The sequence below is a fragment of the Gigantopelta aegis genome, chromosome 1 (genome assembly GCF_016097555.1).
Source record: "Gigantopelta aegis isolate Gae_Host chromosome 1, Gae_host_genome, whole genome shotgun sequence".
In the NCBI taxonomy this organism is placed as follows: Eukaryota; Metazoa; Mollusca; class Gastropoda; order Neomphalida; family Peltospiridae; genus Gigantopelta; species Gigantopelta aegis.
Window position 1 is genome coordinate 30,686,225 of NC_054699.1, and position 144,179 is coordinate 30,830,403.

At 37.1% G+C, this 144,179-nt stretch overlaps 3 protein-coding genes across 4 annotated transcripts in view; 1 reads left to right on the forward strand and 2 right to left on the reverse strand.

Annotated features, from left to right (window-relative positions):
• Window positions 1-11,941: 11,941 nt before the first annotated feature.
• On the reverse strand, window positions 11,942-79,460 carry LOC121373600 (run domain Beclin-1-interacting and cysteine-rich domain-containing protein-like). 2 transcript variants are annotated; one of them, XM_041500295.1, is made up of 22 exons: window positions 79,417-79,460; window positions 76,200-76,350; window positions 75,346-75,571; window positions 44,757-44,863; window positions 42,418-42,610; window positions 39,059-39,616; window positions 38,226-38,332; window positions 37,356-37,529; window positions 36,315-36,357; window positions 33,528-33,587; window positions 32,847-32,891; window positions 31,351-31,437; window positions 29,297-29,339; window positions 28,049-28,178; window positions 27,162-27,239; window positions 25,139-25,212; window positions 23,882-23,946; window positions 21,065-21,365; window positions 19,414-19,492; window positions 17,455-17,620; window positions 14,602-14,674; window positions 11,942-13,691 (listed from the first exon to the last, which is right to left on the reverse strand). In XM_041500295.1, the coding sequence occupies exons 1-22, from the start codon at window positions 79,452-79,454 to the stop codon at window positions 13,568-13,570; spliced, it is 2,922 nt and encodes a 973-aa protein (XP_041356229.1). In that variant the 5' UTR covers window positions 79,455-79,460; the 3' UTR covers window positions 11,942-13,567. The 2 variants fall into 2 exon arrangements, with proteins under 2 accessions (XP_041356229.1, XP_041356237.1); XM_041500303.1 differs by lacking the exon at window positions 33,528-33,587.
• Window positions 79,461-84,549: 5,089 nt separating this feature from the next.
• Window positions 84,550-97,242, reverse strand: LOC121373613 (spliceosome-associated protein CWC15 homolog). The gene is made up of 7 exons (XM_041500315.1): window positions 97,121-97,242; window positions 92,425-92,594; window positions 90,895-90,998; window positions 89,872-89,954; window positions 87,881-87,988; window positions 87,322-87,434; window positions 84,550-85,243 (listed from the first exon to the last, which is right to left on the reverse strand). The coding sequence occupies exons 2-7, from the start codon at window positions 92,559-92,561 to the stop codon at window positions 85,117-85,119; spliced, it is 672 nt and encodes a 223-aa protein (XP_041356249.1). The 5' UTR covers window positions 92,562-92,594; window positions 97,121-97,242; the 3' UTR covers window positions 84,550-85,116.
• A 4,895-nt stretch (window positions 97,243-102,137) lies between these two features.
• Window positions 102,138-144,179, forward strand: part of LOC121373623 (tyrosine-protein kinase RYK-like) — a 139,880-nt gene continuing 97,838 nt past the window's right edge. Inside the window, exon 1 of the mRNA XM_041500327.1 lies at window positions 102,138-102,319. Within this exon, the coding sequence (XP_041356261.1) occupies window positions 102,208-102,319 (112 nt within the window). The 5' untranslated portion in view covers window positions 102,138-102,207. The remainder of the gene's footprint in view (window positions 102,320-144,179) is intronic.

The following is a 144,179-nucleotide window of genomic DNA, read 5'->3' on the forward strand; positions in this document are numbered from 1 at the left end:
GAGCATTAAATACTACCAACAGGCGCGTATGCAGGGAGAGGGTTTTGGGGGGTCGAATCCCCCCAACTGGATTAAATTTTCCTTTTTTAAAATACATTTTCCGAGGGAGCATGACTCGCCCCACCCCTTAAACTTCGATCACAACAATCTAGCCCCCTCCCTCCCCAACGCTAAAAAACCTGCACACACGCTTAATAACTGGCAAAAAAAATCGTTTCATCTGGTCAGTAAATTCACATAAGTTGAATTAATATCGTAGTAGTTAAGTCACGTTACAAATGTAGTCTACGGGATTTAATTTGGTGATTGTATAGAGTAATAGAAAAACATGCGGGCACGTTAAAGTTTGTGTTGTTTAAAGACACCACTAGAGCACATTGATTTATTTAATCATTGGCTATTGGATGTCAAACATTTGGTAATTTTGACATATAGTCTCAGAGAGGAAAACCACTACATATTTCCATTAGTAGCAAGAAATCTTTCATATGCACCATCCCACAGATATGATAGCAAATACCACGGCCTTTAATATACCAGTCGTGGTGCACGAGAAATAGCCCAATTGGCCCACCGACGGGGATAGATCCCAAACCGACCGCGCATCAAGTGAGCGCTTTACCACTGGGCTACGTCCCGCCTCCATAGAGTAATATAGAAACACGCACGTTAATGGAAGTTAATTACCAGTCATGGTGTTTTCTAAACTTTTCAACCGGGAGCCTCCCTGAGTCCACTTGCTTACGACATTATACACTCCATTCCAGAATAATCTCTAAACAAAGAGAAACAATTAATTAATTTTAAAAAAAATTAAAATTTTAATCGAATTTGACTAGCTGAAATTACCTTAAATTTAAACTTACATAAACTTTAACGTTTAATCAACTTAATTTAATTTTTTTAAACTTTATTTAACTTCATTTAATGTCGTTTTTAAAAATTAAATTAAATTAAATTAACAACAATATATACAACTTCTGTATGTTATAGTGTTTTCCCATGCCTATAATGCCATCTTGCCTTAATCAGCACCATGTTGCCCTGAGATTAAACAAGCCTTTTAAAATAATTAATTCTAAAATTGCCTTTATAAAACACTCAGAAAATGTATTATTAATATTAAAATATACCTGTTATGTATTTAACCCATTCATTTATTAAAGCAAGCACATTAATTACATTTATTTTTATTTCAATTAATTTTGTGTCTTTAATGAGAAGAAAAAGTGCCCTGAAAATGTTAAAAATGCCTCAAAGTGTTTTAATCTACCATGCCTTACCAAATGTTTATGGAAAACACTATGTTAGTTAGTTTATTATAATATTAAGGCGATACTGTCGACCAGATAATAAATACATATGTTAATGATTACCTTATTTGGAATGGCGTCATGATGCGTCATTCGAAAAAAATTGTCAAAACTACCCAAGGAGACGTTGCATTCCGGTTTGTGACTAAAAGACTTAATAAACGTTTCAGTCACTTCGCTGCAATTTCTCTTTATGGATGTCCTGCAATTACAAACAATAAGGAAGGGAATGTTTTATTTAACGACGCACTCAACACATTTTATTTACGGTTATATGGCGTCGGACATATGGTTAAGGACCCAACAGATATATAGAGAGGAAACCCACTGTCGCCACTTCACGGGCTACTCTTTCCGATAAGCAGCAAGGGATATTTTATATGCACCATCCCACAGACAGGGTAGCACATACCACGGCCTTTGATATACCAATCGTGTTGCACTGGCTGGAACGAGAAAAATGCCCAATGGGTCCACCGACGGGGATCGATCGCACACCGACCGCGCATCGAGCGAGCGCTGTACCACTGGGCTACGTCCTGCCCCACAAACAATAATATGGCTAATTGTTGTTTGGCTTGACTTGAAGAATTTTACATACTCATATACCACGAAGGTTTCGAGCATGTTGTTTGGAAAACTATTCTTCACTCCATGGCACCGGCTCTCACTCCCTCCCCTTCTCTCTCTCTCTCTCTCTCTCTCTCTCTCTCTCTCTCTATCTCTTCTCTCTCTCTCTCTCTCTCTCCTCCCTCACCTCCCTCTCCCCCTCCCTACTCCCCCTCCCTCTCTCTCTATCTCTCTCCCTCCCTCCCTCCCCCCCCTCCCTCCCTCCCCTCCCTCTCTCCCTCCTCTCTCTCTCTCTCTCTCTCTCTCTCTCTCTCTCTCTCTCTCTCTCTCTCTCTCTCTCTCTCTCTCTCTCTCTCTCTCTCTCTCTCTCTCTCCTCCCTCTCTCTCTCTCTCTCTCTCTCTCTCTCTCTCTCTCTCTCTCTCTCTCTCCCCCTCCCTCCCTCTCTCTCTCTCTCTCTCTCTATCTCTCTCTCTCTAGGTCTCTCTCTCTCTCTCTCTCTCTCTCTCTCTCTCTCTCCCTACCTCCCTCCCTCCTCCCTCCTCTTCATCCCTCTCCTCTCTCTCCCTCTCTCCCTCCCTCCCTCCCTCCCTTCCCCCTCCCTCCCTCTCTCTCTCTCTCTCTCTCTCTCCCTCCCTCCCTCCCTACCCTCCCTCCCTCCCTCCCTCCCTCTCTCTCTCTCTCTCTCTCTCTCTCTCTCTCTCTCTCTCTCTCTCTCTCTCTCTCTCTCTCTCTCTCTCTGTGTGTGTGTCTCCTCTCTCTGTCTCTCTCCCTCTCCCCCTACAGGCTGGTAGGTACTGGGTTCGGATGCCAGTCGAGGCATGGGATTTTTAATCCAGATACTGACTCCAAACCCTGAGTGAGTGCTCCGCAAGGCTCAATGGGTAGGCGTAAACCACTTGCACCGACCAGTGATCCATAACTGGTTCAACAAAGGCCATGGTTTGTGCTATCCTGCCTGTGGGAAGCGCAAATAAAAGATCCCTTGCTGCTAATCGGAAGAGTAGCCCATGTAGTGGCGACAGCGGGTTTCCTCTCAAAATCTGTGTGGTCCTTAACCATATGTCTGACGCCATATAACCGTAAATAAAATGTGTTGAGTGCGTCGTTAAATAAAACATTTCTTTCTTTTCTTTTTCACTCCATGGCAGTGCGGGTATAAGCAAGTATTATGCCGTCGAGCTAGGCATTGAACTCTAGCAATCACAGGTGCGGATCTAAGGGGTGGGTGCTGGGAGTACGTAGTCCCTCATCCTAACTGAACTTTCCCGAATAATCCGTCTTGACTTTTCTGCAAATTTGTTTCTGTATATTGAATGTGTTTCTAGTCGTCCTAATGTTTGTAGTAGTTAAAACTTCATTTTAGTTGCTATATGTTTGTTTGGGGTTTTGTAGCGGAGAGGCTGTTCGTGGGTTTTTTTTGTTTTGTTTTTTTGTTTACTTGTTGCTGAGTTTTTGGGGGTTTTGTTTTTTGTTTTATTTTGTTTTGTTTGTCTGTTTGTTGTTCAATTTAGTTTGTTTTGTTTTGTTTGGGGGGGGGGGGGGTTGGGGGGGGTCTTTTCGTTGTGCTTTTTTATTGGGGTTTGTATGTACGTGTGTATGTGTGTGTGTGTGTGTGTGTACGCGTGTATGTGTGTTTGTTTTGTGGGGGTTTTTTAATTTTTTTTATCGTGCTTTGTTTATTTTGTCATACGTACGAAATTACTGGGAGGTAAATCATGTACTACAAATATCAGAATAACTAGAAGAAATTGAATATATTATACAGACATTCTAGATAAGAAAATCTAACTAATATGCAACAGTTTGGCCGTTAAAAAGGCTCCATAAGTGGAAAACATCATACTATGGCAACAAGGCTTGAAATGAGACAGGAAGCAATCACCGCTCACAATGCATAATACAATAATCAGTTTTACAAGGAGCTTTTGCTTTCCAACTTATTTTTGACAATGTTCCAAATATATCTAGAATTCGAATTAAACATTGAGGTCGTAATGAATTTCGAGCCAACTCTAGAATTCCTGTAGTTATAAGTTGTTGTTTTTTCTCGATTTTCTTTTTCTTGTTGTTTGTTTGGTTTTTATGTTTTGTTCGTGTGTTTGCATGTGTGTAGCCTATATATACGTGGGCGCGTGGCCTTATTATGTTTGTCCAACTTTGGCCGTATCATGTTATTCTATCTGGATTAGCTATGAGTAACTACATTTAAGATGGTCCATTATATTTCGAAATATTGAACTAACAATGTAATCAATAATCTGCACCCGCCCACAAGATATATTTCAATGAAATACTGTAAAGAAAAGAACAAGCAAGAGATGAAATACTTGCTGTATTACTGTAAAACTGGGACCTATTATCACAGGTGGCTGCTTAATACAGGTGGTCGTTTAATACAGGCGGCTGCAATACCAGGATTGACTGTACTTATATTTTGTATTTTAAATTAGTAAAAGATACATATATTTAGGGTGAGAAACAGAGACCACAACTTCATAGGCGTACGGGCTCCTATTTCTGTAGGGCTTGGGGTGGGGGGTGGGGTGGGGGGTGGGGTGGGGGGGGGTGGGGGGGGGGGGGAAGGCAGACTGATTTTTGAAATGCCCGCCTTTAACAACTGACCCACTGTATTGAACAGACAACCCAGATAGCTCTGAGGTGTGTGCCCAGGATAGATATAAGCACGAATTTAAAAGATTTTTTTTTTTAAAAACGGGGGGAAAAAAGCCCGAATCTGGATAACAACATTTATTTATTTTTAACATTACTACCAAATCACTACGCATTTTTACATGGATTACAACTAATTATGAGAGTAGAATGATGGAAATACATAGTAAAAAAAAGGTTTCAGGCAAGCTCATTTTTCCCGAAGATTTCTAAATTTATTGCCCGAATCTGAGTTGCCCACTCCCCCCTGCCCCCTGTCTCGTACACTTATGCACAGCTTTAATATCCACCCTTAACTCCATCGATAAATTAAAGGGACATTCCCGAGTTTGCTGCAATTTTTAAGGTGTTATCTACTAACAGAGACTTTTTAACGATTGTAATTACATATCAAATATATTTTTCTGCATACAATATTAGTGGCTGTATATTAAACGTGTTTCTGATCGTTCTAATATTTGTACTAGGTTAAATTTCATTTTATTTCCTAAATTATGTTTTCGTACGTACGAAGACAACATCCAGTTTGGGCTTCTTACAAATATCAAGACGACTAGAAACACGTTGAATATAGAGACACTGATATTCTAATGTAAGTTTAATCGTATAAATATTTTATTAGTCGGGAAACATCTTACAATGCAGCAAACTCAGGAATGTCCCTTTAATCATGTGAAACACCCACTTACCCGTTATCACAAAACTCCTTCGAATTGACAAACTGTTGGTATAGTTCACACCTGCCCGTGATGATGTCTTGAATGTTGGGCGTGGTGCCCCGGGGTTGAGTACAACGCCCGTGTGTAGGGACCAAAATACAGCAGATGATTAATATAAGAAATGGGAGTTGTTGTTTTGCAGCCATTTCTTATACTATTTTTATTTAACGAACACTTACGGGCATGTCACGAGATAATGTCAGTGTCATCTGACCCTACTTAAAACTTAAAGTCATAATCTCACCTTATCATGCATTATAACAGCATATACTAATGCTAAATACTCCTACGCTTACAGTGGCGGATCCAGAAGGGGGGGGGGGTCAGAGGGGTCCCTTGACACGCCCTTTTTAATGACTTTTTTGTGTCAAATTCATTTTCCTCAATAAATGGCTGGACGCAGCTCAGTGGTAAAGCGCTCGCTTGATGCGCGTTCGGTTCGGGATCAATCCCCGTCGGTGGGTCCATTGGGCTATTTCTTGTTCCAGCCAGTGCACCACGATGGGTACATCAAAGGCCGTGGTATGTACTATCTTGTCTTTGGAATGGTGCATATAAAAGATCCCTTGCTACTAATCGAAAAAAGTAGCCCATGAAGTGGCGACAGCGGGTTTCCTCTCTCAATATCTGTGTGGTCCTTAGTCGACAACATATAATCGTAAATAAAATGTGTTGAGGGCGTCGTTAAATAAAACATTTCCTTTCTTCCTTCCTACGCTTACAGTGGCAGATGCAGCGGGGCTCAGCGGGGTCCCGTGACACCTACACCCCGGATCATTTAAAGAAAGAAAGAAATGTTTTATTTAATGAGCACTCAACACATTTTATTTACGGTTATATGGCGTCAGGACCACACAGATATTGAGAGAGGAAACCCGCTGTCGCCACTTCATGGACTACTCTTTGAGATTAACAGCAAGGGATCTTTTATATGCACTATCCCACAGACAGGGTAGTACATACCATGGCCTTTGATATACCAGTCGTGGTGCTCTGGCTGGAACGAGAAATAGCCCAATGGGCCCACTGACGGGGATCGATCCCAGACCGACCGCGCATTGAGTGAGCGCTTTACCACTGGACTACGTCCCGCTCTCAACTTGTTTAAAGTGCCCTTTTTCATTTTTAACAATACACAACACTGAATTGCCCTGACAACGCATCTCTGACAATCTTTATTTAAACATTTCCCAGGGAGCATGCCCCCTGAACACTTTATAGATCTGAAATGGTCCTTTTTAGAATTGTGCGTGACTCTCTTTTACAAAATCCTGGATCCGCCTCCGAGGTACTTAATGCGTTCTAAAAACAACGCCCCACACCACTCCATTTTTTTTTTTTTTTTTTTGAAGAAAACTGACTATAGTGTGCTACTTATCAGTAACACATCAAAAATAATATAAAGTTAAAAGTGTATATATATATATATGTTATTATCAGTGTTTTTCGGTATGGTCAGTATTATATACTCTTCAAAAGAAGAAACGCAAAACCACATTGTCGTAACATTTGGAGAATTGATTTAATTATTGAATGGTGAGTCCGATAATTACCAAATGTTCCAGGATTGTTCACAATTCACTCTAGTCCATTGTGAGTAAGTGATAGGACACACCACCAAGGTCAAGGTCATCTGGAGTCAATACCGGGTGTGGCCTCCGCGTGTGTTGACAACTGCCTGGCACCGCCTGCCCATTGAAGCAACCAGAGTACGGATGACGTCCCGGGGGATGGTGGCCCACTCGGCCTGCAAGGCTGCTGCCAGCTCGGGCAGGGTCTGGGGCTGTGGTTGTCGCTGTCGGAGGCGTCGGTCCAACTCGTCCCATAGATGCTCAATTGGGTTCAAATCCGGTGATATCGATGGCCAAGGAAGGACATTAATGTTGTTGTTCTGTAGGAAAGCCGTTGTGAGACGTGCTGTGTGAGGCCTGGCGTTGTCATGTTGGAACACTGCGTTGGCGTTGGCCATAACTGGAACGATGTGTGGCCGGAGGATCTGGTCAATGTAGCCCTGTGCATTCAGGTTGCCCTGCACGTGGACCAGGTCAGTTCTGCCAGTGTGTGAGATGGCTGCCCACACCATGACACTACCCCCACCGAATCTGTCCACTTCCTGCACGCAGTTTGCCGCATAACGTTCACCACGACGCCTATACACGCGACATCTTCCATCATGACGTCGGAGCAGAAATCGGGACTCGTCACTGAACCACATCTGTCTCCATCGCAGTTGAGGCCATTGTCGATGAATCTGGCACCACTGCAGTCGGAGTCGACGGTGTTGTGGTGTTAAGATGACACCTCGAACTGGACGACTGGCACGAATTCCTACCTCACGTAGGCGGTTCCGTACGGTCTGGTCGGATATCCTGCGCAAATCTGGTATTGCTGCGGCTGTGGAGGTGGCAGTAGTCAATCGTTCCCGAAGGTGGCGTACCCGGATGTAGCGGTCCTGCCCGGGGGTAGTGACCCGTGGTCGACCGGATCTAGGGAGGTCACGTGTTGATCCATGTTGCTGGTAACGGTCCCACAGTCTGGAGATGGTGCTTGGGGACACATGGAATGCCCTGGCAACGGCCGTTCTGGATTCGCCTGCGTCTAGTCGGCCGATGGCATTGTTTCTCTGCGGTTCACTGAGACGTGGCATGTCCTGGATTGTCAACTGTCGGCCAGATACAGAGGCCAAGCAAGCGAACACCCTGCACTTTTATACTGTCGGTGTTCATGTTGCACGTGCAGACAACGCACGTGCAGTGGTGACATGGTTTGCACGTGGCTGCGTTTTTGCGAATATTCACATTTTGGAACTTTATTGTACAGTAGCTGCGTTTTATCGAATGTAACCGTGGGAATGTGTTTGGGACATGCAATGACCTTATATTCACAAAGCATGAACCGGTAGGAAACATAAAATCGGAGTTATAACCCATTTGTACCCTTTTGCGTTTCTTTTTTTGAAGAGTATATATTAGGAATACAAATTGTATTATTGATGTAAACATTATTTTTATTCCTAATATATGATATTGACGATACCAAAACACACGAGGGTTATCGGTGAGATACATGATACGCCCTTCAGGGTTTTGATAGTAAAACACACAAATTAATGAATGTGATACATGTATGGCTGGATTATCATTATGTGAAAGTTGTGCAATGTGATGGATTAACAAATCATTTTTGGCCAACTGCATGTACTGATTAACGCTACGCCCAGTGTTAAAGGTGTGGTCTGATAAATAAAGCTGTTGCTCTTGGTTACGAAGGAAGTTTTGTAACATGGCTACAATGGCGATATCTTTATCTTGAAACAGTTGATGTATGTGATGTTAACATCTGACAAAGTTTGTTTTCTTTAACACCATTAGATCACATTGGTTTATTAATAATCACCTATTGGATGTCAAGCATTAGGTAATTCTGACTCGTAGTTAACAGAGGAAACAAGCTACATTTTCTTAATGCAGCAATGGATCTTTTATGTGCACTTTCTCCCACAGGCAGGACAACACATACCACGGCCTTTGACCAGTTGTGGTACACTGGTTGGAACGAGAGAGAAAAAAACAATCAGTTGAACGGATTCACCGAGGTGGAATATCTGACAAGGTAAATTTAAAGTCTTAATTTCATCAAAGGCTGAACAAGACTTTCCTACGATGTTAAAAAGATCACCGGTATTTTTTTCTTAGCATGGAACACGATTCTTTGATATTGTTTAGCCAGAGCTCAAAGTCTAGGGGAATTTGTTTTTAATTTAATACCGAGATTCAAGCCATTTCATTGGTTTGTGTTGTAAAGGAATACAAACAAGTTGATTTTCTGTGTTGGTGGTGGCGATTTTTTTTTTTTTTTAGGGGTTTGGGGTGAATATGGGGGTATGTGCTATTTTTTGTTCATGTTTTGGCAGATCTCAAAGCCGCCAAAAATTTTCTTTCAAGTCATTTAAGAGAGATCGTGTTTTTTTGACGTTCTCATTCTCTTTCATCTCCATCCCCTTCCTCACTTCTCGTTTTTGTTGATTGACCTGGGTCGGGGTTTTTTTTTTGTGTGTGTGTTGGATTGATAATAATTACTTCTCACAGGTATGTGCATTTTTAGAATTATAAAAAATGTATTTTAGGGCATTACAAAAAGCAGGATGACAAGAAAAACTTCAGATGTACGAAAATGTATATTCTAGACAATAAAATATAACTTATAATTTAAATGATCAAACTGGTTCTAACTCGTTTGTGAAAAACATGTCATAGTGTTTAAAACTAGGGTCCGTCACTTTAACAGATTATTAAATCTATTCACCCAATAGAGTACCATAAAAAGGAAGAAAATGTTTTATTTAACGACGCACTCAACACATTTTATTTACGGTTATATGGCGTCAGACATATGGTTAAGGACAACACGGATATTGAGAGAGAAAACCCGCTGTCGCCACGTCATGGACCTTTGATACCAAAGTCTTGCCATTTTTCTTGAGAGGCACACAATATTTTATTGATTCTCTTATTTTCTACTGAACTGTGATACAGCAAACTACTTCTATAGGGTATAGTACAAACTTGCAGATTTTGTCTTCTCTCTCACACACATTTATGACAATAATTAAAAATAATAATAATACACAATAGCATGGGACATTGTTGGATCATGATTCTTAACGATTGCATTACTATACATTCAGTAAGAAAGGAAGGAAATGTTTTGACGATGCACTCAACATATTTATTTTATTTACGGTTATATGGCATCGGACATATGGTTGAGGACCACACAGATATTGAGAGAGGAAACCCGCTGTCACCACTTCATGAGATACTCTTTTTCAATTAGCAGCAAGGGATCTTTTATATGACACAGACAGGATAGCACATACCACAACCTTTGATGTACCAGTCGTGGTGCACTGGCTGGAGCGAGAAATAGCCCAATGGGACCACTGACAATCGAGCCCAAACTGACTGTACATCAAGCGAGTGCTTTACCACTGGCCTACGTCTCACTCCAATAGACAACAATAAAACACACAGAAATAGAACAACTTTATTATAAAACAATACAAACATTATAATTTATTTTATCACAGTCGATTAATCATGTAGAAAGATATTTTGAAAATAAATAGATTAGGTTTTATCCAATCACAACAAAACCATTTGCAGAAAATATTTTTTGTACACACTGGAACTTTGGAAGGTAAATAAAATTAAATTGGGGTCATTTGAAAATTACATAAAGGATACATTATGGGGGTGGGGGGGGGGTTTATGCAATCATTTTTAACACACGTATATTCACTTTACAGTCACAAAACATTTTTATCACTTAAAAAAATTAAAAAAAATTGGGGGGATAGCAGGATAAATGAAATAACTGGTTAGAGTTTTAAAATATCAGCTTTTTGCTGCTCGGCAGAGCCTTGTGGTTTTCGCCTTTCTAACCTTCACAGGATATATCCGATATCCTAAAACAGTAACCAGTTATTGTCCATGTACAATCTCTTCTCAAACCAAAACTGATGCCAAGTACATGTATTATAGTGTATGGGCCGATCAGTAGTAGTTATTCTTTAATTTCAAACAGAAGGTTTACATTGATTGAGGAATAACTGGTTGTCAATCTGATTAAAATTAGCTCTACTGGTCTACCAGTAGATCTAACAGCATTGCGTGGACTCCCTATGTCCAGATGACATTTCATCTATAAATAGCAATTTAAATATCAACCAATTACACTTCACCTTTTATAAATTTATTCTGGAGCATACAAATTCTAAAAATATTGGACGAGACTATTTATGCAATAGGTGAACTATTTCAACATTAAAAAACAGCAGGAAAAGTGTAGTAATAAACTCTGGATTTTATACTAGTATAAACAGATTTTATGGCTATACCATCACAAGGGTTTTTTTTCATCTTGAAACGAATTTTATATACAATTTTATATTGAAATTAGTTTCCAGCATACTTCGTAATTCACCCAAATCATTTCATATACCCTCGGCATAATCCCGAATGTTTTCAAATTCTTTTCAAATCACTGGCAGGATTTTGCAAGTAAGGTTTTGATTGGTCAAATGAAAGGTCAACTGGACATGAGCTCCAACTGGGTGCTGTTAAATCCACAGGTAATAGTAATTAACCAGTGGAGCTAATTTTAATTAGATTGACTGGTTGTCAGTTTCCCAATAATAGTGTTACATAATTTTGAAATGACCCCTACAGAAATATTGAACGAACATATATATATACACACACAAGTAATTAGAACAAAAACGTAACAATAGAACCCAACAAATTACCTCTTGTGACCTCCTCCACTTATTATGTAACAGATTCCCTGAGTTGTCCAATATTCCATATTTTCATATATTGCATGTATTTATTTGCATCGGTTGTTGACAACTACTTTAAGCATTGCACTGTTTGAGAGGTTTTCAATTAATTTTAAATATTAATATTAATTAATTATATCCATACAAATCAGCTTAGTGTTTTCCCTAGCTTGTTTTAGCATGGTGCAGCACCATGCCTCAATAGTCTAGCACCATCTTGCTTTAATCAGCACAATGCTGCCCTGAGATTAAACAAGCCTTTTTCAGTCATTAATTCTAAAATTGCCTTTATAAAACACCCAAAAAGGTATTATTAATTAATAAAATGTGCATTTAAGCAAGCACATAAATTACATTAATGTTTATTTCAATTAATTTTTGTGTATTTTTAATGAAAAACAAGTGCCCCGAAAATGGTAAAAATGCCATAAAAGTGTTTGGTCTACCATGCCGTGTAAAATTCTTGGGAAATCACTACAGCTGTATTATTCAAATACACCATTATACTTCCAATGAAAAAACCCCACAAAAACCAGACAACGTACTATTCTTCAGTATAAAATAATTCCCGATACTTCCCTAAAATTTCATAAATTTTCTCATTCTCTCACAAAAACTTGATTGATTGATTTGCTATTCTAGCCTCTGCAGGATACACCAGATATCTTAAGACAGTAACCAGTTATTCTCTATGTACAATGTCTTTTCTGAACCAGTGAACATCCTGTTCAGAATTAAAATGATCCGACTGAATCTGTTATATATATATATGCCCAGACAGGACAACACATACCACAGACATTGATATACCAGTGGTGGAGTACTGGTTGGAATAATAAATAACATAATGAATAAACATTCACTTCTCATTCGAGTGCTGCACCAATGAGGAAAAGAAAGGAGTATTTGTTAACATCCACATTTTTAATCACCAGTATTTCTTATGTACATGTAACATATGTAACATATATATGGTTATTTTAATACTTGGTAGAGAGGAAACCCGTTTCCACCACATAGGCTACTACTACTACTAATTAAAAGCAGCAAAGGATCTTTTATATGAGCTTTCCAGAGGACAAGACAGTACATACCACAGCCTTTGATGTACAATTTGTAGAGTACTGGCTGGAATGGGAAAAACACTAGTCCTATGAAGGAAATAGATCATAATGACCTATTGTAGGTCAATTGAGCTTTACCACCAAGCTATATCCAACCCTCCAGCACGTTTCATTTCAAATGATTTTTGTGCTTATATCCAATTAAGGTTCAAGCACGCTGTCCTGGGCAAACACCTCAGCTATCTGGGCTGTCTGTACAGGACAGTGGGTTAGTTGGTAGTGATTAGTGAGAAAGAAGAAGGTGTAGTGGTCTTACACTTACCCACCGGTCGTTAAAAATAGCTCTGGGTGGGGGCCGGTACCAGGCTGTGAACCCAGTACCTAACAGTCTTATGTCCAATGGCTTAACCACAACACCACAGAGGCCAGATCCAGCGCATGTGAGTACAGCTTGTTACAAATCTCCCATTAGTATTATTATATGCAATGAGGCACAACTCCAGTTTTAAGTTCTGAAGTCTACATTTATCAGGCTTAAAACAAATAGTGTGTTTATGGAAAACAGGAACAGTTTTGGAGTAACACTAAACTTCAGACATGAACAGTTTTGGGGTAGCACTAAACTTCAGACATAAACAGTTTTTGGGTGGCGCTAAACTTCAGACATGAAAAGTTTTTGGGTGGCACTAAAATCCAGACTAGAACAGTTTTTGGGAAGCACTAAAATTCAGCCAGGAACAGTTTTGGGGTGGCACTAAAATCCAGATACGAACAGTTTTAAAGTAGCACTAAACTCTGGGAAAATCTTGACAATTTTCATCTGTGTAATTATTAACTATTCCAACTGAAAGTGAACACCAGCAGGTTGCCTAGGAGACGAGCGTCTGGGGTCAGGAATCGTGGTCCTCCGTTTGTTCCTCAATTCTACAGATGGAAGGTTCTGCTATTGTTACTATGGTAGTTGTCTCCCCTGAATCTGGAGATGATGACAATTCAACGTCCGCCGTTCGTTTTCTGATGAAAAAAAAAGTGGCAAATGTCATCCTTGTTTTATTTTGACAGGATTACAGTCAATTATTTGTTAGACAAACCAAGACATGACTTCAATTCAGTTACTCGGGCCACATGATCAAGATAACTAATTTACATAAAAACGTACATATGCTGTAACATTTCTTAATCAGCCATCGGCTCCAATAGTTAAAAGTTTGTTTTGGTTAACAACACCACTAGAGCACATTGATTATTAATCGTAGGCTATTGGATGTCAAACATTTGGTAATTCTGACATAAGATATAGTCTGAGAAAAAACACAGCTACATTTTTTCATTAGTAGCAAGAGATCTTTTATATGCACCATTCCACAGACCACATACCACGGCCTTTGATATACCAGTCATGGTGCACTGGCTGGTACGAGAAATAGCCCAATGGGCCTACCGATGGTGATCAATCCTAGACCAACCGTGCATCAAGTAAGCGCTTTACCACTGGGCTACGTCCGGCCCATCGGCTCAAATAGTGACAAATAAGCCTTAAAGTTTATAAAACTAGGGTCCGTCCCTTTAAAGTATGAAACGAAAGAAATGTTTTATTTATCGACGCACTCAACACATTTTATTTATGGTTATATGGCCTCAGACATATGGTTAAGGACCACACAGATGTTGAGGGAGGAAACCCGCTGCCACCACGCAATGGGCTATTCTTTCTGATTAGCAGCAAGGGATCTTTTATATGCATAGACAGGATAACACATACCACGGCCTTTGATGTACCAGTTGTGGTGCACTGGCTGGAACGAGAAATAGCCCAATGGGTCCACCAACGGGGATCGATCTTAGACTGACCGCGCATCGAGCGAATGCTTTACCACTGGGCTACGTCCCGCCCCAAATCTAACAGGTTAACGAGTGAACTTACCTGGCTTCAATTCTTACACATTTGGGACACTTGCCAGGATCAAAGCATTGTCTGTGAAACGTTGCATGGCAACCTAGACAAAAAGAAAAACATATATTCATATTATGTAACATATGGGAAGACACCACGGTTACTAACAACTACACATTTTAAAATAATTTCAGCAATAGCCAGTGATTAATAAACTATTCTGGCTTAACATATGGTAATTGTTTTTGAGCATTAAATTTGGGATATCATTTACAGGATCACATTTTTCCATTAGCAAAAAAGGATCTTTTATATATACACCGGCCTTGGTGGTGTCGTGGTTAAGCTATCGGCTATAAGGCTGGTAGGTACAGGGTTCGCAGTCCAGTACCGGCTCCCACCCAGAGCGAGTTTTAACGACTCATTGGGCAGGTATAAGACCGCTACAGGTAGTACTAAACCAAATAACTTCCGGCTAGGTCAAAGTTCGAGGTGCACCCAACTTTTAATAGAGAAGTGAACACCACAAGTCCTGTGATTGGTTATAAATGTGAGTGTGTTGGTTATAAAAAAAATTAGTTTCATCTGGGCTAAAAATGTATGCAATTTTATTTCATCTAGTACCACTGTGTCAAGTAGCCTTGTGCTTGAAACATGTATGGGGTACCTGTAAAAAAAAGTACTCAAATTTTGTGCGGGACTAGGGTAGTCATAGACGCTACCCGTTATCTCAGAAATGAGCAGCTTGACACCCACTTTTTTGTGATTCACTTTAAGGGTGAGGGGTGGTAGTATTTATATCCGTGGCGTCTATGTCAATTGATACATTGCAGGTAGGAGTTTTAGCCACATATGTTACTATTGTCGTCTATGGGATTTGATTTGGTAGTATACACCCTACAGCCTCTTCTCTCTCACTAACCACTAACAACTAAACCCACTGTCCTGGACAGACAGCACAGATAGCTCAGGTGTGTGCCAAGGTCAGCATGTTTGAACCTTAACTGGATATAAACATGAAAATAAGTTGAAATTAAATTAAATTATTTACACTTTCCCACAATGCACATTCAGTGGCCTTTGATATACCAGTCATGGAGCACTGGCTGGAATGGGAAAAAAAAGGAACAATCAGAAAATGGGACCACTGAGGAGGTTTGATTCTGTGAACAATGCACCTCAGACGAGTGCTCTTAGTGACTGAGTTCGATTCCACTTCTTGGTAGTCAATGAATAAAATATTGGAATGAAACTTTAAGGGGAAATGATACTATAGCACGAAAGAAAAAAAGAAAAAAATGTTTTATTTAACGACGCACTCAACACATTTTATTTATGGTTATATGGTGTCAGACATATGGTTAAGGACCACACAGAGTTTGAGAAGAAACCCGCTGTCGCCACTACATGGGCTACTCTTTCAGATTAGCAGCAAGGGATCTTTTATTTGCGCTTCCCACAGGCAGGATAGCAAAAACCATGGCCTTTGTTGAACCATTTATGGATCACTGGTTGGTGCAAGTGGTTTACACCTACCCATTGAGCCTTGCAGAGCACTCACTCAGGGGTCGGTATCTGGATTAAAAATGCCATGCCAGTACCTACCAGCCTGTAGACCGATGGCCTAACCACAACGCCACCGAGGCCGGTCTATAGCACGAAGCGCCACTATATTGAGCAGCGGTAGACTTGTTAACTTGCAGAATGACAGTGGTATGACGTCACTAAGTATAGGTTTAGCACTAAAACATACACAGTGACATAACAAAATACCGTCCGTCTATATAGGTTATAGCCATTAAGTCTGCTTTTAATTTTCAAAACGTTTTTCATGTACACATGTATAATTTATGTTTGTGTCAACGTAGGTAGAAAAAAGAAAAACATTTTGGCAAAAAGAGATGATGTTCTGTGAAATTAAATAAAATTCTATAAAAGAAATTTATGATTTAAGGATACTGTGGTGGTGGTGTACTTTCATGTTAGTTCTAAAATGGACGGCATTAAAACGGGACTGTCATTTTGGCTTTGTATTCAATAAAATATCACATATCTTAGTGTGATTTGTTTGACTAGTTCGTCACGTTTGACATGCAGGTTATTTTAGTACATTAGTATCAATACATACAGAGATGTGGGAATAATGACACCCACCCCACCCCAATCCCGAATCCCTCACCCCGATCCCAGCCCCACTGGAATTTTTTAAGGAAAATAATGTTATTTGTACTGTTTGGGTTTTTAAAAACATTGTTGATCATTCCAAAATAAAGCTGTTTTTAAAACAAAAGTGCTCAAACTAGTTATGGTGGAATTTTTATGAATGTTTATGTGTGGGATATTTCAAGCTCTGACTGTCAAAAGGTTTCATCGGTGACAGTACATATTTTAGCTGATAGTGAATGAATGTTAAATACACTGTAGGCTATTGGTGAGTGTTAAAGGCAGGGTTCATAAACCTTGGAAACAAAAAAAATCCAGACCTTTTCCAGACTTTTTCCAAGACACTTGCATTACTCAATAATCAGTAAATACATCTCTCCATATTTTTGGAAAATTTGACAAAATGGACAATCTTTTTGTCATATGCATTGCGCAAGCGTGTATTTCAAATCTTCGGTAAATGTCGGCAATTGTTAGTCTCGATTTCCCAAATGTACGTTAGTTCCGAGATCGGAAGACTTCATCAGATTCCACCTGTTTCACCCAACCAAAATTTTCTACATGAGTCCTAAAGACGAATTTCCATACTTTTTCCAAACCAACTCACAAAAAAGGTACTTTTCCATACTTTTTCCAGGTCTGGAAAATGGATTTTCAAAATTCCATACTTTTCAAGGTTTTCTGTACGAACCCTGTAAAGGTAAGTTAAACCGTGATTACCTGAGCAGACGGAAACACTGTGGAGCTGGAATGGGTAGATGACCTTGTTGTTGTGACAGATTTCACAGATGAACCCGAGACCCTGACAGAACTCACAGTCCTTGATGTGTCGGACGGCGTGGGAAACCACAATCTGCATCCTAGAGACCATCTCGCCATTCTTTACCTGCACAAACAATAGTAAACAGTATGTATAGACTTAAAAAATTTAAAAATACACTGTGACAAAAGTAAATATTAAATATTATTACAGACAATATCAAGGGCTGTCCACCAGACAAAATCATGTCTTTCAGAAAATTAAGTTTTAATGTTTAAAAAAAAAAATCTTAAATTTTAATTTTAAAGGGATGTACCCTAGCTGTTAAACACTAAGGTATATTTTTGACTTTTATAGCCGTTTTTCATAACTAAAATCATACTTTACTTCAACTGCATGGTTTAGATTATCCATTTCCGTACATTCGAAGTGTTTATAGTCATCCTGATATTTTTAATATCACAAAATGCATTTCTCATATTTTAAAAACCGCACGTGCGTCTGAGAAGTAACAGTTATGAAGTCGAGTTTTAGGCTATTTTTAGAGGGTATTTCACTATTTCAAAGTCACAGACTCATGTTTCACTCAGTTGTAACTTTATCCAAATGTGTTATAAGTTTGTAGATTAACTAAACTTAGTGTTAATATTCACGGGTTGAAACTAGGGTGTGTCCCTTTAACTATCTGAAAAAGACTGGGATGAGCAAATGTATGCAGAATTATAAATAGTTATACAGTCACTGCTTTCTGTAACAGCACTGTCGATACCACCAAATACAAATACCAGAATTATAAATAGTTATACAGTCACGGCTTTCTGTAACAGCACTGTCGATACCACCAAATACAAATACCAGAATTATAAATAGTTATACAGTCACTGCTTTCTGTAACAGCACTGTCGATACCACCAAATACAAATACCAGAATTATAAATAGTTATACAGTCACTGCTTTCTGTAACAGCACTGTCGATACCACCAAATACAAATACCAGAATTATAAATAGTTATTCAGTCACTGCTTTCTGTAACAGCACTGTCGATACCACCAAATACAAATACCAGAATTATAAATAGTTATACAGTCACTGCTTTCTGTAACAGCACTGTCGATACCACCAAATACAAATACCAGAATTATAAATAGTTATTCAGTCACTGCTTTCTGTAACAGCACTGTCGATACCACCAAATACAAATACCAGAATTATAAATAGTTATTCAGTCACTGCTTTCTGTAACAGCACTGTCGATACCACCAAATACAAATACCAGAATTATAAATAGTTATACAGTCACTGCTTTCTGTAACAGCACTGTCGATACCACCAAATACAAATACCAGAATTATAAATAGTTATACAGTCACTGCTTTCTGTAACAGCACTGTCGATACCACCAAATACAAATACCAGAATTATAAATAGTTATACAGTCACTGCTTTCTGTAACAGCACTGTCGATACCACCAAATACAAATACCAGAATTATAAATAGTTATTCAGTCACTGCTTTCTGTAACAGCACTGTCGATACCACCAAATACAAATACCAGAATTATAAATAGTTATTCAGTCACTGCTTTCTGTAACAGCACTGTCGATACCACCAAATACAAATACCAGAATTATAAATAGTTATACAGTCACTGCTTTCTGTAACAGCACTGTCGATACCACCAAATACAAATACCAGAATTATAAATAGTTATACAGTCACTGCTTTCTGTAACAGCACTGTCGATACCACCAAATACAAATACCAGAATTATAAATAGTTATACAGTCACTGCTTTCTGTAACAGCACTGTCGATACCACCAAATACAAATACCAGAAGAAGAAAAACTGCTACTGAACATCAAAAGTTTTTTTTTTAATTTCCACGTGAATAATTATAATCTATTGACTAAATTACCTGTAAGAGATCTTGTAATGAAAACATGTTCACATCATCAAACCAATGTCTGGGTAATTTATCCATTTCTTCATATAATCTAGAAAAGAAAGAAATGTTTTATTTAACAACGCACTCAACACATTTTATTTACGGTTATATGGTCATATAATCTAGAGTGAAAAGACAAGGTCTCATTTAAATTTCAAACCAACATTTTTAAAATGTCTGTAACAACAGGCACAGTGACTTGTTTTACCGAGCAGATATTCTGAACAAACGCAGGAAGGAAATGTTTTATTTAATGACGTACTTAACACATTTTATTTACGGTTATATGCCGTCAAACATATGGTTAAGGACCACAAATATATATATAGAGAGAGGAAACCCGTTGTCACCACTTCATGGGCTACTCTTTTCTATTAGCAGCAAGGTACATTATGATTTCATCGGTTGCTAAAATGTTTGTTTTGTTTAACAACACCACTAGAGCACATTGATTTACTAATCATCAGCTATTGGATGTCAAACATTTGGTAATTCTGACAAGTAATCTTCGAGAGAAAACCTGCCACATTTTTCCATTAGTAGCAAAGCAATCTTTTATGTGCACCATCCCACAGAGAGGATAGTACAAACCCAGTCTTTTGTTACACCAGTTGTGGAGCACTGGCTGGAATGAGAAATAGCCCAAATCTTAGACCGACTGCGCATCAAGTGAATGCTTTACCACTGGGCTACATTCCCGCCGCTGAACAAAAGAAATGCGAATATGAATTTATTTTTATTTAATGTATTTAAAATTATTCTGTTTGAATTTCATTTTGTTTTTGTGAGTGTTAAAATGATCAATGTCTTGGGAAATATTTTAGGCTCAATTTGCCAGACTTTTTACCAAATTAATTGTACCATGAAAAACTATACATTAAAACATTTGCATTTTATTTGTCATTTTTGTGTGAATTTATCTATGTAAAGCAGTCACAAATTTAGTATAAAATCGCTTCATTATGCTGCGTGATTTTATACAATTTGTGACGGTTATATAAGCACTGTCTGTTATTTCTTTACATTCATTGGGGTATGAAAAAAAAAAATCATCCACAAACTGAATCGGCGAAGAAATAAACGTAAAAGAAATAACAGACAATACTTATAATTAAATTTGAATCATACTTGCTAATAATAACACTAAAAGTTCGTATTTTATTTTGACTTATTTCTGGTCATTAAACAGTAACGTTCAATAAGACAACTTGCCCATATAAAATGACATCGTCAGATATGACATTCCCTGATAACATAATTTTTACGTTCATCGAGAAATGAACAAACTCCCGTTGCTACATCTCGACCAATGGGATGATGTTATGTTGTAAAGAATGTAACAGAAATTTAATTATACATCGATAAATTCACAAAAGACAACAAACTGGAGCGATGAGCTCAAGGAAAAAGAAGGAACTTATAGTCACATGACCGGAACTACAAGGAGCATACAGTAGAAGAATTCTAGGCCATCCCATTGGCTGTTGGGATGTTCGGACCAGACCATTTGCATGGGGGGGGGGGGGGGGGGGGGGGGGGGGGGGGGGGGGGGAAGGGGGAGGTGCACTTGTTGAGGACAGGTAATGTTGAAAAGAACTATTCTAATGTAACATACATGTACCTGCTAGCACTTTTGCATATCTTAATGAAACTTTTCAAGTAATGAAGCTGCTTCCTACAGTCTCGCACGCGTTCGAGGTTCTTCACCCGCCGGTACAATACCGGGTTTATGTCCTGTATGCTGAACAGCGGGTCGCCCTGTATCCTCGCCAGCAGGTCTCGCGAGAAATTCGATACGTAATACTTGGTGAAGTCCCACTTCTGTAGGATCCGACCCGGTATATGATCAATGGCATTTCCATGACAACACTGACAGAAGTATTTGCCAAGGTATTCACAGTATCGAAATCTTTTCATGTAAGCTGGAGTGAAAAAGGTAAAATGTAAATGATAGGCCAAAAAAAAAAATATATATATATATATATCATCACATATATGTAGTAACAGATTAAATTATTATCACGATTTTTATAGAATAATTAGTTAATAAAAACAAAGTAAAAGCAGCTAAAATATGATAATATTTTATAAACAAAAAGTTGTAAATTATTTCAAACTATTGTTTAGCTTTTGGCCTTCCTTGTCTCAACCAGTGTTCCTCAACTGGTCTATCAAAGGCCATGGTATGTGCTGTCCTGTCTGTGGAAAATGCATATAAAAGGCTGCTTTCTGCTAATTGAAAAAAATGTAGGTTTTCTCTAAAGACTGTCACAAATATCCAATGTCTGACATCCAATAATCAATATTCTCTACTTAAAACCATAAAACCAAAACTTTAATAGTACTTAAACAAATAATCACAATTCATTTGACCATTTTTCAGGAGAAACAAGAATCAAAACTACTTTTAGTTTAGTCTACATGGAATGTAACAAAAACCTGCAGAATATATTTGGTTTATGTAATAATGTATCTTCTGACATTAATATATTTTAATTCAATGTAATTATTGGACAAAAATGCTACAAGGGATTGACTGCCATTTGTTTTAGGTTCGTCGTGATGCCCCCCCCTCCCACCCCCCATTTCGGGACTGCTCTCTGGCGGAGTCAGAGATCAGACCCGGGATGTGCATGCCTGAACCTCTTTTGGATATGGGCACGTTAATTGAGTTTCCCATTCCCATTCATTGTGATATGAACAAAAAAATATCCTGTACAGAATGTGTGAATGGAAAAAAAAAAAAAAAAGGTTTTATTTAACGACGCACTCGACACATTTTATTTACGGTTATATGGCGTCAGACATTATGGTTATGGACCACACAGATTTTGAGAGGAAACCCGCTGTCGCCACTACATGGGCTACTCTTTCCGATTAGCAGCAAGGCATCTTTTATTTGCACTTCCCACAGGCAGGATAGCACAAACCATGGCCTTTGTTGAACCAGACTGTGTGAATGAGTAAACGTTTTTTGCCAGGCTTTGTTTTGTACATCCCCTGACCAGCCTCGGTGGCGTCGTGGTTAGGCCATCGGTCTGCAGGCTGGTAGGTACTGGGTTCAGATCCCAGTTGAGGCATGGGATTTTTAATCCAGATACCGACTCCAAACCCTGAGTAAATGCTTCGCAAGGCTCAATGGGTAGGTGTAAACCACTTGCACCGACCAGTGATCCATAACTGGTTCCACAAAGGCCATGGTTTGTGCTATCCTGCCTGTGGGAAGTGCAAATAAAAGATCCCTTGCTGCTAATCTGAAAGAGTAGCCCATGTAGTGGCGACAGCGGGTTTCCTCTCAAAATCTGTGTGGTCCTTAACCATATAACTGTAAATAAAACATGTCTTTCTTTGTACATCCCCCGATGAACCCAAAAGAAATAACGGACAATCCACACAACTAATTTGAAACATGTTTATTAGTGAAAACACATACAAGATCGTATTTTATTTTTAATTCTTTTCTTTGGTTCTTGTATGACAATGTTCAATAATACAAAGCACCGGTATAAAGTGATATCATCAGATGTGGCATTCCCCCGACGACGTTAACTTTACTTTCAATGAGAAATTAACAAACTTATATACATACAGCTAGACCAATGAGATGTGTTTAAACTGTTAATGACTATAATGAGAAATTTATTTATTTATAAATACCACACTTTAAAGTTTAAAAAAAAAAGTACTAATCACAATTATACCCATGTGATTTTCCAGTCTTATATATTATTTATGAAAATCTCTGGAATAAAAACCATAAAAATATGTCAGTATTATCATGACCTGTTACGGTATTCAAACAACCGGTACAAAAAATGATTTTAAATGACCTGTTATAGATAGAAATATGAGATGTATTTACAATTTTACTGCAAAACATGTGTAATTTGAAACAGACTATAACACCCAGGTTGACAGTGATAGCATCTGTCCAATACAATGAAGTTCAATATACTGCTTTGTCAGATTAAGATTTGAACAAATTATTTATTAGCACATTGATTATAGTTCTATGGATACAACAGAAGTCATTTTGTTGTTAGCAAATTTATATAATTATTTTAGTTATTTGATTTAATATGCTGGACTGCTATGTATTCTTACACTTAGTACTTGTGATTTCACCTGTCAGGTGAAATCAATATCAACCTGGATGTTATAGTCCGTTTCAAATTACATATGTTTTGCAGTAAAATTGTAAATACATCTCATATTTCTATCTATAACAGGTAATTTATTGTCATTTTTTGTACCGGTTATTTGAATACCATAACAGGTCATAATAATACTAACACATTTTTATGGTTTTTCTTCCAGAGATTTTCATAAATAATATATAAGACTGGAAAATCACCTGGGTATAATTTTGATTAGTACTTTAGTTACATGTACTGTTTGTATCAGTTTTGATTAAATCGAGAATTTTGAGTAGAAATACCTGGCTCAACTTTCATGCCGCACCCAGCACATCTGTAGTTTTGTCTGGCTAGTACCACAGCTCTCCTGTCAAAATGAAAACCTAAACATTAGTATAATAACACAACTGTCAAGCCGCACCCAGCACATCTGTAGTTTTGTCTGGCTAGAACCACAGCTCTCCTGTCAAAATGAAAACCTAAACATTAGTATAATAACACAACTTTATAATGCAGGCCCTCAGACTTCACGGAAACGACAATTTCCGGTAAAATAATGGAATAGAAATTTAATTTCCCAAGATTATTATATCGAGTTATGAAAATTCAACGAAAATAATACATATATGTAATTATTTTTTTCAAAAGTTTCCAATGGGTTCCCATGATCACAAGGCATAGATTTGAAAAAGTGTTTCCCCGTGAAATTTGAAATCCTATGGCCTGATAATGAACAAAATCCTGATTTTACATGCAACATCATAGTACATTATAGCTTATAATGAATGAATGATTATATGAAAGAATTAATGAATGAGTGAGTGAGTGAGTGAGTGAGTGAGTGAGTGAGTGAGTGAGTGAGTGAGTGAGTGAGTGAGTGAGTGAGTGAGTGAGTGAGTGAGAGTGAATGGAATGAAATGAATGGATACATGAATGTATGGAAGGATGAATGGACTGATGATTCAATCAATGAATGGATGGATGGATGGATGGATGGATGGATGGATAAATGGATGGATGGTTGGATAGATGGATGACTGGATAGATGGATGGATGGTTCGATGGTTGGTTGGTTGGATGGATGGATGGATGGATGGATGGATGGATGGATAAATGGATGGATGGATAAATGGATGGATGACTGGATAGATGGATGGATGGTTCGATGGTTGGTTGGTTGGATGGATGGATGGATGGATGAATTTAACATTAATTATATTACTGAAATAGTGTAAATGAAGCCTGTGGTATGCTGATTAAAAAAAGTGGTTTCTACCACCATTTTTAAAGACAATAATGACATAGGTTATCAGCTTTATTTTCTTTAAACTGGTAACCATAATCTGACATTATAAACAATGGTTGCTGAATTTCAAAAACCATTATAACTAACCACTTCACCTAAGCAATGGCAAAATTATAATCGTAATTATAAGAAACCAAACATATATAATTAATGTTATATAATAAATGTTCACCTAAGCAATGGCAAAATTATAATCGTAATTATAAGAAACCAAACATATATAATTAATATTATATAATAAATGTTCACATACTTTGGTGCTGGGTGTATGTTGAATATAATCTGTGCTCTTGGTGGGGCCCATTCAAGGTTCCCTCTTAATCGTGTCTGCAAAACAAATGATATTAAATTGGAGGTCAATATTAATGTGGAAAAAAAGAAAGAAATGTTTTATTTAACGATGCACTCAACACATTTTATTTACGGTTATATGGCATCAGACATATGGTTAAAGACCACACAGATTTTGAGAGGAAACCCATTGTCGCCACTACATGGGACTACTCTTTCCGATTAGCAGCAAGGGATCTTTTATTTGCACTTCCCACAGGCAGGATAGCACAAACCATGGCATTTGTTGAACCAGTTATGGATCACTGGTCAGTGCAAGTGGTTTACACCTACCCATTGAGCCTTGCGGAGCACTCACTCAGGGTTTGGAGTCGGTATCTGGATCAAAAATCCCATGCCTCGACTGGGATCCGAACCCAGTACCTACCAGCCTGTAGACCGATGGCCTAACCACGACACCACTGAGCCCGGTATATTAATGTGGAATTCACTTAGTATGTAAAACAGTTATACTGTGGGTTCTACCTAATCTCATGCCAGTGTTTTGGGTATGACGCTATGGACTTGAAGGCAACCACAGTCAACAGGGGGTATGCGGGGCCTTCCCCAGAAAGAAAATGGGTCATGTTTAGGTGGGTATGGTGCTATGGACTTGAATGCAACCACAGTCAACAGGGGATATTCGGGGCCTTCCCCAGAAAGAAAATGGGTCATGTTTAGGTGGGTATGGCGCTATGGACTTGAATACAACCAGTCAACAGGGGGTATTCGGGGCCTTCCCCAGAAAGAAAATGGGTCATGTTTAGGTGGGTATGGCGCTATGGACTTGAATACAACCAGTCAACAGGGGGTATTCGGGGCCTTCCCCACAAAGAAAATGGGTCATGTTTAAGTGGGTATGGTGCTATGGACTTGAATACAACCAGTCAACAGGGGGTATTCGGGGCCTTCCCCAGAAAGAAAATGGGTCATGTTTAGGTGGGTATGGTGCTATGGACTTGAATGCAACCACAGTCAACAGGGGGTATTCGGGGCCTTCCCCAGAAAGAAAATGGGTCATGTTTAGGTGGGTATGGCGCTATGGACTTGAATACAACCAGTCAACAGGGGGTATGCGGGGCCTTCCCCAGAAAGAAAATGGGTCATGTTTAGGTGGGTATGGTGCTATGGACTTGAATACAACCAGTCAACAGGGGGTATTCGGGGCCTTCCCCAGAAAGAAAATGGGTCAACTTTAGGGTTAGAGTTCAGAAAAATCATACATTAACGACAAGAGTAATTAATTTTGTAAAAAGGTCAACTTTATAAAACAAAAATCTGGGTATGGTGCCATACCCGTTTTACCCTCTGGCAGAAATCCTGCATGTCAGTTAATAGAATATACAGGTTAATCAACTAGTTCACCACAACATGGAACCAAATCCAATTTTGACATGTAGAACATGTCTTGTAATCATGTCTTATAATCGAATGATTCTGAAGGCTGATTTGACATATTTGAATCTTGAAAATGGCTGTAACAGTCTTCAACAGATATCACTCAGATGTTTAGAAAAAGATATCTTCTAATCAAATGGTTATGAAAGTCAATTTAACCTATTTGAATTGTCAAAATGGCAGTAGCAACAGATGTCATTTGGAACAATAACGGTAATTATTGTCGTCAACGGACTTGTAATAATAAAAAGTAACATCAGCAGCCACAATTATTCCTAGCTCACCCAAATCTCCTCCCAGTAAAGAAAGTGGCATTGTGGTTACGTCATCGAACATGAGGCTGGTAGATACAGGGTTCGCAGCCCCGTACCAGCTCCCATCCAGAACGACTTTTAATGACTCATTTGGGTAGGTGTAAGACCATTAAACCCTCTTCTCGCTCACTAACCACTAACAACCAACCCTCTGTCCTGGACAGAGAGCCTAGATTGAGCTAGATCCTGCTCCTCCCAGTGAAAAGAGCACTGGCTTTCAAGTTGGATACTAACCATTGTTCCTGACATAAGCAGATCGGCATTTTCGCCATCATCCGGTGACACAGGATAGGAGTTCGGCAACGGCAATAACTGAAACAAGAATGAAAGATTTGTTTTATTTAACGTCACAGCTATATGGCATATGACATACGGTTACGGCTTCATAGATAATGGATTAGCAGCCAGGTATCTTTTATCCCCACCATCCCAGACAGGATAGCACATACCATGGCCTTTGTTTCACCAGGGATCTAATTCACAGATCTCTCTTAAGTGCTTAAACAATACTGCATCATCTTTGCAAGTCTTTTTGCATTGCATTGAGAGATTGCAGAGTTAGAGAGAATGAGGCCCCAGTTGTATATATTGTTCTCTTATTTTTAATTTTTAATTTATTTTTATTATTATTATTTTATCATCTGATAACCCGTCCGCTGAGGCTAAAATACTGTCTTAAAGTTCAACATATTAGGCTATACAGGTGTCCAAGGAAATTATATTTGCTTGCATCAGTTTAAATTATTCGTTATGCTTTTGTATTCACGTGTATATACATGCTTTATTATTTACATTTTTAATGATTAACACACTTCAACCAACTTTGATATGAATCTACAATCTTTAAATGAGGTTGAATTATCCGACACACTGGTTTTGCCTTCAGAAAATGTACTAAAAAGGTAATAAATATTGAAAATGCAACCAGATGCAATGCCTTCACATGTTATTATTGTGCAAGTTTCACTCCCTTAATGGCGGACCGATCACGTGATTCTAAATATGGCCGCGCACAGTACTTTGACGTCACTGGCTAATAAACCTGTTTATATAAACAGAACTGAAAAGGATGAAAAATTGAATGGTGGTGTGCAACCTGAGCCAGTGTAAATTTATCTTACTGCCTGAGGGGCGTCCTGCTCCGACACCAGCCACTCCAGGTCAGACGCCTTCGGCAGCTGCTTCTCGGAAAACTTCTTCAGAAGAGAAATGGCCACCGTGTCGGCTGATCCCATATTGTCGGGTACAACGCTGACAATAAATAAAAATAACGATTTAACGTTCTGAAGCTTTTATTACTTCTACTTCTAGAATCAATACTAAAGAAAACCCAGCAAGAACAAATACACTGAAAAGAAAACCCAATAACTACATGTATGTATACCGGCCTCGGTGGCGTCGTGGTTAGGCTATCGGTCTACAGGCTGGTAGGTACTGGGTTCGGATCCCAGTCGAGGCATGGGATTTTTAATCCAGATACCGACTCCAAACCCTGAGTGAGTGCTCCGCAAGGCTCAATGGGTAGGTGTAAACCACTTGCACTGACCAGTGATCCATAACTGGTTCAACAAAGGCCATAGTTTGTGCTATCCTGCCTGTGAGAAGATTCCTTGCTGCCTGTCGTAAAAGAGTAGCCTATGTGGCGACAGCGGGTTTCCTTTTAAAAACAGTGTCAGAATGACCATATGTTTGATGTCCAATAGCCGATGATAAGATAAAAAATCAATGTGCTCTAGTGGTGTCGTTAAATAAAACAAACTTTAATTTTACATGTATGTATTGTTTGCAAGATTTTATTACCAGGGCCCATATTTTGTATCTTAGCACTATGATATTGTAAATATGTCAAGGGCTATGACATAAGTCCTTGTGATGTCGGGTTAAGTTGATAAGAAAACTGCTTTTATTGCAGTCACTGTAGGAAATCTATGCAGGAATAACTTCTGTTTACAAGTTTCGTATCTTGGTTCATAATCTTTCTGTATTCTTGTTCATCAAAATTACTGCTAAACACTGTATAAAAAATGTTTAAAAAAAATATTAATTAAATACCAAAATCACTGAATATCATTTAATTTTGATGGTGAGGCTAGTTAGTTAAAAGTTCTCAAGAACAATTATGGGTTACCTAGTTGTGAAATGTTCACTAATTCATCATAACTTTTTATTTTATTAGTGGATTGTGCAAATAAAGGATAAAGGGCCATACTTTTAAGGTTAATAAAACTTTAGTTTTGTCAGGGTGAATAATAACAATCATGTACACGCTTAGCCGTAAAAACAATTAACACTTAGTGTATAATATTTTGCTTAATCTCTAATTTGTTTCTCACAGTTATATATTATCATAAAACTCTTAAAAATCTTACATTGGTTTATCTGTTGCTGCATTAGATTTGCGCAGTTCAGCATCTGAAAATAACAATTTAAAAATAAATAAATCATGAAACATCATGAATATAGCATCATAACAATGTCATCAACAGAATATTTTTAACCAGGTAGTAACTAAATTTTATGGATTCACCATTTATGATGATGTCATAAAACTAGAATTAAGTTGTATTAATCTTGACTGTTTACAAAGCTTATAAGCACGTGACAATTTTGATACTCCTGAGTTATTTATATAAAGATTATATACTGATGGAAAGAAATAAAGAATCACACAGATAGCAACAAGAAATAATGACTGCATCAAAAATCAATTCATATTGTCCGAAGTTGACTGGGAACATATAGGCAGCACATTCAACACTACAGACATTCAATCCCATATTACAACTTGGTATGAAATACAGACATTACTATGCTAGTAGTGAATTAAATTTGGTCTACAATTTGATGTGTTCCCTTATTTCTTTCCATCAGTCTATATAAGGTTGATTAATCTGTAGTTATTTAATACAAATAAATGTAAAAATATAGAAATATTACACTTGTGATTATGATATAGCATTGATTAATCTGTAGTTATTTAATACAAATAAATGTAAAAATATAGAAATATTACACTTGTGATTATGATATAGCATTGATTAATCTGTAGTTATTTAATACAAATAAATGCAAAAATATAGAAATATTACACTTGTGATTATGATATAGCATTGATTAATCTGTAGTTATTTAATACAAATAAATGCAAAAATATAGAAATATTACACTTGTGATTATGATATAGCATTGATTAATCTGTAGTTATTTAATACAAATAAATGTAAAAATATAGAAATATTACACTTGTGATTATGATATAGCATTGATTAATCTGTAGTTATTTAATACAAATAAATGTAAAAATATAGAAATATTACACTTGTGATTATGATATAGCACTGATTAATCTGTAGTTATTTAATACAAATAAATGTAAAAATATAGAAATATTACACTTGTATCTATGATATAGCATCTTTAATATCCAACTGATAACTGCTATTAACAGGTAGATCAGGATTCAATCAAGCAGTGCATAGCAAGGAATGACACAATAAATTTTAAAAATTTAAACCCAAAAGAAAACCCAAAAAAAATATTTGGGGGATGAAGAAATGATGAAAATTAGAAAAATATCTAAGATTTATAAGATATTAAACAAGCTTCCATTTCATATCATGTTTATATTCTGAGTGTAATAATTTTCAATTGTCACAAGCTTTAGAGAGTGACAATAAAAATTATTGCACGAGGGACATAAACTTCATACGAAATGGTAGGGAGTTTAATAACTTATTTTATTACCCCAGCGGTCACTCATTTTCCATATTTTCTCAGTGATAAATATTCTGCACTGGTGTAACATACAACATTACTGGACCATTTGACATTTACAAACCAATGACCGTGTCGATACTAAATATGACGACATCATGATTTGGCAAAAATACAAAATGATGTCATGTAATTTTAAAAGTTTGCATTCACAACCCTCTGTTTTAAGTGTTAAATTTATAAGAAAAGGTCATTTTAATGCAATTCATTATAGATTTTGTAACAGAATAAAGAGAACTTTTGTTTTTGAAAATTATCTGTGAACGTGGTTAAAATACAATGTTGTTAAAAAAGTTATAGCAATACAGTGTGTAAAGTGTATAGAACAGTGTGTAAAGTGGTTTACATAATTTCTATACATGTATGTGCATGTGTGTCAAAAATAAAGGCTTTTAGAGAAAATATAGCTGGGGTATAGCTGGGGTAATAAATAGAATAACAAACTTGGTACCAGTTATTATAAAATTTGTTCCTGTATAACACTAATCTTGTTTGGTTCATGTTCTGGTAAGGTTGTATGATGTCATCATACATGTATAGTAAGTACATTTCACATTATAGTGGGATGTAAGGATTCGATATGAACCAAGATATTTTTTATCCACATGGGTAATAAAAATGCTTATTATCTTCATATTTGAGTTCCTACCAGAGTAAAGAGAAGCCATGGAAAGGGACAGACCACCGGAACTCATCTTAAACAAGTTAGACCGCTCGTCACCGATACTTTCCGACACTGCAGACAAAAACAATCACCATGCACACAAAAAAAAACAATCAACACATGGACACATTAAAACTCCAGTCACTCATTGATTAATGCATGGATAGTCATTTGACATGATTCACGTCAGTCTATTTCACATAGGGAAACATGGATAGTCTATTTCAAACTCCAATTCAACTCTCAATACACAGTCTATTTCACAAATTTTGTCAATTCACGGATAGTCTATTTGACATATTTTCTCAATTCACGTATAGTCTATTTCACATATTTTGTAAATTCATGGATAGTCTATTTCACAAATTTTGTCAATTCACAAATAGTCTATTTCACATATTTTGTCAATCCACAGATAGTCTATTTCACAAATTTTTTCAATTCACGGATAGTTTATTTCACAAATTTTGTCAATTCGCAGATAGTCTATTTCACATATTTTGTAAATTCATGGATAGTCTATTTCACAAATTTTGTCAATTCACAAATAGTCTATTTCACATATTTTGTCAATCCACAGATAGTCTATTTCACAAATTTTTTCAATTCACGGATAGTTTATTTCACAAATTTTGTCAATTCGCGGATAGTCTATTTCACAAATTTTGTCAATCCACAGATAGTCTATTTCACAAATTTTGTCAATTCACGGATAGTTTATTTCACAAATTTTGTTAATTCATTAAGAGCTACAGAATTTAGTTGTACTTGATAAATTACCTCAGTATTTTATTAAGACTTTTCATGCAACAAATTAAATAAATAATTAATATCTTATACATCCATAATTATGTTTATATTGTATGTTTTTATCTTTGAAAGCTATTCGTATTGCAAGATGAAATAGTCAATAATATTGCATAGACAAACATACATGTATATCTTTAATATTAATATTTATATACAGCAAGAGATATAGCTTTGATCAAGTATTTTTAACACAGATGTAATGGAAGAACAAACAGTACCAATACAAAGCATGGGAAAAGTAATATAGTTGTGCATATGAGAGGTAAAAGAATGGTTGAACAAGTTTGAAAGTTTAAATTAATAATAAAAATAGTCATAAAAATATATAAAATGTAAATTGCAGCTCAAATGACTTGTGATAATTGACCTTTTACAATAGTTTTCAGCTGTAACTCTGTTCTTGTTTTTTTTTTATCTAACTTTAAATTATATTAAAATAATAAAATAATAATAATAATAATTTAATAATAATAATACACTTTTAAAAAGGTTTATCAGGTTATACATGTAATAAATGAAATTAGCTTGAATGATTATAGTAAGCTAAAAAAAATCAAATAAATAAATAATCCCCCCCCCCCCCCCCCCCCCCCCAACACCAATCTTTTATAGGGTATAAATGTTTGCCTACAAACATTTTAATAGTTACCTAAATGGTTTCAAGTACTTACGTGAAATTTCAAAATCATCAAATTCATCACTAGAATTGGAACTGTCTGGGGAAAAAAACAACAAATCAGCAATTTTTAAATTTAAATAAACAAACAAACAAACAAACAACAAATCAATCTGTGGCATCAATACATTATGAGCTCTGGAGGTGCAGTAATCAGTCAGTGCTCCACAACTGATGTATTTTAATACTTTGGTATGTGCTATCCTGCATATAAAATATTGTAAATCAGTCAAGGTAATCTGTGGTGACAGAAAGCTTTCTGCCATACTGTTATACTTGACAGATAAAATGTTTACAAGTGAGAAGGATGATCTCTGTGTTCCTTTTTTTCTATTGTTATGAAGTAGATTTCATTCATGTTTTTCTTACAGAACTGAAAGAAGAGAACACTGTGAGATTTGTAATATAACAGTGATCTCCCTCACATGTTGAATATCAATTAAAAGACATCCGAATGGTTGCTCCATAGAGATGCCATACCAATCACAGCTGAACCATCCACTGAAATGAGCACTACTGAAACTGATTGCTCCATGATCTGTTTTTTTTGAGAAAACAGAATACTATATTTGTGACTGTTAGATACCCTTTATGTTACATTCACAACTACTTGTAAGATAAATGATATTCTCTATTACCACTGTATGTAATCGGTGAAATAAAAATAAAAACACACCTGAAAAAGACAACAAGTCATGCGAAGTGCCCAGAGAGGAGGAAGTGCTGGTTGCCGTGGCTACAACACAGAAAGCAACAGACACATCTACATAAACAGAGGGACAAGCAAACACATTGTCTAGAATAGATACAGCCTACTTGTTCTTTATCTTCTAAAAGTACCAAACAGTACGAGACAAAGAAAAAAAGAAATGTTTTATTTAACGACACATTCAACACATTTTATTTACAGTTATATGGCGTCAGACATATGGTTAAGGACCACACAGATATTGAGAGAGGAAACCTGCTGTTGCCACTTCATGGACTACTCTTTTTGATTAGCAGCAAGGAATCTTTTATATGCACCATTCCACAGACAGGGTAGTACATACCACGGCCTTTGATATACCAGTTCTGGTGTATTGGCTGGAATGAAAAATAGCATAATGGATCCACCGACGGGGATCGATCCCAGACCGACCGCGCATCAAGCGAATGCTTTACTACTGGGCTAAGCCCAGCCCCAATGAAATAGGAAGTCAACTATAAAATATGGCCTGCTATTTTTATTTTGTTTTTAAAGCAGGCCAACAGATGTATTTCATGCTAAGAAAAATATATGACCTGCTGAAAATGAGACAGCATGGGGTAGGGAGGGTTTAGGAGGGTGTGTGAAAAATTAGGACTTCTGAGATTACTTAGATCATTATGGAATTAACCTACAAAAGAATCATGAACTAAAGTTAAAAAAAAATTTGTTTAATGACACCACTAGAGCACATTGATTTATTAATCATGGGTTATTGGATGTCAAACATTTAGTATTTTGATACATAGTGTTAGAGAGGAAACCAGCTACAATTTTCCATCAGTAGTATGGATCTCTTATATGCAACATCCCATAGACAGGATAGCACATACCGCAGCCTTTGATATACCAGTCGTGGTGCACTGGCTGAAACAAGCAATAGCCCAGTAGGCTCACTGACGGGGATCGATTCCAGACCGAATGCGCATCGGGCGAGCTCTATAAGACTAGGCTACATCCTACAATCATGAACTAAATAACAGACAAGATAATCATACACATACACATACACATACACATAGATATATATATATATATGTCTGTCTCTTGAAAAATACTAGTGATTTTTTTTTCATGTAGTTTTAGCTGGTGAATTTCCATTTTACCTGCTAGGTATAAAACATGGACTGCTTTTCACTTTCTGAAGACTGCTATTTTAGGCCATGCAGACCAATCAAGTGAAGAGAGCATATTGCAGAGTAGGCAATGAAAGGCAAATTACGACATTTTAATGTTGCCTAGTAACAACTGCGTCTAAAGGCAGCTAGGGGCGGGATATAGCCCAGTGGTAAAGAGCTCGCCTGATGCGCCGTCGCTCTAAGATTGATCCCCGTCGGTAAGCCCATTGGGCTATTTCTTGTTCCAGTCAGTGCACTACGACTGGAATATCAAAGGCCGTGATATGTGCTATCCTGTCTGTGGGATGGTGCATATAAAAGATTACTTGGTACTAATGGAAAAATGTAGTGGGTTTCCTCTCTAAGATTACATGTCAGAATTACTAAATGTTTGACATCCAATAGTTGATGATCAATAAATCAATATGATCTAGTGGTGTCATTAAACAAAATAAACATTTTAGCAACCGATGAAATAGTAATGTTTGTCTTGTCACAACCGGCTGCTCTCATACGAGGCATTCATATCTTGTGGCATCACATTCAGGGAGAGAGAATGTAGGCAATCTGATTAAAATTAGCTCTACTGGTCTACCAGTAGATCTAACAGCATTGCGTGGACTCCCATGTCCAGGTGACATTTCATCTATAAATAACAATTTTAATATTGACCAATTACACTTCGCCTTTTATAGCGTTATTCGGGAGCATACAAATTCTAGAAATATCGGGGGAGACTATTTATGCAATAGGCGAACTTGTTGGTCTATTTCAACATTGAAAAAACAGGGGGAAAAGTGCAGTAATAAACTCAGGATTGTATACTAGTACAAACAGATTTTATGGCTATACCATCACGTTTTTTTGTTTCGTCTTGAAACGAATTTTATATAAAATTTTATATTGCAAATAGTTTCCGGCATACTTTGTAATTCACCTGAATCATTTCCTATACCCTCGGCATAATCCCGAATGTTTTCAAATTCTTTTCAAATCACTGGTATGATTTTGTAAGTAAGGTTTTGATGAGCTCCAACGGGCTGTTGTTAGATCCACATATAATAGTGGAGCTAATTTTAATTAGATTGGAATGTAGGTAGCTATAGAACTGTAAGCATTAAACGTAGATGAAAGCAGTCATATTTGCACAAAATCATTGCCTATTGCCTACTGCCTACTACTGAACACTGCATTTACAACATTTCACACATCAATATGTCATTGGTACATACATTTTACTACATTATTATCATTACATAAGAAGTCACAATGTTTTTCAATACCTACCAGCCAGTAAATAAATTAACTGAGACTGGCTTGAATAGCATTTTAAAAAATATTCTTGGTCAGTTTGTACGATTACAGTGATTGTTTGATGTATAACATATTGGCCATTAACAAGTAGGAATTTCCCAATTAATTAAATTGAACAAGAAATGCGGTACATATAAGCTCATTGTTAATGATGGAGGTTATATGTGTGTGGAACTCTTAACTTTGGTTGACAAAAATCATGCATGAACTATACTAAATTTACTTTCACCTGTAATTGTTTACTATTGCTGTCATGAATTAGGACAAATTTACAAACACTTACTGTCTGTTTTGCCATCACTGCATGCTGGGAAGCCTCGGGCTCTCTGAAAACCAACAATTGTTTTACATCTTACATGTCATATATTATCAAAGAATTAAGTGTACATATGTGTGTGTGTGTGTATGTATGTGTGTGCGTGCGCGTACATGTATGTTGCGTGTGTGTGTGTGTGTGTGTGCGCGCACGCATATGTGTGTGTGTGTGTGTGTGTGTGTATTTGTGTGTGTGTATTTGGGGGGAGCAGTGTTTATATAGAGATTATTATACAAGCTTGTGTGTCGTACTGATTTTAGGAAATGAGTCTCAGGATTTTTGTATTACCCAAACGAGAGCGAGGGTAATACATGAATCCTGACACAAGTTTCGTAAAATCAGTACGACACATGCACAAGGTAAATAATTTCCATATTTTCTCAGTGAGAAATATTCTGCATTGGTCTAACAAACAATACTATTGGACAATTTGACCATTACAAACCAATGACTTTGTCGGTACTAAATATGACATCATGATTTGACAAACACACAAAATGACATCATATGGTTTAAAGAGCTTGCGTTTTCGGCTCTCTGTTTTTTGGTGTTAAATGTATAACAAAATGTCATTTTAATGCAATTCATTCTAGATTTTGAAGCAGAATAAAGAGAACTTGTGTTTTTGAAAATCATCTATGAACATGATTAAATTACAACGTTATAGTAATTCTCAGAACAGTGCGTAAAGTGGTTTACATCATTTCTATACAGGTTGGCCTTCGTGCATGTGTGTGAAAAATAAAGGTTTTTAGAGAAAAAATAGCTGAGGTAATAAACAGAATAACAAACTCGGTACCAGTTATTATCAAATGTATGTCCCTCGTGACTCATTTATTATCCTCTATTTACATATTCTTGGAAGTAAAATAAAGTTTGAGCTACTAAAAACATCCTGATGACCAGAAACTGATTGATTAGATAGATATTTATTTAATACGTAATTTTAGTCAATAAAAAGACTCTGTTGGTTGGATGGTACCTTGAAAAAAAGGGGTTTTCTAATACCTCTTTCATCCTCTCGCGTCGCCGAATTCTGATTCTTTGTTTTAGCTGCTGAATCTCTTCATCCGAGTCCTCGTCAGGGTCGATGCCGGGCTGGGAAGGGGAGATAATATGATTCCACTTCATCTGCTCTATCGCTGCGATCAGCGCCTCCGAAATACTGAAGTGGGCATTCTCCTGGTAACAACATCAAACTCAGTCTTAGTAAACCATTTCTCAATTATAATCTTTACTGAAGGTTAATTGAGTACACTATTGATGTATGATCAAATGTAAGACTTTTTTCAATCATAAACTTTACTACAAGGCTACAGTGAGATAGGGACAGAGAGTGGAGGGGGGAAGGAAGAAGGAAGGAAGAAAATGGTTTGTTTAATGATGCATTCAACACATTTCATTTACGGTAATATGGCGTCGGAAATATGGTTAAGGACCACACAAATATTGATAGAGGAAACCCGCTGTCGCCACTTCATGGGCTACTCTTTTGGATTAGGTGCAAGAGATCTTTACATGCACCATCTCATAGACAGAATAACACATACTACAGCCTTTGATATACCAGTCGTGGTGCACTGGCTGGAGCGAGAAATAGCCCAATTGGCCCACTGACGGGGGCCGATCCCAAACCTACTGCGCATCAAGCGAGTGCTTTACCACTGGGCTATGTCTAGCTCCCATGGAGGGGGGAGGGCGGGGCATGGGGGTAACTAAACAGAAATAGGTAGGTGAGAGAAAAAGGATAAAGAGAGAAACTTCAATCACTATTCAAGCATGATCAAACTCATTTTAAGTAGACTATTTCTCAATCATAGTCATAGCTTTATTGAAGAGTCATGCATGTTCTTTCCAGAAGTGGAAAAAACAACAAACCTTATCGAGATTAGCACAAGTGTGGAAGTCCTGAGAGGAAAGATAACTCCGTAGAGACTGTCCCTGAGCAGGAGGCAGCAACAGACCTTCACATCGCTGACTGGGCACTATGGACAAATTAAATAAAACAAGTTAACAATAAATAGTTAATATTCTTAATATAATTTCACACAATGCATAGGATCAACAATGGCTTGGGATACAGGTAGGCTATGTCACAAAAATGTCAAAACTGAGGTTTAAAGGGTTTAGGCAGAAGAAAAATCATGCTAGCATTTTTTTTCCTTCTTCTTCATCTTCTTAATTTAAAAAACAAAAACAAAAAACTTGTAAAACGTTAATTTTATTACAGTTCTTTAAAGTTCCGTTCTAATATATTTTTATTATTTAATCATTCACATTAATTTTCTTACTATTACAAACAATTCTTCAATATCTTTTGATGATAATCACCAATTTAGGTGCAACAAAATTGTATTATTCTTTACTTTAACATTCAGAACTTGGATGTATTTCCACTATTTTCTTTACAGCAAAGTAAAAATTAAAGCAAAAGTTAATTTTCTTTAGCACCAGAGCACATTGATTTATTAAACATAGGTGATTGGATGTCAAACATTTGGTCATTTTGACAGTCTTAAAGGAAACCAGCTACATTTTTTATTTGCACTTTTCCAGACAGAACAGCACATATCACAGCTTTTGAGTAGCCCGGGATCTTTTATTTGCAATGTCCCAGACAGGACAGCACATACAGCCTTTGTGTTGACAAAACCACCATTATAAATGATCAAAAACATGGTATTTAGAAATAACAACTATAGATGACTCACCTCTTTTTATTGACTGAGGTACAGATGGAAACGAGGCTGCTTGTGCTAACTTCGAATGCGATTGGATGTTAGTACCACTGCTGCCTCCATGATTGGTCGGACTCATGTCTGATTGAGACCGTTTGTGTCCCATGCCTTGATTGGCCATTCTCGTCTTCGCAACACTCGCATAATTGGGAACACTGTCTGTCACGTCATCAGAATTGTTTGAAATATTCAAACCCCTTTTTTCAGAAACCAGCGAGTACGAATTTCCATTCTTATTGATCAGCGTGGAACTAGAATGCCCATAAGACTGAGATCTACTAATTGTCTTCTTTTTCTTTGATGTGGTGTCGGTATATTTTGTATCATTTTCTTGTAATATGGATAGTGGTTTCTCCTGCCCGGGAGGGCTTGGAACGAACTCCATGTTGAGTAGAGGATCGCTGTGAATTCGATCGTAGAAACTGAAAGACGGTGTTGTTCGCGACAGGGGAAGTGACTCCCCTCCTGACTTGTTCAGAACTGTTCGAAGAGCATGCTTGGCTGTATTCCTCGACTCATCGGGACTGGAGCCTGCCAATAAAACAAAACCATCACAATCTGTCCATTTATTTCCAATAATTGGTTTTTTTAAACCATTATATATAAAACAAAGAAAGAAAAAGAAAAATGATTTATTTAACGACGTACTCAACACATTTTATTTACAGTTATATGGCGTCAAACATATGGTTAAGGACCACACAGATAATCAAAGAGGAAACCCACTATCGCCACTTCATGGGCTACTCTTTTCGATTAGAAGCAAGAGATCTTTTATATGCACCATCCCACAGACAGGATAGTACATACCACGGCCTTTGGTACACCAGTTGTGGAGCACTGGCTGAAACGAGAAATAGCCCAATGACTGACCGCACATCAAGCGAATACTTTACCAATGAGCTACGTCCCGCCCCAAAATGAGTTTAATGCAGTTTTTAAAAAGGCTATGAAATCTGTCTTTTGTGATACATTTCTAAATAATACAACAGCCTGGATCAAACTATAAAATACACCATCAGGGCTATTAACAGAATGAGTTTAATGCAGTTTTTAAAAAGGCTATGAAATCTGTCTTTTGTGATACATTTCTAAATAATACAACAGCCTGGATCAAACTATAAAATACACCATCAGGGCTATTAACAGAATGAGTTTAATGAGTTTTTAAAAAGGCTATGAAATCTGTCTTTTGTGATACATTTCTAAATAATACAACAGCCTGCATCAAACTATATAAATACACCATCAGGGCTATTAATGAGTTTAATGCAGTTTTTAAAAAGGCTATGAAATCTGTCTTTTGTGATACATTTCTAAATAATACAACAGCCTGGATCAAACTATAAAATACACCATCAGGGCTATTAACAGAATGAGTTTAATGAGTTTTTAAAAAGGCTATGAAATCTGTCTTTTGTGATACATTTCTAAATAATACAACAGCCTGCATCAAACTATAAAATACACCATCAGGGCTATTAACAGAATGAGTTTAATGCAGTTTTTAAAAAGGCTATGAAATCTGTCTTTTGTGATACATTTCTAAATAATACAACAGCCTGGATCAAACTATAAAATACACCATCAGGGCTATTAACAGAATGAGTTTAATGCAGTTTTTAAAAAGGCTATGAAATCTGTCTTTTGTGATACATTTCTAAATAATACAACAGCCTGGATCAAACTATAAAATACACCATCAGGGCTATTAACAGAATGAGTTTAATGCAGTTTTTAAAAAGGCTATGAAATCTGTCTTTTGTGATACATTTCTAAATAATACAACAGCCTGGATCAAACTATAAAATACACCATCAGGGCTATTAACAGAATGAGCATATATAAATACTCCACATACAGTACATGTATCTTTTTTATATAGACTTGGTATAGCATATGCTGTATTGCATATTTAAGGTGTAATACATGTATATACCACAACCTTTGTTACACTAGTTTTAAAGCACTGGCTGGAACAAGAAATAGCCTAACAGAAATAGATCCTAGATCAATCGTACATCAAATAAGCACTTTACCACTGGACTACATCCCACCCTAAAGTATTTTAATAAGTGTGGCATTTCAAGCTATTTTTTGCTTGAGCCAGTACTCCAAACTGGTGTAAAAAAAAAAAGAAGAGTTTGTAGTGTAATATGCATAACATCAGTTGCTATAAGAAGGAAGGAAATATTTTATTTAATGACGCACTCAACACATTTTATTTACGGTTATATATGGCGTCAGACATATGGTTAAGGACCAAACAGATATTAAGAGAGGAAACCCGCTCTTGCCACTTCATGGGCTACTCTTTTCAATTAGCAGCATGGGATCTTTTATATGCACCATCCCATCCCACAGACAGGGTAGTACATACTACGGCCTTTGATATATCAGTCACTGTGCACTGGCTGGAACGAGAAATTGCCCAATGGGCCCACTGATGGGGATCGATCCCAGACCGACCACGCATCAAGTGGACGCTTTACCACTGGGCTACATCCCGCCCCTTCAGTTGCTATAAGAAATTAATACTGTATGTGACACAAGGTTTCTGCCAAAAAAAAAAGTTTGGGTATGGCGCTATGGAATTGTATATTTTACAATACGTGTGCTGCATGCACCTGCTGTCTCCCAGAAAGAAAATGGGTTAGGTTTTTAGAGTTAGGGTTAAGAAAATCATACAGTAATGATAAGAGTCATTAATTTTGTCAAAAGCCTAACTTTTTTAAAATTACATCTGCAAAATGTTTGGGTATGGTGCCATACCCGTTTTACCCTCTGGCAGAAACCCTGATATTATTATTGTGGTTACCCTGAAATCGCTTTATTTGTGCTGGTCTAATTTTCGTGTAATCGTAGATTAGTGTAGTCAGTGAATTTAAAAATACAACGCATAGAGATTATTATACGAGCTTGTGTGTCGTACTGATTTTATGAAACGTGTGTCAGGATTTTTGTATTGCCCGAGCAAGAGTAAGGGTAATACATGAATCCTGACACGAGTTTCGTAAAATCAGTACAACTCACACGCGAGTGTAATAATTTCTTTATTATCCATATTATTATTGTTGTTTTCTTTATGAATAACAGGATCCAACTCAAAATATTTCAGCCACAACTAGAAGGAGACGACGAAATGATAGTCATATTTCAAATGCCCAGTCTGAGCTAGGACTGGAGAAGCAACGTCATGTTATGACGTCGCTTCCCAAAATTACGTCATTACACTTGTTATTACACGTGTGCTTTATATCATTATTATTAACTCGGTTATGTTGAGCCATGTGGATAATAAAAGTATTTTATAATACAGCATCATTCCTGACCTATATTGACTGGCACTGCATGCTCATCGGACGTACACAGGACAGATTCGCAGCTGTTCGGCGACGAGAAGGGCGGGGCCAGTGCATACATGTCACCTCTGTCGCGCGTCCTCATCGTGTGGTTACGGGAAACGTTATTTATCGGGAGTGACGCACTGCGGGCGTGACAACGCTTCTTACATTTTTGACTCAGCTGGAATATAAAATAATCAAATACAGGATATTCAGCAGGGCTTCTAGAATTTTTATAAAATCCACTAGCCATGGGATCAGTGATTTAAAAAAATTGACTAGCCACAATTAAAAATTCACTAGCCCTACTTTACTTTAAGTTAAAGCAATTTTACTAAATAATAGTAATAATTAGATATGTTACCTAAAGAAGGAGATAGAGCTTTAAAAACATTAACATTGGGGGTGGGGGGGGGGGGTGTTTGGGGGGGGGCATGATATTCATATTTACAAAATATAGACTTAACTGCAACATTTGACAACAAAAAATTACTAGCCATCTGGCATAGTAATAGTAGTTATTTACTAGCCCAGCATTGAATATCACTAGCCATGGGAGTGGGGCTACCATAATCTAGAAGCCCTGTTGGGCATGGCAATGGTAGTTATTTACTAGCCCAGCATTGAATATCATTAGCCATGGGAGTGGGGCTACCATAATCCAGAAGCACTGTTCAGTCTTCACTAGAAAAGGCGAGTGATCAGACTCACTCCCCTCCACACTCGCCTGGAGAGTTTTAGGAGAGCAGCAAACCGACTGCCTTACAATACATTTTAAAATCTATTTTATTTGAAACTGCATGTGGTTGCTTGCCTAGCACCATTTCAGCAGACTGATCTTCAGTTTGCCTTGATGAAGAGGACGCAGTGAGATATTTTTGATATTAGACAGCGATATCCCACTAGTTATTTGTTTCGAAACAACTTGTCATATAAACCAGGGCTCGAATTATAATCTTGCTCGTGGTTCATGGTTCACTTACCTTAATTTGCCAAAATCCATTATTATTTTTTGGGCCACCATATTTTTTGGCGAGTTTCAAGCCCTGATAAAACATTATTTAACAAATACTATTCTTTATGTTTTCTGAAGTAATCAGTAGTGAAAGTTTATTTTGTTTCATGACACCATTAGAGCACATTGATTTGTTAATCATTGGCTACTGGATGTCAAACATTTGGTAATTTTGACATATAGTCTTAGAGAGGAAACCCGCAACATTTTTCCATTAGTAGCAAGGGATCTTTTATATGCACCATCCCACAGACAGGATAGCACATACCACGTCCTTTGATATACCAGTCATGGTGCACTGCCTGGAATGAGGAAGTAGTCAATAGTTGCACACATAAGGACAAATAGTAAAGTAACCGAAAAGCAATAAAATAAATATTATTTACTTACCTAGTTGGTCCACACTTTGTCTTATTATTAATATTTACTGCTGAATTCATTTGCCAAAGCAAGTTTTTAAACAGAACCCTGTTTTGGCATACTACATAAAACATAACAAATAGTCGCGCATTCTTGTTACATGTTCGGCAATTTCCATCTCTGGACATTTGTTTGGCATTAGAGAAAACTGACTTTTCATTGATGAAAAAACAAATGATGTAAATCACTTATCAAAATGTTTTTCATTTTAGATATATTCTATTGAGTGGACCAGGAAGTCTTGGTTTTTTATTTGTTGATAAATGTGACGTCACTGGTTAGCGCATGCTCGCAAACTTTAGAAAAAAAAAGTGATGTGAGCGACTATTGATGTGCGTGTCTACTGATTCACTCCATGATACTACATAATGAAGAACAATTATATTAGTTTATCCTGCAACCACCGTTTCTATTGACAGAATATGATGACGGCTAAAGCAAAGTCATAGCCTGCTACTAACAGGATATGACCTTTGACATCACTCATGTGACGTCACACACATAAGACTACATTACAAAATCGCTCATTTGATCTCTAGATCATCGTTCAATGTGGCTGAAATAATAGCTTTTTCAATTAATTTTTATGGTCTGCAGGATAAAGATAATAACTAATTACTGACGTCGGATATCTGCTTTATCCTGTTCAGGCCGAATGAGAAGAAATTCTAACTCGGCAGAGCCTCGCGGAATTTCCCATTCTTACCTTCACAGGATAAAGCAGATATCTAACATCATTAACTAGTTATTCTCTATTTATATTTATAATCTAAAATTCATTTATATATTTTGAATATTTAAAAAAAAATATAATTTGTATCTTTAAATTATTCCATGCATTCCCTAGAAGTCTTATACAGCCGTACACAGTTTTAACTGAAGGAAAGTTTACCAGAGTTGGGTCGATGTCTGCTAGCAAGGCAACCTTGTTCTGTTCTATGGCCTTTAGACATATGATCATAGACTGAAGATAGGCAGGACATCGCAGGAAAGCTTTTTCTGGAAAAAAAGATAAGATAATTATAGTTTAAATTATAATATACTAAATCTGTTTAAGTTTCCAATTAAGTAATTTTCCAAACTTAATTAGAGAGGGACTTATATGTTAGCAAACTTGTGCCCAATCCTTTGTTGCTTTTACAATAAAATGTGTTTACAATCAAAAACTAAATTGGGTTAAACAATATTTTATTCTGCAATCAAATACAATGGTTTGGCAATGGCCAACAGGCTAATGCCTAAAAATAAATTATCATAATGGCTGCATTATTTCAAAAGAATCAGAGGTTTGTCAAAGTAAACAATCAACTGGCAGACTTCTACAGGCTGACCAACTTTCCGGAATTTTCAGAAAAATCCAGAATTTTCATCACATACTCGGAATTCCTGAATTGATGCCAAATATCTATCGTTCTATGCTGGCCACATTTTACAGATTACATTACAGATAGATTAATTACTGTAACACGGATTAAGAAGATGCTTGACATATATACTGATGGAAAGAAATAACGGATCACACAGATAGCAACAAAAAATAAAAAGACTGCATCAAAAATCAATTGATATTGTCAGAAATTGACTGGGAACATATAGGCAGCATATTCAACACTACAGACATTCAATCCCACATTACAACTTGGTATGAGGTACAGACATTACTACGCTAGTTCGTGAATTAAATTTGGTCTACAATTTGATGTGTTCCCTTATTTTTTTCCATCAGTGTATGTATCTACCTACTTTGAATAAATAGCATCTTGTTTTAAAACATCCATGCCACTTTCGGAATACTAAAAGCAAAACCTATTGGCTCTCTTCACTATTTCAATTAGAACGACCATCAAAATTGCGCCAAATTTCCTTCATGTAAAACGCACACCTCTTCCTCTTTGACATAATCCTACGGGACTTTCAAAATTCCATAGCACCAAATACCCCCAGCCTGCCACCAACATTGGACTGCTGGTGCTCCCTTGCACTTGCCAGTGCAGGCGTTCCCTCTCTACAACCCTCCCCCAACCCTTTCCTGTCCTGGACAGAGGGAACCGGCCAAGGCCGGTCCCTGTGGCCAGGATAGGCGTGTGCTACAACAGCTTGCTCTGAATGTGCACGTAAATCTCTTTAAAAAACAAAAAAAACAAAAACAAAAAAACATCCAACACACCATTGAATCGTGTAACTACGGTAACCTACATTTTGTACATCCTTATGGTAACAAGACCGTGTTTTAAAATCATAGTCTAACTTTATAAAATTGTAGAAATAATAATCTGGAACTGGTAAATACAAGGCACATATAATAACACATAATTTTATGAAATATTTAAGTAAAGACTTATTTGAATTCAAAGTAATATTGCTAATTAAAGATTTAAGTATACGGTATATAATTATATATATAATAAGAATGATATGTTTGTCATCATTTAATAATGTCAAGAACAACTTGCCACAGAAACTGGGTCGTCTTATAAGCGGGTCAAAGCAAATATTGCTGATTGTATTACCAGAGAAAGGGGTGTCGACTTATAGGCAGGGTCGACTTACAGGCGAAGATATACGGTAGTGGATGTCAGATTGTCACATGACTATAGAAATAACTCACCTTTTCTTCCATCTCATCTCAGTGGTAATCAAGGTTACTTTTATTTATAATCCTTGGTAGACCTGGGGTTGCAAACAGATTTGTAAACTTGCCCGTGGGAATATGCCTTTAAGATTTGGAATCATTGAATTTACCATTGGTCTGTCATCTTGTATAAACCTGAATTACATTTTCAAATTGTAGGGAGAGGCCTTGATATAGGCATTTTGTCTGTTGGCTAATCCCCAACCAGCATTATAATTGGGAATAAATATTGTTTAAACCATACATCTAGTGGTTATTAATTTTAAAACATTCTGTTTTATGTGATATCACATGATGAACACACTATATGTATTAACACGTTCCAGTAGGAGTTATTAACTGTAAAATACTCCTCTTGTAATATGAACACTTTCCTAAATGTAAAATACTCCTGTAATATGATGAACACACTATTAACACATACAAGTAGAAGTTATTAACTGTAAAATATTCCTGTAATATGATGAACAAACTATTAACACATACAAGTAGAAGTTATTAACTGTAAAATACTCCTGTAATATGATGAACACACTATTAACACATACAAGTAAAAATTATTAACTGTAAAATACTTCTGTAATATGATGAACACACTAATAACACATACAAGTAGAAGTTATTAACTGTAAAATATTCCTGTATATGATGAACACAATACTAACCCATACAAGTAAAAATTATTAACTGTAAAATACTTCTGTAATATGATGAATAAACTATTAACACATACAAGTAGAAGTTATTAACTGTAAAATACTCCTGTAATATGATGAACACACTATTAACACATACAAGTAAAAATTATTAACTGTAAAATACTTCTGTAATATGATGAACACACTAATAACACATACAAGTAGAAGTTATTAACTGTAAAATATTCCTGTATATGATGAACACAATACTAACCCATACAAGTAAAAATTATTAACTGTAAAATACTTCTGTAATATGATGAATAAACTATTAACACATACAAGTAGAAGTTATTAACTGTAAAATACTCCTGTAATATGATGAACACACTATTAACACATACAAGTAAAAATTATTAACTGTAAAATACTTCTGTAATATGATGAACACACTAATAACACATACAAGTAGAAGTTATTAACTGTAAAATATTCCTGTATATGATGAACACAATACTAACCCATACAAGTAAAAATTATTAACTGTAAAATACTTCTGTAATATGATGAATAAACTATTAACACATACAAGTAGAAGTTATTAACTGTAAAATACTCCTGTAATATGATGAACACACTATTAACACATACAAGTAGAAGTTATTAACTGTAAAATACTTCTGTAATATGATGAACACACTATTAACACATACAAGTAGAAGTTATTAACTGTAAAATACTCCTGTAATATGATGAACACACTATTAACACATACAAGCAGAAGTTATTAACTGTAAAATATTCCTGTATATGATGAACACACTATTAACACATACAAGTAGAAGTTATTAACTGTAAAATATTCCTGTATATGATGAACACACTATTAACACATACAAGTAGAAGTTATTAACTGTAAAATATTCCTGTATATGATGAACACACTATTAACACATACAAGTAGAAGTTATTAACTGTAAAATATTCCTGTATATGATGAACACACTATTAACACATACAAGTAGAAGTTATTAACTGTAAAATATTCCTGTATATGATGAACACACTATTAACACATACAAGTAGAAGTTATTAACTGTAAAATATTCCTGTATATGATGAACACACTATTAACACATACAAGTAGAAGTTATTAACTGTAAAATATTCCTGTATATGATGAACACACTATTAACACATACAAGTAGAAGTTATTAACTGTAAAATATTCCTGTATATGATGAACACACTATTAACACATACAAGTGGAAGTTATTAACTGTAAAATACTCCTGTAATATGATGAATACACTATTAACACATACAAGTGGAAGTTATTAACTGTAAAATACTCCTGTATATGATGAACACACTATTAACACATACAAGTAGAAGTTATTAACTGTAAAATATTCCTGTATATGATGAACACACTATTAACACATACAAGTGGAAGTTATTAACTGTAAAATATTCCTGTATATGATGAACACACTATTAACACATACAAGTGGAAGTTATTAACTGTAAAATACTCCTGTAATATGATGAATACACTATTAACACATACAAGTGGAAGTTATTAACTGTAAAATACTCCTGTAATATGATGAATACACTATTAACACATACAAGTAGAAGTTATTAACTGTAAAATACTCCTGTAATATGATGAATACACTATTAACACATACAAGTGGAAGTTACTACCTGTAACTGTAGGACAGATCCCACTGTAAATGAACAACCGGTACTGACACAATGTTAATCACAAAACAAAATATCACATAACAGGTACAAGGAAGTGACAGAAACCTTATCAGAAGTAATGTAACACTAACAGTACTCTCTGACAAATTAATTAACTTTACCTGTATGTATATACAGGTAATCACCTCCAAGTAATCACATTTAAAGACAAGCACATGTCCATGTACCAATATCACTAAGAAACGACATCTGCTCCCCACAAGGTTCTATTGCCAAATACAACTTAGTAGTATATCCTCACAATGCGTCAACGTGAACTACAAACTCGGTCAAGTGAATTGGGTCACATTTCTTACTGCAACACAAGTTATGTGTGTGCATGGGTACTCTGAGATATGATTGTGTGCGAGATGACAGCACAAAATTCATTGTTGTACATGTCAGGAGATAATTAATGTAGGACTGTTCGTACTTGACAGGTAAATTGTGTTACGTTCAAATATTAGTGCTGTAATGTCATTAACAAGAAGGAAGGAAGGAAATGTGTTATTTAATGACGCACTCAACACATTTTATTTACGGTTATATAGTGTCAGACATACGGTTAAGGACCACACAGACACTGAGAGAGGAAACCCGCTGTCGCCACTTCATGGGCTACTCTTTTCGATTAGCAGCAAGGGATATTTTATATGCACCATCCCATAGACAGGGTAGAACATACCACAGCCTTTGATGTACCAGTCGTGATGCACTGGCTGGAACGAGAAATAGCCCAATGGGCCCACTGACGGGGATTGATCCCAGACCGACCGCGCATCGAGCGGGTGCTTCACCACTGGGCTACGTCCCGCCCTTGTCATTAACAAGACAAATAGCAGGTATAAATTAAATTACAGGTGGCTATTACTTTCTTCCTTTCCTTTTTAAAAAAATAATCCTATACTGTCCCACTTCCTATTTCTCCTTTGAAGTTAGAAAGAAAGAAATGTTTTATTTAAAGACGCGCTTAACACATTTTATTTACGGTTATATGGCGTCAGACATATGGTTAAGGACCACACAGATTTTGAGAGGAAACCCGCTGTCGCCACTGCATGGGCTACTCTTCCGATTAGCAGCAAGGGATCTTTTATTTGCGCTTCCCACAGGCAGGATAGCACAAACCATGGCCTTTGTTGAACCAGTAATGGATCACTGGTTGGTGGTTGGTGCAAGTGGTTTACACCTACCCACTGAGCCTTGCGGAGCACTCACTCAGGATTTGGAGTCAGTATCTGGATTAAAAATCCCATGCCTTGACTGGGATCCGAACCCAGTACCTACCAGCCTGTAGACTGATGGCCTGCCACGACGCCACCAAGGCCGGTCCCCTTTGAATTTAGGGGCGGAACGTAGCTCAGTGGTACAGCGCTCACCTGATGCACGATTGATCTAGGATCGATCCCTGTCGGGGGCCCATTGGGCTATTTCTCGTTCCAGCCAGTGCTCCACAACTGGTGTAACAAAGGCTGTGGTATGTACTATCCTGTCTGTGGGATGGCACATATAAAAGATTCCTTGCTGCTAATCGGAAAGAGTAGTCCATGAAGTGGCGACTGCGGGTTTCCTCTCTCAATATCTGTGTGGTCCTTAACCACATGTCCGACGCCATATAACCATAAATAAAATGTGTTGAGTGCGTCGTTAAATAAAACATTTCCTTCCTTCCTTTGAATTATACATCTTATTTCATTCCAATCTGGCAGTTCCTCCTATCTTTCAACTTCTTTTGCTATCGACCTCCACATCCCAATCCTTGTCTCTGCATTGTCTCACCTGCCATTTCCCATCAGCTGTTAGCTGTGGACTTAGGTCTGACTACTTAAAGAAACTGTCCGGTGGCTACTTCTGGCATTGTCAAGAGGCACTTGTATCCACAAACTATCTTATAGGTGGCTATTACTGTCTGGTACTAATGTCATGTGACTTAAATAAATTGATACCGAAGCCTAAGAAAAAGTTTGTTTTGTTTAATGACATCATCGGCTATTGGATATCACACATTTGGTAATTTTGACAAAGTCTTACAGAGGTAACCCGCTACACTCTCCCATTAGCAGCAAGAGATCTTTTATAAGCACCATCCCAAGGACAGGATAGCACATACCACAGCCTTTGATATACCAGTCTTGGTGTGATGGCTGGAACAACAAATAGCCCACAGAAATCTAAGAATGATACAGTTATGTTAGTTTATCTCAAGTATTAACACCATACATTAACTACCAGCTATATTAATCAATCAGGGATGAACTTTATCACAATACAAGGAGAGCGAGAGAGAGAGAGAGAGAGAGAGAGAGAGAGAGAGAGAGAGAGAGAGAGAGAGAGAGAGAGAGAGGGGGAGAGAGAGAGAGAGAGAGAGAGAGAGAGAGAGACAGGCAGAGAGAGACAGGCAGAGAGAGACAGACAGGCAGAGAGAGAGAGAGAGAGAGACAGAGAGAGAGAGAGGAGAGAGACAGAAAGACAGAGACAGAGAGAGAGAGAGAGAGAGAGAGAGAGAGAGAGAGAGAGAGAGAGAGAGAGGAGGGAGAGGGAGGGAGGGAGGGAGGGAGAGGGGGGAGGGAGAGGGAGGGAGGGAGGGAGGGAGGGAGAGAGAGAGAGAGAGAGAGAGAGGGAGGGAGGGAGAGGGAGGGAGGGAGAGAGAGAGAGAGAGAGAGAGAGAGAGAGAGAGAGAGAGAGAGAGAGAGAGAGAGAGAGAGAGAGAGAGAGAGAGAGAGAGAGAGAGAGAGAGAGAGAGAGAGCTAGTGAGCGAGAGATGATACCACATAAGCTAATCAAACTTTCAAAGCAGCAAGGAATCTTTTATGTACTTTCCCACAGGGAGGACAGTACAGATTATGGCTAATGATCAGGTACCACTCATGGTTTTGTTTAAGGGCACAACAATTATGTCATCTTTTTTTTAGAATCATTTTTGTAATGCTACGTGCAAGACGACTCGTACGTCTAAAATTAAATCAAAATACCACCTCACCCTGCTTTACCAGAAATTATAACACAATTTGACCAAAATTATTTGATTTTACATTTGTATTTATGTTTGTTTGGTTTGATAATAAATATTGGATAGAAAATCATTTGTTAAAGAACAAAATAGAAATGACTAACTGTATTTTCACAAATAAAATGCAGATAATATTTTTGAAAACATTACATAATTCTTGACAAACATCCATAACATTTCATAATGCATCCCATGATATCCTTCTCCCCACGAGAATTATGTAATCGTTAAATGTCCCCATACAGATTAATTAGTCATCGGCTATTGGATGCCATGCACTTTATCATTCTGACTCATAGTGTTCAGAACAAATGTTCTGGATGCATATCATCATTAATTACTCCTTGTAATTTAATACAATTTCTATGTTAGAATATATTCTGTGAAAATACATCAATATTGAGAGTTAAAGTTTGTTAACGACACCACTAGAGCACACTGATTAATTAATCATCGGCTAGTAGAAAAAAGAAAGAAAAAAAGGAATGTTTTATTTAACGTCACACTCAACACATTGTATTTACGCTTATATGGCATCGGACATATGGTCAAAGACCACACAGATATTGAAGGAGAAAATCCGCTGTTGCCACTCCATATGGACCACTCTTTTCGATTAACAGCAAGGGATCTTTTATATGCACCACCCACAGACAGGGTAGTACATACCACGGCCTTTGATATACCAGTCGTGGTGCACTGGCTGGAATGAGAAATATGGCTAGTAGATGTCAAATACTTGATAATTCTGACATTTGAGGAAACACACTATATGTATATTTGTTCATCAGTAGCAAAAGATCTTTTATATGCACTTTCCCACAGACAGGAAAGCACATACCATGGCCTTTGACCACTTGTGGTGCACTGGTTGGATTGAGAGAAAAAAAAACAATCAGTTGAAGGAATCCACCAAGGTGGTTTGTTCCTGCGATGCAAGCACCTCAAGAGAGCACTCTGTTCTAAATTCTCTCTCTTGACAAGTACCTTGCAAAAAATGAACATAGGTTGACCACAAAACTATTCTGTTATAGTTACATTCATGCCAACCTATGCCCTAAAGTACATATCAAAGGCTATAGTTTGTGTAGCTGCCCCATCTGTGAGTAAGTACATATCAAAGGCCATAGTATGTGCAGCTGTCCCATCTGTAAGTACATATCAAAGGCCATAGTATGTGCAGCTGTCCCATCTGTAAGTACATATCAAAGGCCATAGTATGTACAGCTGTCCCATCTGTGGTTAAGTACATATCAAAGGCCATAGTATGTGCAGCTGTCCCATCTGTAAGTACATATCAAAGGCCATAGTATGTGCAGCTGTCCCATCTGTAAGTACATATCAAAGGCCATAGTATGTACAGCTGTCCCATCTGTAAGTACATATCAAAGGCCATAGTATGTGCAGCTGTCCCATCTGTAAGTACATATCAAAGGCCGTAGTATGTGCAGCTGTCGCATCTGTGAGTAAGTACATATCAAAGGCCATAGTATGTGCAGCTGTCCCATCTGTAAGTACATATCAAAGGCCATAGTATGTGCAGCTGTCCCATCTGTAAGTACATATCAAAGGCCATAGTATGTACAGCTGTCCCATCTGTGGGTAAGTACATATCAAAGGCCATAGTATGTGCAGCTGTCCCATCTGTAAGTACATATCAAAGGCCATAGTATGTACAGCTGTCCCATCTGTGGTTAAGTACATATCAAAGGCCATAGTATGTGCAGCTGTCCCATCTGTAAGTACATATCAAAGGCCATAGTATGTGCAGCTGTCCCATCTGTAAGTACATATCAAAGGCCATAGTATGTACAGCTGTCCCATCTGTAAGTACATATCAAAGGCCATAGTATGTGCAGCTGTCCCATCTGTAAGTACATATCAAAGGCCGTAGTATGTGCAGCTGTCGCATCTGTGAGTAAGTACATATCAAAGGCCATAGTATGTGCAGCTGTCCCATCTGTAAGTACATATCAAAGGCCATAGTATGTGCAGCTGTCCCATCTGTAAGTACATATCAAAGGCCATAGTATGTACAGCTGTCCCATCTGTGGGTAAGTACATATCAAAGGCCATAGTATGTGCAGCTGTCCCATCTGTAAGTACATATCAAAGGCCATAGTATGTGCAGCTGTCCCATCTGTGAGTAAGTACATATAAAAGGCTATAGTATGTGCAGCTGTCCCATCTGTGAGTAAGTACATATAAAAGAGTCCTTGCTGCTAATGAAAAAATGTAGCAGGTTTCCTTTGAAGAATAAATGTCAGAAAATAGCCGAATGGGCCCACTGATGGGGATCGATCCCAAACAAACCGTGCATCAAGCGAGCGCTTTACCACTGGGCTACATCTCGCCCCTTTTTCTACATAAAGTAATATATATATATAAACACACTGACCTGTATCAAGTTGCCAACTGTACCAGGCATAAAAGACCAATTTTCAATACTGTATAACTGTCTTTGGTAGCCACTTTTTACATAATTTCTCTTCCTCCAGATACATATAAGCTACTACATTAAGCATACTGATCTGTATTGTAGGAAATGTAAACAAATGATTGTCCCAGTTACTGACAGAAATAGGTCAACACGCCAGATTGGCAACTGTGAACCTAGTGACTGCGTAATAGTGGTAAGATTGACATGTGTTACCATCACAGTCACTATCAGTGGATGAGGCTAATTATGTATGATCTCATGGTATGTGTGAACTAAATGCTTTGTCTGGATTTCCTATGTCCAAAATAATATACTGATGGAAAGAAATAAAGGATAACACAGATAGCAACAAGAAATAATGACTGCATCAAAAATCAATTCATTTTGTCAGAAGTTGACTGGGAACATATAGACAGCTCATTCAACACTACAGACATTCAATCCCACATTACAACTTGGTATGAAATACAGACATTACTATGCTAGTTGTGAATTAAATTTGGTCTACAATTTGATGTGTTCCCTTATTTCTTTCCATCAGTATATCAGGCTCAGATCCAGGAGGTTTTATGGGGAGGTTGGGGGGGGGGGGGGGGGAGTCTACAATGTTAGGCTGAATTTACAAAGCCTGTTTATGTCTTACATAATGCAACTACATACATTTACAATGCTTTAGCAAAATAATATCAGGCATGGATCCAGGCTTTTTTGCAAGGGGGGATGGTAAGGGTCAACATGCAACTATTCGGGCCGAATTTACAAATCCTGTTTGTGTCTTACACACTTGTAACTACATACATTTGCAATGCTTAAACAGCTGCATCTATGAAAAACAGGCTTCATAAATTTGGCTCTATACCATGTGCAATGTATTTAAATGTCAGTTGTATATTGTAAGTTAATATGCATTAACCCTTTCAACTCTGTGGACCACTTTAAAACTGAACCTCAGTAGAGTTAGTAGTATACTATAAAAACCTAGGTGTGAACGGGTTCAAATAAATAGGGGGCGGGACGTAGCTAGAGTGGTACAGCGCTCGCTCGATGTGCGGTCGGTCTGGGATCGATCCCCGTCGGTGGGCCCATTGGGCTATTTCTTGTCACAGCCAGTGCACCACGATTGGTATATCAAAGGCCTGGTATGTGCTATCCTGTCTGTGGGATGGTACATATAAAAGATCCCTTGCTGCTAATCAGAAAGAGTGGCAACAGCGGGTTTCCTCTCTCAATATCTGTGTGATTCTTAACCATATGTCTGATGCCATATAACCGTAATTAAAATGTGTTGAGTGCAACATTAACTAAAACATTTCTTTCTTTCAAATAAATAAATATTTTTTGTTGTTGTTGTTGTAAGCAGTGGGAATCCAGACCCCTCTGTCTATAGCACAATTTGTGAGGCCAGAAAAGATTTAATTATCCCCTGCACCAGTGCGTTAATATCTATGTATGTAACAGTCAACCTCGACATACATACAATATATAGATATTCATATATCAATAAATACTAGCCAGTGCCAGGTCTGCCCACATTTGTTGTTGTTGTAAGCAGTGAGAATCCGGACCCCCCCCCCCCCCCCTCCCCCGACCACCCTGGATCTGCACCTGAATATGCATGTATTGTACTATAATGTATCAAACTTGGCCAACATAAACAAAAATAGCCCTATAAAACAGTCAACATTATTAAAAAATGTCATGTCAAAACAATATAAAAATTACCTATTAAGATGATGTAAAAATAGTTTCATCAAGATAAACCTTGACACATATCGACGTTTATCTTGATGACCTAATTTAATTATATTATAAGAGAAACCTGTTATTTCAGTTGACAGTATAAAAATAACTAGTACTAAACCCAGCTAACTTCTGGCTGGGTCAAAGTTTGAGGTGCACCAAACTTTTGATAGAGAAGTTAACACCTTAAGTCCTGTGATTGGTGATAAAAGTGTGTCGTGTGTAAAAAAAATAGTTTCATCTGGGCAAAAAATGTATGCAATTTTATTTCATCTAGTACCACTGTGTCAGTTAGCCTTGTGCTTGAAACATGTGAGGGGTACTTGTTAAAAAAAAAGTACTCACCTTTTGTGCGGAACTAGGGTAGTCATAGATGCTACCAGTTATCTCTAAAATGAGCAGCTTCACCTCCAATTTTTTTCTGATTCACTTTAAGAGTGAGGGGTGGTAGTATTTATATCTGTGGTGTTTATGTTGATTGATATACTATTGTTGTCAATGGGATTTGATTTGGCAGTATACACCTTATAAAGAGTTGACAGTATAAAAAATGACCTGTTAAAGAGTTGACAGTATAAAAATCACCTGTTAAAGAGTTGACAGTATAAAAATGGCATGTTAAGACAGCTGTACGTGTATAATAAATAGAAACTTGTTACTATAGTCGACAGTATAAACAAAAATCATCTATCCAAGAGTTGACAGTATAAAAATTAATTCCTTAATTACATTTAATTAATTTATGTTACGCTTAAATTAATTCATTACTTACATTTAATTAATTTACATTACACTTAAATTAATTCCTTAATTACATTTAATTCATATACATTAATGTACGTGTACATGTACTTACCGTTATTTAAATTGACATTAAATTCCTGATTTAGATTTAAATTTATTCACATTTACACTCCTTTCTTGTTTTACATGTGCATATTTCACAATATTCACATGCAGTACCGTAGTGTTTATTATGTTTCAACATGCCTAGGAACTTCTTATTCAAGAAAGTAAGAAGTGTTTTACTTAGCGATGCATTCAACACATTTTATTTACGGTTATATGGCGTCAAACATATGGTTAAGGACCACACAGATATTGAGAGAGGAAACCTGCTGTCGCCACTTCATGGACTACTCTTTTTCAATTAGCAGCAAGGGATCTTTTATATGCACTATCCCACAGACAGGGTAGTACATACCACGGTCTTTGATATACCAGTCGTGGTGCACTGGCTGAAACGAGAAATAACCCAATGAGCCCACCGATGGGGATTGATCCCAGACGACCGCGCGTCGAGTGAGTGCTTTACCACTGGGCTACGTCCCGTCCCCAGACTCTAATGAGTCTTGAGTCTAAACTCTAAAAGTTTTACAAGCTGCAGGCAAGCATGAAAATAAGTTGAAATGAAATGAAATGTAAAGACATACTGTAAGTGTAAAAACAACAACATGTGCATGTACTAACCCCAGCTTGTAGCTTGTGATTATAAATCCAAAGTCTGGAAACTCCACAGCTTAGAACACAACAAGAACAAGAGCTGTGAATGACATTCTTTGATTGTTCAAAACCAGTGAAAATATTAACAGCAGAACAGCCACTTCCATGTACATGACAATTAAAATATGCTCAGCAGAATTTAACAACCAGATGACATTGTGTAATCCCCACAAGGGTTCTTCCAAGACTACACATCTGTCCTGTACAAACGCATGCCTCTAACATGCATCCCTCTTGCTTAAATAATACCACGTGTAGCAATTAGCATACATCAGGTACTAATTTTAACATCTGCTGTTGAACGGATACTGTTGGGGTATCATTACAGAACCAAGGGCTGAAAATCTGTTTCTCAAATGTTAATCTTGCAGCAAAACACAGAAATTGACAAGCAGTCCTAGACCAGCAGGTATTGATATACTGATGGAAAGAAATAAAGGATCACACAGATAGCAACAAGAAATAATGACTGCATAAAAAATCAATTCATATTGTCCGAAGTTGACTGGGAACATATAGGCAGCACATTCAACACTACAGACATTCAATCCCACATTACAACTTGGTATGAAATACAGACATTACTACGCTAGTAGTTAATTAAATTTGGTCTACAAACTGATGTGTTCCCTTAGTTCTTTCCATCAGTATATAAATTGTATAGCTGTATAATACTATAAAATGAAAAACAAAGGCTGCTCATGAACCTCATTATTAGAAAGCATACTGTCTTTTTCTGTGGCAATATGTCTCTTGCTCCCTGTCAATGGTATGTGCTGTCCTGCATGAAAGTGCATATGAATATCCCCTGCTACTAATGGAAAATATAGCAGGTGTCCTCTGAAGACTATGTGTTAGAATTACCAAATGCCAGCAGCCAATGATTGATGAATCAATGCTCTAGTGGTGTCGTTAAATGAAACAAGACTTTAGAATGTCAATTCCAAACCTTGTAGAACCATTCCTTTCATCTACTCACCAGACAACATTTTGTTTTTTAAAATTTGACAAGCAACAGTTGGTGATCAGTTGGAAATTGAGTAGCAACTAATATTTAGCATTTTAGAAGTTTAGCTATTTCAGAAATCTGCACAGCGAATCATGACGCAATACTGTTCACTCTAGATACACAACCTCCAACACAAACTTAGTATTGTGCCCACATCAAGCATGCTTCAGCCACTGCAAGCACAGTAAATACTCTTTTAAATGAGTGAGTGATTGAGTGAATGAATGTTTAACAACACCCCAGCACAAATTACTTTTTAAAGAACCATTCTTCTCCTCTTCTCATTCCAGAGACAAGTCTTCACCACAAACATTTTATTTCATCCACGGTAAGTACACTTGAACCAATGCGCCTTCTAAGCCCAGTAATTATACTCTACAGGTGAACAATACAAAGTGCACTAATAGGCAAGTTCACCTGAAGTGTCTGACCGACTGACCATTCATTCACACCTGTGAACAGGTAAGTAACCTTCACATACCTGTATCAGCTATTCAACTCTCAAGGCAAATGCTACATGATACAAACACAGGTATACACATGTACAAACCAGGGTATAATATCCGCCCGGTCCCCTCCATTATTATTTTTAGTTAGGGTTGAGGGTTAGGGTTAGGGTTTGGGGTTAGGGTTAGGGTTGGGGTTAGGGTTGGGGTTAGGGCTAGGGTTGGGATTAGGGTTGGGGTTAAGGTTGGGGTGGGGGTTAGGGTTGGGGGGGGGGGGGGACCGGGCAGATATTTTTCCCAAACCAGGCATTAAAAACTTTCTGCATGGTGACCCATGTACAGCAGGCTTCCTGCCAGAAAATAATTTGAGGAAGAAGTTTGTTTTGTTTAATGACACCACTAGAGCACATTGATTTATTAATAACTGACTATTGGATGTCAAGCATATGGTAATTTTGACAGTCATAGAGTGAAAACCCGCTACATTTTTTTTCATTAGTAGCAAGGGATCTTTTATATGCACCATCCTAGAGACAGGATAGCACATACCACAGCCTAGACCGATCACGCACCATTTTATTTTCAGGGGTGGGACGTAGCTCAGTGGTATAGCGCTCGCCTTATGCGCGTGATCGATCTAGGATGGATCCCAGTCGGTGGGTCCATTGGGCTATTTCTCGTTCCAGCCAGTGCTCCACAACTGGTGTAACAAAGGTCATGGTATGTACTATCCTGTCTGTGGGATGGTGCATATAAAAGATCCCTTGCTGCTTATCAGAAAGAGTAGCCCATGAAGTAGCGACAGCGAGTTTCCTCTCTCAATATCTGTGTGGTCCTTAACCATATGTCCATATATGCCATATAACTGTAAATAAAATGTGTTGAGTGCATCGTTAAATAAAAACATTTCCTTCCTTTTTCCTTCCATTAATTTCCAAGAGTTTAGGGTACGTAATTTTACCCTTCGTACCCTCTGGCAGCAACGCTGTACAGGTGATCTCAAAATCAGAGCTGGTGACCTATAGTGCAGACCTCAAAATTCATATCATCTTGCGCCAGCAGTTTTTCATAGATAACTAGCCACAACTTATCTGTACACAGGACGTAGACTCGGTGGTGCAGTGGTTCGGCCATCAGACTACAGGCTGGTAGGTACAGGGTTCGTAGCCTGGTACCGGCTCCCACCCAGAGCGAGTTCTTAAGGGCTCAATGGGTTGGTGTAAAGCCACTACACCCTCTTCTCTTTCACTAACCACTAACAGTACTACACGATAAAGCTATATACAAAATTTCAGCTCAATAACTCAAGGCCTTCTGAAAAAAAGTCTGGAAAACAAATTTTCGAATCGCCTAAGTTCAAGGGTCATAACTCCATCAAATATGGGAAGATCGCCATGAAATTAAAACATGTCGCAGATTTTCATGGCTGTACAGGGTGTGATAAAATTCACGATTCCTATTACATTTTTTTTTCTATTAAAGACCTTTGCACATACTGTAACACACTAATACTTCATTATTTATTCGTGTCACTGTTCTCACTGTACTGATAATTGTATGAACTTAAATAATTTTAAAACACTACTAGTCAAAGTATATACATGTGGCATTGTTTTTGTTTGATCAGTAGTCAAGAACAATGTTCCACTCTCGACTTCGACATGTGGTTACCGCCTGATAACCTGAGCAACCATTGTCAATTTATTCTGATTGTACTTGTACACACAGAAACTACAATGTATACACTTGATCATCTGACCAGACCATTCATTCAAATGTGTACCTATCATTCAAGATCTGTATGTAGGCATGCCAACAGAAACTACAATGTAGTATACTATCTACCTGTTGACCTTAGGTCAGATGTATTTATGTACATTGCATTGTTAATCATAGATACACCTATCAACACTGGGGGTGGGACATAGCTCAGTGGTGCAACGCTCACCTGATGCGCGATCGATCTAGGATCGATTCCTGTTGGTGGGCCCATTGGGCTATTTCTCATTCCAGCCAGTGCTCCACAACTGGTATAACAAAGGCTGTGATATGTACTATCCTGTCTATGGGATGGTGCATATAAAAGATCCCTTGCTGCTAATCGAAAAGAGTAGCCCATGAAGTAGCGACAGCGGGTTTCCTCTCTCAATAACTGTGTGGTCCTTAACCATATGTCTGACACTATAAATCCATAAATAAAATATGTTGAGTGCGTCATTAAATAAAACATTTCATTTCCTTTCCTAACAACACTGAGAATGTGGGAAAAATCCAACTAATGAATACCACTATTACACTACGCATGTACCTGTAGTAATTAAGTCAAAAAAAGAGAGAAAAAAAAGTATGTCTAGTCACTGTTAATTGAATAAAAGGTGTTTTAATAATATAACTGCAAATAAAATTAAACATGAAAATTAAATCTGTTCTGTTCTTTTCAAAACTGTTTTATGTCTTGGATGGATGGATGGATGGATGGATGGATGGATGGATTGATGGATGGATGGATGGACAGGTGTGTGGTAGAATTTCGTGCGTGCGAGTTGTGTGGCCGTGTGTCGTGCAACTACTCTGGACCTACGTACTGGGTAAGCGACGAGGAGTGCGTACCGCACGCTCGAACGCGCGCATGACCATGAAGGCGTTTACCACATAAATAATAGTTAAAATGAACAAGACAACAAGATGCCACTTTAAAGACGGGTTGTTATTGCATTGAAAACACAGGAATTTTATACATGAAATATTATGCAGATATCAACCAAAGTTATGAACTAAGAATACTATTAACACTAAACTATGAAAACATATAGTTAACCAGAGATGTCAATTACAAGTATCACAGTTAAAAATCTATATTTATTTAAACAGCCAAAAGACTAGGCAGTCGCCCATTATCCATTGAATGTTCACAGTGACCGACTAACAACACCAGGAGACTAGACAATCACCCATTATCTCAAGATGCTCTCAATGACCAGTTAATTAAAGAGTTATACACAAAAGAACTACAATATTTAACTACAGTTAATATTATATACACTTACATACACTTACAGATATTTATTTAAACAACCAAAAGACTAGGCAATCGCCCATTATCAATTGAGTGTTCTCAGTGACTGACTAACAACACCAGGAGACTAAACAATCGCCCATTATCTCAAGATGCTCTCAATGACCAGTTAATTAATTATCTATCCTAAATTTAATAAACAAGAAAGAGTAATTATTGAGTTGGATCCCAAAACTACTTGGATAACCTATTAATTTAGAAAGATTGCAAAGGAAGCTAAAGACAATCGTCTATTTACCTCTCAATGCTGTCCAAAATGTAAGAAAAATATTCAGTGAAACGTTATAACTGCCAAGTTTAGCTCGATCAGCTGATAGTTGTCAAAATTTGGATCCAACTGTTTACAACTGACGTAACAGTTCTATTTATACCCCAACATTGACGTCAGTGGTATTTTTTGAATCTCTAGTATGACGTCAAATATACTCTCAAGAAAAACACAATATGGTCTTACAATACACAACGGATACACAAATCAGCGAATATCTAAGCATATATTTCTAACATCAATGTTACTTATAATCAATAATATTAATCAAAACAACAGCATCGTTTTCACAGGTTAAGCAATAACACTACGGTTCCGGTCTATTAACCAACAGTGCTTTACAGCAAACTGGAAATAGTTCGTCTCGTGCATTTCCGCTCGCAAAGCAGACGACATTTAGCAAGAAATACTTAAGTTTTTTATGAAATAACTCAAATATTAATATTCAGTTAAGTATTTACTGAACTATAATGATACATAATTTAATCACGGACATTGGCCTGTCCATCTATACGTTAATTACTTCAAATGAAGGAAGAAATAAAAAGGTAAACGTCAAGTTTTAACATAGCTGACCACGGTGAAACATTGAAATTTAATTTTAAAGGATCATGCTCTTTGAAACAATTAATTTCACAACAAGGTGGATGGACAGGTGGATGGAGTGATGGATGGAGAGAGGAGTGAACAGATTGATGGATGGATGAGTTTTAGGGAGATAGACGAATGGATAGGTATATAGATGGACAGATGGTTGGTTAGATGGATGGATGGGTGGGATTTAGGTGGATAGATGGGTGGATGAGTGGAAGGATGGATGGATTTATGGATGGGTGGACGAGTAGATGGATGGATGGATGGGTGGATGAGTGGGTGGATGAGTGGATGGGTTGATGGATGGGTGGATGGATGGATGGATGGATGGATGGGTGGGTGGATGGGTGGATGGGTGGGTAGATGAGTGGGTGGATGAGTGGATGGTTTGATGGATGGGTGGATGGATGGATGGATGGATGGGTGGGTGGATGGGTGGGTAGATGAGTGGGTGGATGAGTGGATGGCTGGATGGATAGGTGGGTGGCTGGATGGATAGGTGGATGGGTGGGTGGATGGGTGGGTAGATGAGTGGGTGGATGAGTGGATGGATGGATGGATGGGTGGATGGGTGGGTGGATGGGTGGGTAGATGAGTGGATGGATGGATGGATGGATGGATGGGTGGGTGGATGGGTGGGTAGATGAGTGGGTGGATGAGTGGATGGGTTGATGGATGGGTGGATGGATGGGTGGGTGGATGAGTGGGTGGATGAGTGGATGGCTGGATGGATAGGTGGATGGGTGGGTGGATGGGTGGGTAGATGAGTGGGTGGATGAGTGGATGGCTGGATGGATAGGTGGATGGATGGGTGGGTAGATGAGTGGATGGATGGATGGATGGATAGGTGGATGGGTGGGTGGATGGGTGGGTAGATGAGTGGGTGGATGAGTGGATGGCTGGATGGATAGGTGGATGGGTGGGTAGATGAGTGGGTGGATGAGTGGATGGCTGGATGGATAGGTGGGTGGCCCACTGGGTGGGTATTGGATGGATGAAGTGGATGGCTGGATGGATAGGTGGATGGGTGGGTGGGTAGATGAGTGGGTGGATGAGTGGATGGCTGGATGGCTGGGTGGATGGGTGGGTGGATGGGTGGATGGGTGGGTAGATGAGTGGGTGGATGAGTGGATGGGTTGATGGATGGGTGGATGGATGGATGGGTGGATGGATGGATGGATGGGTGGGTGGATGGGTGGGTAGATGAGTGGGTGGATGAGTGGATGGATGGATGGATAGGTGGGTGGCTGGATGGATAGGTGGATGGGTGGGTAGATGAGTGGGTGGATGAGTGGATGGATGGATGGATGGGTGGGTGGATGGGTGGGTAGATGAGTGGATGGATGGATGGATGGATCGGTGGATGGGTGGGTAGATGAGTGGGTGGATGAGTGTATGGGTTGATGGATGGGTGGATGGATGGATGGATGGGTGGGTGGATGGGTGGGTAGATGAGTGGGTGGATGAGTGGATGGCTGGATGGATGGGTGGGTGGATGGGTGGGTAGATGAGTGGGTGGATGAGTGGATGGCTGGATGGATAGGTGGATGGGTGGGTGGATGGGTGGGTAGATGAGTGGATGGATGGATGGATGGATAGGTGGATGGGTGGGTGGATGGGTGGGTAAATGAGTGGGTGGATGAGTGGATGGCTGGATGGATAGGTGGATGGGTGGGTGGATGGGTGGGTAGATGAGTGGGTGGATGAGTGGATGGCTGGATGGATACGTGGGTGGCCCACTGGGTGGGTATTGGATGGATGAAGTGGATGGCTGGATGGATAGGTGGATGGGTGGGTGGATGGGTGGGTAGATGAGTGGGTGGATGAGTGGATGGCTGGATGGGTGGGTGGATGGGTGGGTGGATGGGTGGGTAGACGAGTGGGTGGATGAGTGGATGGATGGATGGATAGGTGGATGGGTGGGTGGATGGGTGGGTAGATGAGTGGGTGGATGAGTGGATGGGTTGATGGATGGGTGGATGGATGGATGGGTGGGTGGATGGGTGGGTAGATGAGTGGGTGGATGAGTGGATGGCTGGATGGATAGGTGGGTGGCCCACTGGGTGGGTATTGGATGGATGAAGTGGGTGGGTGGATGGTGAATGGGTGAATGGTTGGGTGGATAGGTGGATGTATGGGTGGGTTGAGTGGACAGACAGGATGGACAGACAGATGGCTGAATCGACAGGTAGAAAGTGAGTGAGTGAGTGAGTGAGTGAGTGAGTGGTTGATCAGTGAGTGAGTGCAGGATGTATGGGTGGGTGGGTGATTAGATGGATGAATTGGTGGGTTTATTCAGGTGGGTTGGTGGATGCATACAAATATACACATAGCGTGCATGCATTACAACATAAACTATACTTACATATGTACTATCAGATCTGTCACTTTTCATTATTTATTTTCCTGTTAGACAGCTGTATACATACATTCTTATTTGTATACACAACACTAATGAACTTCGATTGGTTATGACATGTAAGCATTATAAATATCCTCCAAATGGTGAACATAATGTGTCTACTATGACTCACTAATATTTTGTTCATACTCAATATTTCTTCATATATTCTGACACTGTCACAAATAGATGTGTTTAACAGCTGTGTAACAGAATTGATTATGATGTAACCAACAATTATTATTATATACCCCAAACATGTATATACTGACAATTACATTAATTGTGCAAGAATGCAATGTATGTTAGGTTGCATAGGTACCTGCATGGCAGGGGTGGGGCCAGCCAGGCCTTGGTGGTGTAGTGGTTAAGCCATCAGATATAAGACTGATAGGTAATGGGTTCGCCTCCAGGTACCAGCTTCCACACAGAGCGAGTTTAACAACTCAATGGGTAGGTTTAAGGCCACTGCATGTCCGCCCCAGGGTTCAGTCTCTGGGAGGCCAGGGTTACAATCTGGGGCGCCAGGGTTACAATCTGGGGCAGATGTTAAAGGTGTGCGTGCGTAATACTTTAACATGCTCATATACCACAAGGTTTCGAGCATGTCCTCCCCAGGGTTCAGTCTCTGGGAGGCCAGGGTTACAATCTGGGGCGCCAGGGTTACAATCCGGGGCAGATGTTAAAGGTGTGCGTGCGTAATACTTTAACATGCTCATATACCACTAAGGTTTCGAGCATGCCCGCCCCAGGGTTCAGTCTCTGGGAGGCCAGGGTTACAATCTGGGGCAGATGTTAAAGGTGTGCGTGCGTAATGCTTTAATATGCTCATATACCACTAAGGTTTCGAGCATGCCCGCCCCAGGGTTCAGTCTCTGGGAGGCCAGGGTTACAATCTGGGGCAGATGTTAAAGGTGTGCGTGCGTAATACTTTAACATGCTCATATACCACTAAGGTTTCGAGCATGCCCGCTCCAGGGTTCAGTCTCTGGGAGACCAGGGTTACAATCCAGGGCAGATGTTAAAGGTGTGGTGCGTAATACTTTAACATGCTCATATACCACGAAGGTTTCGAGCATGCCCGCTCCAGGGTTCGGTCTCTGGGAGGCCAGGGGCCTAATTCGGGGCAGATTAAGGCCACTACATCAACTATTATCTCAATAACAACTAACCCAGTATCTTGGACAGGCAGCCCAGATAGCCTTGTGATTTAAATTATACAGATGGGCTAAAAACAGCCCACCTACATGTAAATCAGCTTTTTTATGGGCTAAGCGGATGTATAAACAATATATTTAACTAAGGAAATAGTTAATCGATCATACAAGTTTTGGAGGAAACTAAACTTCAATGAAGGGCAAGGTCACTACCGGCAGCCATGTTAAAACGGTCAATCAAACAGAAATTTATGTTTTCAGTATGTAAGTACACACACCTTGCAATTATGGAAATATTTACATCAATAATATTAATGTCTGTGTTATGTCACAACCCCTGCAATTAAGAAAACGTCCATAGCTAAAAAACAAGCAATGTTTTAAATAAAATTATAATCCACAGCAAAAATTGTGCCGTGGAGAATGAAAAACTCCACGGCAATATCCACGGCACTGCCGATTGCCGTGGGCAATTGCAGGGGTTGTCATAGCTTTTATATGCATAGGAATTTGGGAATTAAATAACAAAGTTGAAGACCTCACGGCTGAAAGACTTTGAACATTAAATTAACACATTTAGTGATCGTAATATGCTAATATGCTCAATTAGGGAAACTATTTACAAACATAATTTCATAGACTATAAACACATTATTATGAAATACAACTAAATGTAACCCGCATTATGCATCCAAATGACCACTAAAAAATAATAGTTACACAGTTTGTTTTTGTCTGTAGTGTGTCATAGGACAAACTGCACTGCTCAAAATTTCATTAAACAATAACTATAATAAATGGCAGAGTTCCAGATATCATACAATACCAGCAACTATGCAAATAATTATCAATGGGAGACCAGTTTTGGTGAGCACAAGTATTCAGTTTTAAAGCCCGTGTGCATGCTGTAACCTCACCGTGGTGCAGGGGTGTAACATTCTCTTTGAGAATGGCCAATACAGCACAAAATTGAAGTTTTGAGTAAAAGTCAGTTTCTATCTGTGATATTTGTATTTTTGCACAATTCTTTACACTGTGTTTTTGTTTAAATCTTGAATTTTTATATTGATGTTGATCATCACTTTATTTGTTTGCATTACCATAGTTTGACACCCAATAGCCGATGTATTTTTCGTGCTGGGGTGTCGATAAACATTCATTCTTTCAGTTCTAAAGCATATCAATATCTGAGCCTTTGTACAACTTAGCATGACGTCAGAAACCGAGTAAATGCGGCTCAAAGTCTGACGTCACATGTAAACGTGGAAGTAAAAGTTGACATGCTGTTTGCGTTGTTTGTTTTCAAGAATTTAGAAGATGACATCTACTTCTTTACATGAAGATCAATTTGAAGTAAACATATATCTGTATGTACAATTGTGTTTGGTTACTATTTTTTATTTTGTACCTGAGAACATTGGTCGAGATCGTTAGCGATACCATCAGTACTTTGATACACATTTATAAGCATAGGGAGAAGTCCTACATATCGATATGGTATGCAAGTATCACACGTTTTTATAAAGTACATGATTATACATAACATAAAGTTCAGCAACTTTTCCAGAAGTTATATACAATATTCATAAGTTAGACCAAACATCAAATTAGGATCGTATCGGGTTGCATGGGTCTACCACTCAGTTAGGCCTATCTGTTAGAACTGTAGACTACAATCAACACCACTATTTCTACAAACATTGCGGTATGCTTACAAAAACATTTTATTTATATACCTTTATTATACACCATGATGTCATTGCATAAGCTGGTCTAGAGATTAACATGCGGAGGTATAGTAGAACAATTCTCAAAAGGTTGTTTCTCCCAATTTTATTATTATTATTATTGCTGTGTGTGTATGTGCTTGCGTGTGTGTGATAATTATTAAATTATTATAATATCTGTTCACGTAACTCACTTCACATCATTTGTATAGAAGGAGTTGGTTTTCTTTCCTTACAGATTTATATTTTAATTTTACAAGAGCCTGAAGTAGGCCTACTCTAGAAGACCAAGACTAAGAACAGTGGAAAGGAAAGAAACAGTATCTGTATTAGATGATGAACAGGATGTAGTCCAGTGGTAAAGCGCCGGCCTGATGCGCGGTAGGTCTGGGATCGATCCCCATTGGTGGAGCCACTGGGCTATTTCTTGTCCCATCTAGTGCGAAACGACTGGCATATTAAAGGCTGTGGTATGTGCTATCATGTCTGTGGGATGGTGCATATAAAACATCCGTTGCTACTAATAGAAAAATGTAGCGGGTTTCCTCTGTAAGACTATAGGTCAATATTACCAAATGTTTGACATCCAACAGCCGATGATTAATAAATCAATGTTCTCTAACTTGAACTGTATTGGATGAATATGATAAATACAGTCCAGTTGACAATAATACTGAACATAGAATCAAACACTTATCTGATGATAACACCAGTGAGCAGAATGACACTGAACCTCATCCAATTAGCACAAGTTACAGAAAGGATGCAGTGGATGGTCTTTTAGAAAATAATCTGAAAATCAAATTTATGACCATATTTTGAAGTTGAAGGAAATGGAAAAAGAGCAGAAGGAAATGTAGACCTACATAATTCTTGCTGGGTAAAAATTGAAGGAAGGCGGAAGTCCCCCTCCACCCCCCCTAAAAAAGAAACCAGAAGAGAAAAAGAAAAAAAAGGGGTGGGAAACATGGTTACCGTATAGGCTAGCCCGAGTACATGGGCTACATGTAGGCCTATCATTGGGTATTGGTCGACTTTGCGAAAAGACACACCCCTTGTTTTAATATTATTTTAATAAAGATTTCAAGATATCTAAAAAAAAATAAAAGAGAATTGGGATAACATGTCTGTGTTCTTTTCATTTCTTCATCGAATGAATCGATCGCACTGATAATAGTGATATCGCCAGGTGATAAAAAATAAGTTTCATTTTTGTAAAGGCGTCCAATAAAAATACTTTTAATGATGAACACTACCACTTCCATTATTTTTATAAGCGGTGATACCCCCAAGATGAAAACTTTCTAATATTTTATAAAGAATTACCAAATAAACAAATGATAGTAATTAAAAATGATCAGTTACGACCAACTACATCTGTAATTGAGAACAAAATATCAGACGAAAGTTAGTGAACACAAAAGACTGATTGACCGAGGCTGTTAAAATAGTGTAAAACTGCATTACAGTAACTATCGTAAGCTACTGAAGTTTTTCCACACCGCGGCTTGTTTTCTTTGGAAAACTAATTTTTGTATCTCCTACATTCAAGGGCCATAACTCTGTCAAAACTGGGTAAATTGTCACGAAAGTCAAACTAGACCTGTAACAGTACATGATAAAGCTATACATAAAATGTCAGCTCAATATGTCAAGGCATTCAGAAAATAAACATTTGGAAAACTATATGCGGGATGGACGGATTATTGGACAGACAGACAGACAGACGATAAAACCAATGGACCGGTAGAGGACTAATAAAAAAAAACCTAGGGGCAGCAATTTTATTTCTTTTTATTCGACCCCGCCTGGAGGAAGTGACATCACCTCCTATACTGTGTAAACTATTCCTCTATGCATAGAGTAAGCAAACAAAGTAATTTAAGGAAAGGCACTTCTCTATGATCAGCCTAACTTGTATAACAAAATAAATGCCAATTTAATAAAGTATATAACAAAACATATTTCAATGTGTATTAACAGAACAAAATGGGCTTTTAATTTTTTTTTTCCTTTGTAAAAATATTAAAGGCACAGACCTTACCTTTGACCCAGTGAAAATGGACACAAAGTTTAGTTAATCTACTAACCGGCAACACACACTTGGATAAAGTTACAACAGGCAGAAGCTAAAGTCTGTAATGTTAAAACGTGGAAATACCATCTCAAAATAACCATTACTTCTCAGACGAACATGCAATTTTAGAATTATGAAAAATGCATTTCGAGGTATTGCAAAAATCTGGACGACCAGAACCACTTCAGGTGTACGAACATTAATATTCTAAATAATAAAATATAAGTACTTGTAATTTAAATCATCAAAAACGGCTTTAATAGTGAAAAATATGTTGTAGTGTTTAAAAACTAGGGTCTGACGCTTTAAGAACAAATGCAAAACTAGTATTTCTAGCAAAAATTACCACCCACGAATGCCAAGTCATTGTGATAAGTTCCTTTTCTTTGGAACTACTGATTGTTAAAATTAAAGACAGGGTAGTACATACCACATGCCTTTAATATACCAGTCATTGTGTATTGGCTGGAACGAGAAATAGCCCAATGGGTCCACTTGCGGGATAGTACATACCACAACCTTTGATATGCCAGTCGTGGTGCACTGGTTAGAGAGGATAACGATACACTGACTTTTCTCTCACTACCCACTAGCAACAACTAACCACTAACTCTCTGTCCTGGACAGACTAAACTAAACTAAACTAAAGTTTGTTTATGTTTAACGACACCACTACAACACATTGATTAATTAATCATCGGCTATTGGATGTCAAACATTTGGTAATTCTGACACATAGTCATCAGAGGAAACACACTACATTAATGGAAAAAAATATATAGTGGATTTACTCTCTAAGACTATATGTCAAAATTACCAAATGTTTGAAATCCAATAGCCGATTATTAATAAATCAATGTGACCTAGTGGTGTCGTTAAAAAAACTATTTATCTGGTATAGTATTACAGAATTGTTTACAGTAATAAACCCTATTGGTTAATAATGTCCATTACCATTTCATGGGTTACAGGTTATTTCTTGGAGAACGTTTTAATTTTCTTCAATAATACGGTGACACAGATCACGATCCATTTACATATTAATAAAAAAATATTAAAACATGTCATGACACATCAGACTGGTAAAAAAAATGCATCATAATATCCTATGATGTTGATAATACAGGTACCTATTCGTTTAAAGTTCAGATGGGCAGTTTAAAGTTCAGATGTGCCACGTCTGTCTACCAAATACACACCTGTCAGACAGAAATCACAGGTGAAGGCAACTAAAAGAATATAAGTCGGCCAATTAATTAAATAAACAGTCATTTTATCATTTCAGTATGTAAATTTATGAACTATACCGCTGCTTCATGGACAAAACATGACACACCGCTGGGATGGAGCACAATGGCTGCAACTCTTACAGGTATATATAATAGCTGTTACATTTTAACTGTTTATTAGTTACATACAACCATATACTTAGTTAGTTAGTTAGTTAGTTAAGCAGTAATGTGCATTAAATATTGTTGAGTGTGTATGCCACTTCAAAAGCCTTTCCTGAATGTCTCTTTAAAAGGAGCTGAAACTCTGGCTCCTCATCACTTCTCTGAGACCCATTTACGGTGAGTGATTTTATATGTATGTAAGTTCCTTTAACATACTAGTACAGGGTATTCTAGATTATGGTAGCCCCACTCCCATGGCTAGTGATATTCAATGTTGGGCTAGTAAATAACTAATATTGCCATGCCCGATGGCTAGTAAAAATTTTTTAGTCAAATGTTGGTCTATTTTGTAAATATGAATAGCCTGTCCCCACTCCAACTCAATGTTAGTGTTTTTAAGTTCTATCTCCCTCTTTAGGTGACATATCTGATTATTACTATTATTTAGTAAAATTGTATTAACTTAAAGTAAAGTAGGGCTAGTGAAGTTTTACTCGTGGCTAGTAAATTTTTAAAATCACTTATCCCATTGCTAGTGGATTTGATAAAAATTCTAGCAGCCCCGATACTACAAAAGAATTAAATATCAATGCTCAATATATATGGGCCCTGGAAATATGGTAATATCTTAATCATTCCACCACAGGTCCAATATGAAAACTACTTGGTAGAACTGGTTTCACATGCTTAAATCCAACTAAGGTTTGAACAGGTAGCCAGAGTTTGTACCCAAATTGGTCGAATAATATTTAACTGGTCTTTCTTTTATGGAGCACCGGCTTCTGTGGCGTCATGGTTAGGCCATCGGTCTACAAGCTGGTAGGTACTGGGTTCGGATCCCAGTCAAGGCATGGGATTTTTCATCCAGATACCGACTCCAAACCCCGAGTGAGTGCTCCCCAAGGCTCAATGGGTAGGTGTAAACCACTTGCACCGACCAGTGATCCATAACTGGTTCAACAAAGGCCATGGTTTGTGCTATCCTGCCTGTGGGAAGCGCAAATAAAAGATCCTTTGCTGCCTGTTGTAAAAGAGTAGCCTATGTGGCGACAGCGTGTTTCCCTAAAAACAGTGTCAGAATGACCACTTGTTTGACGTCCAGTAGCCAATGATAAAGATAAAAAATCAATGTGCTCTAGTGGCGTCGTTAAATAAAAAAAACTAAAAAAAAAACTTTAGTAACAGCAACAACAGCAGCGGCAACAATAACAACAACAACAAATTAAAATATAAGAAATTAGGTATAACATTTTATTTGTTTTATTGTTATAATCAATAAAGAATCAATAAAACCACCATATCTTAAATAGTTGATGATTGAATAAAAATTAATGTTTAACATGTTAGATATAATCATTTTATAATGACGTCCTATTTCACATCATTCCACTATTCCATCTGTCGCACGCATTTTACAAATAGCGGATCCCACTTTAATTTCGAATTTAAATTCTAATGTAACCTTGAAATAGACCGCTTGAACTACGTCAGGGACCTATACTAGATTGGGAAAAACGGGCAACTGATACGGCACAACTGTTGTCGTATTCAAGTTGGTTTGCCTGCTCAACGCCGAGTCCAAAGGATATATGCCAAGGTCGTGACTGCTACCTTGAAATTTACTGTCATACATGTGGTTTGTTTGGGTTTTTTTCTGTCTGTGAAAAGACCGTGGTATGTGCTGTCCTGTCTGGATGGTGCATATAAAATATCCCTTGCTACTAACGGAACAATGTAGCGGGTTACCTTTCTAAGACTATATGTCAGAATTACCAAATGTTTGACATCCAATAGATCATGATTAATAAATAAATGTACTCTTGCGCTAAGATCGCTATGTGAAAAAAAAGTAGATCCATAAGAACTCTTGTTTTCATGTAGACGGAGACAATCATTTATAAACAGCAAACCGGCATCGGTGGCGTCGTGGTTAGGCCATCGGTCTACAGGCTGGTAGGTACTGGGTTCGCATCCCAGTCGAAGCATGGGATTTTTAATCCAGATACCGACTCCAAACCCTGAGTGAGTGCTCCATAAGGCTCAATAGGTAGGTGTAAATCACTTGCACTGACCAGTGATCCATAACTGGTTCAACAAAGGCTATGGTTTGTGCTATACTGCCGGTGGGAAGCGCAAATAAAAGATCCCTTGTTGCCTGTCATAAAAGAGTAGCCTATGTGGCAACAGCCGGTTTCTTCTAAAAAACAAGTGTCAGAATGACCATATGTTTGATGTCCAATAGCCGATGATAAGATAAAAAAATCAATGTGCTCTAGTGGCGTCGTTAAATAAAACAAACTTTACTTTTTTTCTTAAGGAGCAAAACATCATCAACTACCGTATATAGCACAGTGTAAATTTTTACAATAAAAGATCATTTTGTAAATATATTATGATTTTCAGTGGATTTTTCCAGTCAGAGAAGTTGTTACAAAAGGTTATTTGTCTAGAACCCAGTACCACTTGTCCCAGACAGACAGACAGACAAGCCTTAACGTACATGTAGGGCAGGGAACATTTTGTTTAGTATTGCTTAGCAATTCGCTATGCAAGTTTCAGAGATCACTAAACAATTTTAAAACATTTAACAGTACATGTACATGCTAATCAAGTTTCAATTGACTACAAATATCGCTAATCAAGATTTTAATAAAAAAATATTCCCTGCGAGGCCCTGTCAAAACAGGTCATTTTTACTTTACATGTGCACTAAAGAGGAAGAAGAAGTGTTTTATTTTACAACGCACTCAACACATTTTACTTACAGTTATATGGTGTCAGACATATGGTTACGGACCACACAGTTATTGAGAGAGGAAACCTGCTGTCGTCACTTCATGGGCTACTCTTTTCGATTAGCAGCAAGGGATCTTTTATATGCACCATCCCACAGACAGGGTAGTACATATCACGGCCTTTGATATACCAGTCGTGGTGCACTGACTAAAACGAGAAATAGCCCAATGGACCCACCGACGAGGATCGATCCCACACCGAGCGCACATCAAGCGAGCACTGCACCACTGGGCCACGTCCCGCCCCTGCCCTAAAGAAGACTGTGTCCTGGGGGACAGGACGTAGCTCAGTGGTACAGCGCTATCACTGAAAAAAGTTAAGGTCAAGGCCTGCGTGACATCCTGGTTCTGGCCCTGGACATAAACAAATTATTCAAAATGGTTGACACCACAGCATCGTAGAGGTCTAAAATTAACGAGCTACTCTCGATTCACTAATATCAAAACCTATATTAGCTCGGCCATTTACCTTTCGACCGAAAATTGTGCCAAATTCCCTCAATCAAAATTGCACACCCTTTTCTCTTTGGCATTTAACTGCTCCATTCAAATTCCATAGCACCACCACCACCCCCACCCGCCTGCTACCGATTTGATCGGGCTGCTGGTGCTCCCTTGCACCTGCCAGTGCAGGCGGTCCCTCCTCTCCCCTCCCCCCACCTTTCCTGTCATGGACAGAGGAGCTAAGGCCGGCTCTTGTGCCCACGACAGGCGTGTGCTACAACAGCTTGTTCTGAATGTTCACGTAAAACCCTATGACATGACATGACCTAATGGTTGACCGACTGATTGAATTTTTTCAAAAACTTTTATTACAATTCTTACCTCGATAGTGTGTTGCTAGGTGTTGCTGGTTGCTAGACAACAGTCTGAGCTGCTCGGATAGTGCGTGGTCGAATAAACTCTCCCTGAGCCACGACCGACCTTTAGAGTCCTCGTCACACCCCTGAGACAGGCGACTGATTCGCTCGATGCTCGGAGCCAGAACAGGATTGATCCATTTCAAGCCTCTAACAAACGGCCAGAAGTCGCCATTCGGAACAGAGTGGTCCTGAAATTAGGAAGGGAGAGAACTGTAATCTTTTAATGTATCATAACAAACGGCCAGAAGTCGCCATCTGGAACAGAGTGGTCTTGAAATTAGGAAGAGAAATTAAGACGGGAGAGAACTGTAATCTTTTAATGTATCAAAACAAACGGCCAGAAGTTGCCATTTGGAACAGAGTGGTCCTGAAATTAGGAAGGGAGATAACTGTAATCTTTTAATGTATCATAACAAACGGCCAGAAGTCGCCATTTGGAACAGAGTGGTCCTGAAATATGAAGGAGATAACTGTAATCTTATAATGTATCATTTAACTTGTACAGGTTAACACATTTACATGTAAATATGTTTGATAGATACAAATAACATATTAAGACTGAGTCAATGCAGTTTACTGTGAAATGTTGAGAACTCAAAGCTCAACTTTAACTTGATAGTAGTGAATTTGGCAAGGATTATTTTAATATACTTTCTAGTTGTTGGCTATAATACAAACACAGGATTATTGTTGTCTTAGAGTGGAAATCTCTGCCTACTGTGTGGTAGGCAACCATTCCATGTTTTCACTATAGACATAACCATCCAAATGTCTGTCTAGCTCTCGAACGGCAGAGTACTTGGGCTACTAGCTCACCTGTAGTGACTTTAGTCCATGTCTCAAAATGTTCTCCACACACTGACACACTCGGTTCAGGCCCCCGTATGTGTTCCACACATTGATGCTGTGTGTCGCCAATAAACCCTCGATAGTCGTCTTAAGTGCAATCAGCAACCCATGCTCGGCGCTACAAGAAAAGACACAGGTTTTATGTTAACATTTTAGCATATTTGGCCCCATAAGAAACCATTAGTTAATCATCCTGGTCACAAGCATTTTCCCCCCTGCCTGCTTAACCATTATCATGTCTATACTGGAATGACATCATCAGGGATTTATCACCTATGTTTCTAGACTCCGATAACTGATAACATTCCTAACCATTTCCCTAAGGCTATACCATTTTTTATTTCCAAGTCTGGAGTAAAAAATTCCCAATCTGAATGTAAATAATTCCAATTTTTAATTATTAAATATAAAGAAATTTTGTGAAAACCATACATACCACTTAACAAACACCCTTCCCTTTCCCAAAGTGTTTTGTATTACAAAATAGATATATCAATTTGAATAAACACAATTTTACATAAGATGCTTTTAAAATTAAACTGAAAATTCCCCATTTTTTTGTAAAACGATGCTAAAATTCCCCAAGTCAAAACCATGGGTGTTGAGTCAAATTTTAGAAATAAAACCCTGATCATGGACTGAGGTTTATGTGACTTCACACTAATATCGTTATGCAGCACGCCACCATGTCCATAACATGATTACATGTTTATTAACAGCACACTGCATGCCATCACGTCACATTCACAAAAGGGTTAATATAGAATTTAGAACTATTTTGACAGGGGTGTATGTTAGTAGACTGGGTTTTTTAAAATAAGGTGACAAAGCATGGTAAATAATGAATGTTTTTTTATATTATTTGAATGATGTCAGTATTCCAATGATATCACTTTGAATCTCCCTACAATTTAACAAAACTGGGTGGTTGATGCTGAACTGGATTTTTTTTCTCACTAGATATGAATTGTGCGAATCATGGGGATCAAGTCTAGAATAGAGTTCCTTGAATAATATTTTTTTTTAAATATTAATCATTAATACACTCATCTACATGAAGAAACCCAACAGCATTCCCTTTCAATAATGTTCCAGTTAAATAAACTGACGATCAAAAAAAAGTATACCAATTATTTTTTCAAAGTATTAAAAACAACACAAAATACCGGTTGATGCAAATGTTATATTTTGAAAGTATAATAATTTGGCGATAAATAAACACGAGTTTACTCAATAAAACCCATAAAATGATAATATCACAGTTCACAACACACTAGGGGTCAAATGTGTGATTTCATAAAGGACCACTCATAACGAAGATGAATAAATTTGACCACAAAGAACATGTTTCAGTAGCGTGCATGTCCACCATGTGCAAGTATGCAAGCATGGACCTGACTTCGGACAGATTTCCGTCAATGACAATAAGGTCTGTCCACTGTTGGCCACAGATCCCGCCCCAAACCATCACAGATCCACCAACAAATGGTTCAGTCTCCTCAACACAGCACAGGCTATTCTCTCTCCTGCACGTCGGTATATCCGAGTCCTGCCATTAGCTCTGAATAACTGGAACCTGCTCTCATCAGAAAAGAGTACACGTTGCCAACGTTGAAACTGACGTGCCCTGATACCATGCTGTCATAGTCGACGACGTACAGTATGACAACTGATGATATGTCCAAGGCCAGTCGCTGCAGATGACGTCATAGTGAGGAATCTGTTACGTAAGTGTAAGATGCGGAGATGGCGGTCCTCGTTGGCTGTTGTGACGCGGGGTCTTCTACTTCATGGTCTGTCTGCAGTCCTGCCAGTCACCCTGTAATGCTGTATCAACCTGGTGATAGACAATTTTGTGCAATGCAGGATTCTTGCCACATGGGCATAACTCGCACCCAACTGCACCATACCAATAGTTCTCTCTCTTTCTTCAGCAGTTAGCCTTGCCATGTTCTCTGGTGTTTTACTGTTGACTTAGGCATGTTCTAAGCAATGGCACCATTTTTTACACCTTTATGTGCACGAGTATCTTGTTTCTCGTGCAGTATAAATTTGATGAATAAACTCATTTTGCACATGTGGCATCACCCAAACGCAGCAATGTGCGATTATTCGTCATTGATTGCATTATAACGAACAATACTGGAACCTATCTAACCTTCCATGAATGTATATTGTGTTTATTAATCATAATAATAATTGGTATACTTTCTTTTGATCGTCGGTTTACATAGTTGCTGACAGGTTTCTTCCTGTAGTGTGTGTATTAGTTATTAATATGTGAATTTTTTTTATCACAGAACTCGAAAATGATCGATGCAAAGGTATTTAACATCAAACATAGGATTGTTGTATTAGAGTGGGAATTTTTTACTACCATTTGTTTGGCAGCGCACATAATTTATATAGATTGGTCTCTGACAGTTAGTGTTAATAACGGTCCAAATGTCCGTCTAGCTCACTTACCATCGGAGTACTCGGGCTACATATTTGTTTTTTAGAATGGATTCGTTTTATGTCCATGCCGCTGATTTTGTTTGTTAACTGATTGGAATATGTTTTATTTCATGTACTGTAACTGGAAAAATATAGAATATTCATTCCATAAGTATCATATTTGTGTATTTGTCATTAGCTGAACACAGTTTGGGGCGTCGATTATACATCAAATTCAAAATAATAATCATTATAATGATTTCCAGTTCTATAAAAGATTGATTGATTCTTCATTGTCTTAAAATAACTGATGAAACCAAAGTTAGTGGTTTTGAAATTGTATTAAAAAGAATATAGGAGTTTAAAATATGTCTTTGCATTTTTATTTTTTTTTTTTTTTTAAACTCTTATTTTATATGGTTATTTAATTTTTTAAATTGAAGAAGAAAAATCAATATTAAAACCCATCCTTCACCATTCTATTTATCCAATAAAAATTAACACTGTTAAATGATATAAAAGTCTGCTGTCGATTAATTAAATGTCCACCCAAAAGGAACCTCATCCAATGATGATGCAGTCGTTGGGGTGTCAACGTCAGTGAATCGTCAAAGATATTACATAATTTATCACTTAGAGTTAGGAAACAACAGTATTTGTTTCAGAGTCATTTACCAACATACCACTCTTTTCTGATAACATTGTGTGACACATTACCACAACAACAACACGACAAATATCCACTCACCCTGTTATTTCCTCATCTGTCTGCTCATCATCCGCCATAGCTAATAATTCAAGGGAAATAAATCTGGACGAATTTTAAGAATTATTTCCCTTGGAGCAATACACGTAATTAAAGGTGCATTATATTGGGGGTTTTTTGTGGGGTTTTTTACGAGTGACGTTTCTCTATATACATTTGTTTGTCATAGCAATCGACACCACACGTAATATTTTCATACTTGACTCAAGAATATCAAAATATAATATTGTTGGCTATAAAAAATAGAAGGTATCGTACCATGGGTGGATGGAGGACATATTTTTAGGTGTGTGTGTGGGTTGGAGGGAGGACCAAGAAAAAAGGGGCCAATCTAATTAAAATTAGCTCCACTATTACATGTGGATCCAACAACAGCCTGTTGGACCTCATGTCCAATTGACCTTTCATTCGACCAATCAAAACCTTACTTGCAAAATCATGCCAGTGATTTAAAAAGAATTTTAAAACATTCAGGATTATGCCGAGGGTATACGAAATGATTCGGGTGAATTACGAAGTATGCCGGAAACTAATTGCAACATAAATTTTTATATGAAATTAGTTTAAAGACGGGGAAAAAAAACGTGATGGTATAGCCATAAAATGTTTATACTAGTATACAATCCAGAATTTATTACTGCACTTTTCCCTCTGTTTTTTCAATGTTGAAATTGACCAACAAGTTCGCCTATTGTATAGTCTCACCCAATATTTTTAGAATTTGTTTGCTTCCGAATAACGCTATAAAAGGCGAAGTGTAATTGGTCGATATTTAAATTGTTATTTATAGATGAAATGTCACCTGGAGTCCATGCAATGCTGTTAGATCTACTGGTAGACCCAGAAGAGCTAATTTTAATCAGATTAAAAAGGGGACACACTGGCTCGTTAAAGGGGCATCTTACTAAAAGTTTTAACATCTGCAGTTAATATGAATGTTTTTGTGTATATATCACAGTGTACGAACAGAAGTGTACACTAAATGACTAGCTGCAGTTTTCTGTAGCGCTAGCTGCATTAATAAAAATTATAATATAATCTTTGAGGCCCGTCGGAGCATTTTTTAAAAATGGGGTGGGCTAATGATCAGGGTTGTTGTTTAGCATGGCACAAGATGTGTAGGGGGTCCGGGGAATGCTCCCCCGGGGAAATTAAAAAAACTGGATGGCTGTAAATGCCTTTTCTTGGCATCTGAATCGCAAAATTAGCCATTTTTAAACAATAATTTTAAAACTATGTTAAGCATTATTTTGTATTATAACCCAAGAATGTGGTTTTTCCTCTTGGCATCTTGACAGCAAAATTATCCATTTTCAGACAGTGATCACTTCCTCTTTTGGAGTTTTATAACCCAAAAATTATTATTTAGAAGAGTTCAAACTCGTTACTCTTAGATCTCAATCACTAAATGGTGAATTTTAACTTTGACCAGGGGTGGGAGAATGGGGAGGGGGACCCGGGGAAAAGCCATAGTATCAAATCCGGACAGGACTTTTCCGAAGTAAAATATTTATAGGTCAAATCATCACACAAAATAAAACTTGGGATAAGATTTGTGCAGATAAGGGATCCAGAAACTACTAAAACAAAGTAGCTGTGGACATTTAAATGCTCTTCATACTATACAACACCAACAACACCACCACTAGAGCACATTGATTTATTAATCATCAGCTACTGGATGTCAAGTATTTGGTATTTGTTGTCTTAGAGAGAAAACCAGCTACATTTTTTTTTTTTATTAACAGGAAGGGATCTTTTATATGCTCCACCCTACAGACAGGAACGCACATACCACGACCTTTAATATGCCAGTGGTAGTGGCTGGAACAAGAAACAGACCAATGGGCCCACCGACAGGGATCAAGCCTAGACTGACCATGCATCAGGCCAGCAATTTACCACTGGGTTATGTCCTGCCATATAATGAGGGATTAGGACACGGTCAGTTGCATTTTCTCTTGATTAAAATTGGATAGTTTGGTTAGTTTTTTTAATTACTAGTAACTATTTTAATTTCTTAATGAATGGCTTACATATATGCTGTATATGCTCTCCAGTGATTCAGTTTATCTGCACACTTTAGACTCACGGGGAAGATGTCTTCTGTACAATTGTCTCATAAAATATAGATGTGCAATCACTCAGTCATGTACCATGACTGGTATACAAAGACCATGGTATGTGCTATCCTGTCTGTGGGATGGTGCATATTAAAAAAAAAATTGTTTTGTTTAACGACACCACTGATTAATTAATCATCAGCTATTGGATGTCAAACATTTGGCAATTCTGACATGTAGTCATCAGAGAAAACAGGGATCTTTTATATGCACTTTCCCACAGACAGGAGTGCATATAAAAGATCCTTGCTATTAATGGACAAATGTAGCAGGTTTCCTCTTTAAGATTATGTGTCAGAATTACTCAATGTTTAACATTCAATAGCCGATGATTAATAAATCAATGTGCTTTAGTGGTGTTGTTAAAAAAAAAACAACTTTAAAGCACTGGGTCAAATGTACTTTTCTTTCTTGTGCAGGAGCAGATCCAGAGAGAGGGTCGAGGTGATCCAGAATAAACTCTCACAACTTTGTGATCTTGCAGTGCAGTGCAAAGCAAGGAGATGTGATGTTGCTTTTGACAAACCTGTTAAAAGAGCAACCTGTATCAAGCAGCAACATGTATCAATTTCAACTTATTTTCGTTGTTATATCCAATTAAGGTTCAAGCACGCTGTCCTGGGCATACACCTAATCTATAGGGGCAGTCTGTCCAGGACAGTGGGTTAGTTGTTAGAGAGAAGAGAGTATAGTGGTCTTGCACCTACCCATTGAGTCATTAAAACTCGCTCTGGGTGGGAGCCAGTATTGGGCTGCGAACCCTGTACCTACCAGCCGTATGTCCGATGGCTTAACCACGACGCCACCGAGGCCGGTACCTGTATCAAGCAGCAAACTGTCTTCTGAGGTGTCCTCACTAAACAACACCATCACCCATATGAAACGTGGATTAACAACAACAACAACACTTAAATCGGTCAACAGATCTTTACTACTTATTTATAAGTTTAGTTATAAAACAAACATCAAGAATTTTAAACATGCACAGTATGGATGGATAAAGTCAGCAAGTGACGGCATGAAGCATTGTAAAAGAAGCTGCATGTAAACCAGGGCCATACCTAGAGGGGTCAAGGGATGCAAGGGATGCAAGGGGGTTCCCGTTTTTGTTTAAAAGTGCTTGTTTTGTCTTACTAAAAAAGGCCTTACAATATTGTCATGCTTTTTTTTTCTTTTTCTTTTTTTTTAAGGGTTTGGTGGGTTTTTTTACACTGAATTCCCCCTTCCGAAGAATGGTGTGGGGGGATGGGTTGTTTGTTTATTAAACTTACCGGTAATTCCCCCTTCGCAAACAAACTGAACAGCGACTTTCATTATAAGTTAAAACATTATATTAGATGAAATCCATTATATGTGTGCATACAGCCCTGTAAACCGACATACCTAGCCATTTAAAGGGAGTCGTCACTCTACTCCCCATCACTCCCCTGAGACTAGCCCACAGGGAGCACTTTTTTTCAGCTCCCCTCAAAAAAGTGGCATGTGAACTTAAAAAAAAAAAAGTACTACAAAAGGATTAAATATCAGTGCTCGATACAGTAATATCTTAAATAGCTCCCCATAATTTTAAGTTCTAGGAATGATTAATCACTCCCCTCAGGGTTTTCTTCATAGCAAGGTCTGTAAACTTTGTTTTCTGAAATATTGAGAATTACTCTTTGTATATTTTTTTTTGGTGCGATTCTTCATTCAGTTTAAAATAAAACTCAGGGGTCTCACTACATGTCATAAGCAATGGTGGGCCAGCTAACTCTTAAGACTAATTTCCAATACACCCACCATCCACTGGCAGCGATAGTAATATCTGCCATCCGTCTATTTAGGCCACCATCCAAAATCACCAGACATGCCATCGTCTTGAACTACCAGAGTAATCTGGTTCATCGTCGTTTACAAGACATTTTCCAAGTACTTGTACCCTTCAAATCTTAGGTACCATCCCTTCCTATAAGTGGAACCAGCTCTACCGATTCCCTCCATCCCTTTCCTGAATACTGGAGAGACCACTGAAAACTTGTCCTTTTATTGGAAAGTCATACTGTTTTAGCAGCAAAGTTAGAATTCAGTAGTAGAATAATTGTGTGGCGAGGGAAAGGGATAGGAGGGAAAATTTAACAACCTGTTTGCTTATTTGACAAGTGATGATTTCCCTGACAAAATAATTTCAGTAGTATTATGGTTGGTATATTGCCAAGTATGAAAATACATAATATATATGAATTAAACAGTGAATAATTAAACTGCCTTTAGGCACTCTGCACCATTAACCCATCCAATATCTACAATATAGATAACATACATGTACAATATATACCTGTATTTTATACAGCTAAAGTCCTTGCTATGCATCAGTCCCCTTAAAAAAATGTATTAGATCAAGAATGTAAATAGTCAGTAACTTTCAAGGTTCCCACTTATTGTACATAATAATTTGTCTTAAGTTTTCCAGAGAATTTATCTGAATGATTCAATCATACTAATCATTGGTTTGTGAAACAGCCTCAGTGTTGTTACTTTCTATGAGTGATTAAAAAAGATATATATAATAAATAAATAAGTGGGGTTTTTTTTGGTAAACTATCTTTAGAAACTTAGTATAGTACTAGTAAAACATCCCAAATCTGTGTGTTTAAAATATAACAGAAATCTGAAGAAACATTTCCACTAAACTTTTTATGACTTTCCCCAACATTACTAAATTTTACTTAATTGTAACAAACTTCTCAAATCTTACAGAGCTGGTGGAAACATTTAACCCATACGACCGACACACGCAGTTAATTTAACATCTGTTTACATATATTCCTTGAATACATCACAAACCTACATTTTACTAAACATTTGTACAAATATACTGATGGAAAGAAATAAGGGAACACATCGAATTGTAGACCAAATTTAATTCACTACTAGCGTAGTAATGTCTGTATTTCATACCAAGTTGTAATGTGGGACTGAATGTCTGTAGTGTTGAATGTGCTGCCTATATGTTCCCAGTCAACTTCTGACAATATCAATTGATTTTTAATGCAGTCATTATTTTGTTTTGTTGTCTGTGTGATCCTTTATTTCTTTCCATCAGTATAATATATTCATTAATAAAAGTGTGTGTGTGGTAAAGTTTGTAGGAAAATATGAAATTCTTGGGATTATTTCTACCAAATGAGTTCAATGACCCATTCTTGTCTCATCCAGTGTTTTAGTTAATTTTTCTGTTCACAGCGACACATCAGTGTTACATAACTTACGTTTATACACAAATTTCTCAATTCTTACAGAGCTGGTGGAAACATTTAACCCATGTAAGTGACACACGCAGTCAAAAGTCAATTTAACATCTGATGTTAACACATATTCCTTGAACACATCACAAACAATATATTCATTAATGAAAGTATGTGTGTGGTAACTTTTGTAGGAAAATATGAAACCTTTGGGATTATTTCTACCAAATGAGTTCGACGACCCATTCTCGTCTCATCCAGTGTTTTAAAACATTTTTCTGTTCACAAGGACTCCTCAATGTACACAAATTGTCTGAAAGGCGAGTCCTCCTTGACTACTTGACATATTTCTCCATAAACTTTTTGTGAAACTCTGAGCGTAGTGTGTCATTGATAAAAGCTTTCTTCTTTCTGTCTTCTTCACCTTTGGTACAGTTTTTGAAAACCACATCATCATCCCACCTGTAAGACAAACAAAAGACAGACTTTCTAATTTACAAATTAAATTTCAAAAACATTTCATAAAAATTAACAATTCCAAAATATCTCTTTATTAGTTTGTGGAGACCGGCCTCAATGGCGCCATGGTTAAACCATCGGATATAACGCTGGTAGGTACAGGGTTCACAGCCCGGTACCGGCTCCCACCTAGAGCAAGTTTTAACGACTCAATGGGTAGGTGTAAGGCCACTACACTGTCTTCTCTCTCACTAACAACTAACCCACCGTCCTGGACAGATAGCTGAGGTGTGTGCCCAGGACAGCATGCTTTAACCGTAATTTGATATAAGCACAAAAATAAGTTGAAATAAAAATGAAAAGTTTGTGGAGGCTTCCCCAGAAGATCACTACCAAGTTTTCGATTCAATCAAAATAGTAGAAGATGGACTTCAAAGGAAAAGTTGACGGATGAATGGAAGGATGGACACTGGACAAATTGGTATTAAAAACGCTGCGCTGACGAATGTCCTACAAGAGCTAAAACACATTCCATAAATAACTGAAGTGTTTTGCTGTCAAATAAGAAAAATGGACTTTTAAATGTATTCCAAATTTGTTTGAGTTCACCTATACAATGTAACCGGCCTCGGTGGCGTCGTGGTTAGGCCATTGGTCTACAGGCTGGTAGGTACTGGGTTCAGATCCCAGTCGAGGCATGGAATTTTTAATCCAGATACCGACTCCAAACCCTGAGTGAGTGCTCCACAAGGCTCAATGGGTAAGTGTAAACCACTTGCACCGACCAGTGATCCATAACTGGTTCAACAAAGGCCATGGTTTGTGCTATCCTGCCTGTGGGAAGCGCAAATAAAAGATCCCTTGCTGCTAATCGGAAAGAGTAGCCCATGAAGTGGCGACAGCGGGTTTCCTCTCAAAATCTGTGTGGTCCTTAACAATATGTCTGACGCCATATAACCATAAATAAAATGTGTTGAGTGCGTCGTTAAATAAAACATTTCTTTCTTTCTATACAAGGTAATGATTCTTGTAAACCCTCACAATTTGACCAATTGTAATTATTTTCCTTTAATATTAATTTCAGAACTACGATCGAAGTAATTTTTAACATTCATTGCAGAATCGGTTCACATACTGAATGAATGGCATAGTGCATTTAGATAAATTATCAAAATGCCGTTACACATTTGTGTGATGGGCTGTCGATCTAGGATTGATCCCTTTTGATGGGCCCACTGAGCTACTTCTTGTTAGAGCCAGTGGTCCATAACTAGTGTTACAAAGACTTCAGGATGTACTATCCTGTCAAGAGGGTGTTAAAACTCCCTTGCTCAAAGCATATTTTCTTCTGTTTTTTAAATATATTTTCCTAACAACCCTCCACCCATCTTAGAGACATTATGCTTGCCAGTCTAGACCAACTCCCCCCCCCCCCACCCCCCAACCCGTATAATTTTCTGCACACATGCCTGACACTAGAAGTCATTATTTCCAGGCAAGTTTGAGTGGGTGAAGTCAGCAGGAATAACCACATTTTAAACAATTATTTCTAAAATCATGATATATTGAAACCTCTCAAAATCGGACCCTCTGACAACTGGAATTCCCTCAAAATCAGATGTTTTGCACAACCCCTTTTTAAATATCTGTACAGAAGAGAATCTCTCTAAACTGGATACCTCATATTATTGCATGTTTTACTTGGTCACAGGGGTGTCCGGTTTAGAGGTGTTTCACTGTATCATGGGTTTTTTATGTCGATATGTGTTGGAGCTACGGTCTGTATATTTCCAACACAAGGCTTCCATTTTATGAAATAACTCCTTTAACTTCTTCGTTTAACTTTAAATTCCTGTGTAGCTTTGTCAGATGGGTTTAAAAGTGGGTTTCCATTTAAAGGATTTCATCAGCTTACCTCCGTTTTACTTTAAATTCCTGTGTAGCTTTGTCAGATGGGTTTAAAAGTGGGTTTCCCTTTAAAGGATTTCATCAGCTTACCTCCGTTTTACTTTAAATTCCTGTGTAGCTTTGTCAAATGGGTTTAAAAGAGGGTTTCCCTTTAAAGGATTTCATCAGCTTACCTCCGTTTTACTTTAAATTCCTGTGTAGCTTTGTCAGATGGGTTTAAAAGAGGGTTTCCCTTTAAAATAATTTCAGTTCGTATTCTCTCATCCTCTTGCTTCTTTTCAGATTCCTACCACACAAAAAGAAAGAATAAATAAAGTAAATTTTTCTTGAACACCAGCAAATAGAGATTATTATACAAGTTTATGTGTCATACTGATTTTATGAAACAAGTGTCAGCATCTTTGTATTATCCCAGCAAGGTTAATACATGAATCCTGACACGAGTTTCATAAACGTAATACGACTCATATGCGAGTATAATCATTTCTTTATTATCCCTATTATTATTGTAAATTTTTGTATGAATAACAAAGACCTTTTAAAAATGTTTCAACCACAACTGGAAGGAGGTGACGAAATGATGTCATCTTTTACATGCACAGTCAGCACTGGGAAAGCAACGTCATGTTACATCATCACACTTGCTATTACCCGTGTGCTTCATATGGTTTTCATTAACTTGGTTATGTAGAACTATACGGATAATAATAAAGAGTACTAAAGAGTACTAACCAGCTTCTGTTTTTCAAGGGCTCGTTCCTTCTTGATTTTCTGCAATTCCGCTAAAAGTTCTGCCGTTTCATCCTCATCATCTGACGACTCATCATCATCGTCGTCATCCTGAAACAAACAACAATCAGTACAAACACTAAGTAAAGGAATGAAACATCATCCCATTGAATTGCTTAATCAGCAAAACGTTTCGACCTGCTTCGATTCGATTTATGTTGGATTGTTCATGATGGATCACTCTGAAGGATGGGTTGGGATCAGAGTTGTTTGATTTAAATGATGATTTAAATCACTGCAATTTTTTTTTTTAAATCATGCATTTCAATTTTTATTATGTTTCATTTGATTTTTATGATTATTGCATTTATTTTTATTGATTATTTTGTAAACATGTGATTTATCAATTAACTTACATTACAAAAAATTAAGTGTTATTTAAAATCAATTGTTACTTACGCTAGATATATAAGTTGTAGAAGCATCACGAGGGGTATATGGTTTTTTATGAACCCTCTGTGTGTTCTTTTACCCCGAGCCGATATGTTAAACCATATAGCCAAATAATCAAAATAACGCCAGACAATTATTGTTAACAATTTATTTCGAGGTATTTTCTTTCAGAATGCAGTGTATTTAATAGAGAGCAAGTATTCAATTCAGAAGCTCCAAATTAAAGTAACAATTTTAAAAATCAAATAAATCTGATTTAAATTTTTTAAATCCAATTTGAATTTTTTCAACCCTGGTTGGGATGCATGTCTGTACATTTATATTTATGTTGAACTATGTATGTTTGTAAAATAAACCCAAAACATCTGAAATCATAAAAAAAAGTTTCTACACAAGAAATGAATAAAGAGTTGTATGTGGGGTAGGGTGCATGTGGGTATCATTTAGAGACCGACTATAATACATCACTTCTTTTGCAATGTAAATTGGGTAAAGGAAGGCAGGAAGGAAATGGTTTATTTAACGACGCACTCAACACATTTTATTTACGGTTATATGGCATCAGACATATGGTTAAGGACCACACAGATATTGAAGGAGGAAACCCGCTGTCGCCACTTCATGGGCTACTCTTTTCGATTAGCAGCAAGGGATCTTTTATATGCACCATCCCATAGACAGGATAGCACATACCACAGCCGTTGATGTACCAGTCGTGGTGCACTGGCTGGAGCAAGAAATAGCTCAATGGACCCACAGACAGGGATCAATCCCAAAATGACATGCATCAAGCGAGCGTTTTACCACTGGGCTATGTCTCGCCCCTAAACTGGGTAAAGGTATCGATTACCAAACATACCTGGGCAAAATTAGAACAAACAGACAATGTTCATTCATCAAGAGAATTTACATATAATGGCATGATGTGTTGATATAATGGCATGATGTGTTGATTCTCAAACAAACTTTAAAAAGTTTGTTTTGTTTAATGACACAACTAAAGCACATTGATTTATTAATCATTGGCTATTAGATGTCAAACATTTGGTAATTCTGACATCGTCTTAGAGAGTAAATCAGCTACATTAAAGGAACTTACAAATTAAAGACAATATTAACTTGACAAGAGATTCTTATTTACATTGATGATGAAGAAGGAAATGTTTTATTTAACTATGCACTCAACACATTTTATTTACGGTTATATGGCGTCAGACATATGGTTATGGACCACACAGATATTGAGAGAAAATCCGCTGTCGCCACTTAATTGGCTACTCTTTTCAATTAGCAGTAAGGGATCTTTTATATGCACCATCCTATAGACAGGATAGTACATACCATGGCCTTTGTTACACCAGTTGTGGAGCACTGGCTGAAGCGAGAAATAGCCCAATCGGTCCACTGACGGGGATCGATCCTTGACCGACCGCGCATCAAGCGAACGCTTTACCACTGGGCTACGTCCCGCCCCCATTTATAATGAAATTAAGGAAAACATACAGAATGATAAAGTTTTTAAAAGTGAAATAAACACCAACATCATCATCGACTGGATCATCAGCGTCAAGGTTGGCAGCTGGGATTGCTTCAAGTCGCGGCCGCTTACTGCTGCTAGACGAATCTGAAAAACATGACTTAAAGGTTAACTTCATAACAAAGACAAGTTAAAACCAGACAAAACATTTGTGTGCCTAGTTGTAATAAAAAGAAGGAGATGACATAACATATGTTTTCATTTCCAATAAAGGTTAATTAAATTTTATTAAAAAAAAATATTGAAAATCCTGCATTAAGATAGCATTTTGGCTAAAAAGTAAAATTACCATGAGTTACCTCCCTTGAATAGTATCTTAAACTATTATGATTTCTTTGTTTAGCTGTTTAGTGTACGCAATGAAAATGATCAAAAAATAATATCACATATAAATAATGATATCATCCTTGTTGTGTTTTTTAAAATCTGAAATGTTTAGTGTAGGGATTTTGTAAGTCATTTTATGACGATAATATGGAAGCAAAGTAGGCATTATTGTGAATATAAAGTTCACAGTAAAATAAATTTAAACCACAAAGCTCATAGTTATTATAAAGTTGAACTTTAAAATTATAGGCAGAAAATAAGTAGAAAACAATTTGAAAATTATAGACTATAAATAATTTAAATTTTATAGACCAGGAATAACCTGCAAAATTAACAGAAAAAAAATTTACAAAAGTGAGAATAGTCTAAAAATACAACAACTGACAATAATCTAAGATTCATCGAATGAAATAAAATTAACATTACAAGTCTGAATAATCTGAAATTGAACAAGAATATTCTAAATTAAGGTAAAAATCTCTGGTGTTATTTGTTTGTTGTTTTTTGTTTATTAGTTTTTCAGTGGGGTTTTTTATTGTATCGTCTGAAGCTTCTAGGTTCATGCATATGACTATCCAGTGGCCTGTCTATGTCATAAACAATTTGCTGAGATACTCAGAATATCTTGACTGTCTCACTGGCTGTTGTCTTGGATATCTCTTGCTACAAAATAAAATCTGTCCAACAAAGCAATATTTACCTCTGTTTCTGTCACGTTTTTCCCTGGCATTCCTCTCCCTGTCCTCAAGTTCTCGTCGGAAGTCACGGCTTCTAGTCTCATCAGATGTGTTCTGGCCTTCCTGTCTGTCAAAATAAGGAGCGAACGATACTAAAATATGATTGTTTATTGGGAAAATGTTTCAAACTCATTTCATAAGAATTAAAGTTGAATATGACAAATATATTTCAATTCAGTCTAAAAAAAATACCTGTATTTGAGTTTAGTGTGAAACGGCAGATCCTGACCAGGGTCGGATTATGATTTAGGTAAGGGGGGTTTCCGAAACAATATGTAAATGTTTATAATTTGAAATTATAAATTTTACGTAGACATCAATTTATATCTACTTGGTCAGGTTGGGATTTTTTAGCCAGGGGAGGGGTTTCCGTACAACTGGAAAACCCCCCATAATCTGCCCCCGTCTACTTGAGTACTGTTTGGAGAGGGCACTCAAGTTCCCCCCTCCCTCACCCTAGATATAATTAGCTGTATTTGAGTTCCCCTCTCCCTCACCCTAGATATAGTTACCTGTATTTGAGTCTCCCCCTCCCTCACCCTAGATATAATTAGCTGTATTTGAGTTCCCCTCTCCCTCACCCTAGATATAGTTACCTGTATTCGAGTCTCCCTCCTCCCTCACCCTAGATATAGTTACCTGTATTTGAGTTTAGTGTGAGATGGCAGATCCCAGACTCGAATACTGTTTGGAGAGGACACTCAAGTCACCCCCTCCCTCACCCTAGATATAGTTACCTGTATTCGAGTCTCCCTCCTCTCTCACCCTAGATATAGTTACCTGTATTTGAGTCTCCCCCTCCCTCACCCTAGATATAGTTACCTGTATTTGAGTTTAGTGTGAGATGGCAGATCCCAGACTCGAATACTGTTTGGAGAGGACACTCAAGTCACCCCCTCCCTCACCCTAGATATAGTTACCTGTATTTGAGTTCGCCCCTCCCTCACCCTAGATATAGTTACCTGTATTTGAGTTTAGTGTAAAACGGCAGATCCTGACCAGGGGCTGATTATCATTTAGGTAAGGGGGGTTTCCGAAACAATATGTAAATGTTTATAATTTGAAATTATAAATTTTACGTAGACATCAATTTAGATCTACTTGGTGGGGTTGGGGTTTTTTTAGCCAGGGGAGGGGTTTCTGTACAACTGGAAAACCCCCCATAATCTGCCCCAGTCGACTTGAGTACTGTTTGAAGAGGGCACTCAAGTTCCCCCCTCCCTCACCCTAGATATAATTACCTGTATTTGAGTTCCCCCCTCTCTCACCCTAGATATAGTTACCTGTATTTGAGTCTCCCCCTCCCTCACCCTAGATATAGTTACCTGTATTTGAGTCTCCCCCTCCCTCACCCTAGATATAGTTACCTGTATTTGAGTCTCCCCCTCCCTCACCCTAGATATAGTTACCTGTATGTGAGTCTTCCCCCTCCCTCACTCTAGATAAGTTACCTGTATTTGAGTCTCCCCCTCCCTCACCCTAGATATAGTTACCTGTATTTGAGTTTAGTGTGAGACGGCAGATCCCGACTCGAATACTGTTTGGAGAGGGCACTCAAGTCACCCCCTCCCTCACCCTTGCCTCGTCCTCCCCTAGCAGTTTCCCACGTTGGTCTGGCAGCTGTTGTCATTTTAAATGACGAGGACTAACACCAAAACAAATTCTGAAAAATATATAATAGAAACCCAGTTCCATATTAAAATCAAATTCATCAATCATTTTTAAAATTTGCAACTGGCAGATTTTGAGAGTGGCAGAAATACATGATACGGTCTATGTCAGTCACTTTTCGCACCCATGTTTTGGCTTCATACACAATAAATATAACATATCAAACAGTAGAGCTGGGCAGTATTGAAATTTCAGGTTCGCTATCAGTATCAGTATTTTGGGGGTGATTTACCTCGATATTGGTACGGTATTCGGTATTGATACAATACCGATACAGGGTGGTCTTTTTTGTATTCTCGGCTTTAAATATATGCCAGAATTAAGTCTCACCCACTAATTTCATCTTAATAAAATTAAATTCCATCTCAATAAAATTAAATTCCATCTCAATAAAATTAAATTCCATACACAAGGCCCTCATCTCTCTCTTCTTTTCAGCTATTTTGCATTTCAAATATATTGTTAGTGCTTTAGTAACCAGCAGAAAACATTTTTCAGTTCCATAATTTTATTATTTTGAGATTTGCTTGGTACGGTAAATCAGTAATGACACAATACTGATACCAAACAGTATATATGGTATACCGCCCAGCTATATCAAATAGTAATTTTTTTATACAATATATTTGATTTTTACTTCTTTCTTCTTTTAAGACTTAAATTTAACATTTTGTTTAAAATTGTAAAAAATAAAAACATATTGACATATAAATGGTGTTGTCTGGTCAATATAGATCTGTGAACTATTTAATGACTTCACTATTCCAATGACGTCACTTAGCATCTCTTACAATAACAATAAACTGAATTACTGATATTTCCGTTTTCAGAACACTGGAAAAATTCCAATGGAAAATTGCTATTGAAAATTACTAAGTAATGTTTGAAGAAAATCTTGTAATTAAAAAGAAATTTAGTTTGTACTATTTACGAAATATGGATCTGAAATCAAAATAACAATGTTATATTTATTGTGTATGAGCTATGACACCGAAACAAGGTTGAGAAAAATTACTGTCGTCGAAGTCATAGTCATATATGGTACTTTTAATTTTGGGAATTTAATTGTTCACCATGTAACTGATTGGCGGTTCTCTTGATTTTAAATTTGCGTAACCGACACACAAACAGAACAACGGTTCTCGTGAAATATCCCGCCGTTCATTACTTACGTAACGCTTTAAAGTCCAAACCACATTGTTAATGACAATAAATTGCTCACCTAACTTTAATTACCGTTAGATTTCCCCCACATTTTGTCCAGACATAATCATTGAAAAAACTATTACAATTTTTTGGCCGACTACCATTTTTTTAATTTTCAAATTTTTGTTATGGAATATTTTTCAAGAGGGGTGGAAGCCTCTGAACAATGTGATGTAATTAATATGACATCATGACAATTGCTTTATACCATAACTCAATGGAACTAGTCATGTGCATATGCTATATTGTTGTATATCTATTGACTATAGTATATACAACAATACAGCGTACATGCATGACTTGTTCCATCAAGTAGTACTAACTAATCACCCATACATCAGGAATCGAATGTCCGTGGGCACACACACACATATGTATACATAATACAGCATATTTAATTGATCTCACTTGCGCTCGCTTTTAGGTTTCACCTAGTTAATATTATTTTTTGTGTGCAAGTTACAAAACAATCAGCTCAGAAATAAATAAATAAATCCCTGTGGAATGGACTATAAAAACCTTAATCCTGATTTGTGGATACGTATCCAAAAGCTTACCGCCCTGTGTAGCGTCGGCTCTACACAGCACAGTTCTGCACAGGACGGACTGTGGTAGGCTATAGGTCATGCGACATGTATGGGTCATTGCCGTCAATGCTACATGGGACGGCGCTACCCAGTACGCTCATTATGTGTGATACTGGTTGTGTTTTGTCAGTTTATATCAGTCTTTTACTGTCACTATAGACCTACAGATATATCAATATTATCATACATTTCAATGAGCTAACTGACATTGCTAACTTTAGACAATATAAACGTTTGTCTACCTTATATAGACACACACCAATATAAAGAAATAAGGGAACACGTCGTTTTTTGTTGATCAAATTTGATTCACTATTACTAATAGAGGAGTGATATCTGTGTAAGATACTGTGTACGATCAATGTTGGGTGTATTGGATATTTGTAACAAGCCTGTCCCTAACTTAACAACACTCTGGATGAGGGATCTGTTAACAGTCATTATTAGTTGTTACTACTTTATGTAATCCCTTATCAAATACATACAGTAGAATCTCGTTGGCTCAACCTCGGAATGGTCGATCACACTGCAACGCTCGAACCAAAAACGAAGTCCCAAGTTTTTTGTTCGGTAAACCCTTATATTAATTGATGATGGGCCGAATACATCCAGAGTCGACCATAAGCATTCGCTCGAACTAAATTATCGGTCCCGTCTGTGTTATTAGCTATATTTCCCTCGAACTGGTGATACATCAAATATCAAATGGAAAACCACCGAAAAGGACCAACAATTGCCGTGCTTGTGCAGTTGGTTATTACAACCTTTGGATTATAATAATTTAGGCAGAATGAGTTATAGATGGATCGGAGAATCGTGACAATAGCCAAGCAATGCTTTCTTTGCCATACCTGTAATGTTGTGTGTTCATCCAGCAGCTATCGGTAAAAGTCTTTCAAGTACAGTTAGTGTCACGGTCCCTTTTCGATGAACCGTGATACCAATAAAAAAATTGGCCTCTGCGGGAAGCATTACTCTGAACACGTCTACCAGACCAGTTTTCAATGAAACCAGGGACGAGGTACTCGGCTGTCATCACTTCAGCAACCACACATTGAATTAATACTGACAAGGGCTTCTGCATCACACAATCGGAATAATTTCTAATAAATCCTTTCACTCTGATATTTTGTTATATAACACATTGATGAAATTTTTAAGTTTGCACTTACCAAAATAATATGGTAATACTAACAGGTCGTTTCGCCCTTATTACTAGTTCACCCGAGTCGTTTTGAACAGGGTTGATTCGTACCTCTAACAGAGTTGTTTCGCCCCATGTTTCGATTCACATTAATTTTTATTTTGTTTTAGGGCGAAACGACCCGGATTCAAATAATATGTATCTAATGCTTTCGAGGCGTTTCGGCCCCGCTACACATTCAGCCCCATAACCCTAGTCGTTTCGGCCCCAGTTATTGTTGTTTTATAAATCAAATTATTCAGTCACTTGTGTTTTGTTATTAAATTTTATCGTAAGTATTGTAATTTCTTTCTCTTGCTCTCTTTCTTTTTGTGATTTTTTTTTTTTTTTTTAATTGAACATAATATCCGAGTGTTAAAGAATAAATAAGAGCCAACCAACCAAAACTGTATTTAGCTTTGATAATCTAAAAATGAAAATGAACTGATTTTCTTGTTTGCGTAAATATGTATATTGTGTAAATATGTATATTGTACACTTTGCCACAATGGACATTAGTCTTTCACTGCTTCCAATGATTAATTGGGTACTAGTTACAGCTGCCTCATCAGTCACTAATTGGGTGCAACTTTGATGTTATGAGGATTATTTTCCTGATTTCTGTGGTTCACTCAGTACACAGCATCTCCATGTAAAGTTCTTCTAGTGTGGGGTATTCTGAATAGCTCAGTTTGGAGTATGTACCCCATACAGTATACAAACCCACATGGGTGTTAAGATTATTCAGCTGTGCTACATACCAGACAAGGATAAAATATGATGTACCTCATTCCCATGTATATTTATTATGCTGTGGATCCATTTTGGTAGGTACTATTAAAGACGCTGCTCTGTAGTTCCACTTACTCTGCTAGCTGATCTCCGTTCATAGCAAACACACACAAGTTTTTTAAAAGTGCATTTGTGCTTGTATTTCATATTTGTACATGATGTTATAATATGGTAACCAGAGAATGTAACTTTAATACTCGCACACATTATATATATAAAAAAAATTGAGTATTATCTAAAATATACATATATTTTCTTTATATACAAAATATATATTTATTCCCTTTACTGTTAATGTGTTTTCCACCATATCTAAGTATATAAAATACTATTATACTAGACTGCCCTGTGTAGGAACTATATATATATTTTTTTAATACTCACACACGAACACATTATACACATATATATTTTATTGAGTATTATCCACAATATACATATATTTTCTTTATTATTACTGACTTCCCCCCTCATATCTCAGTACACTTGTAGACAAACGTCAACTGGTAACAACTAGTAACCATTCACTGTAGTGTATGTTATAGACCGTCCTGTGCAGAACTGTGCTGTGTAGTAACGTCCTGTACAGAGCCGGTAAGGTTTTGGTCCCTTATGGATTTGTGACATTAGCCATGATTAAGTGACGTCCGAAATTAAATGGAAGGACAATAAAATGAATAAATTTTGGGTAGATTGGAAAATAGTTCCATTTCATATTAAAAATACAAGCAATATATAAACATGACTTACATCTGTAATAATTATAGTGAACTTAATGAGTTCAAATTAACAAACGAAATGCAGAATGAATGAGTTAGAAACAAAATATCAGACAACAGCCATACTTCTCCGTCTTTGGTGGACGTTTCCTCCTTTTTGGGAGAACCGTTAAGAAAATTGTACATTTTGAGCATCCGGAAATTCACATACAAGGAGTACTCTATTTTTTCTTTTCTTTTTTTGCAATACCAACACCAAAAATAATAATAATAAATAATAACCTGGCATATTTTACAGTAAAAGAAATCTTAATTATTTTAACATGATTTCTGAACTGTCCTGGGTACATATAATCTAGGCTATCTCTGCTGTCTTTCCAGGACAGTGGGTTAATGGGTAGTTAAGAGTTAGCAAGCGATAAAGTTGGCACTTGGCAGAATGCGAACCTACATCGACAGCTCTCTAAATAAACCATCCCACCTCTCTCTCTCTCTCTCCCCCTCCCCCCTCTCTCTCTCTCTCTCCCCCTCCCCTCTCTCCCTCTCTCTCTCTCTCTCTCTCTCTCTCTCTCTCTCTCTCTCTCTCTCTCTCTCTCTCTCTCTCTCTCTCTGTCTCTGTCTGTCTGTCTGTCTGTGTGTGTCTCTCTCTCATCTCCCCCCTCCTCTCTCTCTCTCTCCCCCCCTCCCCCCTTGTGTGTCTTCCTGTGTGTCCTGTCTGTCTGTCTGTCCCCTGTCTGTCTGTCTGTCTCTCTCTCTCTCTCTCTCTCTCTCTCTCTCTCTCTCCTCCTCTCTCTCTCTCTCTCTCTCTCTCTCTCTCTCTCTCTCTCTCTCTCTCTCTCTCTCTCTCTCTCTCTCTCTCCCTTCCTCCCCCCTCTCTCTCTTAACTTGATCCCCGTACTTAATTAAGGTTCAAGCACACACACACCTCTGCTAATTGGGCTGTCTATCCAGGACAGTGCATGGTATTAGATATTTTTAATATTGGTTACTCTCTCAAGTCAGTGCAGTGGTCCTTTAACCTCCCCGCTGAGCCATTTTAACCATAAGCGCACAAGACGGGGTGGTGTGTGTGTGTGTGTGTGGGGGGGGGGGGGGGGTGCAGGGAGCAAATCCTCAAATTCGGGCAAATATGATACAGATATTCGGGCAAATATGATACAGATATTCGGGCAAAATGTGCTGACCCGAGACCTTTTTACCATGTATTTTTATTATTCAACCCTCAAAATTAGTTGTAATCCATGCAAAAATGCTAGTGATTCGTTTGCAACCCAATATTTGGTAGTAAAATAAATAAATTTTGTTTTGTTTAACAACATTACTAGAGCACATTGATTTTATTAATCATCGGCTATTGGATGTCAAACATATGGTCATTTTTGACACAGTCTTAGAGAGGAAACCCGCAAATTTTTTTCATTAGTAGCAAGGCATCTTTTTTTATGCATCATCTCACATAGCACATACCACGGCCTTTGATATACCAGCCGTGGTGCACTGACTGGAACGAGAAATTGCCCAATGGGCCCACCGACGGAGATCGATCCTACACCGACCGCGCATCAGACGAGCGCTTTACCACTGGGCTGCGTCCCGCACTTTTTGATAGTAATGCCAATATGAATACATTTTGTTTTGCAGTTTCGGGCATTTTGCTCCTCTATAAAATGGAAGCCCGTACGCTTATAAATGATTGTAACTCATTCTGAATGGAACCCGATGAAGGGGTTTGTTTGTTTGGTTTAACGACACCACTAGAGTACATATTGATTTATCAATCGACTATTGGTTGTCAAACATTTGGTTATTTTGACACAGTCTTAGAGAAGAAACCCGCTATATTTTTCCATTAGTAGTAAGGGATCTATTATATGCATCATCCCACAGACAGTGCAAAAAATACAAATGTCACAGATATATAAAATTAAAATTTAGAGTAAAAGTCAGTATCGCGTAAAAATTGTAAAACTAATTCTTGATGGAATCGAAATGATTCCATCACATTACGTTGGCCAAATACATATCTTTTCGAGTTTCTTTCAGATGCTTACACTCCACCAAAATGTGGTTAACCGTCAGAGTACACTGACAGTGCGCACACTGAAGTGAACTACGTCAGAGTACACTGACAGTGCGCACACTGAAGTGAACTACGTCAGAGTACACTGACAGTGCGCACACTGAAGTGAACTACGTCAGGGACCTATACTAGATTGGGAAAAACGGGCAACTGATACGGCACAACTGTTGTCGTATTCAAGTTGGTTTGCCTGCTCAACGCCGAGTCCAAAGGATATATGCCAAGATCGTGACTGCTACCTTGAAATTCACTGTCATACATGTGGTTTGTTTGGGGGGTTTTTCTGTCTGTGAAAAGACCGTGGTATGTGCTGTCCTGTCTGGATGGTGCATATAAAATATCCCTTGCTACTAACGGAACAATGTAGCGGGTTACCTTTCTAAGACTATATGTCAGAATTACCAAATGTTTGACATCCAATAGATCATGATTAATAAATAAATGTGCTCTTGCGCTAAGATCGCTATGTGAAAAAAAAGTAGATCCATAAGAACTCTTGTTTTCATGTAGACGGAGACAATCATTTATAAACAGCAAACCGGCATCGGTGGCGTCGTGGTTAGGCCATCGGTCTACAGGCTGGTAGGTACTGGGTTCGCATCCCAGTCGAGGCATGGGATTTTTAATCCAGATACCGACTCCAAACCCCGAGTGAGTGCTCCCCAAGGCTCAATGGGTAGGTGTAAACCACTTGCACCGACCAGTGATCCATAACTGGTTCAACAAAGGCCATGGTTTGTGCTATCCTACCTGTGGGAAGCGCAAATAAAAGATCCTTTGCTGCCTGTTGTAAAAGAGTAGCCTATGTGTCGACAGCGTGTTTCCTCTAAAAACAGTGTCAGAATGACCACTTGTTTGACGTCCAATAGCCAATGATAAAGATAAAAAATCAATGTGCTCTACTGGCGTCGTTAAATAAAAAAATTTTTTTTTTTTTTTAGTAACAGCAACAACAGCAGCGGCAACAATAACAACAACAACAAATTAAAATATAAGAAATTAGGTATAACATTTTATTTGTTTTATTGTTATAATCAATAAAGAATCAATAAAACCACCATATCTTAAATAGTTGATGATTGAATAAAAATTAATGTTTAACATGTTAGATATAATCATTTTATAATGACGTCCTATTTCACATCATTCCACTATTCCATCTGTCGCGCGCATTTTACAAATAGCGGATCCCACTTTAATTTCGAATTTAAATTCTAATGTAACCTTGAAATAGACCGCTTGAAATAAAAATGAAATAAAATAAAACGAGATAAGCGAAATTTGATTTGGAAACAGAACAAAAGATAAGGATATCTTTTTTTAACCAGAAGAATTCCACCGCTAGGTAATTAATGCCATGAACAACCACAAATAGCTAATAACCCAGAAAGGGAGATAACTCAATATAAATAGTATTCTCTCGCCAAAAGTTCTTTCTAGTAGACTGGTTTTTTAAACTGTAAAATAACGCTAAAAGCACTGTCATACAAATCCGAGGAAAACCCAATGACAAGTTCGAGCGAACTAAGCTGTTACAAATGGGTCTTTGATACACTTACATGTCAAATATTTCAACGTATAGGTTTTTAAAACACACTCTGTAATCTCTGAATATTGGAAAGTTTTCAGAATAAAAATGGACTTTTAATATTATTTGATTTTTGTACACTAACGCTCAGTGTTAATCATGCATGGAGCGGAAAGGCACAAGCACGAAATCTCTCCACAGCACTGGCCATGCCCACCTACACGGGTAAAAGCGGGACAGTGTGGGTGCCCTCCCCAAGTGTAGGCGCCAGGAGCATAGACCTACGTATTTACAAACGTTGTAGGCCGTATACTTCAATTAAAGGTGCGGGACGTAAACCAGTGATATTTAGCGCTTGTTTAGGATCGATCCCTGTCAGTGGGCTAATTGGGCTATTTCTCGTTCCAGCCAGTGCACCACGACTGGTATATCAAAGACCGTGGTATGTACTATCCTGTCTGTGGGATGGTACATATAAAAGATTCCTTGCTACTAATGGAAAAATTTGCGGGTTTCCTCTCAAAGACTATATATGTCACAATTACCAAATGGTTGACATATCCAATAGCTGATGACTAATAAATCAATGTGGTCTAGTGGTTTTAACAAAACAAAGTGTTTAACTTGTACGTATTTCAATTAGTGTCACATTATTGTAATTATCAAATAGATAGGTATGGATTTATACTATTTAAGAATACTATTTTATAAATACTTCCACTGTTTGTTTTCACAATTATAAATACTTTAAAATAATTTTTGAATGTTTTTGAAGTCAATAAAATCAAACCTGGTACGCCTAAATCTGCTTTTTTTTTTAATTCATATTTTTAAATATAATTTTATTTTATATCACATATTATATCAGAGGAATATGCACGGGTTTTGCTGGTTGTATGTCTTTTTTCTTTTTGTTTGTTTATTTTTGTTGTTGCATTGTGCGTGTGTGTGTGTGTGTGCGCGCGAATTTCATGTTTGTCCGTGTGTGTGTGTGTGTGTGTGTGTGTGTGTGTGTATGTGTGGATGTTTGTTTGTGGTGTTTTTATGGTTTTATTATATTTTTTTTTGCTAGACAAATATTCGTTTGATGAAATATGCTAGTATTTTTTGAGTGGTTGTATTTCAATTTGTATTTATTGACAGGCGGGAAGTGGGTATAAACTTGTGCACTACCACCACCTCATTACATTACGTACACGGTCAGTGCTAAAATACATACATGTACGCTTTATGTGCCTCAGATAAACATTAAATTAAAAAAAAAAACCATCTCTTTCCTTTGCACATGCGTCATTTTGTGCTAATAAAATTTTGGCCTCAGGCTGTATTTCCCCTCCTTCTCTTATTCGTAGACGAACGCTCGAACGAGCCCAACCCTCTGACCTAGCGGAAAGACCCGAAGAGAGCCGAGTGCGGTAAAAACAGTGAGAGAGAGAGAGAGGTCCCAATATGTCAATAGTGTGTTAGATCGATGTGACTGAGCGGCAGTTTTTCTGGGTTTTCATGGAAAATGCCGCCTTCCTTCATACTCCTGGGAGGCCTGGTCTTCCTTGGATGTTTAGGACTTACAAGTTCTTACCTGAATTTGTACATGGACGCCGCAGAAACGCTGAGACTACTCGGTAAGTAACTGCAAGTTTCCTCGTTTTCTTTGCCCCGTGGTTATCATCGAAGAAATTCCTTCCACAGCCTTCGCAGTTTTCGGCCAGGGGGGAAGCCCTCGGCAGAAGCTTTCTCTGCTGTTTGCTTCCTTCGATTTTAAAATGCCAAATGGCTTTTTTGTTTTGTTTTTAACGCGATCGTTGTCATTAAAACTGGGACAAATTTCGGGCTTTAAATTCGACTGCAGTTTATTTTTCTTCTTTAATTTTTTCTCTCTCGCTAAAGTACGGTTAAGTAGGCCTATTTGATTAACGACTTAAAAAACGAAATTGCTTTGAATGAACGCACGACTGTTATCAGGCAGCTGAATAAAAGTATTTGCTCGTAGATAAATCATTAATACAGTTGTCAGCGTTTCAAGTTTTGTTGTTGTTACTAAGTCACAGTAAGTGCACTTCTATCTAAAATGGGCCACAGTCCCAAGTGCTGTTAGTCTATCAATGGATTGTGAAGCAGTTTTTGTTTCTATCTCAATGCCAGAATATAAAATTAATAGACTGGTAACATTGCTAGTAACTATATATGTACATGTATGCCTACATGTCAAAGTTAATAATACCCCCCCCCCCCCAAAAAAAAAAAACCCAAAAAAAAAAAAAAACCTCAAGAAAAGAAAAGTAGACCAAAACTCCATGCATCACCAAAATAATTGCAAAATTATCAAAATTAGCTGTAGGTAATTACTAAATGAAAGCAATTAAGGAATCAACCTCAGCTGGAATTAATCTGGCTCTAAATTGCTTTTATTAGCTTTGTTTATTCTCCAGGCATCAAATCTGCATGTAGGTTACAGCCCAAGTAAAACAATGTAGAACTTTAAAAAACAACAAATTTGTTACAATGTATCATTGTATATTACTAATACTATGTAACTTTTTTTTCATTTAAATTGAGTATTAGGTATGCAATAGATATTGAGGCCTTATATTGTTAGTGGATCAATTCGTAAATTTGATAAATTTTCTAAAAATAAACTGGATAAAGTCTTTTGTATTTTCGTAGTAATTAATAAGTTTTTTTAGGTTTTTTTAATTATTAATTATTATTATTGTTTTTAGCCATTTCCCATTTTTTCATAAATATACTTGAATTTCAGAAAAATGTCTAAAACAGTATTCCATCCAAGATGATCCGTAATAATAATATATGGTACTAATAAACCAACATACATACATGTATATTACTAGTATTACTGGGTAAACACTAAAATATTGGAATATTGCACTTCATGTTTTAGTACACATTATAGATGTACATTACACTTGATACAAATTAATAAATGTCATGCTTTTACATTTTTGTAATGTTTTTCTTTGGTAAATATACATATTTTTTATTTAACATTTTTATTTAAAATAAATTGAAATGTTGGAAATATTAATAATTTCATGTTTAAGATTAAATGTTATATACACTGTACATTGACGTTTTAAAAATTATTAAATAAATACATATGTTTAGTCCCAGACTTCGACTTCTCGCTACTGCTAAAAACTCGGCGACTTGAGTCGACTTTCAATAAAGAAAACACTCATTTTGCCATCAAGATTAGGACCTGTAAATTATAAATTAATGTTAAAAACAGTCGTTCTTGATTTCTATTAAAAAAAAAATCTTTTCTTTTTTAACTATTTATATACATATTTGTTCTTCAAGTTCATCCCCTATCCAGCACTCAACCAATCTTGTAAACAGGAAGCAAAATGTGATAAAAGATACCTGTGCCTTGAGAAAAGTTATTAATATTTTTCGCATCTCAAATGTACACATATATATATATATATATATATATATATATATATATATATATACAGTGTTCGAGATTAACGGTATCCCGATATCCCGGGGATACCAGAATTTAATTTTGGATACCAGACTTCAAGAACCCAGTATCATATAATACTAAATTCTCAGGTGGGATACCAGATTTTGAAATGTTAGTATCCAACTGGGATACTGCCTAAGAATTTTAATCTCGAACACTGATATATATATATATATACATACATACATACATACATACATACATACATACATACATACATACATACATACATACATACATACATATATATATATAATAAGTATTACAAGAATTATTTTTATATTTCATTTATTTGATAATTTAATTACAGGGAAAATTTTGTTTTCAAAATGTTGTTTTAAAATTGTATAGTGATCTCTGAAACTTTGTGTAGCGAATCGTGATGTGATACTGAACCAAATGTTCCCTGAATTCTTCTTATTTGTGTTCAAGGCATAATGTCTAGACTTGGAAAAGCATTACACAATTGTTGAATGGCCCCTACCTGTAAATGTATATCTAACTGTAAGCGTAATATTCAGTAGACACTTTGGAAAGAAAGAAAGAAATGTTTTATTTAACAACACACTCAACACATTTTAGACACTTTGGAAGTCATACGGTATTAAAATGTTGGTATGACATTTGTAACTTCAATATATATAAGTTGAATTATTAACTAGATCATTTATTTTATTATAAATATGTACATGTATCTATAGTCCATGTCACAGGGAACACTTTTTTTCATACCATGGAATTTACTACACATTATCTATTTCTGAGCTGATTGTTTTCTAAATTGCGCACAAAAATAGTATTTTTTTGTTTCCAAAACACTTAAAAGTGCTTTTTTTCTTACGTTAAATCAAACTGAAATGATTTACAAAAAAACGTTTTTATAGGAGGATGGGACATACTATAGTTATTGAATATGATATTATGATTTAACAAAACAACTTAATCAAACTATTTATTTTTATTTTAATTACATGAAGTTTCGTTCATGTGAAATGTCATAACTTCAGCTATATCAATTGTTTTATTTACAAAATCTAGAAACTACATAAAAGGTTTACAATATAACATTTAATTAAAAAATAATAATTGTATTTAAAAGTATGTAATTAGTGTAAAAACTGAATTAACTAAACAAATAATATTAAAATCTACTTATAACATGCAATGGTATTTTCAGTTGTGTTGTGGAATTTTAATCAATTATTAAAAATACCATTTCTACTTGGATACAAGATCTATCTATCTATCTATGTTTTATACAGTTATTAACCACTGGTAACAATAACGAATTGAATAACCTAGGCAAATATTTAGTGCAAGCGAATACAATTAGAGATCGGTTAATGCAGGATAATAGTTAATGTAATAAATGTAACTTACATCACTTCATTTGTCCATGATTATATATAAACCACACCCACCATTGTTTTGCATGTGTGTATGTTGTATAACTATGTTGTATTATTTATGTTATGTATTCAACTGATGAGTTGTAAAACTCAAAGCAAATAAAGAACTTGAATAAAGAACTTGTGGAAACAAAACAATGTGAGTGCAGATTAACCTTCTCTCATTATGTCTGTTTAGCTGTGATAAAGATTATATTGCACATTAAAGAATTAAATACACAAACCTACCTTCTACATCTACATCAATATATATACTCTACATGGTAAATTGCATTATTTATTTATCTTGCATGTGTGTAAGGCTAGCTCTGAGTGAGAAAAATAGTTCGTCAAATTGTCTATTAAACTTGAAAAATTGCAGAAATCGACAGTTATTTTCTACAAAATATCAATTATTACATGACATTTTTTTGCACTGTGAAATAAATTGTGTATTTCATAGTATATTTTTTAATACACTGTAAAATATATTGTGTTTCATACACTGTGGAATAACTTATTGTGTATTTCATAGTATCTCTTTAATTCAGTGAAATAAATTATTGTTTATTTCATGCATTGGAATATATTAAAATTCGCCAATTGTTTTTACAATATGCAGCTGATGAATTTGGCAAGTGACAGACAGTGATTTCCCTAGAAATTTGGCAAGGCATGGTAGACAAAACACTTTTGGGGCATTTTCACCATTTTCGGGGCACTTATATTTCATTAAAAATACACAAAAATTAATTGAAATAAACATTAATGTAATTTATGTGCTTGCTTTAATAAATGAATGGCAAAAGATATAAACGGCATATTTTATTAATTAATTAATTATACTTTTTTGGGTGTTTTATAAAGGCAATTTTAGAATTAATTACTGAAAAAGGCTTGTTTAATCTCAGGGCAGCATGGTGCTGATTAAGGCAAGATGGTGCTAGACTGTTGAGGCATGGTGCCACACCAGGCTAAAACAAGCTAGGGAAAATACTAACAGAGTTAACCTTGCATAATAAAACATTACTAATGGTTTATGTTGTTGAGAAAATTAAAAAGACTAGTCTGAGTTTGCTGGGAACATTTTATTTTTAAAATTTTGATGAGCAACATTTGTGGTGAATTGAAAATTAATTAGCAAATAATGTTTAATGGTTTAAAATTGTATAGCAATCTATGAAACTTGCATGTAGCAAATATTGTTGTGATACTGAACAAAATGTTCCCTGGTTTAATATATTTTTGTAGCCATTTTAAAAGTTTTTGGGAAATAAAATATTTTTTAATTATTAAAATTACAGTTTATTTACATTTCTTGCTTACAATATGAATATCTCTATAACCAGTGAATTTCTAGTCATTGTGCCTGATCATAATGTTTTGTAGTATCTCAATATTGATTTTGTCTGAAATAATGTTGTACATAAAATTTTATTATTTCTTCAACTGCCAAATAAAATGTGAAATAAGTCGGGCAAAGGACATTCAAAATGTACTTATCCGTATAACACTTTATATTTAAAACATGTTAACTTAAATTAATGTTTTAAAAAACAAGAAAATATGTTTATTTTGTTGAAGGGGGGGGGGGGCACACAGAAGTCTTTTTGGTGCTGAAAACTCAGTATAGTTAAAAAGTTAAAAGTTTGTTTTGTTTAATGACACCACTAGAGCACATTGATTTACTAATCATCAACTAATTTTGACTCTTAGTCTTAGAGAGGAAACCCGCTACATTTTTCCATTAGCAGCAAGCGATCTTTTATATGCACCACCCCACAGACAGGACAGCCTTTGATATACCAGTTGTGGGACACTGGTTGGGATGAAAAAAAAGAAAAGAAAATCAGAGAAAAAGTCCACTAAGGAGGTTTGATCCTGTGACCAAAGTACTTTACGCAAGTACTCTGCCAACTGATCCAGATCCTGCAGTGTTCGACAAATGTTTGAGAAAGTCACTATAGCCCTCAAAGAAGCATTAGCTAGTGCCCTATGTATTAAGAGTAATACAGTTGATAATTTCCACTAACCCAGACCAAAACATTAACTAGCCAAGACTGAGGGATAGTGGATTTATTGAACCCTGTCCTGTCACCACTTAAGATAGTCCCTTGAATTAACCACCCTTACTGTGAGTATCTGAAGTTGCCCGTCTTTCACTGAATCTCACAGAAACAATGGCTAGTGCCCTATGTATTAGAGTAATACAGCTGATAATTTCCACTAGCCCAGACCAAAACATTCACTAGCCAAGACTGAGGGATAGTGGATTTATTGAACCCTGTCCTGCCGCCACTTAAGATAGTCCCTTGAATTAACCACCCTTACTGTGAGTATCTGAAGTTGCCCGTCTTTCACTGAATCTCACAGAAACAATGGCTAGTGCCCTATGTATTAGAGTAATACAGCTGATAATTTCCACTAGCCCAGACCAAAAATTCACTAGCCAAGACTGAGGGATAGTGGATTTATTGAACCCTGTCCTGTCGCCACTTAAGATAGTCCCTTGAACCACCCTTACTGTGAGTATCTGAAGTTGCCCGTCTTTCACTGAATCGGACAGTACCGTGATTTAAGCCTATCTTGTAGTTATTTATTGCGGCATAAACATTGTAATACTGAGGATAGAAATATCACGGTTCACTGAACGTCCATAGCTTCTTCTTACTGCTACTGATTATACTGCAATAAAATATGCTACATACAGTGTATATGTGTATGGATTTTGCTGTGAAGTACACACATACAATAAAATATGCTGTATACAGTGTAAATGTGTATGGATTTTGCTGTGAAGTACACACATATAATAAAATATGCTGCATACAGTGTAGATGTGTATGGATTTTGCTGTGAAGTACACACATACAATAAAATATGCTGTATACAGTGTAGATGTGTATGGATTTTGCTGTGAAGTACACATATACAATAAAATATGTTGCATACAATGTATATATATGTATGTGTATGTGTGGATTTTACTGTACTTTACGTGTATATAAATATTATATATATACTCATATATATATATATATATATATATATATATATATATATATATATATATATATATATATATATATATAATTATTATATATATATATATATATATATCATATAATATCTTACATTTTTAGTGCAATCAAAGTATGTGATGTTTTTCAGATCACATACTTTAAAAATTTGATAACTTTGCAAATTAGATGTAAATTAGTCGAGGTCTCGGCACTAGGTTTATTGACATTTAAGCAAACGTACTTGGGTGACACTCCATGATTGACGTATGCATTCATAGTCATCGAATAAAAACATTTCAATGGCAATTTGACACTGAAAGCTGTCCAGCGTTCAGAAAACAAAAAACGTTAGGCATAACTTTATTTTGATGTAAGGACATCCAAAATGACGTCATTCGAGTTTGACGTCATTTCCATTCAAATATATACACTGTGCCACATATTCTTACGTCATTTGAATATCTAGTAATGGCGGACTGGAATTAAAGTTGTGTGTACAGTTTACAAATACATGTTGTATTAAGCTTTAGTTTATATGATAGAGATTATTACCCTCGTGTATTTCGGTATTGTCAATATCATATATTAGGAATAAAAATAATGTATTATGCTCGCCAGAGGCTCGCATAATACATTTTTTATTCCTATATATGATATTGATGATACCGAAAAACACTCTGGTAATAACCTCATATATATATATATATAGTTATTCAAATTTTCTAGTATACTATAAAGAAAGGAAAAGAACACATGTTTAACAGAATGTTGGTACTAGCATTTTAATTTATAAAACTATGGCTATTTAGTGTTCATGTACAGGTGTTATAGAACTATGCATAGTGTGGTAACCCATGTGTGTGTTACCATAAAATACAGACCAGACCACACATTTTTGCTACAGTAAAACCCCTCTAAACAGGACACCCTTGGGACCAAGACAAATGTCTGGTTTTAAGAGGGATCCAATTTAAAGAGGTTAAGTTCTGTCCTGGTTTTTAAAAAGGGACTCTCTGAAACGTCCTGTTTTGAGGGAATTCCGGGTTTACAGAGGGTCCGGTCTTGAGAGGTTCCACTGTATATTGTATATCGTAAAACCATCGTAGGCTATAACATCACTATGACAAACGTCATAGACCCCTGACGGTTTTACGATATTTTAGCGCTAAGATAGCTTCATCTTAACTTGGGGAAATATGGACCCTGGGGCCCAGTTGACCAAACACTCACAACGTAGCCAGACAGCGGGTTTCCTCTTAAAATCTGTAGGCATTTCCCAGTGGAGTGGCGTCGTGGTTACGCCATCGGTCTACAGGCTGGTAGGTACTGGGTTCAGATCCCAGTCGAGGCATGGGATTTTTAATCCAGATACCGACTCCAAACCCTGAGTGAGTGCTCCGCAAGGCTCAATGGGTAGGTGTAAAACCACTTGCACCGACCAGTGATCCATAACTGGTTCAACAAAGGCCATGGTTTGTGCTATCCTGCCTGTGGGAAGTGCAAATAAAAGATCCCTTGCTGCTAATCGGAAGAGTAGCCCATGTAGTGGCGACAGCGGGTTTCCTCTCAAAATCTGTGTGGTCCTTAACCATATGTCTGACGCCATATAACTGTAAATAAAATGTGTTAAGTGCGTCGTTAAATAAAACACTTCTTTCTTTCTTTTTCATGACGTTAGTTTGGTCATTGCTTTTCTTTTATGTCTAAACTATTTACACTATGGATAATAAATACGATAACCCACTCGATACTCGGAATTAAGAGTGTGCTTTACCACTGGGCTACGTCCTGCCCATCTTAATTATTAAATTTAAAAAATGGCGGGTTTCCTCTCAAAATCTGTGTGGTCCTTAACCATATGTCTGACGCCATATAACTGTAAATAAAATGTGTTGAGTGCGTCGTTAAATAAAACACCTCTTTCTTTCTTTCACAACGTAGCCATTTCCCAGTGCTATTAATGCAAAAAGATTTGCAAAGAGGATGCGATGTTGCTTAAGATAGCCTTAGACAGATTTGTGAATTCGGCTCCTAGCTGGTATAGCCTAAAGGCTACGATGCATAAATCTATCAAGTTTACCATTCCCTTTATTATTACTACATGTATATAGAATTCCCTTCAGATCACATTAATATGTTGTAGTTCATTCATATTACTGCAGACTTTTTGACAGAAAATTATTTTAGGGTACGTAATAAAAACAAAACAGATCTTCAGAGCCCCTACTAGGTGGTTATGCAAGGTTCGAACTTAACGATGGCACAGACGGTAATTGCCGCTGTTGAGATATAAATTAGACGTAGGTCAGGAGCATCCACTGACGGCACTTCTGGACCATTGGTAAAACTCCTCAACAATGTAAAAATGTATATATACCTACATGTGGGTATACATTATCTGCAAGTATATAACATTTGTACATTTGAAATATGTCTACATACATCAAAATAACCTTTTAGTCATGTTTATTTGCTACAAAAGTAACACTTAAAAAATTTGCCATGGCCAGGGACAAAATGACAGTCGGTGGGCCGTTCCACCCATGACAATAAAAAAAAATAAAAAATGTTGGAGATAAATTCTTAAGTTTGAGCCTAGCTTATGTGTTTGGAATCTTTTGAAGTGGGACACATTTTAAACAGCAGTTCTCTTACTATATAATGTTTCTAAACAAAACCCCCAAAAATTTATCCATTAATTTCCAATATTTTAGGGTACATAAATTTACCCTTCGTACCCTCTGGAAGAAACTGTGCACTTTTCTCATTGTACTGATACATGCTCTTATATAATACGACCGGCCTCGGTGGCGTCGTGGTTAGGCCATCATTCTACATGCTGGTAGGTACTGGGTTCGGATCCCAGTTGAGGCATGGGATTTTTCATCCAGATACCGACTCCAAACCCTGAGTGAGTGCTCCGCAAGGCTCAATGGGTAGGTGTAAACCACTTGCACCGACCAGTGATCCATAACTGGTTCAACAAAGGCCATGGTTTGTGCTATCCTGCCTGTGGGAAGTGCAAATAAAAGATCCCTTGCTGCCTGTTGTAAAAGAGTAGCCTATGTGGCGACAGCGGGTTTCCTCTAAAAAAACATCGTTAGAATGACCATATGTTTGATGTGCAATAGCCGATGATAAGATAAAAAAATCAATGTGCTCTAGTGGCGTCGTTAAATAAAATAAACTTTACTTTATATAATACGAGTAGGCTTTATTTGATATTTGATCAAGATTTAGTGGTGTTGTTACTGGATGTCAAACATGAAGCGATACACTTTTCCACAGACAGGACAACATTTACTATGGCCTTTGACATATCCAGTCGTGGTACTGAACAAGATTTAGTGCATGGTTGTGTTATTGTTTAATAATCAATTTATTGCATGACAAACATGTAGATGAAACTACATTTTTTTCCATTATGTCAGGTCAGGTCAGGTCAGGTCATAGGGTTTAACGTGCACATTCAGAGCAAGTTGTTGTAGCACACATCTATCATGGGCTAAAATTTAACAGAATCAGCAGCTAAGATAATTGAGAATTTCTATTTTGCCTGCTAGGTCTAAAAAAAATGGAACTGCTTTTCGCAGGGATGGGACTTAGCTCAGTCGGTTGAGTGCTCGCTTGAGGTGCTTGCGTCGCAGGATCGAACCACCTCGTTGGATCCATTCTGCTGATTGTTTTTTTCCCCCGTTCCAACCAGTGCACCACAACTGGATAAATGCCGTGGTATGTGCTTTGCTGTCTGTGGGAAAGTGCATATTATAAAAGATCCCTTGCTGCATTAGAAAAAATGTAGCGGGTTTCCTCTGATGACTACAAGTCATAATTACCAAATGTTTGACATCCAATAGCGGATGATTAATTAACAAATGTGCTCTAGTGGTGTCGTTAAACAAAGCAAACTCTTGTGTTACTCTCCTGCCCCTGACAAGTTCTTGCAATTATTTTCAGTACATTGTATTATGCACAGAACTAATAGCACTAATAGGAAGGATGGAAATGTTTTATTTAACAATGCACTCAACACATTTTATTTACGGTTATATGGCGTCAGACATATGGTTAAGGACCACACAGATATTGAGAGAGGAAACCTGCTGTCGTCACTTAATGGGCTACTCTTTTCAATTGGCAGCAAGGGATCTTTTTATATGCATCATCCCACAGGCAGGATAGTACATACGATGGCCTTTGTTACACCAGTTGTGGAGCACTGGCTGGAACGAGAAATAGACCAATGGGTCCACCAACGGGGATCGATCCTAGACCGACTGCACATCAAGCGAACGCTTTACCACTGGGCTATCTCCTGCCCCAACAACACTAATATAACTAAACTGATTTGTTATCCACATGGTTCAAAGTGAACATTGTTGTAAATATCGTAGATATAGATTTCATGTATGTTTCTGACATTATACATTTATAATAATTGAAACATGGTCATGACATACGATGTTTGGAATTTACTCATCACAGAAGGCTTTTGCTTCATTAATAATACATTATGAGTATTTTTACACACATTCATAATAAATAAATCATCACTTATGTGGCATTCTTTTCAGTATCACATGTAGAGGGTTTCCTCTGATGACTACGTGTCAGAATTACCAAATGTTTGACATCCAGTAGCCGATGATTAATTAATCGATGTGCTCCAGTGGTGTCGTTAAACATAAACAAACTTTAGTTTAGTTTAGTTTAGTCTGTCCAGGACAGAGAGTTAGTGGTTAGTTGTTGCTAGTGGATAGTGAGAGAAAAGTCAATGTATTGTTATCCTCTCTAACCAGTGCACCACGACTAGCATATCAAAGGTTGTGGTATGTACTACCCCGCAAGTGGACCCATTGGGCTATTTCTCGTTCCAGCCAATACACAATGACTGGTATATTAAAGGCATGTGGTATGTACTACTTTGTCTGTGGGATGGTGCCTATAAAAGATCCCTTGCTGCTAATCGAAAAGAGTAGTCCATGAAGTGGCGACAGCAGGTTTCCTCTCTCAATATCTGTGTGGTCCTTAACCATATGTCTGACGCCATATAACTGTAAATAAAATGTGTTGAGTGCGTCGTTAAATAAAACATTTCCTTCCTTCATTATTCTCTCCGAGTGGAAGCTGTTACCGGGATGTGAACCCATTACCTACTAGCCCTAAATCTGATGGCTTAACCACTACACCATCACGGCTGTTAAGTGTTGATAATTGTGAACGATTGTAAGTGAATCATTTCAGAAAAGACAGAAAGAAAAAAAAATACACACACACACCCCACCATTGATTTGACTGAAGTGAGATCAATAAAATCTAGCGGAGTTCTATCTGTCACAGAAAGCAAAGAAATGGAGGAAATTCTATCCCTGTCTCGTGGTTCTCCTCTGTATACTTTTATCCCCTGGGCAAACTTTTCATTTCTAATGGCGCGCACACATGACAGACCCAGTATAAGTGTCAGGCCTGTTCGAGCTGAAATCCCCGCCACAAGCACGTGACACTGTCACAGTGTCACCGAATCACAGCTGGTTATGGAAAACACAATAAAAATATTTGACCAAATTTACCAAGTCTTTTTTTACTTAAACCAGGGCTTCTAGAATTTCAGTGAAATAAATTTTTTTACTAGCCATGATTAAAAATTACTTTTTAAGTTAATACAATTTTACTAAATAATAGTAAAAATCAGATATGTCACCTAAAGAGAGAGTGGGGGTTGCGGGGGACAGGATATTCATATTTACTAAATACTAATAGACATTTGACAAAAACATTTTACTAGCTGTCGGGCATGGTAATAGTAGTTATTTACTAGCCCAACATTGAATATTATGCACTAGCCATGGGAATGAGACTACCATAATCTAGAAGCCCTTCTTAAACGCAGGTGTTTAAGAATTGTAAATGTATGTAGTTACATGCATGTAACACATAAACAGGCTTGGTAAATTCAGTCCATTTCTTTTTTCTCTGTGTGTGTTATTGGGGTGGGAGGTAACCTTGTGATAAAGTACTCATCTGATGCACGATCAGTCTGGGATCGATTCCCGTCGGTGGACTAATTCTCAGTCCAGCCACTGCACCACAAGTATATCAAAAGCCATGGTATGTGCTATCCTGTTTGTGGGATGGGACATGTAAAAGATCCCTTGCTACTAATGTAAAAATGTATGTGCACTTTCCCACAGACAGGAATGCACATACCTTTGGCCTTTGACCAGTTGTGGTGCACTGGTTGGAACACGAAAAAATCCCAATGAATTGAATGGATCCACCGAGGTGGTTCGATCCTGCAACATAAGCACCTCAAACGAACACTCAACCGACTGAGCTAAATCCCGCTCTGATCACCAACTGTCGCTGATAAGAATTTTAAAAAATCAATTGTTCCCCGATATGTATATGCAGGGCTCAAAACAACGGTCTGTGAAAAGAAAACAGCAGTATATTTTTTAGATTTGTGACAGGTGAAATAGAAATTCACTTGCTTAAGTCACCAAAAAACCACAGGTAATTTGTCAGCAGAGAGATATGTACAGTTAAAAATTGAAAAATAATGTTTGAAATCAGTCTCAGAATTAGATATACTTAATAAATAGGGCAGGATGTAGCCCAGTGGTAGAGTGCTCGCTCGGTCTGGGATCGATCACCGTCGGTGGGCACATTGGGCTATTTCTCGTTCCAACCAGTGCACAACGACTGGTATATCAAAGGCTGTGGTATGTACTACGTTGTCTGTGGGATGGTGCATATAAAAGATCCCTTGCTGCTAATCGAAAAGAGTAGCCTATGAAATGACAACAGCGGGTTTCCTCTCTCAATATCGGTGTGGTCCTTAACCATATGTCTGACGCCATATAACAGTCAATAAAAAGTGTTGAGTGCATCGTTAAACAAAACATTTCCTTCTTTCTTAATAAATACTATAACACTGAGTAACATTCTTTCATTAGTCAACTGTCAGGCCTCTAAAAATTGTGAGATTGGTCGTTTCGTTTACGCTTCATTCACGCACATTAATTTAACGTAACCTATTTTCCATACACGCATTAAATTTATGACATTATTTACATGGACATAATGGGTTACACAAAAAGAAAATGGGTTACCTAAATTTACTTTTGCATAACCGATAAATGGTTTATGCAAATATACAGTTCTCAGAGGTTTGACTGTGGATAAAAACTTATTTATCATTTCTGAAAATACGGATACTCCCTGTGTGTCTTGTGATATCATAATTTATTAGCACGACTTGATAAAAGTATGAATTATACTTTTATCAACGAGTGCTGATAAATTATGATATCATAAGACACGAGGGGGGTATTCTTTTTATCAGCCATTATCATTCTTTTCATTTGCGACAGTTGTAAGCAATGTCAGTAATGTGGGTTGAATGTCATTATATTTGGCAGCGGTAGACTCGTTAACTAGCAGAATGGCAGTGGCGTGACGTCACTAATGATAGGTTTAGCGCTGACACAAACACAATTATGTAACAAATTATTATCTTGTGATTAAAATTTTACCAATGAAGATTATAAGAAGCAATATCTCCTGCGGAGAATATCGCAGGAGATATCACAAATTATAGTGCAAGCAATATCTCCTACAAAAGCCTTTAATGGATGATAAGTTTTGAATACTGTCAAAAATAAAAAAGCAAAATTTTCTTGTAATAATAATTATCAAAATAGAATTCAGAAAGTAAATTTTTCATTTTAAGCAACATTTACTGTCTGCTTGAAACCATGTTCTGAAAAATTGTTAAAAAAATAAGGATTTCTGAATATACATACATCTGGAATACTGTCAAAAATAAACTGTAAAGCAAAACCTGCTTTTGAAAATGGTTATCTAAATATCTAATTTAGGAAGCAGATTGTGCGATTTCTGCCTGTTCTTCGTCAATGTGAAGCCATGTTCTGAAATATTGCTAGAAATTGGTCTCAGATGTGGTTAAAAACTTCATATTACCATACTGTAAGGAAATACTGAATATACATGTATCTGGCATACAGTCAAAAATAGACTGAAAAGCACAATCTTCTTGTGAAAGTTATTATCAAAATAGAATTTAGAAAGCAAATTGTTCATTTTGAGCTGCAATTTGCTGCCTGCTTCATCAATTTCCAGCCATGTTCTGTCCTTAATACAAGTTCTCTTCTTTTTTTCTGTTGTTGTCCACGCTGTTTGTTGATCGTTGTATGGATTTGGAAATTTGCAGGATGAAATTCAAGAAGGGATGTAATTTATTTGCCCAGAGGCCAGGGGTTTATTCAAACAATTTGAATCAATTGTTAGACAATTTAGTTGACTGCGAAATGTCAGCCTTTTTGCAAGTGGAGATTTTCTAGCTGTGGGCCGGCTCATTAATTGCAGAATGTTGTCAGCAAACTTGTCATTACTTTTAGCTTAAACATGTTTTTCAAGTAGTAAATTATTTTGCCGACATGGAGGAATACTTAATCACCTGTATGTGCAATTAGGTTTCCATTATTAATGCTATTCTCACATTGTGGGTGTCCCCATGAGTTATATTTGTAGTCAAGAGGTGAAAGCGAAACATGGTAGATCATCCTAAAAAAAAGTATGATATTTCATAATTTACAGTTTCCAAGGCTTGAAAAAATAAGAGAACAGCAAAAATACTTTTTACACTAGGGTATGCTTTGTAACTTTTTTTTTTTTTTTTAAATCGGATGACAAAGTAAAATGTGCTGTAACATTTTAAAGCACAACAAGCACGAGCAATAATACATTGTTTTAATATACACATTAAAAAGAATTTATTTGTAAAAAGTATGTTAATACATGCTAAAATACAATAGTTGACATCATGACATGAAATGTCATCTTAATTCTACAAAATTAGTTATGCAGACATTTGTAAAATATAGTTATTTCAATTTATTTGATACTATTGTTATACATTTTTATAAATGGAGGGTGGGGGTGGGGTGGAATAGGAAAAACCATGAATTCATAGTCAATTTTATGTTTATTCCACTAGGCCCTACATGCACAATATAAATATTTTACAAATATGTATTTTAATTCACTTTTTTTTTTACTTTATGCTATGGTGAAACCCGTATAAACCGGACACCCACAGGACCAAGCAAAAAGTCTGATTTTTAAGGGTATGTGGTGTAAAGAAGATCTCTTCTGTACTGATATATGAAAAATGGACCGTGAGAAAAAGAAAGAAAAAAAGAGTCCAGTTTTGATGGAATTTCAGTTTACAGAAGGCCTGGTTTAGAGGGGTTTACTGGTTTACAGTTTGGGCTGTTTTTAGTGGTACTGTGGTATTCTGCCCATTGTTTTACAGTTTTGGTTGTTTTTTAGTGGTACTGTGGTATTCTGCCCATTGTTTTACAGTTTTGGTTGTTTTTTAGGGGTACTGTGGTATTCTGCCCATTGTTTTACAGTTTTGGTTGTTTTTTAGGGGTACTGTGGTATTCTGCCCATTGTTTTACAGTTTGGACTGTTGGCAAGCACTTTAGTATATTTTTTTAGGGGTACTGTAATATTCTGCCCATTGCTGTACAGTTTTGGCTGTTGGCAAGCACTTTAATATTTTTTTTAGGGGTACTGTGGTATTCTGCCCATTGTTTTACAATTTTAGGCTGTTGGCAAGCACTTTAGTATATTTTTTAGGGGTACTATAGTATTCTACCCATTGTTTTACAGTTTGGCCTGTTGGCAAACATATTAGTACCGGTATTTTTTTTTAGGGGTACTGTGGTATTAATTTGCAGAGCACCTGTTGGTCAGACGTTGTGTTTGGAAATTGCACCGGCATTTCCTTGACGTCTTAGTTCTGCATGCGTTACCGTCTGAAACTTGTCAGTGTCAAATGGTTTGCACTTAATTTCCAGACTTTCAGAATCAAATATACATTTCTGAAAATGGATTGTTCACTTAGAATGTGAAAAAAACGTAAAGGAAGGAAATGCTTGTTTAACTGATCACCATCAGCGGCTATTGCTCGTCAGATGTCTTCTTCATCTTGTTTGGGAGGGACATAGTCCAGTGCTCGTCAGTTGTCTTCTTCGTCCTGTTTGGGAGAGACGTAGTCCAGTGGTAAAGTGCTTGTCAGATGTCTTCTTCGTCTTGTTTGGGAGGGACATAGTCCAGTGCTCGTCAGATGTCTTCTTCGTCCTGTTTGGAAGGGACGTAGTCCAGTGGTAAAGCGCTCATCAGATGTCTTCTTCGTCCTGTTTGGAAGGGACGTAGTCCAGTGGTAAAGCGCACGTCAGATGTCTTCTTCGTCCTGTTTGGAAGGGACGTAGTCCAGTGGTAAAGCGCTCGTCAGATGTCTTCTTCGTCCTGTTTGGGAGAGACGTAGTCCAGTGGTAAAGTGCTCGTCAGATGTCTTCTTCGTCCTGTTTGGGAGGGACGTAGTCCAGTGGTAAAGCGCTCGTCAGATGTCTTCTTCGTCCTGTTTGGGAGAGACGTAGTCCAGTGGTAAAGCACTCGTCTGACGCGTGGTTGGTGTAGGATTGATCCCCGTCAGTGGTCCATATTGGGCTGTTTCTCGTTCCAGCCAGTGCACCAAGAATATTTATTCATTTTACACATCCCACCCTGCAATAATACATTGTACTCATGAAAAAAGTATATGTGCACCTAATAAAATGGTCCAGCCAGTGCACCACGACTGGTAAATCAAAGTCTGTGGTATGTGCTATCCTGTCTGTGGGATGGTGCATAAAAAAGATCCCTTGCTGCTAATCAAAGAACAGCCCATTGTGTGACAGCAGCAGGTTTCCTTTCTCATTTATCTCGGTGGATCTAACTAAATGTCTGATGCCATATAATGGTAATTAAAATGTGTTGAGTGTGTTATTATTAAATAAAACATTTCCTGTTTAATTATGCCCTGTTAGGAAGAAAGGAAATGCTTTTATTTAATGACACACTCAACACATTTTATTTATGGTTATATGGCATCTGCATGATAGGAGTAACATTACATAGTATAAGATAACTGCAGTTGCAGTAAAATCCTTTTTTTCTGGTAGACAAATAAAAAAAAATTCTTTTTTTTTAAATATGATTTCAGCTTTGTGCTATGTTTCATTACGTAGCATCTACACTGGCCACTATTTTTATTAAATACTAGCTTCTACAATGCTAATTTTTTTAAATAGCTATTTTTCATACAGCTAGTGTTATTAAATAGTAGGTAATACACCACTAGTGTTAAATACTAACTTCTAGATCACTACTTTTATTAAATACTTACTTACATAACACTATTTTTAAAATTAAAAAATGCTGACTTCTAAACCACAAATTAAACACTACCTTCTCAACCACTTGTTTGATTGGTACATGTAGCTTTGTTAATAATAGCTTCTATACAAGTAATTTTAATTTAAGTTTTAATTTCTTCACCACTAGCTTCATTAAATTTTTTAGCTTCTACACCACAAATTGTATTAAATAATAGTTACTATATACACGCCACTAATTTTATAACATTTGATTCTACAACACTAGACAGGGCCGTACCCTGATCAAAATCCTAGGTGTGTGTGGGGGGGGGGGGGGGGGGGGGGAAGGGCACTACTTTTTAGAAACGAATGAAACACTATACAAATTAAACCCTGAGATGTGGGTGCTATTTTGTGGAGTGAAAAAAAAAAGGTGAGATTCTCAGGGGAGCATTAGCCTCCGTGCCCCTTCTGGAGGGTATGGCCCTGCTAGGTTTGTTAAGTACAGCCTTCTATACAACTAGTTTCATTAAGTGTTACACCACTGGTTTTGTTAAATACTGTTTTATAACATTGATTCTATAACACTTGGGTTGTTAAGTACAGCCTTCTATACAACTAGTTTCATTAAATGTTACACCACTGGTTTTATTAAATACTGTTTGATAACATTGATTCTATAACACTTGGGTTGTTAAGTACAGCCTTCTATACAACTAGTTTCTTTAGATGTTACACCACTGGTTTTGTTAAATAGTAGTTTCTACATGACTCACTCATCTACTGTTTGTGTACATACACTCTTTTATATCATAACATGTTATCCATTACTCAAATTGAATTACTCACTAAGCCAAAGTCATGGCCTTTAACTTGTGATGTAACTTTTCCTACGAGACTTGACAGGCTTTTGGCAAATTTGAGGCTCTCGGACTGCCTTTAATATCGCATACAATTTTCATCTTGAGAACAGCATTTCTCATGTATGACAGTTGAGCAATTGGCTTTTCTATACGGATGTGGCAAATTTTCAAAGTCCATTTGAATGGCTCTGATGAAGCACCGGGCTGTATAGCATATACTGTCAGACGTGACATTCGCTTTCCCCATTTCATATTTCAAAGATTCACGTTTTTATAGATCTTTTCAGATCTGCCATTTTCTGATAGATTGAAGAAACATCCATGGGGATCGGGTAAATAATGCAATTGGGCAACGGCGATTGCACACATTTTAATCTAGATGAAAATCTTTGCTTGAAGCAGAATAAATAGAGAAAAAATAGTTTCTCCCGGGACAAAAGTGGATGATCCAATAAGTTACATCAGATGAAAAAGACAACTGATACTTATTATACTTGCAATTGATTGTTAAGGAGATTCAGAAACATTTTTACTTTTAAACAAATGAAAAAGAGGAGAAAAAAAAGAGGAAAGTTTGATAATAAAGTAATGTGTTCTTTGTAGTTATAATGCAATTTATCGTTGGTATGGCTCTATTTACATTGTGATATTCAGAATTAATTGCATCGTTCATTGGTTTGTTCATCCATCCATCTGTCCGTCCGTCTGTCCGTCCGTCCATCCGTCCGTCTGTCCATCCATCCATCCATCCATCCATCCATATCCATATCCATCCTTTCTTCATCCATGAAACGATCCATCCATGAAACCATCCATCCATCCATCCATCCATCCATCCTTTCTCCATCCATGAAACCATCCATCCATGAAACCATCCATCCATGAAACCATCCATCCATCCATCCATCCATCCATCCATCCATCCATCCATCCATCCATCCATCCATCCATCCCATCCCATCCCATCCCATCCCATTCCACCCCACCCCACCCCGCATTGGCTGGTGCAAGAAATAGCCCAATAGGCCTACTGACAGGGATCGATCCCAGACCGATCGCGCAATAAGTGAATGCTTTACCACTGGGCTACGTCTCGCCCTGATATATATTGAAAACACTGGTATGTGCTATGTTGTCTGTTGGAAATAACCAAAGTATCATCCATCCATCCGTCCGTCCGACCATCCATCCATCCATCCATCCATCCATCCATCCATCCATCCATCATGAACTGATATATATTGAAAACACTGGTATGTGCTATGTTGTCTGTTGGAAATAGCCAAAGTATCATCCATCCATCCATCCGTCCGTCCATCCATCCATCCATCCATCCATCCATCCATCCATCCATCCATCCATCCATCATGAACTGATATATATTGAGAACACTGGTATGTGCTATGTTGTCTGTTGGAAATAACCAAAGTATCATCCATCCATCCATCCATCCATCCATCCATCATGAACTGATATATATTGAAAACACTGGTATGTGCTATGTTGTCTGTTGGAAATAGCCAAAGTATCATCCATCCGTCCGTCCGTCCATCCATCCATCCATCCATCCATCCATCCATCCATCCATCATGAACTGATATATATTGAAAACACTGGTATGTGCTATGTTGTCTGTTGGAAATAGCCAAAGTATCATCCATCCATCCATCCGTCCGTCCATCCATCCATCCATCCATCCATCCATCCATCCATCCATCATGAACTGATATATATTGAAAACACTGGTATGTGCTATGTTGTCTGTTGGAAATAGCCAAAGTATCATCCATCCGTCCGTCCGTCCATCCATCCATCCATCCATCCATCCATCCATCCATCCATCCATCCATCCATCATGAACTGATATATATTGAAAACACTGGTATGTGCTATGTTGTCTGTTGGAAATAGCCAAAGTATCGCATGTTGGGCACAGCTATTTACCATACATTGCCTTTCTGAACACTTTTAATCTGCCATCCATCAGATTTTTCCTTCTTGTTTAATTAATTTTTCTTCTTTTAAAACATTTTCATTTATAATTTCCTTCTCTTTTTTTTTTCTTCTACATGTAAATTTTCCACCCAGATTGCAAGATTAATAGACATGAGTGCTCAATTATGTAGCATTGTGCAATGGAAAAACCAAAGATTAAATCCCACTGCAAAAACCAAAGATTAAAGTCCAATCTTTTACCGAGTCGTGTAATATTTCCCCTGAAATTAAAGAACTTAATATTTCTATTTAAGTATTGTATTATTGTGCAGGCCTAATGAAATTGACTCCTAGTAAAAGAGTGCATTGCAGAAAATCTGCACACGGCTTTATAAAGCTTGTCAAAATGTTCCATTTCACTCGCCATGTAAGTTTCATCTCGCCAATTTTTAATATAGAAAATTAATATAGGGAACAAAAGCTGAGAAAATGCTCAGTGCGGAATGAAAGCCGCACCGTGGTTATCGTGATGTATGGGTATTGTAGCATGGTGCTAGACCGGTGACAAGTCCTCCGTCCAGCTCGAGATACCTTTGTGTTGTAACCGGGGGACTAAGGATGTGGTGCCAGTCAATCGATGATTCAAATAAATTACAGTTGTTTTCATCTTGCACCAAGTGAACTTGTTTAAACGTCAAGAGTGTTATTTTCAGATGACAAGTATTCATTGATAGGAAATTAAGTTTTATTTGTCTAATATTTTTCACAGCAGCTGTAGTTTTCAAGGAAAGTGTGGCTTTAAAAAGAATAAAATCAAAGAATTAATTGTAATTGAAATGAAAATATAAGTTGTTTAACATTTTACATGAGTGACATCAAAAGTCATGTCCTGCTACCAGGGGACAATATTTCAAAATCTTAGGTAACTGGAAGTGAGTTCACGTGAGTTTTACACAGGTAACCGATTGTTTGGTTACGTGAATATAGTTATCGTAACCGATGAGTTAATTAGACCCACCTAATCCTAAAACACTTGGAGTATGATTCTGTGCTACGTTGGTGGTTCAGATGTATTTAAAAACAAACCAATTTTCTCTTTCATTACTGATATATGGTACTTTTTGACACGTCAACAAAACGATGGGTTTTCGTGAAATATTATGCCCTGTGCTACTAGCGTGATATGACTTTGCTTTATCCATCATCATATTTTGTCAATAGAACCGGTGGTTGCAGGATAAATGTATATACATGCAGACGTGGATCCAGGGGGGGGGTCGAGGGGGTCTGGACCCCCCCTGCTCGTGACCAACAACAAGGATTTTGATAACAGGAATATACTTCAAATCCATCTAAAGCTATCTTAAAATATGAAAATTTCCTATCGAGGGGGGCCCTTCAAAGGCTCAAGACTGGACACCCCCCCCCCCCCCCCCGCCAAAATTCCTGGATCCGCCCCTGACATGTCATGTACAGTGAAACAAACTACTAATTGAGGGCGGGATGTAGCCCAGTGGTAAAGCACTCACTCGATGCGTGGTTGGTCTGGGATCGATCCCCGTCGGTGGGCCCATTGGGCTATTTCTCGTTCCAGTCAGTGCACGACGACTGGTACATCAAAGGCTGTGGTATGTACTACCCTGTCTGTGGGATGGTGCATATAAAAGATCCCTTGCTGCTAGTCGAAAAGAGTAGTCCATGAAGTCGCGACAGTGGGTTTCCTCTCTCAATATCTGTGTGGTCCTTAACCATATGTCTGACGCCATATAGCTGTAAATAAAATGTGTTGAGTGCATCGTTAAATAAAACATTTCTTTCTTTCTTTTCAAACTATTAATCGCTTGCACAGACTACAGTTTGAGTGCTGACTACTGCAGTCGTGTATGGGTGTGATAGGCCAGTGTGAGTGGTGAGCTGGTGAATTCTTGTTATTAACTTTCAATATAAACAACTTGTTACGGATACAACTTCAAAATGTCAAAAACTGAAATGATCCACTTGAAACATTTTAACACTTTAATGCATTTGTTTGTTCCACAGTTCGCTTTTACACTTCACCCGTGTCTCAGACTTGTTGCGAGTGTCAGATTAACTTTATTCCCACATGCAGGCTAAATACGACCGATAACACGGTCTGTGGAATGCAGGGTACACATACGAAATTTATGTACACTTTTACCTGGCGTAGTATGGCTTGTGAGGTGTTGTGGTTAATGTGACATTCTGGTCACCTCTTGCTCACTGCAGATTACGAGCTTTACTTTGCGGTGTCACTTATGACAGTCACATTAAATAGTAGTTTATTTTGTTGTGCATATATTGCAAATACAGTTGACAACTGGCCTAGATTAGGAACTTGATTGATGGGTGAATAAATATTAGTACAAGATCTTATGTTTGTTTGTTCATTCGTTCAAGCTGTCACATTAATTAATTAATTCATAAACTGACTGATTCGTTCGTTCGTTCGTTCGTTCGTTCATTCGTTCGTTCGTTCATTAAATCATTCATTCATTCATTCAGACATTGGTTGGTTACCTGATTCAGCTACTCACTCACTCACTCACTCACATTTTAGCATTGTTTTATCAAAAATGGTTTCATTTCAAAAACAACTTATTAAGCCAAGTTAGAATTAAAAAAGTAATGTTATATACATGTATATGTACTTTTGTTTATTCAAATATATATATATATATATTATGCATTACAAAACATTATTGGGGGAGGGAATGTTTGTCAAATGAATGAGATTTACATTCAGATTGGGAATTTTTTACTCCAAAATTGGGAATAAAACCCGGCATAGCCTCTGTAGAATGGTGGGGAATGGTGCCCATTATCGGAGTCTAGAAATATAGGTGATAAAACCCGGCATAGCCTCTGCAGAATGGTGGGGAATGGTGCCCATTATCGGAGTCTAGAAATATAGGTGATAAAACCTGGCATAGCCTCTGTAGAATGGTGGGGAATGGTGCCCATTATCGGAGTCTAGAAATATAGGTGATAAAACCCTGTACAATTATAGTATATTTTGCAGAATTATTATTGAAGATATTTTAAGCTAATGCTACTTTCCATTCCACTGTACGTAACTCCCTTATCTTACCTGTACCCCCCCCCCCCCCTAAAAAAAAAAAGGAAAAAAAAAAAGGAAAGGGAATCCCCCACCCCTGTTTCAATTCCACTGTACTGAAATGATTATTTCATACATGTTTATTTGCTATAATATAATTATTGTTGGCTTAGAACTTAGAGTATTTTAACATGCCCCTATACCACTAAGGTTTCAGTCATATCCATCCCGGATCCAGTCTCTGGATAGCCAGTGATCTGACCCGGGATGATTATTGTAGGAAAGGAGGCCCAAACTTATCTTTGCACATCCATTTCTTTCGTCCTTTAACCCCATGACAATATTTAAAAAAAAAAAAAAATGTTCATTGACCCCGAAATAATTTTACACATGATTGCATGGACCCATAACAAGATTACAATTTTTTTTCTGCGAGGCTATCCTTTTAGGTGTGGAAACACATTAGCCCCGTGTTGACAGATTTAAGCCTCTGATTTGTGGATAAGGACACTCACAAACGTAACTGATATATTTTCTTAGCTGTTCTACAAGTAGCAGATACTGTCACTTTTGTTTTCTTACTGTTGCTGAGGATGTGACTCGAGCACTGCATCCACATGCACCAGAGGGAATAGTTTCAACTCATGTTTTCAATTAAAGAGCTGAAAATTTATAATGAATGGGCTTGCCATTGGAGAATGCCAGAAAAATATGTGCAACTGGGCAAAAAAATGCAATGTGCATCATTAGGTTACGGTATGTTGTATATTGAATTCTTAAGCAAACATAATTAGTGGTTGATCTTTGGTATAATTTTAGCGAATAGAAAAAGTGGGACGTCAAGACTCGACAGCAATTGTAATATATTTGCAACTGAAAGAACGTGCTTTTTTTAATGATTAAAGTGACATGTAAATTACATGTTTTTTTGCTTAGAATGTCAGTTTTTACATATTTGGAGTGTTTATGGGTGTGCTTTTGTTTGTAGTAGCTTAAACTAGGTTTTACCTGCGAATATGTATATATTTTTAATATTGCTTTAAAACAATTGTGTGTTTCAGGGGAATATGTGTCAAAAAATGTGATACATGTACAGTAGATGGCTTTTACCCAAAAAAATCACCCAAAACCAAACAATTATTATTAGTAGTAGTAGTAATATTACACATTCTCTCCTATATATTTTATTCTTTTTACCGACATATACATTTATTTTAAAAATAAAATAAAAATAATATGTTGAAAGAAATAAACCACAGGCCCTTTTTTCTAGATACAGTGTAACCCCTCTAAACTGGACACCCTTGGAACCAAGACAAATGTCCGGTTTAAGAAGGATCTGGTTTAGAGAGGTTAAGTTCTGTCCTGGTTTTTAGAAAGTAAGACGTCCAGTTTTGAGGGAATTCCGGTTTACAGAGGGTCCGGTCTTCAGAGGTTTCACTGTAGTTTAAAAAAAAAAAGATCTTAATTTGAGTTGCAGTGTATAAGAAATAGAATGATCGACATTGTTGTTTTAAGCAAGACAATGTAATTTTTTTTTAGAAGTTTAATTGTTAAAATGGCTGATAACAAGTTTGTTTTGTTTAACGACACCATTATTAATCATCAGCTATTGGATATCAAACATTTGGTAATTCTGACGTAGTCAACAGAGGAAAGCCGCTACATTTTTTCCAATGCAGCAAGGGATCTTTTATATGCATCATCCCACATACAGGACAGCACATACCACGGCTTTTATATGCATCATCCCACAGACAGGAAAACATATACCACATCCTTTATCCAGTTGTGCTGCACTGGTTGGAACAAGAAAAAAAAAAACCCCAATCAGCTGAATGGATCCACCAAGGTGGTTCGATCCTGCGACGCAAGCACCTCAAGCGAGCACTCAACTGACTGAGCTAAATCCCGCCCGCAGTGGTAACAAGTGAGGAATGTCGCAGAATTCAAAACAGGATCTACAAGAGTAAATAAGATTAAAATGATTATTTATTCGGAGCTGACTGAAACATAATCTAGATGAATTTTCAGTTATGACACAGCCTATGAGCACTAATGGTATCATAAAATAAAACAAACTGTTTTTGTTTGTTTTACAAGTGAGATATGATATATCCACTTACATGTCTATACAGAATATCCTTCCTTCCCCAAAAGGGGCGGGATGCAGCCCAGTGGTAAAGGGTGTATACTACCAAATCAAATCCCATAGACGACAATAGTAACATATGTGGCTAAAACTCCTACCTGCAACGTATCAACCGACATAAACGCCACGGATATAAATACTACCACCCCTCACACTTAAAGTGAATCAGAAAAAAATGGGGGTCAAGCTGCTCGTTTCTGAGATAACGGGTAGCGTCTATGACTACCCTAGTTCCGCACAAAATTCGAGTACTTTTTTTTACAGGTACCCCATACATGTTTCAAGCACAAGGCTACTTGACACATTGGTACTAGATGAAATAAAATTGCATTTTTTTTTAACCCAGATAAAACTATTATTTTTTACAACCAACACACTCACATTTATAACCAATCACAGGACTTGTGGTGTTCACTTCTCTATCAAACGTTCGGTGCACCTCCAACTTTGACCCAGCCGGAAGTTATTTGGTCTAGTACTACCTATATTGATAACATACATTTTTCAAAAAGTGTCCAGCTATGTGTCTTTATGACAACCAGGATCTGGTGTATTCTGACATAAACTGACAACCTCACTGATACTGTTGTTTCTACAGTGCAACCTAATATAATGTACACCTCAAAAAACATATATATTGCATATAGTTTTTTGTACAAATGCAATATGTCATATTAAACAACAAAATGTTTTAAAATAAAACTCCTGAAGATATTTACTTTCAGTTGGGTTTGTGTACTCAGGTATATATATAGAGACAACAAAGATAGTCAGAGTACCTCTACCCCTTTAAAGAATTCCATTAAAACACATGCACATGATTGACCCCTAGATTATGAAGACCTTAACAGGCACATCAAAGAAATATCAGTATTTAAAAAATACACTGTCTGAGGAAGGAAACACAAACATGACTGTACCTGTATGAAGTAATGACTTAATGTCCTGAACATTAGTGTTGGGAGGAAATCCTGTATGCTGGGTGTGGGTGTCTTCAAGTTACCAGGTGTGGAATTTCAAATCCATCGGCCATGCTGATTTTCATAATGAACCATGAAAACCATTGGCAGCCACCAATATTCCTGACTATATTTTATTTATAGCCTACTGTAGTTGGAGGTTTTAATAGTTGTGATATCTGGAATTATCATGCAGCTTTCACACATTTATTTTTGATTAATTACTGAAAAAAACTATTTTTAAATGACAAAATTACCCTAACATCTATTTTCTTGCATTATTTTCTAATCCGGATGAATACAATATGTATATTAGATGTATTCCTACAATCTGTAATCCAGCATTTTATTTAGCTAGTAACATTAGGTAATACAGCTTTAACAATAAAATAAATTATCAACTTAATCCAAGGCAGATAATCAAATCTGAAAAAATTGGTTCTGAATCTAGTATAAACTCAAAATGCTTTTCATGAGAGCTAACTAAGTGATTATTAAGAAAGAAAAAATGATCTAGAGATCTAAGTATATGTTTAACAACCTTATTGTTATGTACAAATAAGAATAGAAGGCACACTAGTGAGAACAAATTTAATTATGTTTTTGGTAAAGTTTTTCTTCAAATTTACTTAATTTTTTTCATAAAACTACTATTTTGTCTAAAATATAACTTAGCATCCTATAAATATGTCAAAATGACAATAAAAATAAAGTTCTTTACAAATTTGAGTTTTCAGAATTTCATACATAAAAAATTAACAATGTTAATGGAAACTAAAGACATTAACCCACTATTGGCACATGCTATTTTTAATATAAAAATAAATTGCTATTAAAATCTTAGTTCAGGTTGCCTATATATAATACCATATTTAAGAACAGTTGTATATGGCAAGTCAAATACCATGTAAAAAGAAATTATTGAAATCTTTACTGTATGAATTATAGGCCAAAACCAACTTTTCTTCAGTGCTAACTTTGATTCAAACTCCATTCAGAGCCATGTACAGAGATTATTGTCAAGGTCAAGGTCATTGTGAACTTGCATGGTCGAGTGATGGCTAATTAATCAACCAGTATAGTTTAATTAAATAAAATGACAAAATCATAATATTTTTTATTATGCACTGAATATGTGCTATAGGGTGTATACTACCAAATCAAATCCCATAGACGACAATAGTAACATATGTGGCTAAAACTCCTACCTGCAACGTATCAACCGACATAAACCGACATAAACACCACGGATATAAATACTACCACCCCTCACACTTAAAGTGAATCAGAAAAAAATGGGGGTCAAGCTGCTCATTTCTGAGATAACGGGTAGCGTCTATGACTACCCTAGTTCCGCACAAAATTCGAGTACTTTTTTTTACAGGTACCCCATACATGTTTCAAGCACAAGGCTACTTGACACATTGGTACTAGATGAAATAAAATTGCATTTTTTTTTAACCCAGATAAAACTATTATTTTTTACAACCAACACACTCACATTTATAACCAATCACAGGACTTGTGGTGTTCACTTCTCTATCAAAAGTTCGGTGCACCTCCAACTTTGACCCAGCCGGAAGTTATTTGGTCTAGTACTACCTATAGCACTCGCTTGATGCACGGTTGGTCTGCAATCGATCTCTGTCAGTGGGCCCATCGGGCTATTTCTCGTTCCAGCCAGTGCACTACGACTGGTATATCAAAGGCCGTGGTATATACTACCCTGTCTGTGGGATGGTGCATACAAAAGAACCATTGTTGCTAATCAAAATTAGTAGCCCATGAAGTGGCGACAGCCAGTTTCCTCTTTCAGTATCTGTGTGGTCCTTAACCATACGTCTGACGCCATAGTAAGAAGGCCTAGCAAGTTGTGTAACTTGTGCATAATCCATTTGTTCTTTAAAAAGCAATAAAATATGTTTCAATCAATTCAGTCAAACTGTAAACAACAGGTGTTGAGTGCATTGTTAAATAAAACATTCCTTTCTTTTTTCTCCTCCCCCCCCCCCAAGAAACAAAACAAAACAAAACAAGAGCAAACAATAAATAAAAAAACAAAACAAACAAACATAATTTTGAAAAGAAGGTAAAAGCATAAAACCATCAAAGTATCGAGTGTGATCCATTAACCTTTCACACTTAAATGCACTCCATACCATTGAATCACATATACATGTATATCGTGCAAAGAAAAAGAAAGGAAAAAGTGAAAGAAAGAGAAAGATAAAGAGTAAAGAATTGATAATGCTGATTCTTGATGGTGTTGCAGACGGCAAATTCAACATGACAGACAATGGTGTTTGCTGCAAATGAAATTGTAGATCACGAAAGATTGTAAAAAATTCCGCAAATTGAGTCGGCACTGACAGATGGTTCAGCCGATCTGATCTGGGCTGTAATTTCCACCTTGAAAAAACACAACCCGTTCCTCAAATGTGTACGATATACGCCTCGAAAACGGGTAAAAAGATCTGTTGCTTTTTCCACCAATTTCCTGTTTCTCTGAAAGCATTGTAACGAATTATGCCAATTTGCTGATTTCCCAGGCACAATCTCCATCAGCATGAAACTTTGTTTTGAAATGGCTGGCGAAGCTGATCTGTAGTGTTTCTGTATATAAGATCCTGGTCTGTTGCATTATGGTTCTCAATTTTTAACATTATACTGCTGAAAGGGCCGGAGGGATTAAAGGAAAGAATGATAATACAATTTATTTTTCTTGTTTACATGTGCATGTTGTTAGGCAAGACATTAAATTCCACGGAATTCTTGTTGGTTCATTCATTCATGCATTCATTCATTCATTCATTCATTCATTCATTCATTCATTCATTCATTCATTCTCCAACACCATATAACTAAATAAAATGTGTTGAGTGTGTCATTAAATAAACCATTTCATTCATTCATCTGCTCATTTGCTCCCTAGACCAAACATCAAAATTAGCTTATATGTTAGATTCATTTGTTTATTTGTTCATTCATCAATTTATTATTTTCTCATTCCCTAGACTAAACATCAAAATTAGCTTACATGTATGTGTTAGATTAAGACACTGTATTTCTTCTTTTCTCGTTCCCTAGACAAACATCAAAATTAGCTTATATGTTAGGATTCATTCATTCATTTATTTCTTTATTTGTGCATTCATTCATTCTTCTTTTCTCGTTCCCTAGACTAAACATCAAAATTAGCTTACATGTATGTGATAGATTAAGACACTGTATTTCTTCGTTTCTCGTTCCCTAGACCAAACATCAAAATTAGCTTATATGTTAGATTCATTCATTCGTTTATTTGTTTATTTGTGCATTCATTCATTCTTCTTTTCTTGTTCCCTAGATATTAGCTTACATGTATGTGTTAGATTAAGACACTGTATTTCTTCGTTTCTCGTTCCCTAGACCAAACATCAAAATTAGCTTACATGTCATGTATGTGTTAGATTAAGACACTGTATCGAGATATCTTTAAATCGCACATTCCTTTCCTTTCATTTTGCTTCTTACCGGGATCATTGAGGGCTGATCCTCATCCAGATACACGCATTGTGAGGAGAATCTCACCATCTCCACAGCTTGTTGTCAAACAGAGAAGACCACCTCTTACGAAAAGAGGCTTACCTTCCTTACTGATGCTGATACGATACGTAAAGACACCCACCTATAAACTTGTTGTCCTGTGATCTGAAATCTTTGTAAATCTAAAGCCTACCTGATCTCGAAAAAAAACAAAAAATGCTACCGCTTGGAAAGGAATCATTGTAAAAAAATTGCATGGTACACGATATTAGATGAGAGAGATTGAATAACAAATTGTCGTGGGCCGTGTATTGAAGTCGGGTAGCAGGTGAACACAGGACACCAATGTACTTATGTCTTTGACAAATGGGAAACTCTGATGGGTTCGTTTTCGCTGGCTTCGTGGTCAAAAGACGACCTGTCACTGAGCTGATGTGTTTGCCAGACCGTGATATCAAGACAACAATAGTTTTCATTCAGAGCTAAAGGTTGCACGTACAATGCACGTTGTATGTACGTATGTTACGCTGCAGTTATAGTACTTATTATACTGTGTAGAAACGCTTGTTCTTGTTGATGTTGCAAGAATAAACAACTTCCTAATTTGTTTGGAATTCCAGATTTCAATGCCCCTCAACTTCCAAAAACTGTTCTTGTTGTTGTTTGATAAAAAGTGCATTCTTACAATGTAATTTTCAAGACCCAGCAAAGTTTTTTTTTTTTTTTTTTTTTTTTTTTTTTAAAATATCCAACGCCATTTTTTAAATTTAATAATTAAGATGGGCAGGACGTAGCCCAGTGGTAAAGCACACTCTTAATTCCAAGTATCGAGTGGGTTATATATTTATTACCCATAGTGTAAATAGTTTAGACACAAAAGAAAAGCAATGACCAAACTAACGTCATGATGTCAGCGGGGAAAGATAGGAAATATATTCCCACGCATCTCACTGCCCATATGGGTAATAACCATAAATATTACATCACAACTTACATGTATGTATTTCTTTATACTCCAAAACAGTTTATGGCAGGTGAGATATTTAATCCTGCAAGATTCTTATTGTGACAAATTAAATGTGTACAGGGGCATGTGAACTGAAAGATAAAACTGCAAAACCAGCATTATAATGGGATTTGTTTTATTTTTTAAAGATTTTTTTTAAAGTAAGCCGCCTTGTAAATAAAATATTTATGTGGAAATTTAATAGTATCATTGTTACGTGACTACTGAAGGGATGTGTTTTTAACTTCAAGTTTTGTGAACTTATTGGATTATTTTCTGATTCCATCCATGGCAAAAGAAAAGATAAAAAAAAACCCACACAAACTTTATTGCATATAGACATTCCACATACATGTACAAACAAGACATATACAAACATTCTATTCTGTTGAGAAAATAAGGACTAATTATTGGCAATACATGTATATTAATTAAGGTTTATTGTATGTGGTTTTTCTGCTTTTTATCTGAATTAAATTTTTTGTGTTTTCTTAAAATGATTTCACAAATTTTACTAGATTAGATCTAAAATGCTGCAAAATAACCTGTGTTAAAGTATGGTTTACAGATTTCCATTTTTATTTTCAACATTTATATCACATCCCTGTGTCTACCGCTTTATATATATATATATATATAAATACATACATACATACATACATACATACATGGGACACAGAATATAACATACAGTGATGGGTTTGTTTTTTATCCCTCCCTCCCCCCCCCCCCTCCTTGAACAGTAAATCAAGAGTCACAACAGAATACAACACACAGATATACAGTGACATTTTTTTTTATCCCTCCTTCCCCCCACCCTCCCCCCTTGAACACAGTAAATCAAGAGTCACAATCACCCATTGCGTGACACCCGGTGACCTCTGATTAAATAGCGTGCTGAGGTGTTGTTACACAAACATTCCTTCCCTTTCTTGACTCGTCTGACGGTATTATCGTCGCATTGTCCGGCAAACACTGTTGTAACAAGGCCCAATTTTCCTTCTCCACCCTGAATGGCCGTTTCATGTAGTGGCCACGGGCTCACAAAGGCTCTAATGCCTCGCAGATACGCAGCTTGTCGCCGGTTAAAAGCGAGCTCGACTTGCGCGCGATTATAAAACCATTTTGTAAGTCGTAAAAACCTGCAAGGCTCCAGCTGGGTTCATTATATAGCAATATGGAAGTTTAATTCTCCCCCTTTTCTTCATGTCAGTAGCTAGAACACAACCTTTTTTGTTGTCGTATTTAATATGGAAAATACATTTTATAACTTCGCCTTTCTCGTTCAGCTTTGTTTACAAGATCGTGGTATTCTGTGCCCATGCATTTTCGGGCTGGATGTATTTTCATTTTTTCTTTCTTTCTGTTTCCTTTTCTCTTCTTTTTTTTAATATTTAAATAAAGATTCTTGCATACTTTATGATTAGTAGCTTGTTTATGGGATGTTATATCAGCTGGCATTTCAAAGTGGTGGTTTGTGAAACAGAAAATAACAGACTATGGGTAATTTACTGAGCGATACTTGCTACATAATCACTAGTGTTGGTGTGGCCAGGTTTGAAATATCATGTTAACATGCAGCAGTTTCGCACAATACAGTGTGGCGGTTAGTAAAAGCTTCAGTTTTTTGTTTTGTTTAAAGACACCACTAGAGCACATTGATTTATTAATCAGCAGCAATTTCGCATAATACAATGTGACGGTTAGTAAAAGGTACAGTTTGTTTTGTTTAAAGACACCACTAGAGCACATTGATTTATTAATCAGCAGCAATTTCGCATAATACAATGTGACGGTTAGTAAAAGGTACAGTTTGTTTTGTTTAAAGACACCACTAGAGCACATTGATTTATTAATCAGCAGCAATTTCGCATAATACAATGTGACGGTTAGTAAAAGGTACAGTTTGTTTTGTTTAAAGACACCACTAGAGCACATTGATTTATTAATCAGCAGCAATTTCGCATAATACAATGTGACGGTTAGTAAAAGGTACAGTTTGTTTTGTTTAAAGACACCACTAGAGCACATTGATTTATTAATCAGCAGCAGTTTTGCATAATACAGTGTGGCGGTTAGTAAAAGCTTCAGTTTTTTGTTTTGTTTAAAGACACCACTAGAGCACATTGATTTATTAATCAACAGCAATTTTGCATAATACAATGTGACGGTTGGTAAAAGGTACAGTTTGTTTTGTTTAAAGACACCATTAGAGCATATTGATTAATTAATAGGAAGCAGTTTTACATAATACAGTAAAATGGGTGACTGTTAATAAAAGCTACAGTTCATTTTGTTTAAAGACACCACTAGAGCACATTGATTTATTAATCAACAGCAATTTCGCATAATACAATGTGACGGTTGGTAAAAGGTACAGTTTGTTTTGTTTAAAGACACCATTAGAGCATATTGATTAATTAATAGGAAGCAGTTTTACATAATACAGTAAAATGGGTGACTGTTAATAAAAGCTACAGTTCATTTTGTTTAAAGACACCACTAGAGCACATTGATTTATTAATCAGCAGCAATTTCGCATAATACAATGTGACGGTTAGTAAAAGGTACAGTTTGTTTTGTTTAAAGACACCACTAGAGCACATTGATTTATTAATCAGCAGCAATTTCGCATAATACAATGTGACGTTTAGTAAAAGGTACAGTTTGTTTTGTTTAAAGACACCACTAGAGCACATTGATTTATTAATCAGCAGCAATTTCGCATAATACAATGTGACGGTTAGTAAAAGGTACAGTTTTTTGTTTTGTTTAAAGACACCACTAGAGCACATTGATTTATTAATCAGCAGCAATTTCGCATAATACAATGTGACGGTTAGTAAAAGGTACAGTTTGTTTTGTTTAAAGACACCACTAGAGCACATTGATTTATTAATCAGCAGCAGTTTCGCATAATACAGTGTGGCGGTTAGTAAAAGCTTCAGTTTTTTGTTTTGTTTAAAGACACCACTAGAGCACATTGATTTATTAATCACCAGCTATTGGATGTCAAACGTTTGGTATTGTGACACATAATATTTGTTTAAAGATTCCACTAGAGCAGATTGATTTATTAATCAATGACTATTAGATGTCAGCTATTTAGTATTTGTGACATATAGTCTTCAGAAGAAACCCACTAATCGTTCCATTAGCTGCAAGGGATGTTTTACATGCACTTTCCTATAGATAGGGCAGCACATACCACAACCTTTGATGTACAAGTCATGGGTCATTGGTTGGGATGGGATAAAACCCAATCAGAAAATGGATCAGACCAGGGTTTCTAGATTATGGTAGCCCCACTCCCATGGCTTGTGATATATTCAATGTTGGTCTAGTAAATAACTACCATTGCCATGCCCGACGGCTAGTGAAAAACAAGTTGTCAAATGCTGCTTTTAAGTCTATTTTGTAAATATGAATATCCTGCCCTCTCCCCCCTCAATCTTAGTGTTTTTAAGTTCTACTAGTATATCCCTCTTTAGGTAACATACATGTATTTGATTTTCTATTAGTAAAATTGTATTAACTTAAAGTAGGGCTGGTGAATTTTTAATCGTGGCTAGTAAATTTTAAAAATCACCGATCCCATGGCTAGTGGATTTGATAAACATTCCAGAAGCCCTGGACCCACTGTGGGGAATCGATCCTTCAACTCAAGCACCTTTAGGAGTTGGATACATCTGCAATATTTACTGGTTCAAATATTATTTGTCTAACATGTGATGGGTAGATCAATACCCTCATTTTATATCAACTTATTTTCATGCTTATATCCAATTATGGTTCAAGCACACTGTCCAGGTTGTACACATTAGCTATCTGGGCTGTCTATCCAGGACAGTGATTAGTTGTGAAAGGTTAAAGAAGTCATTGTAATGGGCTTACACCACTAATTAAATTGGTAATCCCATATTTGTTATTTTATTATTAAAAGCAAAACAAAATCCTTGGCCTGTACATTATGTACAATATAATTCAGGTGTGAAATGTATATAATTTTTAATATCAAAATTTAACTTTTTGTACTTTGGCAGGGTTTTGTAAAAAGAAAAGGCAAGATATAGGTATTACTTATCTGGCGGTGGTAGTAACAATGGTGTTAACTTTAGCGTTAAAAGTTTAACATTAATGTTTCACTTTTAGATCACTTTCTCACAAACTATAAGTCTTAGTTGTTAATAAAACTTGGTTTATAGTTGTACCTTTGGATGTTCATCACAGTACACTGAAAAAGTTTATGGGGCAGGACGTAGTCCAGTGGTAAAGTGCTCACTTGATGCACGGTCGGTTTGGGATCGATCCCCATCGGTGGGCCCAGCCAGTGCACAACAACTGATATATCAAAGGCCGTGGTATGTGCTGTCCTGTATGTGGGATGATGCATATAAAAGATCCCTTGCTGCCAATCGGAAAGAGTTGCCCATGAAGTGGCGACAGCGGGTTTCCTCTCAAAATCTGTGTGGTCCTTAACCATATGCCTGACGCCATATAACCGTAAATAAAATGTGTTCAGTGCATCGTTAAACAAAACATTTCTTTCTTTCTATTCTGTTCAGGGGCGTAATTCACAAAGGTCTTGTAGACTCAGCTACACAACAAAGCATCCTCTTTGTAAGTCTTTTAGCACTGCACTGCGATATCACAAAGTTGCCAGAGTTTAGTGAATTAGGCCCCTGTTCTCTCAGACGATATGTCGTAATTACCGAATGTTTGACATCCAATTGCTGATGATTAATACCAGTAAATCAGTGTGTTCTAGTGGTATTAAACAAAGCAAACCGTACGTTTTGTGTGTGGTGGCAGTTGGTTTAATCTCTAAATCTGCAGACCTTAAAATACCATCGCCATATGTTGGACCCATACCTACAGACTACACATTTCACCAGCAGCATAATAGCTTATTTGTACATGTAACAACCACTGAACAAACAACATGTGCTGGGGTGATGTTTAACATTTGGTTATTTCCTGTGTGTTAGTGCACGTGTAACTTACCCTCTGTATTCTCTCTCGACCCGTGTGTATATACATGTATGTATGTATATATATAATATATATATACACTCTTCACAGAGTGCAATTACATCCATCATTCATTGGGATTTGTAAATACTGTCTGCAAGTTAGCGTCAGATTGCTGTTTTGGTTATGGGAAATTATTTTACCGTTTTCGCTAAGTTGGGATTCTGATTTATCAAGATGTGCATTGATAACATGAAAGCTATTGGAAATGAGATGATAATTTTTTTATTTTTTTTTGAAGAGGAATTAAAGTACACCTGGTGTGTCGGTGTGCATACATGTATATGTGTGGTGTGTGTGTGTGTGCATGTGTGTGTGTGTGAGTGCACATGCGTGTGTGTGTGTGTGTGTGAGTGCACATGCGTGTGTGTGTGTGTGAGAGTGCATGTGTGTGTGTGTGTGTGTGAGTGCATGTGTGTGTGAGTGCATGTGTGTGTGTGAGTGCACATGCGTGTGTGTGTGTGAGTGTGTTTGTATGTGTGTGTGTGTGCACGTGCGTGAATGTGTGCATGCATGTGGAGTACATGTACTCAATTATACTATTGGTTAACGAAACAGAATATATTTGCTTTCAATGGCTTACCCTGCTCATTTCCAAATTGGCCAGTTGCTAATGTTTATAAAAATTTGCTATTTAGCCTATTATATTTAGTGTTTGGTTAATACATGTTTTTTTTTTTAAACGTTAGCCAATTTCTTATATTTTAAAGGAAATTCTCTATATGTTTGAAAATTGGCTAAAATGAAATGGTGTCCCATCTGAGCCCTGAAGATAGAGAGAGAGAGAGAGAGAGGGGGAGGGGGAGAGAGAGAGAGGGAGAGAGAGAGAGAGAGAGAGGAGAGGGAGGGAGGGAGGGAGGAGGGAGGGAGGGAGGGAGAGAGAGAGAGAGGGAGGGAGAGGAGAAGAGAGAGAGAGACGGAGAGACAGATGGAGGATGGGAGGGAGGGAGGGAGAGAGAGAGAGAGAGGAGAGAGAGAGAGAGAGAGAGAGAGAGAGAGAGAGAGAGAGAGAGAGAGAGAGAGAGAGAGAGAGAGAGAGAGAGAGAGGGAGGGAGGGAGAGATTGAAAGAGAGGGGGAGAGAGAGAGGGGGAGAGAAAGAGGGATGTGGGAAGAGGGGAGGGAGGGAGGGAGAGCAAATTCCTAATTTCATTCTAGTACATGTATATACATTAATTTAAATACATTTACCAAATATTATTTTATAATCTAGTTAGCTTGGTTTTTGGTTTCACTAATAGCTTTCGTTTTTACGTAACTTGCATTACATTATATTCAAACATATCCCAGTTGGTTACACATAATTCCATTGTATTCTGTATCCTGTGGATATGAAGGTGAAATGGAACAAAACACCCCTACCCCATCCCCTTAAAATGATTTCTGGAACAACACTAATATCTTTTTATGAAAGAATGATGACGAAATATTCTCTGCGGTTTTATTGCCATTGTATGAGCATATGGCCCATTAACTCAATTAGTTTGTAATAAAGTTGCCATAAAGATTTCCCCCATTTGCTGCGGAGTGATTAAAAAAACAGACTAATGCATGTAGGGAGAAAATTTGAATCGTTGGTGTTGATTTGCTGTCTGGCCCTGTATGTTAATAGTTGGTTTGTCATTGGCTATTTATATATTTTAATATTTAAAATTATTATAAATGTATTTTTAAAAATATATATATATGTATGCCTAGTTAAACCTTGAAAAAAAAAAAAAACCTTAAATTTTATATTGCATAAGAAAAATGACACATTTGTACTACAGTTTTTGTTTGTTTTGTTTAACGACACCACTAGAGCACAATGATTTATTAATCATCAGCTGTTGAATGTAAAAAAAATTGTAATGTCGACATAGTCTTAATAAGGAAACCTGCCACATTTTTCCATTAGTAACAAGGGATCTTTTATATGCACCATCCCACAGACAGGATAGCACATAACAGGGCCTTTGTTACACCAGTTGTGGTGTACTTGCTGGAACGAGAAATAGCTCAATGGGACAGACCACCAATGGGGATTGATTCTAGACAGACCACTCATCAGGCGAGTGCTCTACCACTGTACTACAGTGAAACCCCTCTAAACCGGACCCTCGGTAAACCGGAATGCCATTAAAAATGGATGTCTTCCATGATCCCTTGTTAAATATCAGTACAGAATATAACCCCTCTAAACCAGATACCTTTAAAACCAGACTTTTTACTTGGTCCTGTGAGAGTTCAGTTTAGATGTTTTTTTTACTGTATCATTAAATTTTATGGTGAATAACAAAAGTGAAACGTTTGTATAAGTAGCAAAAACCTTCCCACTAGAAGTAATGGGAAATTTAATACAGTAGATTCTGTTGAAACTGGATTCCAAAGAATTTTTTTTTCTTTCAGTATCATATAGTTTTAACAATATGAAAAATGCATTTCATGGTTTTAGAAACACTAGGACAGTCAGAAACACTTTGAATATACGAACATGGATAATCTAAACAATAAAATCTAGATAGGTACATATAGTACTAGTAGAGTGTATATTAATTGTCCCTATATACATTGTGCAGTTCATACACAACATTCACTTGCTGGTATTTAAAACCAGAACCTAACAGCCGTATAAACTAAGTTTCTTAACCACAGCACCATCAAGGCTAGCATTACTAATATCTAATAGGTACACCTAGTTGAGTGGATATTAACTGGCCCTACATACATGTATGTTATGATGGAGTTCATAGACAGCACTTACTTGCTGGGATTTGAACCCTTAACCTAGCAGCCTTAATTAAGCACAGTGTCTTAACCACTGCACCATCAAGGCTACCATTACTAAAATCTCATCAAGGCTACCATTACTAATATCTAATAGGTACACCTTGTTGAGTAGATATTAACTGGCCTACATACATACATACATTATGATGGAGTTCATACACAGCATTTACTTGCCACCGTCATGAGATGCCGTTTTCAATTTTCCACCCGAGTGCCTCCGAGAGAAGCCCGCTGCATGCCGTACAGTGAGGCAATTAAGCGATTGTCATAGAAAGCCTTTCATGACTAGATCACTGCCATGATGGTCTGGACTCCGGTCCGCTTCACGGTGCCGTCATGCTGGTTGCCATTCATCACGGTGTTTACTCCGACAACACGCTGATGGGGTGTTACCAGAGGCTGGCTGGACATGCTTTTATAGGGGTTTATCCATAAACAGTGACACACACACACACACACACACACACACACACACACACACACTCACACAAAACAGAGAAGGGATGTGATCAGCAGTAGACTTAAAATTTAATAACTAAAAAAAAAAAAATTATTCAAGAAATGTTTATTATTATTTTTGTTACAGTGTGAATCTGGATTTTTTTTTAGAAAAGTTCAGATTCAGTGCAAGGGAGACATGATGTCGAAATGCTAGTGAATTAAATTATGGATGTAAGAAACACTGATAACTAGGTAGCTGTCTTCTAAAGACGTAAAGGGTGGGACGTAGCCCAGTGGTACAACATTCGCTCGATGCGCGGTCGGTTTGGGATCGATCCCTGTCAGTGGTCCCATTGGGCTATTTCTCGTTCCAGACAGTGCACCACGACTGGTATATTGAAGGCCGTGGTATGTACTACCCTGTCTGTGGGATGGTGTTAAATAAAACATTTGTTTCTTACTTTATTAGTATTTTTGTTACATTGTGAATCTGGGACATTTCAGAAAAGGTCAGTTTCAGTGCAAGGGGGAGACATGATGTCGAAATGCTAGTTAATTAAATTATGCATGTAAGAAACACTGATACCTAGGTAGCTGTCTTCTAAAGACATGTACAAGAGTATGCCATAACCTTTTCAAATACAGTGTTGAAGTAATAGGACAGAATTAGTGGCAACATCAGTGTGGTCCTTAACCCTATGTCTGATGCCATATAACTATAAATAAAATGTGTTGAGTGCGTCATTAAATAAAACATTTCCTTCCTTCCTTCCTTCCTTCCTTCACTAGATAGAATGAGAAATAGCCCAATGGGCCACCGGCGGGGATTGATCTTGGACCGACCGTGCATCAAGTGAGCACTTTACCACTGGACTACGTCCTGCCCATGACTTAATCACTACACCTGAGGGGTTAATATGGGGGAGGAGTAGCCTGTTAGTGATGTTTTCCCATGGGTCCTGTTGCCTCCACTTCATCACTTCCATCAGAGCCTGAATTATGTAAACTCATTTGTAAGTCCAGCAGATGGACATTAAATCTTTTGAGTTCTCACAACAGACTGACCATCACACTTTTGTCCCAATTAACAAACTCCTCCCTTGGTGAATCTCCGCCCCCTTGTTAAAACTCCGCCCCCTTCATAACAACAACTCCTTTGCTCTTAAACCCCATCCTTAAATAAGCAGATTTCACCCAGGGCTAACAGTTACATCCAGTGTCATGTGGCAGCCGTACTAATTACGAAAACAGAAGAAAGAGAAATTTGCCTGACCTCGGGGTGCAGAAGACACAAATGGGAACAAACGGGCAAGCCCCTCTTTGAACTGGAACCATTGTAAGTGTGCCTTCCAGGACCAAGGCTGCTTATTTGAAGACAGGTTGGCCACGAAATGTCCAATCAAAATATTTACCACACAGGTTAACATTCCACAATTCTGTGGCTTTCTCTTGGTGTGTTATTATAAAGATGCTGCTGCCCTCTGGTGTGAATTTATTTTGTTATTCAACTATAGGTTTGGATGTTGATGTTGGCTTGGGTGCTCAGTAGGGTTAATAAGATAACTTGCTTTCACCCAAAGACAAATTTTACTGTAAATTATTTTGTTGTTGCAAGATATTGAAATAATATTTTGGCAGCCAGGAATTTAGTGTTGATAAGAATATTTTGTATGAAATAATGAGAGTACCCAGAATACAAATGCATGAAATATTTGTTACAAAATACTTTAAAAAATCCCTGCAGAAATATTGAAATGTTCATCATATTTATACATTTTACACATCCCACCCTCTATACCCCATCCATATAAATGTACAGTCATTATATAATTTCAAACTCTTTTATATACATTGTACTCATGAAAAAAAATATACAGTAAAACCTCTCAAAACCGAACCCTCTGTTAACCGGAATTTTCGCAGTCCCTTTTTAAAAATCAGTACAGAAAAAACCTCTCTAAACTGAATACCTCTTAAAACTGGACATTTTACTTGGCCCCGTGGGTGTCCGGTTTAGAGGGGTTTCTCTGTATGTGCACCTAATAAAATGGTCTCATACCAACTACAAAGTTTTTAAATGGTTGAAATTTGACAAAATAATGACATCAACATAATTGTCAAAGTTATCTCATAATGTTTACAAATTGCCCAAAAATAATTTTTGAAAACTATTTGATATTTTTTCATTACTGTTAAATATATATCTTGTGCAATATATGCACAGAAATGTTTTTTTTCCACGAATATACATGTATATTAAACATAATTGTCATAAAGTTTTAAAAATAATTTATTAAAATGTTATAAGATTATATTTTCATATACGTTGTGTGAAAAGATTACTGGTAAATCTACTTTTTGCTGCAAAAAAATCGCAGCTCAAAAAAAACCTGCATTAACAAAAGTAAATCCATAAACATAGAAGCAAAGAAAAGAGTGATTTTTTTATTATTTTTTTTTCACCACCCAGAAGTGTTTGAAATGAAAAATGGATCCCTACAGCATTTGAAAGCCATGACAAAATCAAGTTAATTGAGTAACATTTTGACAAATTTCCTTTGAATCTGTGCTGCTTTGAGGAGCATATTTGCCGACATGGAC

What these genes read in the sequence shown, in the direction of transcription:
- LOC121373600 (XM_041500295.1), bottom strand. Translation starts at nt 79,454, where the DNA reads ATGGCGGATGATGAGCAGACAGATGAGGAAATAACAGG. An exon ending in ACCTCAGTCAATAAAAAGAG is followed by an intron (nt 38,333 to 39,058) that starts GTGAGTCATCTA and finishes ATTTGTCCATAG; the next exon opens with TGCCCAGTCAGCGATGTGAA. An exon ending in AACATACACCCAGCACCAAA is followed by an intron (nt 23,947 to 25,138) that starts GTATGTGAACAT and finishes TCATTTTGACAG; the next exon opens with GAGAGCTGTGGTACTAGCCA.
- LOC121373613 (XM_041500315.1), bottom strand. Translation starts at nt 92,561, where the DNA reads ATGACAACAGCTGCCAGACCAACGTGGGAAACTGCTAGGGGAGGACGA. An exon ending in CACACTAAACTCAAATACAG is followed by an intron (nt 90,999 to 92,424) that starts GTAACTATATCT and finishes TTATTTTGACAG; the next exon opens with ACAGGAAGGCCAGAACACAT. An exon ending in GAATTTAAAGTAAAACGGAG is followed by an intron (nt 85,244 to 87,321) that starts GTAAGCTGATGA and finishes TTTGTCTTACAG; the next exon opens with GTGGGATGATGATGTGGTTT.